We start from the raw sequence: 136,301 nt of genomic DNA, 5'->3' as shown, positions 1-136,301 counted from the left end.
AAAAAGTATTAAAAAACGACATTAATTATTACTAGACCTAATATTATAGATTAAGATGCCCTGAGCTGTCTGACAGCAAGCAATCAATTTATGCATCCCTTTCAGGTTTGGGGAAATGCCTTGCAGCCACCCCAGATGATTCAGCCCTTGCTGACATGCTGGAATTGGCTTCCGACAAAACACCATGAATGCTAAAAGGGAGGAAATGGGAGAAAGTGGGGAGAGACTTCAGATGATAGTGCAGATCTGATATCGGTGGAGAGGAGTAAAGGAAGAAGGATTTAACAGGAAGAGCGTTAGTTAGACTGTAGTGACATCCTAAGGTTTAAGCCAGGCTGAAGGGGAGACCTGGAGCTAAAGACTCTGGTTAGAGAAGTCTCACACCTTACAGAAATGCAAGTACATTAGCACCAGTTATTGGCAGGGTCAGTTCATGGGATGCATTGCTTCAGTATGAATGTGGGGGTAAATTCAGAGGGACAGCAGCTGGGACCATCGGTCAACTATGTTCACCACTAATTAGATCTGAATGATGCATTTTCATGATAGTTATATTACTTAATAACTTTTTAATAACTAAGGTAAAATTCCTGATATTTGGCTGTTTTACCAATTCTGGTTCCTTTAGTTTTTTTTTAATTTATATTAATCAATCATGCATTATTTCTAGCTTATAAAAGTATTTTATACCGTGTATTTATGTATGAATTTACATTTGAATTTCACCAATTCCTACAAAAAATCATTTCACCACAGATATGAGATGCAAATTAAAAGTGTAATACAAAATGCAATATCAGAACTTTCAACAAGTTGAGTTGTAAAATATATATGACTACAAATGTATTCTATAATATTCAAGGGTGAAATAGTTGTAAAAGTTATCACCTTTGGTCATATTTTCAAATGCCTTTGAAGTCAATGTGTTAGTGGATCAAGAAGCTGCTGTTAGGGACTGAGAGGGTTTTCCTTTTTCCAGAGCATTGGAGAATGTTTTGATAAGGATGGCATATTAATCTTTGAATATTCCAAAGTAGCTGACACATTTAGGTCACAGATGAGATGGGAGATAATGCCATTGACATGATCACCCTTATTTCAATGGGGATGATGGGATACAGAATTTATATCAACTCAAAATATTTTCCCATGCCACTTTGTAGTCACAACATTTATACAATCCCAGCCCCTGGCAACCACTGATCAGTTTGCTATTCCTGTAGGTTATCTTTACCAAAATGTCTTTTTAAAAAAATATATTTTTATTGATTTCAGAGAAGAGAGGAAGGGAGAGGGAGATAGAAACATCAATGATGAGAATCATTGATTGGCTGCTTTTTGCACACCCCACACTGGAGATCGAGCCCACAACCCAGGCATGTGCCCTGATTAGGAATCAAACCATGACCTCCTTGCTTATAGGTTGACATTCAACTGCTGATCCATACTGGCTGAGCAGTAGAATGTCTTATAAATGAAATCATATTTTCTTTGTTTTAAATATGTCACCCTGGGTAGAATGGACTACATTTTCAAAGATTCACTTACCTGTATGTCTGTTTTTAGAGTGAGTCACAAGAAAGATTATGATGAGAGATTCTGAGAGTGGAAGTAAAGACATTGCCTCTTTGTAGTGCTCAGACATTGTTTATTGGCTGGTTCACCTTAACAGTGTGAGACATTGGCCAAATGTCTGAAAGTTAAGACATTTATATATATATATAAATGCAAAAGCTACTTGTTTTATATAAAACTGTTATATAAAAACTTCTCCAAATTTCCCCTGAATACTCTTTGCTTTTCTGATTCATTTATCTAAGCATGTGTATTTAGATATATGATAAAGGGCTTCAGATTCTGCATGACACCCATGCCATTAACTATGGCAAGCAGAACAAACTCAGTCTGCCATCAAGGCCTCCAGCTTGTGCTTATGTATTATGGTTTGTATCTCTTCTTCCCCATTTTAAATCTAGCTTCTCTTTCTGGCTGTCTGAACTTTTTTTTTTCTTTTCTTTTTTTCTTTTTTTTTCTTCAGAAGACAAAGTTACTTACTCAACTCCCACAGTTGTGTGAAGTAAAAAACCTGCAATAATGACCTGATTGTGAAAAGTATCAGCCCTGAAGAGACACAGAGTACTTTCTCCAAGTTACCACCCATGTCTTCTCCAGGAGCAGCTATAAATGGTACAGGTGTTCTTCATGAGTCTAAGATTAATAGTTTGGTGTTAAAAGGTAATTATTGTTATATCCAGGGCTAAGACTCAGTTGAGAGGATCAGGGGAGTAAAGAATAAGAACTCATAATTTGTTTTTAAAAAAACTCTGTAAATACATCTTAAATAAGTTAATATGTATACAAGCAAATTTTACTCTAAAAAGATGTTCTACTATTCTTACCACTATAAGTATTTATTCACCTTTTTTATTTCTCAGTACCCAGAATATCTTTTTCTCTTAGTATAAATTTAACTGCCTTTGTGTTTTGAACACATGTATAGTAATATTCTGAATTCCATTGACCCTTTCCCATTGTTGACATTTAGATTTACATGAGATTTCCCCAATACACAATGTGCCACAGTGCTCATTCTGGGGGATATGTCACAGGACTTTTAAAGGTGCATTTTTGTCACATAGATTAGGAAATGGCACTGTGCTGTCAGAGTATCTCCCCTTTAGTATTAATAGATGTTGTTTGTCTTCACACACTCCAGATTCCTTTAGGACAACCACTAGGACTAGATCAGAGCCACATAAGTTTTTGCTCTTCCCAAGGTGAGATTGTGGAATACAGGACAAGAAAGCAGAAGTTGGGTGGCTTTGGAATAAAAATCAGGACTCCTGGCACTGATGATTTCCCAATTCCCTTTCTTCACCTCACTTCTTATAGGTTTGATCAAGGTCCCAGGAAGAGGCCTTTATTAAGTTATTTATGGCTCTGAAAACAAAAACTTCAAAAGGAGCCACTGGATTTATCATCCTAATCCTTTTTACTCTGGCTTGTGACTGAGATGAGAGGTATAGCATGTTCAGGAAGCTAAAGCTGACCTTGTACAGGGCTGACACTACTACCCAATAATTATAAACATATGTTAATGGGCAAAAAAGTATAAATATGTATTTTGTAATAATTACTACATGAGAGACTTTGCTAGGGCTGATGGGCACATGATGCAATATGCAGATGCTGTTTTATTGAGTTGTACACTTGAAACCTGTATGATTTTGTAAACCAATGTCACCCCAATAAATTCAATAAAAAAACATAAAGGGGAAGGAATGGAACTGTATAGAAGGAAAACTTATATAAACTATCAAAACTAAGTTGGGCCGAAACCGGTTTGGCTCAGTGGATAGAGGGTCCCGGGTTCGATTCCAGTCAAGGGCATGTACCTTGGTTGTGGGCACAACCCCAATGGGGGGTGTGCAAGAGGCAGCTGATAGATGTTTCTCTCTCATCAATGTTTCTAACTATCCCTCTCTCTTCTTCTCTAAAAATTCAATAAAATATATTTTAAAAATAAACAAGTGTTGGTGAGGATGTGGAGAAAATGCAACATTAGTAGACTACTAGTGGGAATGCAGACTGGTACAGCCACTGTGGAAAACTATATGGAGCTTCCTCAAAAATTAAAAATTGATCTGCCATTTGACCCAGTGATCCCATTTCTGGAAATATATCATAAGAATCTCAAGACACTAATAATAAAGAATATATGCACCACTATATTCATAGCAGCATTATTTACAATAGCTAAGATCTGGAAACAGCCTGGGTGCCCATCAGTAGAGGAGTGGATAAAAAGCTGCTGTACATTTACACTATGGAACACCATGCAGCTGTAAAAAAAGAAGGATCTCTTACTCTGTGAGACAGCATGGATGGACCTAGAGACTATTATGCTAAGCAAAATAAGCCAGTTAGAAAAAGAGAAATATCACATCATCTCATTTATAAGTGGAATATAAAGAACAAAGTAAACTGACGAACAAAATAGGTCTAGAGGTATAGATGCATGGAACAGAATAATAGACCTTATTGGCAGCACTTAGAGGGGAGGGAACAGGAAGAGATTAAATCAAGAAGATATAGGCATATATGCACAACCCATGGACACAAGCAATATTATTGGCAAGGCCTGGGGTGGGGCAATGTTTGGGTGGAGGGGGGAAAAAGGGAGAAAATTGGAGACATCTGTAATACTGTCAACAATAAAATATTTTTTAAATGTCAGGAACAAGACAGGGATGTCTGCTTTCACCACTCTTATTCAAAATAATACTAGAAGTTTTAGCCACAGCAAACAGACAAGAAGAAGAAATAAAAGGCATCTAAATTGTAAAGGAAGAAGTAAAACTGTCATTATTTGCATGTGCTATCATACTGTATTAGGTAACCCTAAAGATTCCACTAAAAACTTCTAGAACTGATAAATGAATTTAGTAAAGTAGAAAAACATGAAATAATTATCCAAAAATCAGTTGCATTTTTATACACTGATAATGAAATATCAGAAAGGGAAACTAAGAAAGCAATTCCATTCACAACTGCTTAAAAATATCTTGGAATAAATTAAACCAAGGATATAAAAGAAATCTACTTAGAAAATTATAAGACAATGAAGAAAGAAATTGAAGAAGATACAAATAAGTGGAAGCATATACCATGTTCATGGATAAGAAAAATTAACATCGTCTAACTGGTGGTTAAGAATGGATCTATGAACCAGGAGGTTACAGTTCAATTCCAGGTCAGGGCACATGCCCAGTTGTAAGCTCAATCCCCAGTAGGGGGCATTCTGGAAGCAGCTGACCAATGATTCTCTTACATCATTAGTATCATTAGTGTTTCTATCTCACTCCCTCTCCCTTCCTCTCTGAAATTAATAAAAATATATTTAAAAAAAGAGCCAAAACCGGTTTGGCTCAGCAGTAGAGCGTTGGTCTGCGGACTGAAGGGTCTCAGGTTCAATTCTGGTCAAGGGCATGTGCGTTGGTTGCAGGTACATCCCCAGTGGGGGGTGTGCAAAAGGCAGCTGGTCGATGTTTCTCTTATCGATGTTTCTAGCACTCTATCTCTCTCCCTTCATCTCTGTAAGAAAATCAATAAAATATATTAAAATATATATATATATATATATATTAAAAAAGAATTAACATAATTAAAATGTCCTAAGCAATCTATATATTCAACACAATTCTTATCAAGATACCAATGGCATGTTTCACAGAACTAGAATAAATATTCCAAAAATTTATATGGAATCACGAAAGACCTTTAAGATCCGCAGCAATTCTGAGAAAGAACAAATTGGGAGGAATCATGCTACCTGATATCAAACTATACTACAAGGCCATAGTAATCAAAACATGATGATACTGGCATAAATACAGACATATAGATCAATGGAACAGAATATAGAGCCCAGAAATGAACCTATGCCTTTATAGTCAATTCATATTTGACAAAAGAGGTAAAACACACAATGGAGTAAAGATAGTCTATTCAATAAAAGGTGCTGGGAAAATTAGTCAGGTATGCACAAAAATGTGAAACTAGACCACTAATTTACACCATATACAAAAATAAACTCAAGATGGATTAAAGTCTTACATGATAGACTCAAAACCATAGAAATCCTAGAAGAAAATACAAGCAGTAAAATCTTGGACATTTCTCTTAGCAATATATTTTTTTCCTGATATATCTTCTTGGGTAAGGGAAACAAAAGAAATAAACAATCAGGGCTACATCAAATGAAAAACTTTTTGAACAGCAAAAGAAACCACCAACAAAATGAAAAGAAAACCCATTGAATGGGAAAACATATTCCCTGATACATGTGATATGGAGTTAATATCAAAATTTTATAAAGAAATTATAAAACTCAACCCCCCCCCCAAACAATCCAATTAAAAGTAGGCAAAGGATCTGAATAGATACTTTTCCAAAGAGGACATTCAGATGGCCAATAGATATATGAAAAAATCCTCAATGTCATTAATCATCAGAGAAATGCAAATTAAAACCACAAGGAGATACTATCCCAGACCTACCAAAATGGCTATCATCAATAAATCAACAAACAATAGTGTGAGGATATGGAGAAAGGGAACCCTTGTGCACTGTTGGTGGGAATGCAGATGGTTCAGCCACTGTGTAAAGTCATACGACATTACCTCAAAAAAAAAAAAAATGGGTCTTGACTGATGTGGCTCACTTGGTTGAGCATTGTACTGTGGACTAAGGGGTTGCCAGTTCTATTCCAGGTTAGGCACATGCCCGGGTTGTAGGCTATGTGGGAGGCAGCCAATAGATGTTTCACTCTCACATTGATGTTTCTCTCTCTCTCTCTCTAAAAAAAAAAAAAAAAAAAAAAAAAAAAAAAAAAAAAAAAAAAAAAATCAGTAAACTATTTTTAAAAATTAAAAACGGAAGTACCTAATGACTCTGTGATTCCACTTCTGGGAATTTATCCAAAGAAACCTGAAACATTAATTCAAAAGAATATATGCACCCTTTTAGCAGCATTATTTACAATAGCAAAGAGCCCAAGTGTCCATTAGTATATGAGTGGCTAAAAAAGTGTGGTACATCTATATAATGGAATACTACTCAGCCATAAAAAAGAAGTCTTACCTACCCTTTGCCATAGCATGGATTGAACTGGAGAATATTGTGCTAAGTGAAATAAGCCAGTCAGATGAAGACAATTATCATATGATTTCATCACATGTAGAATCTAATGAACAAAATGAAGTAACAAGCAAAATAGAACCAAACTCATAGATAGAAAGCTGGCTGTTAGGTGGGAGAGTGGGGAGGGCTGGATTGGGGGTGGATGGAAGGACTGAGCAAGAAAGAAAAAAAAAGAGAGAAAACTCATGGACATGGGCAACAGTGTGGTGGCTGCCAGGATAGGGGAAGTGGAGGAAGGTATAGGGGGAGATAAATGATGATGAAAGAAGACTTGACTTTAGGTTTTGAACATATAATACTGTGTACAGATGATGTGTTGTGCAATTGTACCTGAATTTTTTAAACCAGTGTTACCCCAATAAATTTAATAAAAAGGAAAAAAAATTAAATAGACAATTTTCTCCAGCTGGAGAAGTTAAAGAAATTCTAAGTGTTAGAGATATTTGAAATAAGGGCTGTTCACTCTTGCTGGGATTGAAGGGGCCACATGTAGTTGCTAAGAGCAGTCCCTGGCTGAGAGCTACTAAGAAAACTTGAATCTTGGTCATATATCCCCACATAATTGAATTCTGCCAATAATGAAAATATGCTTAGAAGCAATTCCCTGGGTTTACCACCAGATGAGGACACAAAAAGCCAAGTCCTTGATTTTCTGAGCAGATAACCCAGTCATTCTGTTCCTGATTTATGTTCTATAGAAACTGAGATAATAATTTTTTTTGTATATGCCTCTAAGTTTGTGGTAATTTGTTACATAGCAATAGAAAACAAATACAAATTTTATTTATTTACTGACATGAATATATGCTCAAATATATTGTTAGGTTAAAAAAAAGAAAGCAAATCTCAGAAAAGTATATTCAGGGGTGGGCAAAACTAAGTTTACAGTTTTTTGTATGGAAAATAATGCAATAACTAAAAATAATAATACAAGAATAAACTTTGTGTTTTGTATATCCAAAACTGTAAACCTACTTTTGCTGTCCTTTATATGGTTCAATTAAAATACATGCATATGTAAAGTATGTGTTATTTTTAGTAACATATTTTTATAGAGCAAACAGTTTTTGTAATATGTTTAAGATTTAGGAAAGACAGTAGAATCATCTATTTCTACTATAAAAGAAAGGTTTATCTTAAACCATGTTAATAATATTATCAAAAAACCTGAGTTTTAGTAGCATTTGAACACAGAGTTTTCTGTAATAAAATCTTACTAAACTTAACAAAGGGTTGTTTTACATTTGCTGATAGAATTTTTAAAACAATAATTTTCCCACTAATCTTTCTGTATGACCCATGTTATATTACAATGTTTCTAATGTTTTAAAACATTTTAAATAAAATGACAATCTTTTATTTTAAAGCGTTTGAAATAAAAAAGGACAAATAATCTTTTATGACCATGAAATTGTTACAAGTTTTAGCATTAGAAAATAAGTGTAAAAGAAAAGCTTAGTTGAGCCCTAGCCAGTTTGGAGCATTGACTCTCCCTCTCCCTTCCTCTCTGTAAAAAATCAACAAAATATATTTTTAAAAAAAACTTAGTTGAGTAGCAAACAATAGTTTCTTTTGCAGAGAAATAGAAAAACTGTAGTGAGTTTAAAACGTTATTTTCTTCAAACTTTCACCTTGCTCTGAAGCATAATTTTGTACTATCCTCAAAGAAGACATTCACATTTATTATGTAATTCTCCCCTGATTTAATAAAAATTTCCTTTACATATGTATATACATAGAAAATAAATTCCAGTAATGTACACCAAACTGGATGGATTGTTTTATTTTATTTTTTTTGAAAGACAATTCAATCATTAATGTAAAAGGTATAAAAAGAACAGAGACTGAAATAAAAACAGAAGAAATCAAAATTACATATCAATGATGGGTGTGTGTGTGTGTTAACAATTTTCAGGGTTTAGGAAAATAGGTTGTTTGCTTGTACAGAAAACTTAAGGAAATGTATTCAGTTTGAAAATTTTCCCTTAAATTTAAAATTTTGTTCTTAAACAAAATTTAAGAACTCTGTTTAGAAGCTATGTAACATTATAAGTATTAAAGAACAATTTTAAGTATTATTTCATCCTTAAGAACCAATCATTAAGGACAATAAAGAAGTTTAAAAATAAGAGTCTGAACTACACTAAGAATTAAAGAAAATAAATGATCAAATTAATAAGATGATTTTTTAAACCCATCAAAATGTTTCCCAAACGTGCCTGATCTTATAACTTACTTGCGGTAGTACTTCTTAAATACAAATTCTCATGTGTCATCCTAGATATACTATTAAAACCCCCTTAGAATGAACTTGCATATCCAGGTGTTATTTATATATCTAGATGTCACTCAAGAATGGGCAGATTTGGGAAATCGGCAGATTAGGTTTATAAAAACAAAATAAACAAAACAAAACAAAACAAAAAATCATCAACAAAAAAAACCTAAAACTTAAAAACAAAACAAATTTTATTATTCAAGTGTGGAAAGTGCAAAGAAGCCAAATGTGGACAAAATTGGGCCATGGGTGCACAATGCAGTGTGCAGATGATGTCTTGTAGAGTTGTATACTTGAAACCTGTATGGTTTTGTTAACCAATGTTACCCTAGTAAACTCAATAAAAAAGACCAAATACTCAAAAAACTTCACAGTTTAAAAATAAAGTAGAATTTATTTTTTTTAAGTAGAATTCATTTTTTAAAGGTTTTATATAAAATTAATTAAATTAAATATTTTTAAATGGCCAGTTAGTATTCAACTGAGGACATGTGAAGTACTTTGTGTTATTTCCAGAATCATTCTGTAACTTTAAAATGATTTCATAATTATGTTTTTTGTAAAAAGACCATTTACATAACAATGGGAGATTTTCTTTGTTTTGTTTTTGAGGTTTCTTGTTTGTTTGTTTTTGCTTGGGACATAAATTTCCAGCCCTATCCAATATTAAGAATTAATATCCAATATTAAGAATTGTATTAGGTGAAAGATTTATAGGATCTGAAAAGGAACCCTCATTCACTGCTGCAGGAATGTAAACTGGTACAGCCACTATGGAAAGTAGTATAGAGGCTCCTCCAAAAATTAAAAATTAAAGTTACTGTATGACCCAGCAACTTCTCTTCTGAGTATCTACCTGAAAAATTTGAAAACATTTGTTCACAAAGATATATGCACTCCATATTTCATTCCTTGCAACATAATTCACAGTGGCCAAAACACGGAAACAATCTAAGTATCCTTAGCTAAATGACTAAATAAAGAAGATGTGGTACATATATACAATGGAATACTACTCAGCCATAAGAAAAGATGAAATAACTGCCATTTGCTACAACACAGATGGAGCTCGAGAGTATCATGCTAAGTAAAATAAGTCAGACAGAAAAAGTAAAGAACCATATGATCTCACCCATATGTGGTATATAAAACTGAAAGCAACAAATGAACAAGCCTGAAAAACAAACAAATCTCATAGACACAGAAAACAGTATGGTGGTTATCAGAGGGAAAGGGATGTGGAATAATAAAGGGTAATGGGGGCCAAATATATGGTGATGAAAGATTTGACTTTGGGTGGTGGGCACACAATGCAATATATAGGTGATATATCATAGAAGTGTACACTTGAAACTATATAATTTTATTAACCAATGTAATCCCAATAAATTTATTTTTTTAATAATAAGTGCATAAGGAACTTAAATGCAGATTCTCAGCTATGACTCAAATTTACTGAACTGGAATCTTCAGAGTCTGGAAATATTAATGTTAAGTGTTCGTTATGATTTGGCAGGTTTAGAAAATATTGCCTGATAACCTTGACAACAAATTTTTAGAAATAAATGAAATAAGACAAAAAGAAACAAAAATGAAATAAAAACCACAATAAACAAAGTAATAGTGTTCGTGGACACATGAAAAAACAGAAATGTTCATTCATTATAGAACCAAATTGGAACAATATTTTTCAAGGCCAATTTCTATGACAATTAAAAGCATCCTATGGACACAACCAACAGTGTGGTAATGGCCAGAGGGAGGGGGGTAGGGGCTGGGTGGAGATGGGTAAATGGGGTGGGGTGGGGGATATCTGTAATAGTATCAACAATAAGAAAATAAAAACATCCATAGTAATATACAGCAATGACAGTTCTAAAAATTTTCTACTTTCATATTATTATTTAAAAAACTATGGACAAAGAGTTTCAGTCAACATTGTCTCTCATAGATAAAACTACAAACATACCAAAGTTCATAAATATGGGAATGGATGTGTGTGTGTGTGTGTGTGTGTGTGTTGTCTTTATTTGTAAGGAAAATATTTGGACTGATTTACAGTAAAATCTGAATAGTATATTTCTTGAGACAAGGATAAAAGCAAACATTTTCCTTCTACCTTTTCTGTATATTCTAATTTTACTGAGGGAGTTTTCTGGCACCTTGGGAGTTTGCTCAATTTAGCAAAGGACAACTCAGAGGTGCCAGAGATTTTAGCATTCATTAGTAACATGCACTAATAAAGACCTGCATCTGTGGATAAACATTCCAGATTTGCAACACTGATTGGGATAGTTCTGAGGAGCATTCTACATGGTTCCTTAGACTTAAGCAAAATTGAGCCAGTTGTGTTTTGGCCATGTCTGTCTCTGGTGTTATATTTCTAACAACTTTTTCATCCTAATATTATATGCAAAATTATTTTTCCTATATATTATTTTCAATGGTTTTATGTCTTTTTATCTAAACATTTAGTGTCTGTATGTAAGTGTATAACAAGAATATGGCGCTTCATTGTGGAAACCAGTTTGGCTCAGTGGATAGAGCGTCAGCCTGCGAACTGAAAGGTCTTGGGTTCGAATCCGGTCACGGGCATGTACCTTGGTTGCAGGCACATCCTCAGTAGGGGGTGTGCAAGAGGCAGCTGATCGGTGAGATGATTCTCTCTCATCGATGTTTCTAACTCTCTATCCTTCTCTCTTCCTCTCTGTAAAAAAAATCAATGAAATATATTAAAAAAAAGAATATGGCGCTTCATTATTCTTTCCAAATAGATAACCAATTATCCCATCACCATTTCTTCAACAATACAGTATAACCTCTCCCCACTGACTCAAAATATTTCAATCAGATTACTAATATTTCTCTTTATTTGAGTTGGACAATTGGCTTTCTTTTCTGTTTCATTTTTTCCTATATTTAGTCTGGCATATATTTTTAATATTGCAGCTTCACAATACTTTTTAACTGTCAATATAACTTTCCCAAATAATTGTTTGAAAGACCTCACTCAGTGTTGCTCTAATTTTGAGGCCATGTTAGAGGCTTGTTGTAAAGTTGTACTAATATAATTTAGAGGAGACCATAAATTTACCATAGGCTCTCAAGATCTGATAATCCACCAGCAAGAATCTATTAGAAAAAAAAAAAGACTCTATTACTCACTTGCCTCATCTCATAGAAAGACCACACAGAGATCCTTCATAAGAGGAACCACTAATTTAGCTTTATATTTCAAAGTTCTTAAAAGGGGAGGGGGTGCTATCTGAAGGGTCTATATTTATAGAATGTTTCAGCAGCAGATACAGGTTGCCAAGATTTTACAACTTGAATCCTATTTTTCAACTGAAAATAATAGTATTGTCTAATTATAACAACTAAAAGATTAGTGCATACCAATGGACAATAAAAACAACCCCCCTCCCCTTTAAAACACCAACAGAAAGGGAAACAATTAAGGTGAAAAAAAAATGTTAATGCTACTTCCTACCTGTTTTCCAGGTTTCCTAGCCTCACCCCCCCCCCCCCTCCCTGCTCTGGTTTCAGTTTGGGACAAAACTAGCAAGACCTGGTGAGTGGAGGGAAGAGAAGTTGGCTTTTAATGATACAGAAGAGAAAGAAGCAATTCTTTAAAAGCTCCAGCAGAAATCAGGAAAAGGGGCAAAATACAAAGTACAAAATATTATGACCCGCTTGGTCTCAAAGATTGCTAAATAGAGGGGAAAAAAGGCACGGGCAGTAGCCTGCGGTAAGGATAGGGAGATGGTGAAAAGGAGAGAGGTGGCCCCGCCATTCCCCTGCCCCCCACCCTCCTGCCTACTGCAGGTAAGATCCATAATTCCGGATCTGAGCTCACAGTGACGTGATTCTTAGGAGACGTAATGCTGACGCGAGGGTTAGTTTCTCCTCCTACTTGCGGTGCGAGTCCTTTGTATCTGTGTGCCTGCTCGCTATTGCCTTCAGAGCGAGCCGGAGCCCACGGGAGGAGGGAGCCATAGAAGCTGACCTCGATCCACTCCAGGTTGGTGGGCGCGGACTGGGGGAGGGGTGGCAGAGGGCAAAAACCAGTTTGGGTCCAGGACTAGATTCCCTTTCCCCCTCTCCCAACGCCCACCCATTCGGTGCAAGAAATGGATGCTGTAGGGAGGGGCAAAGAGTTGACATTGTGTACCAGTTCGAAGCTTCCACGAGATGGGTGATTGGGCGACATCTGGGAGGGAAGAATCAGAGAAGGGGTTATCGAGGAATGGGCCGGGCAACGGGAGGGGGGCATAACCATGAAATCGGGTTGGGGATGACGGGCTCCCCACCCGGTTTAGGCCTCCGTTACCGTTACAGGCATCTCTTCACCCTTCGTCCATTTTTGGTGTCTGAAATGGTGGGCTGCGGGAACGGCGCGGGATGGCGGTTACTGCAGAGAATATGGGGAAGGGGATTCGACCTGGGAAACAGGTCCCTTCTGCAGAGGAGGCGGCCGGGTGGGCGGGTTTTTAACGGAGGGATCTAGGCAGAGAGCGAGAAACTGCTTCAGGTCTTTGCGGGTCGGTGTAATGGTGGTCGCTGCGTGCGCACCCCAGGGTAGGCATGACAAAGCGCTGAGACTGAAGCGGGTCCAGGTTTGCGCGCCCTCGCTATTCTGCTCCCTTCGTCCATCTTGGCACATAAAATGACGGGCAATGAAAGGCCACTGGGTCTCAGAAGGTCCTGGCTGATACCCAGGTTGAAATTCTTTATGAATAAACCACGTTGCGGTGCAGAAAGCTCTTCTGATTTCCCGCCCGGAAAGCTGTCCATTTGCGTTCAAGAAATGGTAAATAGATAATGGGAGGGGCAAGACAGTGGGGTAAGGGACCTAAAGAATATGTAAAACTGGTTTGGAAATAATCATTGTTTACAACACCTATTTCTGGAAGGCGTGTTAGGGCATCGCAGGAAAGGAAAAGAAGCCGTGAGACCGAATGAAGGAGAAAAAGATGGTGGCAATACTTGACTAGCAGAGTCCCAAATAAGCAATGAAGCTGTCCTTTAATCAAGCGATCAATCCTGGCCATTGTCATATTTCTGTCTGCAGGTCTTCAGGTCCTTTGGTGCAGCAGATATCAAAGCTAAGAGAGGAAACCTGCTTCTGATCCCTGAAGGTAGGGGAATGCCTGCGATCCTAAAATGTAGGGGTATCAGGGAGTAGAACAGAAACTAGGGAACTCAGCCTTCTGTGCCCGAATTAAGAGCAGGAGAAACTTGTGTAAGTTTTTAGAAACTGGGTCTGTGGCTGGCGAGGAAAGAAGGTGGAGGGGCAAACTCCGGCGCCCCTGGAAGGCTTATCAGGATTCCTGCTCTCTCAAACCACTGTCCCACCCACCACTTGTCCTGCGTTTTTGCGTGAGGATTGGCCTAGGAAAGGATTTTCAGGGAAGGCGGTGGGCTTTGTGGGGCTGGGCTGGGGCTGGGGCTACCCCTAGAGGGCGCGCGAAGTCTCTCAGATGGGGAAACCTTTGCCTACAGGGTTCTGAACCAGGTTGTTACAATGCATTGAATCCTTGCTTTTTAATCTCCTAGAAAGAAGCAGAAAAAAACTCAACATGGAAAGTGTCCCCAAGGAATGCAAAGAAGGTGAGCAAGCTCCAGTGCAGAATGAAGAAGAAGCCCGCCCCTTGGCAGGTGGTGAAGTCCAGGAGCCTGAAGGAAACATTAGAGAGGGTGGGGCTCCACCTGCCCAGGATGTTAGAGAGGATGTGCCCAACGGGCTTGCCAATAACATTGATATGGTAGATGGAGATGCAGATGATATGGAACGGTTCATGGAGGAGATGAGAGAGCTAAGGAGGAAAATTAGAGAGCTTCAGTTGAGGTACAGTCTGCGCATTCTCATAGGCGATCCCCCTCACCATGACCATCATGATGAGTTTTGCCTTATGCCCTGAATGCTGAGGTTAAGAATAATAAACCCCCTGCTCCTGACACTTGTACTTTTTGATGTACCCATTATAGTGAATCTTTGGTGTCCTTTTATTTTTCTGATTGGGCATTTCATTTTGACTTAGTCTGTAACTTTTTCTGTCAGCAGGGGAGTTTCATTAACTTGCATGGAAAAATACTTAATAAATATCACAAAGTTAATAAAGCAGTTTAAAAAGCAGTTTATAGATATACTGTCTCATTTAAAAGCATGCATATTTTATATATGTCAGTCAGAGTGTGTTTTTTATTTTTTTGCTTTTCTCATTTATTTTTCAAAATGAATACACATGTATTATATGTATCAGAAAACAAGAAGCAAAGAACTTGTCAATGATCTTATGAAGGGAATGCAGACAATTAAATACTTGAGACACAACTTAAAGACATTCATTTTATATTACCTCTGTATCTCTTAGGATGTCTGGTCTAATTATCATTTAAAAATATATATATTTTATTGATTTTTCACAGACAGGAAGGGAGAGGGATAGAGAGTTAGAAACATCGATGAGAGAGAATCATCGATCAACTGCCTCCTGCACCCCCCCCCCCCCCGCACTGGGGGTGTGCCCGAAACCAAGGTACATGCCCTTGACTGGAATCGAACCTGAGACCCCTCAGTCCGCAGGCCAACGCTCTATCTACTGAGCCAAACCGGTTATGGATTTAATTAGCATATTATGCTTTTATTATTATAGATACATTTCTTTAAAGTCAGCCTATTTATGATGAAGATGCAGCAATACATGTCTTACAGGGCTATTGTGGGAATCAATAAGGTAATAACTGAACTCTGGCGAGCTCTATCCACACATGCAAGGCCCCAACCCTCTAGGTGCCATTCATATTTAGGGAAGGGCCCAAGGAGTATGCGTACCAGCAAATACAGTTGACTGCCAAGTGGGTAACAGCTTTGTATACTTAATGCCGCTGGAATATGCCATGACTGATTGGCACCCCTTCCCTGTAAAATGCCATGACTGCTACGTTCTCCTTCCCCTTCTGCTCAGTTTTGTTTTCCTGAACTTGTCCCAACCACTGCTGATGTGCTGGAGTGCTAAAGGTGAAAAAGACCCAATAATTTCTCTGGAACCTTCAGTGGTCTGACCCCCTTTTTGCCTTTCAGAATCGTGGAATATGCCCTCTTCCTGCTTTAAAATAATAATCAGTTGCATACCCTTTATGGTTTTTCTCAGACTTTTTTTCACCCCTGTTCCTTAGATAAGTGAGTGACACTAATGATAGTGTGCTCAGAATTGGACTATCCCTTTTAGCTTTGGATGAATATAGCCCAATTTTCTTGACTCGCCATTTCCTATGCATACACTGCTATAGGTTTCACTCTGAGAGCATACAGGTGTTTTGAGGGAGGCTTTATGTCCCCAAGACTTCTGATCCACACCACTCTCATGCACCCCAGGAATTCACAGTAATCTCTAATTACACTAGCCTACATGGACCCAGAGTAGTTTTCTTCCTTTGATTTTGCTGTGCCAAATAAACCTGTAATCACAAATCATTGGGAAACTGGCTGGGATTGGGGACCTGGTAGATGGACCATTGTTTTAGAACATATTCCACCACCCAGTCATCACAGCTCCCAAATAGATTGTGCCCTTCTATCAATAACTATATTGTCTCATTTGTTCTCATACTCTCAGTACCTAGCACATAGTCTGATAAGTTGTAGGGCACAATAGTTAATTATAGCTGAGTCAAGGGTCCTGCAATCTGAGTCTTTGATTATTTATGGGCAAGTGACATCTTTTTCCTATAGACTAATTTGTAATTGAAAAAAGTAGCACATCAGAGAAAGCATAGTACACCAATGTTAACACATGGACTTACTATAATGTTACATACATACCAATATTTATCAACAAGTGCTATGCAGACCACCTACACAGAATCCCCTGAGAAATTGGCTAAATATTCAGGAAACTAGGTTTTAATCCACACCCACTGCATCTTACAAGTTCATCTTTGGACTTAGATAAATTAAAATGGAGACCCCAGTTTTAATTCAAGTGTGTGTGTGTGTGTGTGTGTGTGTGTGTGTGTGTGTATAATTTTAAGTGCCAAAATTAACCTAAATATATCAGGCTTTATGTTCCCACTAGACTACCATGTTTAGAGACAACTGTCTTGTTTTATACCGTCATGTTTAGTGCATAGGTTCTCAACCTTGGCTACAAGTTTCATTTATTTGAGATTTTAAAGTGTAGCTCTGAACCTACTCCCAACCAATTGAATCAGACTCATGAGAAGTGAGACCTAGGCATTATCACATTGTAAAAGCTCTCCCATTGATTCTGACGTAAATGTAGAGTTGAAAACAATTGGGTATAATTTGTGACTAAAATATCTTTGGTACATTTTATCGGCACTACCCTTGGTTGACTGTGTGAACCTAATCAAGTCATGTCATTTGTGTAGAATATATATCTTGTTACAGAATAAAAAAAAAGGAGGAATTACACCCCAAAACCAACACATCAGACCTTTTTAAGATGGTATATGTCAGGATACCTCCAGGTTTGATAGCCTATCAAATACTTCAGAATCACATGTGGAGCTTGATTAAAATACAGAATCCCAAGAACCACTCTTTAGTAATTGTGCCCAGGTAACTGTATTGGTAACAACCTCCCAGGTGATTCTAATGCACACTAGAGTTTGAGAATTACCAGTGCATATGTTTTTATCTCAAGTATATTAAGGACAAACCAATTAAATAACTAGATGAAAATATAGATCAAATGTTCATCTGAATTCAAGGAAAAGAACCTAGGAAGGACTATTTGAGCATTCAAAAATAAGAAAAGGTGAAATCATAAAGGGGAAGATTTATATTTACTATATAAAATTATTAAATATTATCTAAAGTAAAGCAAGACTAAATAAAAGTTCAAGGGGAAAGATTATATGTCTTAATAAATGTACTTTTCCAACTAAAGATCATGTAATGCCTTTCTCTTTTTCATTCCAATGTGGGTAATAGATAAACAGTAACATGAATAGATCTTACATTTATCTTGCCCATTTAAAACCTTGATTGGGAGAATCTGTTTTAGCCATTTTTAACTTGTAGAATAACTAGGGAGTGTTTATCTGCTTGTCTCAGGAAAGGTGAAAATAGTGATAAATACTCATTTGCAATAGATCGTGCCACTCACTATTAATATTGGTGTCCTGTGGCTCCTTTAAAAAAATCACCACAACAGAAATTTATATTCTCACAGTTCTGACGTCAGAAATCAACATGTGGACTGGGCCATGCACCTCCTAGAAGCTCTACGAGAGACTGTTCATTGCAATGCAACCCCTATCGAAACTATTCTCAACAAATCAACAAACAGCAAGTAGTGAGGATGTGGAGAAAAGGAAACCCTTATGTACTGTTGGCGTGAATATAGATTGGTGCAGCCACTGTGAAAAGCAGTATGGAGATACTTCAAAAAATTAAAAATGGAACTGCCTTATGACCCAGAGATTCCACTTCTGGGAATTACCCAAAGAAACCAAAACACTAAATCGAAAGAATATATGTATCCCTATGTTACTTACAGCATTATTTACAATAGCCAAGATTTTAGAAGCAGTTCAAGTGTCCATCAGTAGATGAATGAATTAAACAGCTATGGTACATTTACACAATAGAATAGTATGGTACTTGGCCATAAAAAAGGAGGAAATTTTACCCTTTGCAACAGCATGGATAGGCCTGGACACCATTATTCTAAGTGAAATAAGCCAGTCAGAGAAAGACACGTACCATATGATTTCACTCATGTGGAATCTAATGAACAAAATAAACTAATAAGCAAAGTAGAGACAGATTCATAGATAAAGAGCAGACTGACAACTCAGTGTGTGTGTGTGTGTGTGTGTGTGTGTGTGTGTGTGTGTGTGTGGATTCTGGAGGGTGGAAAGATGAAGAAAAAAAGAAAAAATTGGGAAAGGACCCATGGACAAGGATAACAGGGTTGGGGGTGGGCGGGTAGAGGTGGAGGAGAGGGGTAGGGTAGGGGGGATAAATGAGGATGGGAAAATATAATAAAGAAAAAAATGCCATATGAAGATATAATGAGAAGACAGCTGTATTTGAGACAAGAGGAGAGGCCTCAGGAGAAACCAAACGTGCTGATTACTTGATTTTGGGATTTCAATTTTCAGAACTGTGAGAAATTTCTGTTGTTTAAGTCTCTCAGCCTGTGTTATTTTGTTATGGCAGTCCTAGAAGACCAATACAGGATATAACAGATTGGTGGTTGCCAGGGACTATGGGAGAATCTAAAGAAGGGAAACTGCTTAGTGAGTAAGGTGTTTTACTTTGAGGTAATGGAAGTGTTTTGAAACTAGATAGAGGTAGTGGTTGCACAATATTGTGAATGTACTAAATACCACTGAATTGTTCACTTTGAAATGGTCCTTTCTTGGACTTTTTATTTTGTAAAAATATACATAACACAAAACATACATTTACATATATATATATATATATATATATATATATATATATATACACACACACACACACATTTATAAGTACAATCCAGTGGCATTAAGCACATTCACATTGTTGTGGAATCATCACCACTACCCATCTCCAGAAAATTTTCATCATTCCAAATTAAAACTCTCTAGCCATTAAATAATAACTTCTAGTTTCCCCCCCTCTCAACAGCCCCTGGTAACCACTATGCTACTTTCTGTCTATAGAACTTGATTATTCTAGGTACCTTATCTAAGTGAAATGAGACGATATTTGTCTTTTTGTGTCTGGCTTATTTAGCTTAGCTTAATGTTTCCAAGGTTCACCGATATTATAGTGTATAGTAGAATTTTATTCTTTTTAAAGTCTGAATCATATTCTATGGACTGCATATACCACATTTTATTTACCCATTCATCTCTTACTAGACACTTGGGTTGCTTCTCCCTATTGTGAATAATGCTATTGTGAACATGGGAGTACAAATATCTGTTTAAGCCTCTGTTCTCAGTTCTTTTGGACATATACACAGAAGTGAAATTGCTGGAACACATGGTAATTATACAGATCTTGTTTTGAGGAAACACTACACTGGTTTCCACAGCAGCTGTATCATTTCACATTCCCACCAGCAGTGTACAACTGTCTTCATTTTCCCACATTATTTCCTGAGTGTTTTTTAAAATAATAACTTCCCTAATGGGTGTGAAGTCACATCTCACAGTGGTTTTGTTGAGCATTTCCCTAATGTTTAGTGATGTTGAGCATCATTTTATATGATTTATATATCTTATTTGATTAAATGTCTATTCAAGTTATTTGTCCATTTTTTTATTTGGGTTCTTTTGGTTGTTTTTCATTGAGTTGTAGGAGTCCTCCATATAGTCTCAATATCAACCCTTTATCAGATACACAACTTGCAAATAATTTTTCTAGTTCTGTAAGTTGACTTTTCATTTTCTTGATAGTGTTCCTTGATGCACAAAAATATTTCATTTTGATAAATTCCAATTGCTTTAGTAAGTTCTGACTACTATTTTTAAAAATCATAAACTGGGTGAATTAAACAACAAACATTTTTTCCCCCCTCACAGTTCTGGAGGCTGGAATGTCCAAGATCAAGGTTCTGATAGAATTAGTGTCTGGTGAGAACCCTATTTCTGGTTTGCAGATGGCCACCTTCTTTCTGTGTCCTTACATGGTGGAGAGAGGGAGCGAGCTCTGGTCTTCTCTTCTTATAAGGACAGTGATTCCATCATAGGGGTTCTGCCATCATAATGGCATCTAAATGTAATTACCTCCCAAAGGTCCCATCTCCAAATATAATCACATTGGTGATTAGGGTTTCAACCTATTAAATTTGGGAAGACACAAATATTCAGTTCTTATCTTTCTCACATACAAATTGCATTCATTCCATCCAAACAGCCCTAAAAGTTTTAATTCATTTTCCAGCATAAATTCAAAATTCAAAAGTAAAAAATCTCATCTAAATATTATATAAATGAGATCTGAGTGATATTTTAGGTTTGATTCATCCTTAGAGGCAAAATTACTCTCCAGATGTGAACCTATGAAATCAAATAAGTTATGTGTTTCCAAAATACAATGGTGGGACAGCCATAGCATTGATATTCCTATTCCAAAGGGATATAGGATAGAAGGAGTGATGGGTCCCAAGAAAGTTCAAAATCTAGAAAGGCAAATCCTATTAGATCACAAGGCATGAGAATAATCCTCTTTGGCTTGATGATCTGCCATTTAGACCTTCTGGCGTGGGAAAAATCACTCCCTCAGTCCTTAATGGTGCTGACCCTGTCACAGTTCTGTGGTAGTCTTTCCCACCAGCAGGTTTATGTAGGGTCCCCATTCACACATGAGCTCTGCGAGGTGGAAGTCATGTCCCCAGGGTGAAAATTGTGTGCTCTGATTGTGGACAGCCCCACCATCCTGGCTTTGGTTAGAGGCCATCTGGTCTGTTGAAATTGAGATAGGGGCCCTGGTCATTTCTGAATCACTTTCATGGCCATTCTTCTCTTTTCTTGAACAATCAAGTTCATAGTTGAATAACTTTAACATCCTGTATTGTAGGATCTAATATGATTAAAAGTTTCTATATTTTATCTCATCTCTGTTCTCTTTAATTCAAACTGGCAGTATTCCTGCTGGGATGGCTGATTAGGTCTGTGGTTCACATCCATTCTAATCGTATAAAATGGTTATTTGGTCACACTTTTGGAACTTTCTCCTCTATTTTATCTATCTATCTATCTATCTATTTATTTATTTATTTATTTATTTATTTTTGCAATATAGAAAGGCTGAGAATTTTCAAAATCTGTAAGTCTGGTTCCTTTTAGTTTAACAATTCCTTTTTCAGTCATTTCTTTCTTTCTTTCTTTCTTTCTTTCTTTCTTTCTTTCTTTCTTTCTTTCTTTCTTTCTTTCTTTCTTCTTCTTCTTCTTCTTCTTCTTCTTCTTCTTCTTCTTCTTCTTCTTCTTCTTCTTCTTCTTCTTCTTCTTCTTCTTCTTCTTCTTTTTTGTAAAAATATGTAATAACTCCTAGGACTGAAGCTTTTGTTTCTGATTCTACTTTTTTTGCATCCTCTCTCTGTTTCTTGATGAGTTTGGTTAAAGATTCATAAATCTTGTTTATCTTTTAAAAGAACCAGTTCTTTTTTTCCCTCATTGATAATTTGTATTGTTTTTTAGACTCTATGTCATTTATTTCCACTTTATTGTTTTCTTCCTTTGACTTACTCTGGGCTTTTCTTGTTATTCCCTTTCGAATTCTTTGAGTCATAGGATTAGATAGTTTATTGGAAAATTTTCTTGTTCCTTGAGATGGGCCTGTAGAGCTATGAACTTCCCTCTCATGATTGCTATCATTGTGTCCCATAGGTCTGGGGTTGTATGTTCATTTTCATTTGTTTCCAGGAAGTTTTTAATTTCTTGCTTGATCTTATTGGTAACACATCTATTACTTAACATGTGATTGAGCTTGCATGTGTTTGAATGTTTTTGAGTGTTTTTATTGTAGTTGATTTCTAGTTTTGTGCCATTGTGTTCTGAGAAGATACTTGATATTATTTCAATCTTATTGAGTTTGCAGAGACTTAGTTCGTGTCCTAACATGAGGTGTATCTTTGAGAATGTCCCATGTGCACTTGAGAAGAATGTATATTCTGCAGCTTTGGGATGAAATGTTCTGTTAATGTCAATTAAATCCACTTGATGCAGCGTGTCATTTAGGGTCACTGTTTCCTTGTTGATTTTTTTGCCTAGAAGATTTATCCAGTGAAGTTAATGGGGTGTTAAAGTACTCTACAATCAATACATTGCTGTAAATCTATCCCTTAAAATCCTCCAGAAGTTTTCATATATGTTTGGGTGCTCCTATAATGGGTGTATACATGTTTACCAGGGTTATATCCTCCTGTTGTTTGATCCCTTTAGTATTATGAAGTGGTATTCATTCTGTCTTGTTATGGCCTTTATTAAAGTCTATTTTGTCAGATATGTGTATTGCTACTCCAGCTTTTTTTTTTTTTTTTTTTTTTTCATTTTCAGTTGCATGGAATTTTTTTTCTTCCATTCACTTTCATCCTGTGTGAATCTTTTGTTCTGAGTTGGGTTCTTGTAGACAGCATTTATATGGTTCATGTTTTCTTATCCATTCAGCTACTCTATACTTTTTTATTGGAGCATTTACATTTAAGGTTATTACTGATAGGTACTTACTTATTGCCATTTTTATTATTTATGCCTGTAATCCCCCACCCTCAAATATATATGTATTTCTTCTTACAACAGTCCCTTTAGCATTTCTTGCAGTACTCGTTTGGTGGTAATAGTTGTGTTTTTAATTTGGATATTATTGCTAGGATTTAGTTTGAGTGAATTCATTTGTTTAAACTTTGTCTTTGCTTTAGATGTTGTTTTTGTTTATTTTTTAAAATGGGTGGCTTGGTCTCATTCCCATCAGAGAGTCCATTAGGTTGCATTTTAGCTGACTGGTATGTGCAAGCTTTCATGTTGTTACACCATAAAAATTCTACTCAGAAATATCTAAATTGACGGTTCAAAGCGTGGGGAAAGGTCTCACTCTCTCCCAGATAGTAAAAGAATATGTGAGGAAATAAGTTTTTTAAACACTCTAAGTCCTCCCCCTGGAGGCCCAACTGCTGTGGTTCTCAGAACAATGGAGAAAATAATATCACACCAAAACCTTGTGCAGACTTTAGGAGCAGCAGGGGCCACTGCCCCACCTTAATATAAAGGAAAGAGTGGTACTTTTCCACTAAAGCTGCTGGAGGCCTGGGAGTTGCTGCAGTCCTGGGAACAAGCCACTGGGCCTGATATCTTTCCTCCTCCCACCCCCTTGCCTTTTCTCCAGCCTTCTAAGAGTTGTCAAGGTTATGTTATCTCTGTTATGCCTCTTAAGGATGTAAGTATATTTTCCAAGGGAATAAAGCCTGTTTCTGAAATTTATGAAATGTATTCATACATTTGCCAATCTAAAAAATGCTAATTGCTTGCTTTTAGTTGTCACCAAAAATTAAGTTTTCTAAGAACTGAGAATTCTCATCAAGTCAAAAGGAAACTATATAGTTTTAGTAATATAGAATTGAAAGTAAGTTGTTCAAAGGCTGGTTAGTTCATAATTTGTTAAAAAGAAATAAACTGAAAGGGACTAGAAAAATCACAGAGGGCCTGTGTAAATTGCAGACGTTTTGAGTAAGTTGCAGAGAGTCTGTGAAAATTAAAGAATTGTATAGAGGCAAGAAATAAAAAGAGAAAGGATTAAGGCAGTAAAAAAGGGGAGGAAGGATAAAAGAAAGGATGATACATATTATAGGAAGAAAGGATATTATAAAATAAATATTCAAAAAGAAAATGGAAATGTCAAAAAAGAAATAAGAAAGAAAAAAAAGGCACATAGACAATAAATTGAAGTGGTGACTTTAATGACAAATGAAAAGATCAGGAAGTTCCCTTTGATTTTTCAAAACCAATTGTAATTTCCCCATAGGAACCCTACGTACAATTGACAGTGGGAAACAAGTTAATTGATTTCTTAGTCTGATATATTTTTATTAGTAATTCTGAGTGTTATCTTAAAATGTTGTTATAAAATAAGTAAATTCCTTTCTCAATTGTATTATAATCAGATCTATAACTATATCATTATGAGTATTTTTTTTATCATTTAGAGAGTCATTGTTTTACTCTGGATGCATTTGAAAAAAAAATGTTGCATCTTCTGACTTCTAAAATATGAATTTTTGAGAATAAATTTTCAGAACATATCTTTGAATTGGATAAAAATTTATAGAACTTCAAGGAATAACTGGATTCATAGAAATACTGGCAAATAATAAGAATAAATAAGAATTAGTTACAGATTGAATAAACTAAAGATAATTATTATGATGATTTTGTTCAAGATATGGCTGATTTTGAAAAATGTGTTTGTTTTCTTAGAGAAATTTGGTAAATTGTACTTTGCTAAACAATATAAAGCACTTATATTTCCTCTTTACTTGATCCCTCTAGAATTTAAGCACTCTTAATGAGTATTATTATTTTATGTCACTGTGTTTGTTTGCATAAATCCAATAGGAATCTGATTTCTTCATAATAGGACACATAAAGCCAGTTTCCAATTGTTGCTTTATTAAGCAAGATGGATTGAAATGTCATATTTGAGAAAGACATGCCTAGACTCTGGATGTCAGCAAAGAAGCTTTAAGGAATGAAGATTGACTCTGAAGCCTAAGAAAATAAAGATTGACTCTGAATCCTATAGAAGCCTGTTGGAAAATGACCTGATACCTTGCCTATTCTTATACTTCATAGCAATCTTTCCAGGTAAGGACTGAAGGTTGTTTTCCTGGGAGATGGCAAGGAAAGAGTCTCAAGACATTTTGGTGATCTCAAGAACTTGAGGAATTTACCCAAACCTATAGGTATTGCAGGCAAAGCCTGATGGCAACTGTGTAGCTTAAGTTCTTTTCTCTGAGAGGAAACTTTCTTGAAAGATTTCAGCAAAGCAGATTTTAAAAGCCTATATGATCAATTGCTATTCCTGTTGTGTTTATGCAAATAATCAGGCCAAATTGAAACTTGGACTTAATACAGTAAATGGATTAGTCTTGAGTTGGCTCTGATAAAAATTTAGTTGATTTTAGGAGAAAAAATGTGTTTCCTTAGAATCTATAATATATAGTTATGAATATTAGATTCTATTTCAGTTAATTGTCTATAAATTTTTACTTTTCACTTATGAACTAGACTATACCCTGAATTTTTCTGAAATATCTTGGCTACAACCCCCTAACTTCAATGGAAATGGAAGAAAATTTGACATTGGGGAATTGTAACAGTGGGAATTGTAACCAATCCCACCATTCTTTGGCATTATTTCCGTAAATGCTAACTCTGACTGTTTGTAGCTTGTAGATAAACAGCATGTTTGTATATGAATCCTAAGAATTAACTTCAGAAGATGCAGGCTCCAACCTTCAATCATCCCAATTCCATGAAATTTGTTGCCTTCTACCATTGAACCAGGTTGACGTAGAACCAAAATGACAAAGACCAGGATGATGAACACTATCCTTGGTTTCTATGTTCTGCTTTACCTCTCTATCCTAATAAAAACCTCTGCCTGCACTGAAATGTTGAGATGGCTTTGGACAAGAGTCCTCCATCTTTTCATGTGACCAGTACTTGAATAAAACTCTTTCCTTTTCACCAGCATGTTTGGTTTTCATAGTGGCAGGCAGTTAAACTTTGGTTCTGGTTACAGTTTCTTGATAAGCATTGCATTGAACCTGTAGATTACTTTGGGTAGTATGGACATTTTAATGATGTTAATTCTGCCTATCCATGAACACAGTATATGCTTCCACATATTTGTATCTTCTTTTATTTCTTCAGTGTCTTATAATTTTCTGAGTACAGGTCTTTTGCATCTTTGGTTAAATTTATACCTAGGTATTTATTTTTAAAACAATTGTGAATGGGATTGTTTTTTAATTTACCTTTCTGATAGTTCATTATTGTTGTATAAAAATGCAACTGCTTTCTGGACATTTATTTTGTATTCTGCTACCTTAATTAATTCATTTATCAGTTCTAGTAGTTTTTACTGAAATATTTAGTTTTCTAAACACATATCATGTCATCTGCAAATAATGACAGTTTTACTTCTTCCTTTTAAATTGGGACGCCTTTTATTTTTTCTTGTTGTTTGATTGCAGTGACCAGGAGTTCCAGTACTATGTTGAATAAGAGTGGTAAAAGCAGACATCCCTGTCTTTTTCTGATCTTAAGGGAAACTCTTGTGGTTTTTGCCAGAGTATAATGTTGGCTGTGGGTTTGTCATATATGAGCTTTATTATGTTGATATATGTTTCCTTTATTCCCACTTTGTTGAGAATTTTCATCATAAATGGGTGTTGGATTTTATCAAATGCCTTTTCTACATCTATTGATATGAGCGTGTGGTTTTTATCATTAATGTTTATCTGGTGTATCACGTTCATTGTTTTGTGAATATTTTACCAAACTTAAATCCCTGGAATCAATCCTACTTGATCATGGTGTATGATCTTTGTAATGTATTGCTGGATATAGTTTGCTAATATTTTGTTGAGGTTTTTAGCATTCATGTTCATGGGGATATTGGTGTATAATTTTATTTCTTTGTAGTTTCTTTATCTGGTTTGGAATTAAGATAATGCTGGCCTACTAAAGTGAACTTTGGAGTGTTCCCATCTCTTGAAATTTTTGGCAAAGTTTGAGAATAGGTGTTAGTTCTTCTTTGAATGTTCGGTAAAATTCACCTGTGGAAACATTCAGTTCAGGACTTTTATTTATTGGGAAATTTTTTATTACTGCTTACATTTCACTGATTGTAATTTGTCTTTTCAGATTCTGTGAATATTCTTGATTCTGTTTTGAAAGACTTCATATTCCTAAGAATGTATCCATTTATACAGATTGTCCAATTTGTTGGCATATAATTGTTCATAATATATTTTTTTACCATCTCATATTTCTGTAGAGTCAGTTGTTAGTAATTATCCTCTTTCATTTCTTTCTTTTTCTTTTTAAAAATAAATCTTTATTGTTCATATTATTATAATTGTTCCTCTTTTTCCCCCCCATAGCTTTCCTCCACCCGGTTCCCACCACACCCTCTGCCCTAACCCCCCATTGTCCTCATCCATAGGTGTACCATTTTTATCCAGTCTCTTCCCCAAACCCCACACCCCGTTCCCCCTGAGAATTATCAATCCACTCCCTTTCTATGCCCCTGATTCTATTATATTCACCAGTTTATTCTGTTCATCAGATTTTGTATTCACTTGATTTTTAAATTCACTTGTTGATAGATATGGATTTGTTATTCATAATTTTTATCATTACCTGTTTCTTCTTCCTCTTAAAGAATACCTTTTAGCATTTCATATAATTCTGGTTTGGCAGTGATGAACTCCTTTAGCTTTTTCTTATATGTGAAGGTCTTTATCCGCCCTTCAATTCTGAATGATAACTTTGCTGGGTGGAGCAATCTTGGTTGTAGGTTCTTGCTATTCATCATTTTGAATATTTCTTGCCACCCCCCTCTGGCCTGCATAGTTTCTGTTGAGAAATCAGCTGACAGTCGTATGGGTGCTCCCTTGTAGGTAACTGTTTTTCTCTTGCTGCTTTTAATATTCTCTCTTTGTCTTTTGCTCTTATAATTTTAATTATGATGTGTCTTGGTGTGATCCTCTTTGGATTCCTTTTGTTTGGGGTTCTGTGTGCTTCCTGGACTTGTAAGTCTATTTCTTTCACCAGGTGGGGGAAGTTTTCAGTCATTATTTCTTCAAATAACTTTTCAGTATCTTGCTCTCTCTCTTCTTTTGGCACCCTTCATAATTTGGATGTTGGTATGCTTGAGATTGTCCCAGAGGCTCCTTACACTATCTTCATATTCTTTTTTTCTTTTCCGGTTGGGTGTTTTTTGCTTCTTTGTATTTCAAATCTTTGACTTGATTCTTGTGATCCTCTAGTCTGCTGTTGGATCTCTGTATATTTTTTTATTTCAGCCAGTGTATGCTTCATTTATAGGTGGTCCTTTTTCATATCCTTGAGGGTCTCACTAAATTTATCAGCCTTTTCTAGAAAATTCTTGAAAAACCTTATAACCATGGTCTCAAACTCTATATCCAGTAGTTTGCTTTCCTCCATTTCTTTCATTTGTGACCTGTTTCTCTGTCTCCGCATTTTGGCTGCTTCCCTGTGTTGATAGAGTGGCTTTGTGTGGTAGGTGTCCTATATGGCCCAGTGGCTTAGCCTCCCCATTTACCTGAGGTGGACACTCTTGGTGCACCCCTTTGTGTGCTATGTGCACAGTCTTGTTGTAGGTAAGCCTTGATTATTGTTGGTATCACTGGGAGGAATTGACCTCCAGGACAATTGACTGTGAGGATCAGCTGTGTCTATGATGAGAGAACTTCTGTGCTCGAGACACTCTTATGAGGCAAGACTTACTTCAGTGGGGCGTTGGTGCTCACTGAGTCTGCCCCTGACTGTGTTCCTTATGGATCTGATGAGTTATAATATGGATGGTCCTACTCTGACACCTGGGTACACTGGCTCTTGGATTTCCAAGGAGGGGCTAATTTAGCCTCTTCCTGAGGCCACCCAGCAGGAGCTATGGAGATATCTGCAGATTCCTCTTCTTTGTTTGGGTTTTGGAGGTGCCAAGATGAGGCACAGCTGTGAAGAAGTGCAGGCTGCTGTGGGGCCTTATGCCTTCTTTTGGATGTTCTGGGTCTCACTGACTCAGCTGCAGTTTGTTAGATAAGTTTAGATTTCAAAGGACCAGGTCATTCATATGCAAAAGCCTCTGCACATAGCTTGCATGGGGCAGTGCCTCAGGGCGGAGCAAACAGCAATGGCTTTCCATCAGCCCTGCCCTAAGAGGCCCCTGGGTCTCAGTGTCCCTTGGTAATTGCTGCAAGCACTTCTGAGAGAAAGCCGCCCTCTAGTTTCACCCACTGCTAGACAGTCCAGTTTCTTCCCGTATGAGTCTGGGTCCCCAGGGTCTGGCCTAGAACTGGGGTTCAGAGCAGTCGGAACTAGGGCCCAGTACAGTCAAAGCTTTTATCTCCTTCCCGCTAGGGAACGCCAGCCAGGCACTCAGCTGCCTCTCCTCTCCGGCTCCGTCCTCTCAGCGCACACAACCTGTCTCCGTACCTTAGGCTTTTACAGCTCCTCCGCTCTTCCTTCTGGTTTTCTCCTTGCTTCTCGTTGTAGAATTTCCAGTCAGCAGACTTTCCTGTAGTTCTGGGTAATGTCCATTTTATATTTTAGTTGTATTTTATTGAAATTGTTGTGAGCGGCTGCGGCTAGGTGTTTACCTGTGCAGCCATCTTGGATTCTCCTCAAGGTAACTTTTGATTTCTTTCTTGATCTCACTGTTAATTGATTTATTGTTTAACAACATATAATTTATCCTCCATGTCTGTGTATTTTTCAGTTTTTTTTTTCCTGTGATTGATTTCTAGTTTCACACCATTTTGGCCAGAGAATTTGCTTGATATTATTCAAATCTTAAATTTATTGAGACTTGTTTTGTGTACTAGCATGTGATTTAGCCTAGGAAATATTCCATTTGCACTTGAAAAGAAGGTATATTCTGCTACTTTGGGATGAAATGCTTTGGAAATATCAATAAATCCATCTGATCTAGTGTGGTATTTAAGGCCACCGTTTTCTTGTTGATTTTCTGTCTGGAAGATCTACCCATTGATGTCAATGAGATGTTAAAATCCCCTATTATGACTGTATTACTGTCAGTCTTTCCATTATAAGTCCATCAATATTTTCTTTACATGTTTAGGTGCTCCTATTTTGGATGCATAAATATTTACAACACTAATGTCCTCTTGTTGGGAGAATCATGTTACATGATATCAAACTATACTACATGGCCACAGTAATCAAAACAACATGGTACTAGCATAAAAGCAGACACTTAGATCAATAGAACATAATAGAGATCCAGGAATAAATCCACACCTTCAAAGTCAATTAATATATGACAAAGGATGCAAAAGCATACAATGGTGTAAAGATAGCCTATGTAATAAATTGTGTTGGGGAAATTGGACAGATACATGCAAAAAATGAAACTAGATCACTTTCTTACTTTAAACCATACACAAGTATAAACTCAAAATGGATTGAGGACTTAAATGTAAGTTGTGAAACCATAAAAATACTAGAAGCAAACATAGGCCATACAATTTTGGACATTTTTCAGATCAATGTTTCTTTTCTGATATATTGTCTCAGGCAAGAGGAATAAAATAAAAAAATAAAAAATGGGATTAAAATAAAAAAGTTTTTTCACAGAAAAGTAAATTATCAACAAAATGATAAGATAATTCACTGGATGAAAGAACATATTTGCCAAGTATACATCTGAGAAGGGGTTAATATCCAAAAGTTTTAAGGAACTTATAAAATTCAACACCAAAAACCAAAGAAGTCAATAAAGAAATGGGCAATGGACCAGGACAGATACTTCTCCAAAGAGGATATACAGATTGGCATTAGACATATGAAAAGATACTTAACATCACTAATCATCAGAGAAATGCAAATTAAAAGCACAATGATATATCACTTCAGACTTATCAGAATAGCTATCATCAATAAATCAAAAACAATTATTGGTGAGGATCTGGAGAAAAGGTAACTCTTGTACAGTATTAATAGGAATGCAGATTGGTACAGCCACTCTGTAAAGTAGTATGGCATTGCCTCAAAAATTTAAAAATGAAACTGCCTTATGACCCCTAGTGATCCACTTCTGGAAATATACCCAAATACACCCAATGTACTCATTTGAGATAATATATACAATACATCCTTATGTTCATTGTAGCATTATTTACAATAACGAAGGGTTAGAAGCAACCCAAGTGCCCATCAGTACATGAGTGAATAAACAAGATGTGATTATATTTACAATATGGAATACTACTCGGCCATAAAAAGAATAAAACCTTATCCTTTGTGACAGCATGGATGGACCTGGAGAGTATTATGCTAAGTGAAATAAGTCAGTCAGAGAAAGATAAATGCTATATGATCTCACTTATATCTGGAATCTAATGAACAATATAAAGAAAAACTGACGCATAGATATAGAGAACAGACTGACAATTGTCAGAGGGGAAGGGGTGTGGGGACTAGGAGAAAAAACTGAAGGAATTAAGAAGAAAAAAAACAACCCTCATAGACAGCCATATGGTGATTATCAGTGGGACAAAGCTGTTGGGGGAGGTAGGAGAGGGTAAAGGGGTGATAATGTGATGAAAAGAGACATGATTTGGGGTGGTGCACACACAATAAACAGAAAATATATTATAGAATTATACCTTTGAAATCTGTATAATTTTATTAACCAGTGTAACCCTAATAAATTCAATAAAAAAGACACTACTTTTTAAAATGTACAAAAAGTGAGGGAAAACTTTAATTACAAAAAGAAAGTCAAATTTATCTAATGAGAACCTAGAATTAATAAAAATTAGCTAATATGCATAAAATATACAGAGTAGCACTATAAAGTATATTGACTAAACAAAGCAAAAGTGAGCAACATCAGAGAAATGGCAGCATGAGAGATCCCTTGATCTCTTCCCTTAAAGTTTTAATAATTTGAACAGCTATAATTCAACAAAGGATTCCCTGTTTAATGTACAAACAGATCTGTTCATTAAAACAACTGAAGTTGGGCAAGTGGGAGCAAACCTAGGAGGTGGGAAGGGAATTTAGATGGTGTCAAGGATGCACCCTAAGGCTTGCAGGCTGGAACTCATATCTTGAAACTCATATCTTGGGTCTCAGTCCAGATAGGAAAGAAATCAGGTTGCCACTGGTACTCCCTTCTGTCCGGAGGTGCAGAGATATAGTGAGCAACCTTGTAGCTCAGTATGCAATGTAGCTGAACACAGTGACCTTGGCAGAGACAAAGCTCTGAGTTATCTGGATATTGCCATTCCAGACAGAAAAAACAAAGTTACAGAGCCTGGCTCCTTCCTGCCTCCTCCCCAGAGCTCTTCTCCCCTCACCTTCCCAGAGCTAACAGCAGGCCCTAGGAGAAACTATAGCAGTGAGTATTGTGTTATACAGAAAATGTATTACAGAACTATACCTCTGAAATCTGTATAATTTTATTAACCAGTGTAACCCCAATAAATTGGGGTTTGGGTGGGTGTGTAGATTGTGCAAGTTGGAGTCTCAGGGCTTCACTAGGCTAACGGTGATGGTTGCCAGTCAGCCTTTTCTGCATTTCCGCATTTCCAAGTCCCCGTGTCCCACATCCCTGTGCAGTATACAATGATTGCTGGGTGCACCTCTACACGAAAGTCATGCTCACTTTCTGACCTGATGGCCGACAGTCCATCTTCTCCCCATAGGAGTTTGGATCTCCAGTGTCTCCCCAGAAACTGAATTTCAGAGTAATCGGGAGCTTGTCTCCCTTCAGGTTAAAAAAAACCCCCAGCACATCTAATTGCCCGCCACCAGCTCGGTTCGTGGGCCTCCATACCTCAGCTTTTCAGCACTTGTGCACGTCTCAATACTCTTTTCTCTTTCCTTCTAGTTGTAGGACTTCCACTCGTCCAGCTTTCCTGTGGTTATGGGTGATCAAAGTTTTTTTTTTTTTTAGTTGTAGTTTTGAAATTGTTGTTCAAGGCAGCAGTTTAGGTGTTTACCTATGCCACCATCTTGGTTTCTCTCTGTCATTATTTCTTTAAATAGGTTTACAATATATTGCTCTCTCTCTTTTTCTGGCACCCCCATAATTCAGATGTTGGTACTCTTGAAGTTGTCCCAGAGGCTCCTTACTCTATCTTCATATTTTTGGATTATTTTTTTTTTCTGTTTGCTCTTCTGGTTGGGTGTTTTTTACTTCCTCATATTTCAAATCTTTGACTTGATTCTTGGGATCCTCTAGTCTCCTGTTGGATTTCTGTATATTAATCTTTATTTTAGTCAGTGTATGCTTAATTTCTGACTGGTCTTTTTCCATCCATTTTTTTTTTTTTTTTTTTTTTTTTGGCATTCTCAGTATGATCCTTGAAGGTCTAACTAAATTCTTTGGAGGTTTCTAGAAGATTCTTGAGTAACCTTATAACTATGGTTTTGAACTCTATATCCAGTAGTTTGCTTTCATCCATTTCTTTAATTTGTGACATGTTTCTTTGTCTGCACATTTTGGCTGCTTCCCTGTGTTGATAGAGAGACCTTGTGTGCTAGGTGTCCTATAAGGCCCAGTGACTCAGCCAACCCAATTACCTGAGGTGGACACTCTTGGTGTACCCCTTTGTGGGCTGAGTTCACAGTCTTGTTGTAGTTAAGCCTTGATTGCTGTTGGTATCACTGGGAGGAATTGACCTCTAGGACAGTTGGCTCTGAGGACCAGCTGTGTATACAATGGAAGAACTGCTGTGCTGGAGACACCTTTATGGGGCTTGACTTGCTTCAGTGGGGCTTTGGTGCTCACTGATTCTGCCCATTGAGTGTGTTGCATATGGATGTGAAGAGTTGTAATCTGGTATGGTCTCACACTGACCACTGTGTACACTGGCTCTTGGATCTCCAAGAGGTGCAAAGTCAGCCACTGCCTAAGGCCACCCATCAGGAACTACAGTGAGATCTGCAGATTTATCCTCTTTGGTGTTTGGAAGTGCCCAGATGAGGCCCAGCTATGAAGCAAGGCAGGCTACTGCCACCAAGAGCCATGGACCTTCTTTTGGAAGATTTTGAGCTATCTGACACAGTTGTAGTTTGTTAGGTTAGTCTGTGAAAGGACAGTCCATTCATATGCAAAAGCCGCTGTGCACAGCTTGGGTGGGGTTGTAAATTGGTTGGGATGGGATCTCAGGGAATCACCAGGATGGAGCAAACAGCAATGGCTGCCAGTCAGCTGTCTCCGTGTCTCCGTGTCTTTATGTCCCAGGCCCCATGCAGGAACAATGATTGCTGCAACACCTCTGAGAGAAAGGCCCCCTCACATTCAGGCCCAGTGCTAGACAGTCCAGTTTCTCCCAGTATGAGTCTGGGTCCCAGAGTCTCACCCGGAACTGGAGTTCAGAGAAATCAGGAGCTTTTATCTCCCTCTTGATTGAAAAAAAACAACAGCATGTTCCCCCCCCCCCCCCAGTTGCATTTCATGCGTGCCTCAGTACCTCTTCAACTCCACACTTCCTACCAGTCTCAATGTGCTTTTTTCTTTCCTCCTAGTTGTAGAACTTCTACTCAACCAGTTTTCCTGTGGTTCTGAATGATAGCTGTTTTGTCTTTTAGTTGTAGTTTTGATGTGGCTGTGAGAGGCAGCAAGTGCAGGTGTTTACCTATGCTGCCATCTTGGTTCTCTTCTCCCTAACACCATTTTTTTTTTCAATAGACTGTATTTATTGTATGTTTTTGCCTTCTTTGTAAAATATTAATTGACTAAATATGTGTATTTTATACTATTTCAAACTATGTTAATAACATACTTGGAGTATTAACATATCCCTCAGATAAAGTCACAAATTAATTCTGTTGTCTAAATCAAGTGAATGTGAACTGCATCTGGACATTATTCATGGTAGGGATGGGAAAAAACTCATATTCTAGATTGGTGGCCACATACCATGTTCTTGAAGCCATGCTAATCTCTTCTAGTAAGGATATCATATTCAATGCAGCAGCTGCAATTTGGGCTAATACTTGTTTGAGTTTGTGGTAGTTTATTCTCCTTCATAATCCCTCTGGATTTATTTAGGCAAAATGATGGCCATAATTATCCCTGCATCAGTTAAGTCTTTTAAAGGTAGCACAAATTTTCCCCACAGGATTCTGTATGTTTTTTTAATTTACTGTCTTGCTGCATTGGTAGCAGCTTCAGAAGCCTCCACCTGGATTTCCCCAGAATGATAGATTTTTCCTCACAGGCTAAGGAACTAAAGTGGAAGTTCTTACACCTGCCATATATATGTATTCTAATTATACAGTGAGTGGCTAGATTATTATGATCTCTGAACACATAAAATCTGGCCACTCTGTGTGTGTGTGTGTGTGTGTGTGTGTGTGTGTGTGTGTGATATATATATAGTAGAGGCCTGGTGCATGAATTTGTGCATGAGTGGGTTCCAGCCAGCCTGGCCAGGAGGAGACATGGGCGGTTGGCTGGCCTGCCTGCTGGTCAAACTTCTGGTCAAGAGGACAATTTACACATTAGCATTTTATTATATAGGCTATATACTGAGTGGTCAGATTATTATGCGTTTAGAGATCATAATAATTTGGCCACTCAATGTATATTTGTGGGTCAGGGAGATGACAAGCAGATTATTTCCTGGACTTGTTAGAACAGTGATCCATGTCTGGACAGACAGACCCAGTAAACCATAGTGAGTCTATCTGGGCTAATTCATGTTTCCTCTCCAAGAGAGGGCCATGAATATGCCTCAGGTCTTCGGGCATCAGTGTCAACAATAAACCCATGTCAAAAAGCCTAAAAATATCTGGTTAATTTTTATGAGTGTACAATTCGCTAAGTAAATGACCATAGGTGCCTTTGAGGAAGGATTATGAAAATCATTACTATGTAAACTTGCTATAGACTTGCAACTTCCCTCCTTCTCCAGACCTGTTATCTGTCCTGTCTTTGGAGGCCAACAAGACAAATTCTCAGAGGATTTGGTTTGTTGGATTGGATACTAAAGTGAGAGTCAGCACGTATGTGTCCTAGAGTGAGACTTTGTAACACTTGAAATAGGTCACATCCTCTATCATTATATTCAGCACCCAATAAATAACAACTTATTATTATAGTGAAGTAAATGTCCTGTGGTACTTTTGAGTAGCTTTGCAATACTTAGTCCTGTAAAAATATTCAGACCCTCACACAAACACTTCTTGAATGGAATGGTTTTATTTTGTTTTTATATTTGGAATTCTTCATTTCATTAAGGTTTTCACAAAATACGAAGCTCAAAGATAATTGTCTAAGTCCACCAAAAAAATAGAACCAAATAACTCATTAATACACAAGCATAATGAACTTTTTCATTTTAAAAAATATAAATAACAACAATGTTCAAGGTTTTATAATTTTCTTCCGTCTGTGAGTTTCTCTTTAGGGATTTTATGTCATAGACCCTTAATTAATGAGTACTTGTACCTGTCATCAGGATACACTGCCCACAAGTAAGGAAAACCACTGTGGATACATTCCTGAGGGTAACACACTCTGATCTCTGTCACCTCAGCCTATTGGAAATTAAACAATCAGACACCCTCAAATCAATTCTCACCGTTTCATTAATTTTCATTCTATTAGAAAGTAATAATAGAAACAAGTAAGTTCTGAGCAGCATTTAAGCTCTCATAAGGTCAATCATAAGGATGAGATGGGGAAAAAAAACGGGCTTTTTTCCTAGATACAATATTTTTCTTTTATGCAGAACCCCCACCCTAACAATATAATTTAAACAGTGTTTTTTACTGATACATTTTTTAGATTAAATAATGTTGAAAGAAAGGGTGATATTTTGGTTTGGCATTTTAGAAGAGGGCAATGTGAAGAGGTTAATGTTGAGAAAATACCAATGAAAGTACAGGAGTCATTACCCTGGTGAAATTTGGAAGAAGAGCCAGGGCCCCTGCCTTGGGAATGAAATCTGAGGGAAGACTCTTCATCAGACAGTCCACTTATCTGTCTCACCAGGACCTTCTTGTTCTTGTTGAGAGGGCTCCTTTCTTCATTACTGGCATCTTCACCAACGCAAATAAGGAGGTTCTGCATGTGGGCTAGGTGCCTCCACCAGGAGAGCAGCAGATTCACCACCTTGTCCAACTCCCCAATGAATATCTTGTACTTGTCAAACTCACTGGGCTTGCAGAGCTCACTGATCAAAGTCTCTACCTCTTCTCCCAAGGCATTGAGCTTGATGGCCATTCGCAGATTCTCCTTCTCTTTCTGGAGTGTCTCAAGGTTGTGGGTAAGGCTTCCCATCAGCGTGGCCTTCTTTCTGTTGACATCTCCCTGCTCCTCTTCTTTATTCAATTATTTCTGGTATATCTTTAACTATGTTTAGAAGTTCCACTTTGGGAACAGATACACAGTAGAAGTCAGGACAGTTGACCGATAAGTCCATTGCTTTCTTGTTTTCACCCCCTCTTGCTTTCATATCCTGGACAGTTGCCAGTTCTCTGTACCACCTTCCTATTTATTCTGTTTTCCTGCAGCAAGTTAAGCATTTTGAGGAAACAAATATCCCATCAGACCCATGGTTGTCTTCATTCTGGAGTCTGCCAGAGACTTTATTCTGATGTCTTCTGAGGACCAGAACTGACACAAGAGAACTATTTTATTATTTATTTTTTAAAAACATATATTTTTATTGATTTCAGAGAGCTAGAAACATCAATGTTGAGAGATAATCATCAATCAGCTTCTTCCTGCACAACCCTTACTGAGGATCAAGCCCACACCTGGGCATGTGTCCTGACTGGAATCAGACCATGACCTCTTGGTTTATAGGCTGATGCTCAGCCACTGAGCCACACTGGCTGGACAGAAGAGGGCTATTTTAAAAGAAAAATTTTCATAAAGTAAAAACTTGTGGTTCTGTTGAAGCGGAGTTCAAATAACCGGATCTGAGCTATTCATCATATATGTGCGCGCGCACACACACACACACACACACACACACACACACACTACCATCGAGCTAATAGACCCTTCTTTTTATTTTTTAAAATATATCTTTATTGATTTTAGAGAGGAAAGGAGAAGGAGAGAGAGATAGAAACAATGATGAAAGAGAATCATTGATTGGCTACCTCCTGCATGTCACATACGGGGGATCAAGCCCACAACCTGGGCGTGTGCCCTTGACCAGAATCGAACCTGGGACCCTTCAATCCACAGGTTGATGCTCTATCCAGTGAGCCAAACTAGCTAAGGCAATAGTCCATTCTTATAGCATAAAATCTTAAATTCTATAATAGTGATAACTATTTTAAAAATACCCATGTGAAATACACCCTTTAGCAATAACCAAAAATGTGGCTATCGTGATATTTATTCTGACATTATTTTCATCCAGAAAATAATTATTGTTTGGCAGGTAAGATTAGTTCTACATTTAAAAAATATTCTACTGCACATTATTTGCACAATTACTTTTAGTTAACTTCATTATCACTTAAATACAGCAAACAGTTTCTAGCTGAAAGAACAACCCTAGATAGGACTAAGATAACACCTGATGTCTCTTAATGTAAGAGCTGCATGCTGATGTGAAGAGGATGAATAATATAAAAATGAAAAATTAGAGATCAGGGGTATAGGACTCTCTTTCACGGCCCGCGTAGAAAGAGTTCCAATTCAGGGTTCAGGTTCTGGAGAAGGGCCGCACACAAATGAAAAGAGACTTGAAGAAATTCAATTTGGTTATATGGGGGGCCAGGCGGTAGTCCAACTCTAGTGGGAGAAATACTCCCTGCTCTGGCCCTGCCATCCCTTTTATTGAGGCTTTGGGGAAAACATCTTAGGCAACATAAACAAAAATTTACATGTAGCCATTAGGCAGGAAATAACAGAAACTTTCACGGACAAGGTAGATTCTGCTTCAGCTAACAATGTCTCAACTAAAGGTTAGAGCAATTAAGGTTGTTGACCAGCCTTCCTGGCTTCCTGTCAACATTTCTTTTTTAGTGAAACTGATTTGTTTTCCAGCACAGGGGTGCACATGAAATAAGAGGAAATGGAATGCTGAAATTATTTCTTAACTCCAAACTCCAACTGATGATTAAGGGACGAATACTTAAACATGTTCCTGCCTTAACCAATCATAGAAGATAATCTCAGGTTATTGAGAACTATTTTCTATAGTTCTCAAACAATGAGAACTTTCTAAATGTTTATAAAATATGTGACACATTTAGAATAATTCTGGCAGAGATGTTCAATCACTTGGTAGGATGTTCCAAAGCCTTTCTATGACAGTGTGATGGGGTGGGGAGCAGAAAAGAATGAGAACATATGAAAGTGTATACTTTGACACAAATACATTAGGCATACACAGATACTTTTCTGTAAAAGTTCTGTACAACTTCCTTTTCATAGAAAATATATATGTAAATATGAAAGCTTTTCATGCCAATAAAATACATTTTAACAACATAAATAACAACAATTTTCAAGGTTTTATAATTCCCACACTCCCCAGAGATCCTGATTGAATATTATTTTACAAGTGGTTTGGGATTCACATTTGGAGAAACAATGCTTTTGAGGAATTTCTCTCCCTCCCCATATTGGAAGGAATGAAATTATACTCTATTTTTATGCTTACCTTGACCTACTGGCTATTTTAGTGGAATATTTCTTGTGCATGACCTATCCACTAATTTTTTTTGATGAGTAAGTGTTGCACTAATTAAAGGACATGATAGAATATTAGAGAAACCACCCAATTACTCAGATAACACTGTGTAAATTAGAATCCCAAAACATTATGTTCTTAAGAGCCCAGCACTCCAACTCTCAGAATTTGCTATTCAGCTTCAGTACACAGCTACTACTGCCAATCATCAAATGTGTTTAAAAGACTTTCTTTTTATGCATGAATGCCCCTTTCAAATATTGACAAGAAAGTAAGTAAACAATTATGCAGTTAAACAAAACATATCTGTGGGCCAGATCTAGGGACTTAGGGACCTAGGCCTAAGGTCCACTGGTTTGAGAACTTTGTCTTAGGAATTAACTGTTCTGAAGCATGGGGTGTCAAAAATAAAACAAACTGTATTTTGTGATATATTATCTGAGTTTCAAGGTGGGATAGGGCTCGATAGGTAGGTGCCTAATATGAGGAAATGAGCCTTTCAGGAAGCAAGATAAACAAATACAATTACATTGCATCATGAAAAAAATCATAGTCTTCACGAGGACTTAATATTGCTGAATCATAAAGTACGAGTGTTGAGGTGGGAGCAGAAAGAGGATAAGATTAGGGAGGTAATAGTGGGAAGCCATGACCTTTGAGTATCCAGCAAGCAATGGAGAGCTAGTGATAAATGACAGCAATACGGAAATAGATTGGAGGGAATGAGATCAGAGGAAAGGTGATCAGTGGCACAGATACCATAGTTCTGAAAAGAGATGATGAGGACTTGAAATAAGGCAATGAAAGTGAGTCTGGAGAAATTTCTAAGATGATTGCCAACAGGCCGGCAGGCTACAAGATAGTGAGTGGGAGAACAAAAGGAGAATGTGTGGATGTGTGAGGAGTGGATGTATCTGGGAGTGAGGAATAGCTATATTTCAAGGAATTGTTAGGGACTGTGGGACCGGGGTCCCCTGGCCAGGCAGCCTATACTGATGCTGAAATCTATCCCAGAGCAGCCTGCTCTGCATAGAGAGTGCGCAATCTTGATGGGGAGAGTGGCGGTGATCTGAAGCCCATCCTTAACTTCAACTGGGAAGACCCTCAGCTACCTCCCGGGACCCTACAACCACAATCCCCAGGGATCAGCTACCCCAACTGTGAACCCAGGAGCACCAAGACTCCAGCCTCTCCAACCGCAGGCACCTAGAAAGTATGTCCCGGAGGAGACATTCAGCGTGGGTATGTAGATGACCCCTGTGCCTTCTCACAGAGCAGGGAAAAGGAATAGCCGAGTCGATTAATATCCACCCAGAATTGGCAAATAAAACACAGCCGGTGAGAAATCCGGGGACGATGAGGAAATCCGTGGGCAGAAAGGTCAGCTATTAACTAGGGAGAGGTGAGATCTGGGGTCCAGGCCGAAGGGTCAAAGGTGTGTGAAATGTGTGCAGCGTGAACTAGAGTCTCAAAGGAAGACTGCACCCCACAAAATATGCCTGTTGGGGTAAGTGTAGCCCTCGAATGTGGAAGGGGGTCCACAGGGCTGCAGCAGAAGGAGACTATAGAAATTAATCCATGGCAGGGCTGGGCCCAGGAGGGCAGTCTGGAGTTCTGCCAGTGTGCCGGCTGAGGAGTGCCAGGGGAAGACGCGAGTCTGCATGCATCCTGTGGCTTTTTTTTTTTCTTATTATTTTCTTTTTCTTTTTCTTTTTAAATTCTTCTGATTACTAAGCCCACTGCATAGGATCTTCCAATTAAAAGACACTGGCCGAGACTGCAGGGGAAAGCTGTTTTTGTGGAACCTGGAGAATAGATTGTGGAGAAACAAGCAGAAAGCCAGTTTAGGGCAGTCCATCCCTCTAACCCAGCATTAAGTCCAACAGTGAAGCCAACTAAATGCTGGGTAGGGGAGGAGCCTTTTAGCCCAGGATATCAATACAGAAACACTGCCACCCAGGGGTTATATCAGAAATTGTCTCTTGTGTGAATGCAACTAAAGGCAGGTAAGAAACAAAGAGCTCCCAGCTGTTTGAAAAAAGGATTGTGGCTTATGATGCAAATGAGCTGTGGAGTGCAGGGAACTCCAATACTGGGCTGGAAACAGACCTGCCAAACAGAACAGTAGAGGAAGTGAACGACCTTCACTACTTCACTACTTTATTTTTTCTTTTACTTGAGAAACTAATACAATTTAACAAAAGGAAGATATCAAAAAATGGGCAATGGACCTAAATAGATGATACTTTTCAAAAGAGAGCATAAGGAAGGCCAAGAGACATATGAAAACATGCTCACAATCACTAATCATCCGAGAAATGCAAATCAAAATGACAGTGCAGTACCATCTCGCTTCTGTCAGAATGGCTATCATCAACAAATCAACAAAAAGTGCTGGCAAGGATTCAGAGAAAAAGGTACGCTCGAGCACTGTTGGTGGAAATGCAGACTGGTGGGAGTGCAGCCACTGAGGAGAACAGAATGGAGTTTCCTCAAAAAACTAAAAATGCAACTCCCATTTGACCCAGTGATCCCACTTCTAAGACTGTATCCCAAGAAAACAGAAACACTAATCAGAAAGGATTATGCACCCATATGTTCATAGCAGCACAATTTACAATAGCTAAGATTTGGGAACAGCTTAAGTGCCATCAGCAGATGAGTGGATTAGAAAACTGTGGTACATCTACACAATGGAATACTATGCTGCTATTAAAAAGAATGAACTTTTACCATTTGCAACAGCGTAGATGGAACTGGAGAGCATTATGCTAAGTGCAATAAGCCAGTCGGAGAAATATCAATATCACACGATCTCACTCATATGTGGGATATAATGATCAACCTAGTTTGATGAAGAAGAATAGAAAGATCTAGAGACAAATGGTAGGGGAGGGGAGTTAGAGAGCAACCATAGGACTTATATGCATGCATATTAACATAACCAATGGACACATACACTGGGGCGGTGGGAGCTTGCCCGAGTGGGAAGGGATGTGCGAGGGGGTCAATTGGGGGGAAAGGAGACATATCCGAAACTTTTGACAAAAAAAAAAAGTGAGGGCATATCTAAAAGAAACTTTGCACAGATGCACCAGGACACATTCACATCAACAGAAATGGATGGGATATTGTACAGCACTGATAACTGACAATGAATAAACTACAGTTACATGGCTAATCTCAGGAACAAAATGTTTAGTAAAAGAAACAAGTCCCTAAATGCTACATAGAAAAAGATACACATTTTCATGAAATTTGAAAACAATAAAAACTAAACCATTCTGTTTAGGCATATATCCATGTGGTAAGAATATATGTAAAGAATATAGATATAATTGATATAAATCAATATATTTGTTTCTCTGGGAGGAAAGTTTTGGAAAAGATGGTGACAATATTTAAATTATCAGCAATATTCCAGTTCTTTGGTTGGGTACTGGATTCACAGGTTTTTAATTTAGATGAGTCATTTGATAGACACGCAGTTGTTCTTGGGGACATAATGAAAATATGTCATGACCAAGAATGCTGCTTATTTCTGTACTCTGTATTGATGTTTTCCACTGGACCCCTGCCTTGTCTGCCCGTGTTAAGCCAACTCCTGTCACAGACAGCTATAAGAAAGACAGGAGATGTATTTTAGAGATATTTGGGGTGGAATCAATCGGTTTTCCCAGACATTATTTTCCCCCTTGAATTGATTTTAGATGACTATAAGGCCCAGGTACTTTCATATCCCTTGCTTTTTGCCCTTTACCATTGGTCATCTTCGCTTCTCCACAGAAGGGAGAAGTGTGAAGCCAATGAGTGGAGAGAGGGAGGAGGCGGCCCGCGGGAATAAAGGGTTTTTATTGGCAGAGAGGAGCTAGGACTAAGCAGAAGCTGAAGAGATAGAAAGAGGGGCGAAGGGGGCGGGGTTAAGAGGGAGGCGGGGCTAAGGGATTTAAAGGGAGCGAGGCGCCAGTGCAATTGTCAAGGCTTCGCTGCAATGGAGGAGCCCAGCACAGTCATATCTTTGGTGGCAGAGTCTTCCCCTGAGGTAGCTACTTTTTCTGCAGCCTCCTCCTGCTCCTCCTTCTCCTGTCCCTCCTCCTCCTCCTGCTCCTCCTCCTGCCCCTCCTCCTCCTGCCCATGCTCCTCCTGCCCCTCCTCCAGCTCCTCCTCCCGCCCCCGCTCCTCCTACACCGCCTGCTTTTCCTCCTACACCGCCTTCGCGGCTGCTGCGGGGGCAGCAGTGATTGAGTCTGCCTCCTCCGCCACCTCCACCCCTGCCAGCTCTCCTGCAGGTGGCTGTGGCGACAGCGGCAGCGGAGGCTTTGGCGGCTCCACTATGGCGGCGGCGGGGAGGGGGGCAGTAGTTTTAAAGTAGACACCCGCCCTTGCCTCAGAGAAGGTGAGTTCCTGTCCCGGGATGTGGGGGCGGCCCCATCTCCTTCGCTGCCTCTCTTCAGCCTGCCCAAGATCTGAAGGGGTGCTGTTCGCCACCCCCCCAACCCCCCACCTGCTGTGGCGCAGTAAAAGGCCAAGCTCATCCCGCCCCACCTCGCCAAAGTAACCCCCAGTGTGCAAGATGGACCGAAGCAGAGAGTGACTTCTCTAATTCCCCCCCCCCAAAAAAAAGAGATGGGGCTCCCAGGAAAAGGAACCTCAGGTATTCACAAGGCAGGAGTTTGAAGGGGGGAAAAGCCCCTAATTTCTCTCCCAGTCGGGCCCCCTCAGTATGCTCTAGCAAGCTGAGGTGTGATTTGGTAAAAGATAGGATCAGGGAAGGGGGAGAGACTGATGGATGAGAAAGGGGGCAGAGATCCGAAGAGTAAAGGTGAAAGAAATCAGAGAGAACAAACCCCCCTTTGGTTAGGAATTTGGGGGTGTTAGAGTGTATACTTTAGCTTTCAAGTAGGATCTGTTTGATTTTAGAATCCTAGGGTCTGGTGGAGGAGGGAGTTTTACTGAGGAAAGGAGAGGAAGACAGTGTGGCAGAAGCACCGACTTCAAGAATCACTTCAGAGAGTTTTCTTTGGCTATTTGAGAATGAAACCTTGTACAGCAAGGTTTATGGACTCATCTTTAAGGTGGTTTTGGTTTTAATAAGTGCTGTTGTACCTTCAACACATATTCCTAACAGAAAAAAATGTATTTCTTGATTATTTCACTATATGGTAATTAGTTGACACAAAGTACTATATACTTGTAAGCAGCCTGCTAGTAGCAAACTGTAAATTTGCCATTGTTTTGAAGCATCTTTTGGAAATGTTTCTTAGGTGGTTGAAAAAGATTCCAACTGGAGACCTCTAAAGCATTTTGCCGACATAAACTTGGTATTAATTTTTTCATTATTCGTTGTTACCTTATGTTGCTAACTTGCCTGCAAAGTGAAAAGTCATGGACTCCAAAATAGAGTAGAACAATGTAAGTTCCTTTTTCTTAGGAGCACACCTCATTAAAATTTCCCCATAAAAGGATTTTTCTTTTCACATTCTTAAATGACACATCCCGGTGTGCTATTCCATATCTGTTCGCACCTTTCACTTTGGAGGAAAAGCAAAGCAGTAAAAAAATACCTTACAGTATTTCTCATAGGCTGATTACATACATGCCACTTACTAAATATAGACATTTGAAACACTGTTATGTGATGTTTTATTAACTCACTCACTGAAGGCAACCTTTGAAATCCTCTGTTTAATGTCTTCAGCCAGCCTGGAATTGTACAGTTGTTCTGGGATGAAAATATGAAATCTCCTGGATTTTTGTTTTTATACCAAACTTTCCGTCTATAACCAGCAAGGAGGAGAGAACAGTGTTATAGGTGGCCATGACCACAATTCAGTTTGGCTCCCATGGCCTTTGCATAATAAGGTTTAAATTAGTATTTCATTGAGAAAATGGCTTTTTTGCCTGGCTTGGTTGAAATGTCTTTTAATATATGCAGGTTTTAACAGCTTTAAGAGATAAAATTCATAAAGTAGCTGCAATACCATATCTATAGTATTGCTAGCTGGTAAAATGAGGAGAGCCCTAGTGTATGAGTCTAGGTTCTGTTGTTAATCTACTAAAATTTGTTGCCCTGAACAGATCCCAAGCTTCCTGGATTGGAGTTTTGACATTTTTGAAGTACAGGTTTTGGACTATCCAGCTTCTGAGGTTGTTTTCAGATCTGAACATATGAACCATGATTTTGCAGCTCTGTATTAATATTCTTTCAATGGCATTTCCATGGCTGTGCACTAGAAGCCATTAGAAACCTTGCCCAAATAGTATCACCTGATATTTAGTGAGTAATAAAATCTGTGTTGTTAGTGTTGAGACAATTTACTAGGATATGAAAAACCAAATATAATTGCTACCAAAAAACTTTCATTTTATTTTAGGTAAATATCCTTCATTAACTTCAGTCCAAATAAAACTCTCTTACCTTTTCATATAGTACACTGTCTAAAACACTATTAGGTCTCAAAATATTTTTGTTTAGATCTTTATAAAGGCCATAAATGATTGTAATTTATGATAGTGGATAAAGGAGAAGAGAGAAAAATGTTGTTTGGTAGTGTGCCAATATCTTGTGTGTTTTTTAAGCTCTCGTTAGGAGATTCTCTTAAAGGTGGCAAAGAATTGTCAAGATTTTAATTATTGCACGTCTGCTCCAAATAGGACCATTGAAAGTGTCTTTCTATAAACTATTTGCGGATCCATTTTCAATGATAGCTAACCTTCCTGAGGATCTCATCTGTCTTGAGTTGGTAATGGCAGTGGAGATTAGAAATTGCAAAGCAGGGAAGACTAGAAACTTTCAAGGTTCCAAAGGGGAAGGCAATCAGCCTAAAAATAAAAACAGTGAGCAAAAGTGTCCAGTGAACACACATGAACAACACCCAGAATCCATGGGAAAGGGAATAATGAGATTTTGTAGGGCACTTCATCTTTCAGTCACTGAAGTTTTTAAAAATAAACATGTTCAATGGCTCAAAAATGAATTTTCATCCAGTATTGATATCCCTGATGTAATCATAGTAAAAAAGAAAGAAAGAAAGAAAGAAAATTAAACAAAAACCCTCTTTAAGAAAAATAAATTATTTAATGGATTCTGTTTTAGACTGGAGGGCATTCTGGATTTGTATTTAGTTACTAATTAATTTGCATAGCAATCACCTAACAAGACTTCCCTTCTCTATATTATTCAGTAAAGTTTCAGGTTCACCATAAGAAACCTAGTTAATAGCCTTTCCTTTATTCATTCAGGAATCATTTATTTAACACCTGTGTGTGTGTGTGTGTGTGTGTGTGTGTGTGTGTGTGTAAGTGTGTGCACACCACACACTGCTGAGTGCTGAGGATATACAAATGAATTAGACACAGTCATATTAAAGAACTTGATAGTAAAATATAAAATGAATAAGATCATTGGGGGAAATGCAGTTTTAAATATAACTAGTTGGACTCCTGAACTATAGAACTTTTTCATTTTTTTAATTATAAATCTGTACTCTTCCCATGGTGGCTTATCTATATATATAAAAAGGCTAGGGAGTTTGACCTGGAGACTTGTTTGATCACTTGCTATGACATGCGCTGACCACCAGGGGGCAGTGCGGAATGAAGGAAGGTCCCTGCTGGCAGCTGGAAGGCCCTGATTGGCCCTGATCACTGGCCAGGCCTAGGGACTCTACTTGTGCACAAATTTCATGCACCAAGCTTCTATAAACACAATGAAACACATGATATTGTTAATCTAATGTTGGTATCTAGGAAGAATAATTAGAAAATTGTTAGAATTAATTTTTAATCCTCTGCATTTGACATGGTAGGGATGTCTGGAGAAAGGTTAATGGCCATTTGTTAGTTTCTGACCCTCTATCTTGATTAGGTGTTAATTTGTGAAGACATTGACTAAGTATGTCTCCTACTGTATTCATCACCTATCTGTTAGGATTATTTTCTACCTGAAACCAGTCTTGCAGATCCATCCACATTTACTAACCTGTTGGAATGAATGGCATGGTGGCTTTCTCATGCAAAGTACAATAGCTATCATGGGATCAAGTATATTAATGGATTTAAATAGGATTTAAACTCAGTTTTTCACAATCATATCTTCTGAACTAGTTAGCCACAGAGTGCTTATGATTATAAAGTTCAAGATTTAGCCGAAACCAGGTTGGCTCAGTGGATAGAGCGTCAGCCGTGGACTGAAAGGTCCCGGGTTTGATTCTGGTCAAGGACATGTGCCCGGTAGGAGGTGTGCAAGAGGCAGCTGATCGATGATTCTCTCTCATTGATGTTTCTAACTCTCTGTACCTCTGTAAAAAAATCAATAGAATATATTTTTTAAAAAGTCTTAGTAAACATTAAACATATAACTAGTATTTCCAATTAATTTTGTTAATTTCATTGTATTTTGTAATTGTTAATATTACATGGGAAAACCTTTACCAAAACTTGCCAAACTCACATGTCATATTTATCTTCTAGCCTGAGCCTGAGAAAATAAGGATACTAGATAGCGTTACAGTTAAGAGTGTTCAACAGGTCTTTATTTCTGGCAAAGTTAATATCTCTGAAAACTCCTGAAATGGACTTTAGGGGGAAAAGAGAGTTAAAACATCTTGGCAAGGATAGCATAGGCACTTCCCTGGTCTCCTATAATTTAGTGTTGAGTTCTTCTCATTCTTTCTTAAAATTATGGTGGTATTAAAATATTGCAAATGTCGTCAGTTATTTTTAAAAATCATTTTAAAAAAATAAAAAATGTTTGAGGAAGGCTATCTCTAAAAGTGTAATCAAAGAGTCTATATAGCACATATACTCTTTGCAGAATTAATATAATTATTTCTCAGATTTATTAATGCCTGGCTTTAACCCTGTGACTAAGAATGAGATTTGTGTATAGTATTACAGTCAACCCTTCTGAAGTTTGCTCAATTCTTGTCACTATATTAAAATAGGATATGCAGAGTTCTTTACAATTTTCTATATATATCTATCTATATCTATATTATTTATATGTATATTATTTATGTTTATGTTTAGCTTCAAGATCAGTTGGAATGTAAAATTTCCACTTCAGCAAAGCATTAAAACAATTAATAGCTGCCCTGGCCAGGTGACTCAATTAGTTGGAGTATCGTCCCCTGCACCAGAAGGTTGTGTGAGTTTGATTCCTGGTTAGGATACATACCTAGGTTTTGATTTTGCTCCCTGATTGGGGCATGTCCAGGAGGCAACTGATTGATATTTCTCTCACATTGATGTTTATCTGTCTCTCCCAGCCTCTCTCTCTAAAGATCAACAAAAATATATCGTGGGTGAGGATTAAAAATTAAAGAAACAACAATAGTTAATAGCTATTATTGCCATAAACAACTGATGGGTTATGTTATGTTAAGGAAGAGGTTTAGGGTTTTGTACAACTAAATCTGTCATATAACAAATGCAAGTAATATTCAATTTATTAAATATAGCCAATTTTTATATAAAGTAGAGTCATCTAATTTGAATAATCTCAATTTCTTTGCAAGGTAACTGACGAACATTTAATTGGGGTGAAGAGAGAAAATTCTCTTACCTAGAATTGATGAGATGTGATAATCTTCTGATTCCTTCCTCTGAGATCTTACAAGGTTTTAAATTATATTAGTGAAAATAAACCAAATTGTAGGCATAGATTCATTATTCTGTTCTGACTCAAGCCATAAATGTTATTCTTTTGTCACAAAAATCTATTTCATCTTAAATTGTCTGGTGTTACATAGCAGTATTAATTAGAAGAAAGTTTCAATCATGATAATTTAGTTGCCACACTCAATTGCATTTTTGGATAAAGAAGTTAAATCTGTTTTACTCTAGTATAATACAGTAATACAACTACTTGGAGTAGGCACATTCCAACAAGGTCCCTAAAAAGTGAGTTTCTGGCAAGTAAATCAATCCCCAATCCCCTTTGCTTTTTATGTCATCAAAGGCAAATATTCTGGTACAAGCTGAATTGCATATTTTTATATCAACATATGGGATTTTATTAATGCTCAAGTCCATAGAATGTGAAGTATTAGTATTCACATTTGTATTTAACTGACTTAAGAACCTTCCCCTGCTATTACTAATGTCTTCCCCAGATTACAGAAATTATTTTCATAGTTCAAGTCCACCTGAGTACAGAATCATATCTTTTAAAGTTTAGCTTACCATGTAAACATTCCTTGTAGGAAGAAACTAAATTAAATAAAGTTAATTTCATTAATAAAAAGTTGGTTGATTCATTCTCTTACCAAAGGTTAAAGACACACGTAAATATAATCAAATTGTAGGAGCATTGAATACATGAATTTCTTATCAGATCCAATTTATAAATTGTCACCTATTTCATTTGCAGTAATCCTCAAAAATGTTATTCAGGAGAGGATGGCTATGTCTTGGTAGCAAAACACAGATTTATTACTTGTTCATGCAGTTTCCTCTGCGTGATGTATTGATGTGGGGCAATTGTCCTTCATGCTGTGGTCCAGGGAGAAGAAGGTGTTTTCATGCTCCCCCCCACATATATATGTATATTTAATATGTTTTTATTTCTTTCAGAGAGAGGAAGGGAGAGGGGGAGAAAGATAGAAACATCAATGATAACAGAAAATCATTGATCAGCTCCTTCCTGCATGCTCTCTACTGGAGATCCAGCCTACAACCTGGGCATGTGCCCCAATTGAGACTCGGACTGTGACCTTCTGGTTCATAGGTCAATGCTCAACCACACCGGCCTGGTATTCCCAATATGTATTTAACTATGATAGAATATACATAACAAAAATTGCCATTTTAAACATTTTTAAGTATGCAATTCAGTAATTAAATTCAGCATTAAGTACATTCACGTTATGCAACAACCATTACCACTATGCATCTCCAGAAATTTTTTATCATCCAAAACTGCAACTCTGTACCTGTAGGTCATAGTTTTGTTATATGACCATATTCCTCCACTCTCATGAACTTTACTGATGTGTCTAATTTCTGGAAAACAACAGATATTTAAAAGTTATATGTAAGCCCTGGCTGGTGTGGCTCATTTGATTGCACTGCATCGTGTACTGAAATGTTGCTGGTTCAATTCCAGGTCAGGGCACAGGCCTGGCTTGTTACTTGATACCTGGAAGGGGGCATGCAGGAGGCAACTGATCAATGTTTCACTCTCATATCAACGTTTCTCTCTCTCCCTTCTTCTCTCTCTAAAAATAAATTAAAAAAAAACTTTTAAAATTGCTGAAATCGGTTTGGCTCAGTGGTACAGTGTCGGTCTGCGGACTGAAAGGTCCCAGGTTCGATTCCGGTCAAGGGCATGTACGTTGGTTGCGGGCACATCCCCTGTAGGAGGTGTGCAAGAGGCAGCTGGTCAATGTTTCTCTCTCATCGATGTTTCTAGCTCTCTATCTCTCTCCCTTCCTCTCTGTAAAAATCAATAAAATATATATTTTTAAAAACCTTTAAAAATAAAAAAGACATAGCCAAAACCGGTTTGGCTGAGTGGATAGAGCGTCAGCCTGCAGACTGAAGGGTCCCGGGTTTGATTCCGGTCAAGGGCATGCACCTTGGTTGCGGGCACATCCCCGATAGGGGGTATGCAGGAGGCAGCTGATCAATGATTCTCTCTCATCGATGTTGCTAACCCTCTATCCCTCTCCCTTTCTCTCTGTAGAAAATTAATAAAATATATTAAAAAAATAAAAAATAAAAATAAAAAACATATATGTTATATTTAATTTGTTAACATTTGACAACCTTAGAAAGTACAATTTATTGTGGCTACAGATCATAGGACAATGCATTAAACATTGGTTTTATTTTACCTTTCCCAAATCCTATTAGTTTAAGCCCTTATTCCATTATCAAACTTAGGTTCTCTTCCCATTTTGAACCTAGTTTTTGACAGTACTTTTTTATTTCCCACTGTTTTTATTTTATTCTAAAACACAAATTAATTGTATCAGCATCAGAAACACTTGTATGTTTCAAAGGCATTTTGTCCAATCCATATTTGAGAGGTCACAGTTGTATCATTAAGATCTCACTACCAAGTTGCACTAAAATGGGCTTTGATTCAGAGTACAAAATCTTGATTCCCATCCATACCTTTTTTCCAAATTCATGATAGCATACAAAATTCAAATATGTCAGGGAATGAAGAACACTTGAGAAGTGCTATGCTAGGAATAGTAAAACAACATTCCTGAGAATACCCAGCAGTTAATTACCTTCCCATGTTCAAAGAAGTCCATTTACTGCAGATGAGAGATGAGGTCATACTTCACAGCATTCAGTAATTTGTCATTGGATATTCTTTTCTGTATCTCTAAAATTTAATTTACTTTTGATTACAGTTGATATTCAATATTATTTTAAACTAGAGGCCTGGTGCACAAAATTTGTGCACTGGCGGGGGGGGGGGGGTGTTCCTCAGTCCAGCCTGCACCCTCTCTAATCTGGGACCCCTTGGGGGATGTCCAACTGCCAGTTAAGGCCTGATCCCAGGGATTGGGCTTAAACCAGCAGTCAGATATCCCTCTCAACCCACAACTGTTGGCTCCCAACCACTTGCCTGCCTGCCTGCCTTATTGCTCCTAACGTTTTCTGCCTGCCAGCCTGATCACCCCCTAACCACTACCCTGCCAGCCTGATCAGGTCTAACTGCTCCCCTGCTGACCAGATCTCCCCCAACTTTCCTCCCCAGCTGGCCTGATTGCCAACTGCCCTACCCTGAAGGCCCAGTCACCCCCAACAGCACTCCCCTGCAGGCCCAGTTGCCCCCAACTGTACTCCCCTGCAGGCCAAGTTGCCCCCAACTATCCTCCCCTGCTGGCCTGGTCCCCCCAAATGTCCTCCCTTTCAGGCCTGGTCACCCCCAACAACCCTCCCTTGCAGGCCTGGTCACCCCAACTGCCCTCCTCTGCAGGCCCCGTTACCCCCAAATGCTCTCCCTCCCCTACAGGGTTGGTCACTCCCAACTGCCCTCCCTTATAGGCCTGGTCACCCCCAACTACCCTCTCCTGCAGGCCTGGTCACTTCTAACTGCCCTCCCCTGCAGGCCCGGTCACCCCCAACTGCCCTTCCTGCTAGCCCAGTCACTCTCAACTTCCCTCCCCTGCTAGCCTGGTTCCCCAAACTGCCCTCCCTTGCAGGTCTGGTACTCACAACTGCCCACCCCTGCCAGCCTGGTCATCCCCAACTGCCCTCCCCTGTAGGTCTGGTCCCCTCAACTTCCCTCCTCTGTAGGCCCAGTTATCCCCAACTGCCCTCCCCTGCAGGCCTGGTCACCCCAACTGCCCTTTTTTCAGGCTGGTCCCCACAGATTCCCTCCCCTGCAGGCCTGGTCCCCCCAAAATGCACTCCCCTTCAGGCCTAGTTGCCCCCAACTGCCCTCCTCTGCAGGCCTGGTCCCCCAAACTGCCCTCCCCTGCAGGCCTGGTCACCCCTAACTGCCCTCCTCTGAAGGCTCATTCCCTCCCAAATGCTCTCCCTCCCCTACAGGCCCAGTCACTCCCAACTGCCCTTCCCTTCTGGCCTGATCACCCACAACTGCCTTCCCCTGCTAGTCATCTTGTGGTGGCCATTTTGTGACCACATGGGGGTGGCCATCTTTGTGCGATGGTGTGATGGTCAATTTGCATATCACATCTTTATTATGTAGGATTAATTTCAGGTTTACAGCATAGTGATTAAACAGTTATATAATTGCGAAGTGATCCCCCAATAAGTTTAGTACCCACTTGGCACCATAGACAGTTATTACAGTATTATTGACTATAATTACTTTGTTGTACTTTTTTGTTGTTAATCCTCATGCAATGATATTTTTCCATTGTTTTTTTTTAAAAGAGAGTAGAAGGGTGCTGGCTTCAGCAGCACATATACTAAAATGAAAGTAGAAGGAAGGAAAGGAGGGCAAGGAAGGGAGGGAGGGAGAGAGAGAAACATTGATGTGAGGGAGACATGTCAATTGGTTAGCCTCCCACATGCAGGGACCTGTGGTTCAAACCTGCAATCCAGGCATGTGCTCTTGACTGAGACTTAAACCCTGACCCTTCAGTGAGAGGGGTGATGCTCTAACCCCTTAGCTACGCTGACCAGGGCCGTATGCTGTACTTTACATCCCCATGACTATTCTAATGTGTGATCTACATATTTAGATATTTTAACTCTAGCTCTCTTAATTTCTAATTGAAGTAGATTGAAAGATGCACAGTCATCTGCCTGAATCTAGTATTCATTGTCAAGAAAGAAAAGTAAAGCTCTTATACCTAAATTATAACCAAAATAATATATATATTTTTTCCTTTTTGACACTATGATGACTAAAACATTGTACTTTGTAATAGAAATGGTGCGTCTGTTTTTGCAAAGAAGTATTTTGGAGAGAACCATCTTTAGGGTAAGGACATAGACAATGAAATGCAGATAATGGAGAAATAGGGGGAAATATTGGGATCTTTCTAATATTAGGACCTTAAAGTTTGTATGAACTATATAGCTGCTTAAAACTTCAAATAATCTCTTGTGTTTCCTAATAGACTTATTATTTGGAAGCAGTTAAGATATTTGCATCCTTCTGTAAGGACCCCACCAAAATTTTGCTTCTGTATATGTATTCCTATCTAAAATACATTATTCCATCGATGTCAATGAACTTATAGTCAAATACAAAAAAAAAGCTTAAATGGAAATCTGAAAGGTTGTTACATGTTCTTAGTCATTCAGCTAGTTAATAGTAGCACAAAGACTATAATGTAATTTCAGTGTAGTGCTTTTTACAACTCTTAAGAACCAATATTAGCTTATATTTAGCAATCAAACTATAAAAATACACGTTTCATATTCTAATCAGTTAAGGGAGAGAAAAACATGAAGAGAGTAAAGAGAAAAGAAAGAAAGGAACAAAGATACAAATCCCCAATTTTCTTAAGCTATTCTTAAGCTGGTCCCTGTGCCTACCAGAATGAACTTCTAAGTCTCAGTTCTATGTGAGAACACTTACTTTAATTCCTGGCATGTAGTGAATGCTCAGTAAACATTCGTTACTGTCCCAGCCATTTTCCTAACAGCCAATGTCATTTGCTCACCTGACCCCTTATTTAACATCTCCCTGAGATTGTCCTGCCTTCTAGCTCTTCTTCTTGAGACAGGATGAAAAACATCTGTACTATCAACAGTTTCCTGTCTCACTTTCACAATTGGTGATAGGCTCTTTATTTCTGGGAGTCCAAACATAATATCTCAAATATTGGTGATGGGGATAGAGTGGGGTCTTATTTAGCATCTCTTATGAAGCAGACATATGTTTCTTACATGTGCCAAACCTGGAGAGGAAGTTGTTCATACAAGACTTTTGCCTTTTTAACAACCAGTTCTCAGGGATATTTTGGGCAGACAGATTTGACCCGGACATGTACTAGCAGTGTGACTTTGGGAAAATTGCTTAACCTATTCAAGCCTTAGATATCACCATTAGAAAGTATAAATCATTACAATCATGTTAAACTTAGGGTAAATGCCTTTTGAGAAGTTGACAGTGTGAAGTGGCCTCTGACAATACCCCATCATATATAATTGTTCTTAGTAAAAAGACACCCTCCACAAACCTCCTGTTGACAGATTTAGGATTTAAAAGATTTTGAGAGGCTGGAATAACTGGTAGAATTCAACAAGATAAATGTTTAATGAGACAAATATAAGTTTATATTGGGTCTGAAAATTTTTTAACTATATAACTAAGTTCTAGATAGAGAGACAAAGTTTAACTAGCTTAAGTGAAAAAGAAGCTTATATTTTAGTCAAAAGTTAGCATAGCATGAGACAACAGTATGATGTGACCACCAAAAAATGGTGAAACTATCTTAGGCTATATTGCCTTAAAGGTTTTTTTTTTAAAATTTTAATTTAATTTTCATTTTTATTTTATTATTTTAATATATTTTTATTGATTTTTTTACAGAGAGGAGGAGAGAGGGATAGAGAGCTAGAAATGTCGATGAGAGAGAAACATCGACCAGCTGCCCCTTGCACCTCCCCCACTAGAGATGTGCCCGCAACCAATGTACATGCCCTTGACCAGAATTGAACCTGGGACCTTTCAGTCTGCAGACCGATGCTCTACCACTGAGCCAAACCAGTTTCAGCTAATTTTCATTTTTAAATGGCAGTTCACTTTCAACATTTTATTGGCTTCAGCTGTACATCATAGTGGCCAATCATACACTTTACAAAATGTTTCCCCTGATATTTTTAGCACCCACTTGGCAACCATAAGTCATTTCAACATTATTGTCTATTGGTGTATTCCTTATGCTGTACTTTACATCCCTGTAACTATTATGAAACTACTAATTTATACTTAATACCTTCACCTCTTTCACCTAGTCCACCAAAACCCCTCCTCTCTGGCAACCATCAGTCTGCTCTCTGTATCTATGAGTGTGTTTCAACTTTATTTTGTCCTTTAGATTCCACATATAAGTGAAATAATGATATTTGTCTTTCATGGAAATGACTTATTTCACTTAGCATAATACCCTCTAGGTCCATCCATACTGTCTCAAATGGTAAGATTTGACTTTTTTATGGTCGAGTAATATTCCATTGTATGTATGTACCACTTCTTTATGCACTTGTCTATTGATAGGCACTTGGGTGGTTTCCATATATTGGCTATTGTAAATAATGCTGCAATGAACATAGGGGTGCATATATTCTTTCAAATTAGTGTTTTGGGTTTCTTCAGGTAAATCTCCAGAAGTGGAATCGCTTGGTTACAAGGCAGTTCCATTTTTAATTCTGGAAGGGAACTCCATACTGTTTTCCATAGTGGTCGCACCAATCTTCATTCCCATCAACTGTGCATGAGGTTGAGTGTTTCATTTCTCCACATCCTAGCCAGCACTTATTGTGTGTGGATGTATTGATAATAACCATTTTGGCAGGTGTGAGGTGGTATAGCCTTGCGGTTTTAATTTGATGTTGAACATCTTTTCATATGTCTCTGTGTGATCTGTATGTCCTCTCTTTTAAAAAATATTTTTTATTGATTTCATAGAGGAAGGAAGAGGGAGAGAGAGAGATAGAAACATAAAAGATGAGAGAATCATTGATCAGCTACCTCCCACATGCCCCACACTGACGATCGAGCCCTCAACCCGGGGCATGTGCCCTGATTGGGAATCAAACCTCTACCTCCTGGTTCATAGGTTGATGCTCAAGCACCAGGCTTAACCACCGAGCCATGCCAGCAAGGCTGTATGTCCTCTTTAGAGAAGTCCTCTGCCCATTCTTTTTAATCCTCAGCTGAGGATATGTTTTTATTGATTTGAGAGAGAGAAAGAGAGAGAGCGTATCAATGCATCAATGTGAGAGAGAAACATTGATCAGCTGCCTTCCTCATGAACCCTGACCAGGTAAGAACCCAAAATCTAGATATGTGCCTTGCCCTGGAATTGAATCCATGGCCTTTTGGTGTACAGGACAATGCTCTAACCCAGTGGTTGGCAAACTCTTTAGTCAACAGAGCCAAATATCAACAGTACAACGATTGAAATTTCTTTTGAGAGCCAAATTTTTTAAACTTAAACTTCTTCTAACACCACTTCTTCAAAATAGAGTCGCCAGGCCGTGGTATTTTGTGAAAGAGCCACACTCAAGGGGCCAAAGAACCGCATGTGGCTCTCGAGCCGCAGTTTGCTAACCAAGGCTCTAACTAACCGAGCCACATTGCCACAGCCCTCTGCCATTTTTTAATTGGATTGTTTGGTTGTTTTTTCATATTGAGTAGTATGAATTCTTTATAAATTTTGGATATTAAACCCTTATAAGATGTATCATTGGTGAATAGCTTCCCCTTTTAGTAGGTTGTATTTTTATTTTGTTTATGGTTTCCTTTGCTATGCAAAACCTTTTAAGTTTGATGTTGTCCCATCCTATCTAATAAAAGAGTAATATGCAAATTGACCATTTACCCACAAGCCATGCCCACCAGCCAATCATGAGTGAGTATGCACATTAACCTAACCAAGATGGCTGCAGCCATTGAGAGAGCAGGAGGCTTGAGTTTCCCTGGCAATGGAGGAAGCCAAGCTTTCCGCCTGCCCTGGCCTGCCTTGGCCTCCGCTTAAGGCTACAAAGTTTCAATTATAGAAGATAAACAAATTCCAACAAAAATGGCTGCAGCCGTAGAGCGAGCAGGAGGTTTAGCTCTGCTCAAGGCTACAAAGTTTCAACTATAGAAGATAAATAAATCCCAGATACCAGGGCCTCCGCTTGGGTCACCAGGGGGGCGTGGCCTACCTGCAAACCACCACAGGCCCCTCACCCAGGGTGCCCCACGCCCCAAGGGAACCCCCACCCTGATCTGGGACACCCTTCAGGGTAAACCAGCCAGCCCCCACCTGTGCACCAGGCCTCTATCCTACCTAATCCTATGTAATAAAAGAATAATATGCAAATCAACCATCACTCCAACACACAAGATGGCTGCCCTCATGTGGTCAAAGATGACTGACACTATATGGACACAATATGACTGCCATAAGATGGCCAACAGGGAAGGGAAATTGGGAGGGACCAGATCTGCAAGGGAAGGCAGTTGTGGGCATTAGGCCAGCAGAGTAGGGCAGATGGGAGGAACCAGGCCTGCAAGGGAGGGCAGTTGGGGTGATCAAGCCTGCAGGGGAGGGCAGTTAGGGGTGATCAGGTTGGCAGAGGAAGGCAATTAGGGGCAAAACAGGCTGGAAGGGGAGCAGTTAGGTATCAGTCAGGCTGGCAGGGGAGTGGGGGTGATCAGGCTGGCAGGCAGAAGCGGTTAGGGGCAATCAGGAAGGCAGGCAGGTGAGCAGTTGGGAGCCAGTAGTCCTGGATTGGAGAGGGTGAAGGCTGGGCTGAGGCACACCCCTGTGCACGAATTTTGTGCACCAGGCCTCTAGTTTGTATATATTTTCTTTTGTTTTCCTTGCCCAAGGAAATATATCAGAAAAAAAAATATATATTGGTAAAGAAAAATGTTAGAGATTTTACTGTCAGTATTTTCTTCTGGAATTTTTATGGTTTCAAGTCATATATTTAAGCCTAATCCTTTTTTTAAAAAAACCTCAATCTTTTTCAATAGTTTATTGATTTTTAGAGAGAAGAAGGTAGAGAGAGAGGAACATTAATGGAAGAGAGAAACGTCAATGGGAGAGCACAATATGTATTGGCTTTTTCCTGCACGTCCCCTACCAGGGATGCAGGTCAAGGCCCAGGCATGTGCCCTGACCGGGAATCAAATCAGCAGCCCTTTACTTCATGGGACAACATACAACTAATTCAACCACACCATTCAGGGCTGTCTTTCAGCCATTTTGAATATATCGTGTAAGAAGGTGAACTAGTTGCATTTTCTTAGGCTATATTAATAGAAATGTTCAAAATAAGTAGGTGAATACACTTAACACTATACAACTATATAATTAAAAATGGTTAAGATGGTAAATTTTGTGTTTGTTTTTTTTACAACAATTTAAAAAAAATGAGGTGATGATCTCATTTACTTTTTTTGTTTGTTTTTGTTCTAGTGACCCCATTAGGGTGATTGTGTTTATGTTGCACTTTATGAATGGCAGGGATTTCAGAAAACTAGTAAGAGGACTCAAAATCATGCTACATGATGGAATTGGGATCAACTCACAAAAAGGCTAAAGATGGAGGGAAGAAATAAAACTGTAATAGTTCTCTTAAAATATTTCAGGATTTCCATATTAGAAGAGGAATTATACTTATCACTATTCAAGGAATAGAACCAGGATCAATGGAAGCTTTAAGGCAGTGATTCTCAATGTGTGGCTCCCTGGATCAGCAGCATCAATCTCATCAAGAACTTAAAAAAAAAAAAAATACTGAATGCCCTAGCACAGTGGTCGGCAAACTCATTAGTCAACAGAGCCAAATACCAAGAGTACAATGATTGAAATTTCTTTTGAGAACCAAAAACAGACTTCTGCACATGGGGGCCACGAAGTTTTTATCGCACTGTATGTTCATGCCCACACATGGTATTTTGTGGAAGAGCCACACTCAAGAGGCCAAAGAGCTGCATGTGGCTCGTGAGCCGCAGTTTGCCAACCACTGCCCTAACCTGTTTGACTCAGTGAATATAGCATCGGCCTGTGGACCGAAAGGTTCTGGGTTTGATTCCAGTCATGAGCATGTACCTTGATTGCAGGCTCCTCCCCAGCCTGGGCCCTGGTCAGGGCGCGTGCAGGAGGCAGCCATTCAATGTGTTTCTCTTACATTGATATATTCTCTCTGTCTTTCCCTTTCTCTTCCACTCTCTCTAAAAAAATCAATGGAAAAATATCCTTGGGTGAGGATTTTTTTTTTAAAAAGTACCTCCTTGGCCCCCATCTCAGAACTACTGAATTAGAAATTCTGAGGGTGGACCCAGCAATCTCTTTTAACATGCTCTATGGTGATTCTGATGTACATTAAGGCTCCAGACCCTCTACTCTAGGAAATCAGATTATCTATGTATATAAAACCCTAATATGCAAATAGACCAAATGGCAGAATAACCGAACAAACATTCACTATGAGGTGTGCTGTCCACCAAGGGGCATGTGTGGAACATGGCAGGCATCAGCAGCAGATGGCAGAGCGAAGAATATGGCAGGCTGCAGTGAGATGGTGGAGCAGGTGAGCTAGGGTGCCAGACCAAGGCAGGGCTCGAGTCACTGTTATCAGGGCAAGCCTCTGGTGTTTAACACGTTAAGCGCTCAGCCTGTTTTGTCTTCCGGTGTTAGTCACCAGTGACTGACTGGGCACTTGATGTGTTAATGAAAATTCTTTGCTCCTGTGCTCTGCCATCCTGATGGGCACTCGCACCAACTGCCAGTGATGGCCCTGCTTGCACCCGCAGCTGGCACTGGAGCTGCCACTCATACCCACTGCCAGTGTCTGGTGACAGTCCTGATCACTTGGCACTGTCAGCCGGTGCGAGTGATAGGTGCTTGCTCTGATCACCCCTGAGGGCTTCTCCACCTCCCCCTGCTCCTGAGGGGTGATCAGGACTGGCATTTGCAGCTTGCACCTGTTGACAGTGCCAGCCCTGCTTGCACCCACTGCTGGTGCTAGCTCCAATCTCTCTGTGCTGTCAGTGGGTAGAAGTAGCAGTGGTGGGAGCAGGGCTGCTGGCAGACAGGAGACCAGGGGCACGGTGGGAGAGGCCAGGTAGGGGCGCAGAGGATGGACTAAGACCCGACCCTGTGCCCACTGCAGCCTTGTGGCCCACAATTCCTTTTAAGGAGTACAAATTCATGCACTGGGCCCCTAGTAGTTTAATAAAAACACATGAAAATTTGATTGCTAAAAAGATACCAGTGCTTCTCATTCTTCACTGTGCAACATAATCACCTGGAAAGCTTTAAAAAACAAATACAAGTCAACACCAGGAAGACAAACATTCAATTAAAAAGAGCAAAGGACCTTAATAGACACTTCTCCAAAGAGCACAAACAGATGTCCAAGAGACATATGAAAAAATGCTCCTCATCAATAATCATCAGAGATGCAAATTAAAACCACAACGAGGTATCACTTCACACCTGTAAGAAAGGCTCCCATCAATAAATAAAAAACAAGTACTGGTGAGGATGTGGAGAAAAGGGAACAGTTTATAGGAATGTAGACTGATGCAACCACTGTAGAAAACAGTATGGAGTTTCCTTAAAAAAATTCTAGGAATATCCTATCAATTCTGAAACATCAATCAGAAAGAATACACGCACCCCTATGTTCATAGTAGAATTTACAATAGCCAAGATCTGGAAACAGCCCAAGTGCCCATCAGTAGATGAATAGATAAAAATGCCGAGGTAGGTACATTTTCACAATGGAAAGCTATGTGGTTGTACAAAAAAGGAACTCAACTTTGTGACAGCAAGGATGGACCTGGAGTTTATTATGCTAAGTGAAATAAGTCAGACAGAGAAAGACAAATACCATATGAACTCACTTTTATGTGGCATCTAATAAACAAAATAACCTGACAAAATAGGACTAGAGGCATAGATACATGGAACAGACTGACAGAGGTCAGAGGAGAGGGGGACTGAATGAAAGGTGAAGCCATTAACCAGATAACATATATGCATAGCCTGTGGACATACACAACAGTGTGGTGATGGCCAGAGGTGGGGTGGGGGTTAGGCTGAGGCTGGGTGGAGGTGCGTAAAGGGAGGGAAATAGGGAACATCTCTAATAATGTCAACAATAAAAACAAATAAAACTATGACTGGGAACCACTCCAGAGATTCTGGCTAATTAGTCTTGGATGGAGCCTGGATATTGGTGTTTTAAAAACAACTCAGGTGATTTTAATATACAGTCAGAGTTGAAAACTTCCTTGGTGGAAGGTTTAACTAGGATCACTTAGTTGGTAGTTTTAAAAAAAATATATATATTTTATTGATTTTTTGCAGAGAGGAAGAGAGAGGGATAAAAGCTAGAAACATCGATGAGAGAGAATCATCGATTAGCTGCCTCTTGCACAACCCCTACTGGGGATGTACCCGCAACCAAGGTACATGCCCTTGACCGGAATCAAACCTGGGACCTTTCAGTCCACAGACCAATGCTCTATCTGAGTCTATCCACTGAGCCAAACCGGTTTTGGCTAGTTGGCAGTTTTTAAGAGATAACTTGGGGACCCTGTTTAAAAACACATGTTCTTGGGCCATAACCCTGGAGATTTAAATAGATTGGAGGTAGTGGCAAAGATTATTTTCTTCCTTTAAAAAAATTTTTATTCTGGTTACACTAAAATACATTTAGCTTGATACGTATCATTCTAGGTCACAAGACCTTTATATCAACTAGCTGAGTCACCAAATAGCTATTGGATAGCCATTATATGTCAGGATCTGAGCCTATCCTGTAGGGCAGTGATTCCCAATGTGGTTGATCATCAGAATTACTTCTGGATATATTAAGTTACCTGCAGAGATTTGTTTTTAGATTTTTAATTTATTTTTAAGAACATACATAGCTGGGAATCATTTTATTTCTACTGTGGTAGATATAACATATCTGTGAAAATCTAAATAAACGTACTGACTACTGAATCTTTCTCATTAACTGTGTTTAATTGTCACATTTTTATTGTAATTCAGCATATATGATTTTGAAAATCTGTGCATGTGAATTTGATGTAAAACTCTGCGTACGAATGACATTTACATGGAGATTTGTTCCTGAAATTTTGAATGTGAATGTAATCATATTTGAATTGATTAGGTAAGTATGTTCGTTAAAGAAAATTAGGATAAATCCTTTTAAAGTAAATTTTAATACGCATCATCACTCTATCTTCTTTCTTAATTTCAGGTTTTTGTGTATTACTTTTTGATATACTGAAGTTAAACATCAACACATTCATTATAGTACACCCACAAAGAATTTGCCATTGACAAGTAATTGTAGGTGAATTTATTGCACCTAAGGTCAAAGTTCCACTTCTTGCATCAAGAAAACATTGCTTAATGTTAAATGTTATAGATCAAAAGACTTATTGCATTAATAGCAAGTTCTAAGCTCAGGCTTTAATACCCTCTAATTTTGATAGATGTGCCTCCTATATTCACTCGTGTGTGTGTGTGTGTGTGTGTGTGTGTGTGTGTGTAGGCATCTTCTGTCCAATCTGGTTCAAATCTGATGACCACTTGCCTGAAATTGTGCCCCGACCCCCTGGGCACAGCAACGTGGGGAGAGGGAGGACCTGTGGAGGATGAAAAGAAGGGACAGGGGCACGGAGAAATGGAGGCAAGACAAAGTTCTGATCAAGCCTCAAACTTTATTTTTGGAATGGCAGTATATATACAGCAGGAACAAAGGGGGGCAGGGTTGCCTATGCAGCGGGGTCTTTGACAGTGTATAATTGGTTTAGGCACTGAATGACAAGGTGGTAAGGTACCTGGCAACACAGGATTGGCTAACTGCCAGGGCGGTGTAACATTCCAAGGTGTAACATTCCAAGGCCAGGCTAGCTATGGGGGAGGATCAGGAAGGGGACGTTGCAGAGATCCTCCAGAGCAAGATGTGCTAAGCCTCAGGTTAATCTTTAGCTTCTGGCCAAACCCGCAGGGCACCGCATAACTTCTGCTAGAAGGAACTTAATTCTAAGATGGAGCTGTATTTTCTTAAGACGGAGCTGCTTGTCTCAACTCTGATGGCTCCCAACAAAATTGGTTCCTAATTCATATCTCCATTTTAAGTCTCTTCTTTTTCTTTGTTGAATGCAGAATTAAATTCAGGTGCCCTCATGAAGCTGATTATGGTTTGGTCACATTCAAAGCTTTTAGTTATTCTCCTTCATACTCTTGTTTCCCCCGTCAAAAAACTGAGCATTTATTGAAGTCCTTCTATATGCCAAGCAAGGTAACTGTTATATCTTTAGCCCTTTAAACCAATCTGCAAAGTAGATTCCATTCTTTTTTATCTGAATTTTGCACATCTTTTAAAACTTAATTCAAAACATGTTCTCTTCTAGAAAGCTTTTCTCAAACTCCTCAGCAGGAACATACTGTACTTTATATTTTATAGCACTTATGACACTTGGATCTTGGGATCATAGTTATTTCTATACACATATTATCTTCCTTACTAATTTTTAAATTCCTTGAAATTAGGAATTATGCACTTGCATTATCATTTCCACCATATGGAACTATTATGTGTGTATAATGGAAAAGTCAAGATAAAACAAAGTTTTAGGTGCCAGCACCACCAAATAATACATGTGACAAATTATTTTGATTTCCCTGAATTCCAATTTCCTTACTTTCACAATGTGGGAAATGCTTTACCTTGCAGATTTGTTTTAAAGATATAACAGTTACCTTGTTTGGCATATTAAAGGCCTTCAATAAGTGCTCACTCCCCCCCCCCCCCTTTTCTAAAATGTCTACCACAGTACTTCTAAACTTTCCTCAATAAAAGTCAATAAAGCTAAATGGTGCTCAAAGGCATGTAGGGCCTGAACTAAGGTAGTGTTATGGAAAATGAAAAGGTTGAAATGAATATGAAATGACATTATACGTAAGAATTGACATGAAACTGATTTGCTGGGTAGAAGAATGTCTGTGATTTTGAGCCTGGAATATTACGCCATTTAATAAAGAAAAAGAGATCAAGAACTTGTTTGAAAAAACTAGTCAAAGGCAATAAGTCTAGGCCATCCTATTTCAAAGGAAAAATTAAAAGGCCACCAGTAACTTCATGGGCTTCATGGAAATGACCTGGAGCACCAATAATGAAAGGCTGGATTAAAATACTCAGGCTTGGTATTTCGCAAATGGAGTATCAGTTTCAAATTTTTTTATTGTTATTATTGTCTAAAGTTTTACACATGTCTCCTTTTTCCCCAATTGACCCCCCCTCCAAGCCATTCCCACCTTGAGCAAGCCCCCCCTGATCCAGTGTGTGTGTCCATTGCTTATGCTAATATGCATGCATACGAATCCTTTGGTTGCTCTCTAACTCCACCTTCCCCTACCGTTTGTCTCTAGATCTATCTATTCTTTTTCATCAAACTATGTTGATCATTATATCCCACATATGAGTGAGATCATGTGATATTTATCTTTCTCCGACTGGCTTATTTTGCTTAGCATAATGCTCTCCAGTTCCACCTATATTGTGGAAATGGTAAAAGCTGATTTTTTATAGTGGCATCGTATTCTATTGTATAGATGTAGATGGCTTTTTTAAAATTAATTTTTAAAATTGATTAAGGTATTACAATGTGTCCTTATCTCCCCATTGCCTACCAACTCCCCCCACTCATGCCCTCACCCCCCTATTGTCTGAGTCCATTAGTTAGGCTCATATGCTTGCATACATAAATCCTTTGGTTGATCTCTCCCCTTAACCCCACCCTCCCATACCTTCCCTCTGAGGTTTGATGGTTTGAAAGATGCTTCTTTGTCTCTGAATCTGTTTTTGTTAATCAGTTTATGTTGTTCATTATTTTTCATAAATGAGCAACATCATGAGATGTTTATCTTTATCTGACTGGATTATTTGGTTTAGCATAATGCTCTCCAATTACACCCACACTATTGCAAATGGTAAAAGTTCATTCTTTTTAATAGCAGCATAGTATTCCATTGTGTAGATGTACCACAGTTTTCTAATCCACTCATCTGCTGATGGCACTTAAGCTGTTCCCAAATCTTAGCTATTGTAAATTATGCTGCTATAAACATAGGGGTGCATATATCCTTTCTGATTAGTGTTTCTTGGGATATAGTCCTAGAAGTGGGAACACTGGGTCAAATGGGAGTTGCATTTTTAGTTTTTTGAGGAAACTCCATACTGTTCTCCTCAGTGGCTGCACTCCCACCAGTCTGCATTCCCACCAACAGTGCTCGAGGGTACCTTTTTCTCTGAATCCTTGCCAGCACTTGTTTGTTGATTTGTTGATGATAGCCATTCTGACAGATCCGAGATGGTACTGCATTGTCATTTTGATTTGCATTTCTCGGATGATTAGTGATTGTGAGCATGTTTTCATGTCTCTTGGCCTTCCTTATGTCTTCTTTTGAAAAGTATCTATTTAGGTCCATTGCCCATTTTTTGATTGGGTTGTTTATCTTCCTTTTGTTAAATTGTATTAGTTTTCCATAAGTTTTGGAGATTAAACCATTACTGGAAATATCATTGGAAAATATGTTCTCCCATGTAGTGGGCTTTCTTGTTGCTTTGTGGATGGTTTCTTTAGCTGTGCAGAAGCTTTTTATTTTTATGTAGTCCCATTTGTTTATTTTCTCGTTAGTTTCCATTGTCCTAGGAGCTGTTTATGTAAAGATATTGCTACTACATATGTCTGCTATTTTGCTGCTTATGGAGTCTTGTAGGATTTTTATAGTTTCCTGTCTTACATTTAAGTCCTTTAGCTATTTTGAGTTGTTTTGTGTATGGTGTAATTTGGTGATGTAGTTTCATTTTTTTCATGTATCTGTCCAAATTTCCCAGCACCATTTATTAAAGGGACTGTTTTGGCTCCATGGTATGCTTTTGTCTCCTTTGTCAAATATTAATTGAGCATAATGTCTTGGGTCGATTTCTGGGTTCTTTGTTCTGTTCCATCGGTCAATGTGCCTGTTCTTGTGCCAGTACCAGGCAGTATTGAGAACCATGGCTTGGTAATATACCTTGATATCTGGTAATGTGATCCCTCCAACTTAGTTCTTCTATTCAGGGTCTTTTATTTTATTTTACCCCAGATGAATATTTGGAGAGTTTGTTCTAGATCTTTGAAATATGCCATTGGTATTTTAATGAGAATTGCATTGAATCTGTAGATTTCTTTGGATAGTATGGACATTTTAATTATGTCAATTCTACCAATCCATGAACATGGTATATTCTTCCATTTGTTTATGTATTCCTCTACTCTTTTTACAATGTACTGACGTTTTCTGAGTACAAGCCTTTTAAGTTCTTAGTTAAGTTTATTGCTAGATATCTTAATTTTCTGGTGCAATGGTAAATGGATTTTTCTTTCTTTCTGTGAGTTCATTATTGGTGAATAGAAAGGCCATAGATTTCCGGGTGTTAATTTTGTTTCCTGCTACAATGCTAAATTCATTTATTAGGTCTAGTAGTTTTTTAATGGAGTCTTTGGAGTTTTCTATGTATAGTATCATGTCATCTGTGAATAAGGACAGTTTTACTTCTTCCTTTCCAATTTGGATGCCTTTTAATTCTTCTTCTTGTCTGATCACTATGATTAGCACTTCTAGTACTATATCGAATAGCAGTGGTGAAAGTGGGCATCCCTGTCTTGTTCCTGTTCGTAGGGGAAATGAATTTAATTTTTGCCCATTGAGTATGATGTTGACTGTAGGTTTATCATATAAGGCTTTTATTATGTTGAGGTATGATCCCTCTATCCCCATGTTGCTGAGAGATTTTATCAAGAAAGGGTGTTGGATTTTGTAAAATGCTTTTTCAGCATTGATTGATATGATTATGTGATTTTTGTCTCTCAGTTTGTTTATGTGGTGTATCACCTTTATTTTTTATTTTTTATTTTTTAGTATCACCTTTATTGATTTGTGGCTATTGTACCATCCTTGAATACCCAGAATACACTTGGTAATGTGTATGATCTTTCTAATGTACTTGTGAATCCAATTTGCTAGAATTTTGTTGAGGATTTTAGCATCTATGTTCATCAAGGATATTGGCCTGTAGTTCTTTTTTTATGGTGCCTTTGTCTGGCTTTGGAATTAAGATAATGCTGGCTTCATAGAAAGAGCTTGGAAGTGTGCCTACCTCCTGCATTTTTTTTTTTTTTTTGAAATAGCTGAGGAGAATGGGTTTTAGTTCTTCTGTGAATGTTTGTTAGAACTCCCCCTGTAAAGCTTTCCAGACCAGTGCTTTTGTTTGCTGGAAGATTTTTTTTATCACTGCTTCAATTTACTCAGTAGTTATTCAGGATTTTTATTCTTCTTGACTGAGTTTTGGGAGCTTGTATTTTTCTAAGAATATGTCCATTTTATCTAGGTTGTCCATTTTATTGGAATAAAGTTGTTCATAATATTTTTTCATAATCATTTGTATTTCTGTGGGATCAGTTGTTACTTCACCACTTTCATTTCAAATGTTGTTTATATGGGTTCTCTCTCTTTGCTTCATGGCGAGCTTGGCTAGAGGTTCATCAATCTTGTTTATCCTTTCAAAGAAGCATATCTTGGTTCTGTTGATTTTGTGTGTGTGTGTGTCTATGTTGTTTTTCTCCACTCTGATCTTTATTATTTCCTTCCTACTGCTTACACTGGCCTTTTCTTGTTGCTCTCTTTCTTACTCTTTGAGTTGTATGCTGAGATAACTTATTACCAATGTTTCTTGTTTTTTGAGATAGACCTGTAGAGCTATGAACTTCCCTCTCAAGACTACTTTCACCGTGTCCTATAGATTTTGGATTGTTGTGTTTTTATTAGTTGCCATGATGATTTTTATTTCTTCTTTGATCTCTTTGGTAACCCAATCATTGTTTAATATCACGTGATTTAGCCTCCAGGCGTTTGATTTTTTTGTTTTTTGTTTTTTGTTTTTGTAGTAGTTGATTTCTAGTTTTATGCCATTGGGATCTGAGAAGATGCTTGATATGATTTCTGTCTTCTTGAATTTGAAGAGGCGTTGCCTGTGTCCTAATATGTGGTCTATCTTTGAAAAGAACCCATGCACACTTGAGAAGAATATATATATTCTGTGGTTTTGGGGTGAAATGTTCTGAAGATGTCAATTAAGTTAATCTGATCTAGTGAGTCATTTAGGATTGATGTTTCTTTGCTGATTTTTTGTTTAGAAATTTGTTCATTGGTGCTCGTGGGATATTAATGTCCCTTACTATGACTGTATTGTTGCCAATTTCTCCCTTGATATCCTCCACAAGTTTATTACATATTTGGGTGCTTCTGTATTGGGTGCATATATGTTTACCATAGTTATATCTTCTTGTTGAATACTCCCTTGAGTATTATGAAGTGGCCTTCCTTATCTCTTGTATGGCCTTCACTTTGAGGTCTAATTTGTCAGATATAAGTATTGCTACCCCAGCCTTTTTTTCCATTCACCAGAAAAACCTTTTCCCATCCCTTCACCATCAGTCTGTGTGAGTCCATTGTTCTGAGGTGATTTTCCCTTCAACAGCAGATGTTTCCTTATCCACTCAACTACCCTATTTCTTTTGATTGGGGCATTTAATCCATTTATATTTACAGTTATTATTGATATGTACTTGTTTGTCACCATTTTTATTCTTTACCCTTGTGTTCCTTCTTCCCTTCATATTCTTCTTTTTACAGCAAACCCTTTAGCACAGGGGTCCTCAAACTTTTTAAAGTGGGGGCCAGATCGCGGTCCCTCAGAGAGCTAGAGGGCCAGACTATATGAACTACTAATTCCTACTGTAACACCTCGGCTGCGCTCACTGCCCAAAAAACCTGGCAGGCAGGATCAGACTCCTCTGCGGGCCGCATGTGGCCCGCGGGCCGTAGTTTGAAGACCCCTGCTTTAGCATTTCTTGCATTGCTGGTTTGGTGGAGATAAATTCCCTTAGTCCTTTTTTTCCTGTGAAGCTCCTGATTTCCCCCTCAATTTTGATTGATAGCCTTTCTGGGTATTCTTGGATTTAGCCCCTTCCTTTGCATCACCTTGTATATTTCATTCCATTCCTTTCTGGCCTGATGTGTTTCTGTTGAGAAACCAGTCACTACTCTGATGGGGGAATCCTATGTAGGCAACTTTCTGTCTCTCTCTGGCAGCCTTTAAGATTCTTATTTTGTAGTTGGTGTTGCCAGTTTAATTATATTGTGTCTTGATGTCAGTCTTTTAGGGTTCATTTTGTTTGGGACTCTGTGAGCTTCTTGGACTAGTGTGAATTTTGTCTTCCCTACATGAGGGAAGTTTTCTGTCATTATTTCTTCAAACAGGTTTTCTATTCCTTATCAGTTTCCTCTTCTTCTGGTACCCCCATTATGCTGATGTTTCATTTCGTATCGTCCCAAAGTTCCCTTAGATTCTCCTCCTGTTTTTTAATTATTATTTTTATTTTATTTTATTTTATTTTTTTAAAATATATTTTATTGATTTTATACAGAGAGGAAGGGAGAGAGATAGTTAGAAACATCGATGAGAGAGAGTCATTGATCAGCTGCCTCTTGCACACCCCCCATTGGGGACATGCCCGCAACCAAGGTACATGCCCTTGACCGGAATCGAACCCGGGACCCTTCAGTCCCCAAGCCGACGCTCTATCCATTGAGCCAAACCGGTCCCGGCTAATTATTATTATTTTTTTTTAGATGCTGCTCTGCTTGGGTATTTTTTTTACCTTGTCTTCTAGATCACTGATATGATCCTCTGCTTCTTCTAGTCTACTCTTGATGCTTTCTATTGTGTTATTTTTTGCAGTGATGTAATTTTTAATTTCTTCTTTGTTTTTTATTTCCTCTTAGTTCTTACACACATTGTTGAATTTGTCTTGCACCCTTTTCAGTGACCTTATGATCATTGCTCTGAATTATTTCTCTGACATATTGCTTGCCTCTATTTCCTTTACTTTCTTTTCTGGCGATTCCTCCTTTTCTTTCATATGTGGGCTGTTCCCTTGTCTCCCCATGATCTCTCCTCTATGGATGTCTGGTTATGTAGCTCTCTCTGTCATTTCTTTAGACAATATCTGACCTTTCTGTTCATGTATTGACTTACCAATTGTGTTTAATTTGCCATTTCCAGTGGATGTAATTGATTCAGTTGTTCTTTCTATCTGCTCTGTGAGAAGGCGCAGGGCTCACCTGCATATTCACGTCGCTTTGGCTTTGTCTCCTCCTGGACTGACTTTCTAGGTGACTGCGGTCAGAGAGGCTGGAGTCTTAGTATTCCTGGGTTCGCAGCTGAGGCAGCTTGTCCCTGGGGTTTGTTGTTGTAGGGTCCCAGAAGGTATACAAGATCTCACAAGTGGAAGGTAATGTTGGGCTTCAGTTCAACGCCACTCTCCTCTTCAAGATGGCACAGTCTCTGTGGCAGCGATGGCCACTCCAGGAGAGATTTAAGCAGCAGTAGAGGCTGACTGGCCAGGGGAGCCCCGTCCAGCAGTCCCTGGGAAATATCTGTCCCTCACTTATAAGTTTAGACACTTCCTGCACATCCACACACACTCTTCTTTCATTCCCTTACTCATAGACTATCTTGCAGCCTGCTCTCCCATCAGCAGCCATCTTGGATCTTGCAGTTTCGAACTTTGATTATCAGAAGTGGGGAAATCTTGAATTAAAGGTTAATATACGAAAGAAATGAGTGTTAAATTTTATGAATTTTTAAACATCTGTTGTCTTAAAGGAAACTTTGCCTCTATAGTAAGTTATATTGCCACCAAGTGATAATATTTACTTATTAAATATTTTAATGGTAAGTTCAAGATCTTACCACTATACTCAGATTGCATATAATACTTAAATCTAAAATGAAGTCCTGATATACATTTTAAACACTCTGCCTTACTTATTTTAGAGTCAAAGTTAGATAAATCATATATTTCAAAACAATTTAAAATATAATGCATAAGTGATAATATATATTATATAGATGCATTTGAAACTGTCCATCAAGTCATTTCTTTTTTTGCTATTGATTTCAGAGAGAAAGGGAGATGGAGAAAGAGCAACATCAATGATGAGAGAGAACCATTTATCAGCTGCCTCCTGCATGCCCCCTAATGGGGATTGAGCCCAAAAGTTGGGCATGTGCCCTGATCCAAAATAAAATCAGAACCTCCTGGGTCATAGGTTGATGCTTAACCACTGAGCCACACTGGCTCTACTCTGGTATAAACTTTTCAATTAAAATAGACAAATAGCAAGCAAAGTTTGATGTTTTGTGATTTATACCCTATAAGATCTATATTAATAAAAGCATAATATGCAAATTGACTGAATTGCCAAACAGCAGAATGACCAATTCAGATGACCTTCTGGGTGAAGCTTGGGTGTGAGGCCCTACACTTGCACAGATTGGGCCTCTAGTAAACTAGTAAGCTTTGACAGAATACATTGCAGCTGTTCAGAACTTTAGATAGAAGTATGGACTTCAAATGTAAATGCAGAAAATTTTGGTATACAATGAGAAACACTATAGCATAATTTCTAGATGTTATTATATCAACACTAGAGGCCTGGTACACAGATTCGCACACCAGTGGGGTCCCTTGGCCTGGTCTTCAGGGATCAGACAAAAACTGGCTCTCTGACATTCTCTGAGGGGCCCCGGATTGTGAGAGGACAATTATTGGATGATGACACATCCCAGAATCAGGCTCACTCCTCTCTGGTTCCCAGTGCATCTCCTAAGAACTGCAGCTGCCAAGTCACTGCAGCTCGGCAGCTCCTGCATTGAGCATCTTCCCCATGGTTGTCAGTGCAAGTCATAGCTATCAGTTGGAGCACCTGCCCCTGGTGGTCATTGAATGTCATAGCTGCTGGTCAAATAGTTGGATGGTTTCTTAGGCTTTTATATATATATATAGATTATTTTATATCTTTGGGGCTGTGTGAGAGTTGTTTGGCCAAATGAATGTGCTAGTGTTTGTACAACAATGGAGGATTTTTGACTACCATGTGCAAAGTTTATTGGTGGTTCCATGTGATTTTTATTTATTTTGTTTTTAATACTCATCTGAGGATATGTTTTTATTGATTTTAGAGAATGGGAGGGGGGAATGGGGAGCTGGAGGGATGGAGAGAGATAGAGATAGAGAGAGAGATAGAGAGAGAGAGAGAGAGAGAGAGAGAGAGAGAGAGAGGGAGAGGGAGAGAGAGAGAGAGAAACATCGATTAGTTGCCTCCCATAACCACCCTGACTGGGAATTGAAACCGTAACCTAGGTATGTGCCCTGACTGGGAATCAAACCTGAGACCTTTTGGTGTATGGGAGGATGCTCCTATCAATCGAACCACCTGGCCAGGCCTCCACGTGATTTTTACATAGTACTGGGGCAATTGGCCCAGATAAATGACAGTCTTAAAATAATCCCTTTCTTTGGATTGTCGCTGTAGAACACACAATTCCAGGGATGGGTGTTTTAATCCTGCCTGTCATTATTGGTGTCCCAAATCATTCCATGAAGCTCATGAAGTCACTCATACTCCTATAACTTTTCCTTTGGAATGGTAGTGCCTAGATTTACCATTTACACTAATAAAAGAGAAACATGCAAATTGACCATACTGCCGCTATGCCAATCAGCCATGCCCACCAGCCAATCAGGAGCGAGTATGCAAATTAACCCAACAAAGATGGCTGCAGCCAGGGAGAGAGCAGGAGGCTTGGGTTTCCCCAGCAATGGAGGAAGCCAAACTTCCCACCTGCTCTGGCCTGCCCTGGCCTCTGCTTAAGGTTACAAAGTTTAAATTATAGAAAATAAAAAATCCCAACAAAAATGGCTGCATCCACAGAGCTGGAGAGAGCAGGAGGCTTGGGTTGCCCATGGTGATGGAGGAAGCCAATCTTATGGGCAGGCCCTGGTCTCTGCTCAACACTACAAAGTTTCAATTATAGAAGATAAATAAATCCCAGATACCAGGGGCTACACTTGAGGCCCTGGGAGGCATGGCCGGCCTGAAAACCACCACAGGCCCCTTGTCCAGGCTGTTCCATGCCCCAAGGGAACCTCCACCCTTCAGGGCAAACCAGCCAGCCCCCACCCATGCACCAGGCCTCTATCCTATCTAATAAGAGTAATATGCAGATTGACCATCACTCCAACACATAAGATGGCTGTTCCCATGTGAACAAAGATCCTGCCCCCATGTGGATACAAGATGGCCACCACAAGATGGCCAGCAGGGGATGGCAGTTGGGAGGGACCAGGCTTGCAAGGGAGGGCAGTTGTAGGTGATCAGGCCAGCAGGGGAGGGCTGCTAGGAGGGACCAGGCCTGCAAGGGAGAGCAGTTGGGGATGATCAATCCTGCAGGGGAGGCCAATTAGGGGTGACCCATCAGGCAGAGGAGGAAAGTTGGGGGCGACAAGACCTGCAGGGAAGGGCAGTTGTGAGGGGACCCAGACCTGAAAGGGAGGGCAGTTAAGGGTGACCAGGCCTGTAGGGGAGGGTCATTAGGGGCAATCAGGCTGGCAGGGGAGCAGTTAGGCATCAGTCAGGCTGGCAGGGGAGTGGTTAGGGATGATCAGGCTGGCAGGCAGAAGCAGTTAGGGGCAATCAAGAAGGCAGGCAGGCAAACAGTTGAGAGCCAGTAGTCCTGGATTGTGATAGGGATATCCAACTGCCCGTTTAGGCCTGATTCTACCATAATTGGGCCTAAATGGGCAGTTGAATATCCCTCGAGGGGTTTCAAATTGGATAGGGTGCAGGCTGGGCTGAGGGACACTCTTCCTCCCCCCCCCCCGCCCCCATGCACAAATTTTGTGCACCGGGCCTCTAGTACTAAATAAATAATTCTTGCCACATCAGACATTAAAGGCAGACTTAATATGCCCATATTAAATTGCATACTCAGTAAGCAAAAAGCTATTACTGTAGTCCACAAACATACGATTTGAGGTGGTATATGAAATAATATATGGTTGAAGAATGAAAATGATACTTATGAATATTCATTAATGGGATATATATAGTCTCACCTCCCTTTGTTTTGTTCATAGATACAACTTTGAATGTACAGGAAATGGCTGCACTTTTTACAGATAACTTTTGTAATGTATGCAGAATGGTGCTACCATTTGAATCACAAAGGATTTCACATTATGAGGTAGGTTAAAAATAAGGCCTGGGAATAGGACTGGAATGGGGAAAAGGAGGGACATCCGTAATACTTTAGACGAAGGAACCGCTGAGCTAGAGCCAGCCCAGACATCCGTAATACTTTAAACCACATGTGTCAAACACAAGGTCCTCGGGCCAAATCCAGCCCGCCAGGCCTTGCAATGTGGCCCGCACCGCCCTGTCATCACTGCACTCCGCTGTCAGTTTATGACATTGTCAGTTTATGACTGTTCAGTAAACCATTCGGCCCCCGATTTAGGCTGGATTTTAGATTTTGGCCCCTTCTCTGATTGAGTTCGACACCCCTACTTTAAACAATAAGGATAAATTGAAAAAAGAGAATTGGAATAGAGTCTAAAATGGGTTCTAAAATGTAGAGGATAGCCAAAACTGGTTTGGCTCAGTGGATAGAGTGTTGGTCTGTGGACCAAAAGGTCCCAGGTTCGATTCTGGTCAGGGGCATGTACATTGGTTGCGGGCATATCCCCGGTAGGGGGTGTGCAGGAGGCAGCTGGTCTATGTTTCTCTCTCATCGACGTTTCTAGCTCTCTATCCTTCTTCCTTCCTCTCTGTGGGAAATCAATAAAATATATTTTTTAAAAATGTAGCAGATAAACTTACTATGTTATATTTTTTTATTATGTAGAGCAGATGGTATTATTTCCCTTTGATGAATAAGGAGATTAGCTCAGAGAGGGACAGTCATTTATTAGCTTAACTTTGGGGAATTAGAGCTTAAACTTGGTCTCTCTCTCTCTCTCTCTCTCTGTCTCTCTTTTTTTTTTTTACTACAAAAATTGCTTTATTTTCTTCACACCATTCTGTATCTCTTTATATTTATCAAGCCACTACTATATCCTTTATGTCTTTGTAATAAATGTAAGGAAAACTGTTCATGTAAATCAAGGAGTATTATAGAACTCTAGTGTTCCTTTATAGTAAACTAGAGGCCCAGTGTACGAATTCGTGTATCAGTGGGGTCCCTTGGCCTGGCCTGAGGGATCTGGATGAAATTGGCTCTCCAATATCCTCTGAGGGGTTCTGGGTTGCGAGAAGGTGCGGGCCATGCTGAGGGATCAGGGCTGAGGAGGAACACAGGAGGTTGGCCAGCTGCCCCCAAGGCTGGGTCTTCTCCCTGTCCAGTCAACCTCTCCAAGGCGAGTCTGGCCCATCTCGTTTAGTCCTGATAATCCAGACCCCCCGCAGCAAGCTAACCTACCAGTTGGAAAGTCTGACCCCTGGAGGTCAGTGCACATCATAGCGAGTGGTTGAGGAGCCTTAGAATATAATTAGCATACTATTACTGTTTGGTTGGTTGAATGGATGACCAGACACTTAGCAATATTAGGCTTTTATTATATAGGATGAAGGCTATAAAAACCAAATGAACCAGTCTTGCACTTGATTTAACCATATGCTTTTAGAAACAGAACCATAGAATTCTAGAGGTAGAACATGGAGAATTTAATGTTCTTACTCTTTTGGTTTACTGATCAGAAAATTGACACCCAGAAGGATAGTGATTCTCCATAGCTAGTATTGGTATGGCTAAGCTTAAAAATGATTTCTTGTGATTTCATATCCAGTGTTCTTTCATCTGCTATTGCTTTTCATTTCTGCATCATATAATGAGCTATTGGATTTTTTTTTTCCATATCTGGTTTCTGGGTTACTAAAAGTACTAGAAACATTTACTTAAAATAAATAGAATACCAGCTATACTTTTAAAAACACCTTATCTCATTTTTCCCATTGCAAATCTTATTGACAACTATATTTAAGCCCTTATCTTCATTGGGATTCAATTAATATAGTTACAGATACGGAAACTATGTTGGCTGTTGTTGTGTAACCCTGAGGAAGTCACTTTACCTTCTTGAACCTGTAAGATGGGGCTGGTAAAATCCCTCTTACTATACTTGTGAGAATTAAATGAACTCAAATATGTGAGTGTGCCTAGCTCATTCTCAGACTCCATAGCTCAAAGATTTAGTTAGTAAAGAGAAACATACAATCCAGGGCTCAGTGTTAATTGTGGTAGGAACCATTTGAATTTAAATTTGAAAAGTAGCTTTTTATGGGCTTATGGAGTGCTATTCAGTGGGGAAAATATCTATATCTATATATCTATATCTATATCTATATCTATATCATCTATATATATAAAGAGGTAATATGCTAATTGTCCTTTACGTTGTCCCAGTAACAACCAACTTGCATATTGATGTGTATGCAACGGGGTGGGCGGCTGGAGCCAAGTTCCCTGAAGTCTGAGGAGAGTGCCTGACAGGAGCCCAGACTGCAAAGAAAGAAGAGAAAGCAGCCATTGGGTGCTCTTCCAATCCCCTTGCACGGCCACCCTACCCCTGCCCCGGCACTCCCCTGGGGGATGGAGAGGCTGACTGGACAGGGAGAAGACCCAGCCTGGGGGGCAGCTGCAGCCTGCATCTCTGACTCCCCATCTCTTCCCCTGCCACCCCTGCCAGGGGGCCCCACAACAATAGCAAGCCAGTGACCACCCATCAGTGCCCCTGAGGCACCTGGGGCCTGCAGCTTGCCACTGCTGGGCCCCCTCTGCCTCTCCTTCCTACAACTCCAGACCCACGTGGAGGCAGAACTGAGAGGTCCTCCAGGTTCAGATCCTTCCCCCGACAGCAGCAGAAGGGTGGTGAACCTCTGTGGGAGCACAGCTAAACCTGCCCTCCTAGCCTGCCTGGCTCCACCCTGGCCTGGCCCCCTTCCCATTAGAGGAGATTGGAGCCCCACCCTGAGCAGGTACAGCTGTGCAACAGCCACATACATTTTAAAGAATGGCGCCAGGCGGGAAGGTTTGACAGTTACTCTCCTTTGGCCTCGTCACCCCCCTAGCATCCTCTAACTACTTTGTCCCCTTCTAGCATCTCCAAGGATGACCACTGCTACAGGGCTGCTGGCCAGAGCCCACCCCTCCAAGGCCTGCACAGCTTCTATAGCCACTCTCCCAGGACACAATCATGCCACCCTCCCCTATTCAGCACCTGCCACCTGCAAGGGCACCGTGGGCTTAAAAATAACAATCCCTTCCAGTTTAGACATCACTTACTTGATGAAACATTCCTAGGTTTATTAGTTCAGAACCCCCTCATGACAACCCAGTGAGGCAGGTGGAGAAGAGATTACAGTTCCCTTGGTATATGTGTGTGTATTCAGAAATGAAGCTCAGAGAGGAAAAGTATCAAGCCCAGTGGCTCCCAAGGTGCAGCACACACCCCACAGTGGGGGAGGGACAATTTGATTTTAAGTGGGGGCAATTAGAGAATGAGTTAACAGTGAAATTTTTGCATTTCTTATAGTTCTAGGGGCCTCATCTATAGCGTATCCTACATAATAAAAGGCTAATATGCAAATGATGTAATGGTGGAATGACCGGTCACTATGATGCGTGCTGACCACCAGGGGGCAGACACTCAATGCAAGAGCTTCCCCCTGGTGGTCAGTGTGCTCCCACAGCAGGAGTGCCACTAAGCCAGAAGCTGGGCTCACGGCTGGGAAGCACAGCAGCAGTGGTGGGGGCGTCTCCCAACTCCGTGGCAATAATAAGGATGTCCAACTGACAGCTTAGGCCCACTAAGCCATCAGCCGGACATCCCTCCCGGGCTCCCAAACTGCGAGAGGGCACAGGCCAGGCTGTGGGACCCCCAAGTGCACAAATTTTGTGCACTGGGCCTCTAGTACTAAATATCCTAGCTAATAAAGAGGAATATGCTAATTGACCCTCACACTGTCACAAAGATGATGGTGCCCACAGCCAATAAGGAAGGAATATGCTAATTGACTGCCACACCCTCAAAGATGGTGACACCCACAGCCACAAGATGATGGTGCCCAGTCTCCTCATCCCTGCCAGGGTGGCAGGCACACAGCAAGGCAAAGCCCTCCCCAAGGTGGGCCCAGCTGCTCCACGTGCCTGCCTCCGGAATCCCCCAGTCCCCTCATCCCCCCAGCTGCCCAGGGCTTGCCTGAGGTGCAGGGGGGGGGGGTGGGCCCAGCTTTGCCGTGAGCCTACCCCCAGAGTGCCCCATCCCCTCTGCCCCCAGCCACCCAGGGCTGGCCTGAGGCACAGACAGGCCTTGGATGGCAGCTGCCCAGATGCCCAGGGCCACCTAAGGCTTAGGTAACCAGGGCCAGCCAAGGCTTGCGCTGCTGGCAGTGGCAGCAGCAGAGGTGTGATGGGCATCGCCTTTCCCTGATCGCCTGGCCACTTCCCACCCCTGAGGGCTCCTGGACTGTGTAAAGGGGCAGGCTGGGCTAAGGGACCCCTCTTGAGTGCATGAATTTTCATGCACGGTGCCTGTTAGTGAGAGAATAAAAATCAATCATAATTATGTTGACCGATGTCACCCCAATAAAATTTAATAAAAACAAACAAACAAATAAAGTCATAATTATATCACTCGTATCACTTAACTTCTCTTTTGCTTATATGATTTCAGTATGCTTTTTGAACACACATGCACACATTTTTATAAAAGAAGATTGTGTATGTTATGTTGTACTTGTTTTTTTCATATGAGAGCATATTCTGGACACTTTGTCTTATTATTACACATTTTTCTTCTTTTATAATATTGTAATGACTATAAAGCACATAATAATGTAATGTAACATATTTTAAAATTTAAATTTCAGTACCATCTATAAGTTTGGTGTTTAAGCTTATTGAATCGTCAAATCAAAATTATGCATGACTTGCATATAAGTACAACCAATGGACACAAAACTCTGGGGAGGGAGGGGATTTGTGGGAGGGAGGGAGGGGGGCAAAAAAAATCAATAAAATATATTTAAAAAATTATGCATGACTTTCCATGTATTCTGAAAAGGTGATTTCCCCTCCCCCCCTCTTTAGTATATAGCTTGGTTATTACTTTTAGACTATCTCAGTATAGTATTTATTGTAAAATAGAATTGTTCTGCAAGAATTTTGAATTTTGATGAGGTTGTACTTATACATGTTTAAGAAACCATCCTCTGCACTTTTGTCATATAGATTTCCCCTATATTTTATGGTTCTGTACCAAAATGTTATTGGCTTCTTGAGTTGTAGCATAATTTTGTTTCACTGAGATTTAGAGATTTGAAAGCATGTGAATATCTTTTATAAACTTGGTACACACCAAATAAATTACAGCTCACAAATTCAACAAGGTCTAACTTTGAAGTGTCTCTGTTATTGAATAAACAAAGTCATATTACATCTTTTTACAGAGTGAAAAACATGCTCAAAATGTTAGGTTCTATTTTCATATGCATGGAAAACAAAATGAAGTGCCTAGTAAAAAAATGAAGATGGATGTTAGAAATTTTCAGGTGAGTGGTCTATGTTGATATAATTCTAAATTTTGAGTTATTGAATCTTTTTAATAAGATTGTGCTTATTTCAGGTGCATAAGACTGAAGTAGTGGACAGAAACAAATTTTGTGATATCTGCAACATGATTTTTAGCTCTCCAGTTGTTGCTCAGTCACACTATGTGGGAAAAGTCCATACTAAAAAATTGAAGCAATTGATGGAGGAGCATGATCAGGTATCTAGATCAGGATTTCAGCCAAAGATGGGTAAGATTACATTTACTTCTTTAGCTTCAATACAGGATCTCTCTATCATTTCCCCCCAACTCTGTCATCCATTTTCTTTTACAGAGAAACTTTCACCCCAGGACAATATATTGATGATTCCCCTTCTTCTTCCTCTCTCCCTCCCTTCCTCCTTCTCCTCCTCCTCCTCTTCTTCCTCCTCCCCTTCTCCTCCCCCTCTCCTCCCTCCTCCCCCTTCTCTTTCCTCTTCCCCTTCCCCTCTCCTCCTTCTCCTTCCCAGTTAATCACTTTGTGTTTTTATAATTTACTATAGAGATTATAATTGTTAGTTGAATTTTAGGAAATATTATGACCTCTTCTTTTCAGTTTATTGAATTCAAAAGCAGGTGATTTGCTATGCCTGCCATAAAGAAACAATAACCAGCATGAATTCTTCACTTTCTAATAAAATCATAAAATCTTAACTTCTTACTTCTTCCCTTTGGCATCTATCTCATTCTTTAAAAAAAAAAAAAAATTGGTACTTTCCAGAACATCATCTCATGTGTGGGTTCAGACCCCATAATATAGCTATGATGCAGCATGTCCTGACTACAACTGTAGGTAAAAAAATAAGTAAGTTATAGAATCTCCTTTTACCCTGAGAGCTCATTTCTTCCTTCCTAAGAATATAAAGAAAAAAAATCATCAATCAATAGTTATTAAGTACCTATTTTTATGCTAGATCCTAAAGATACAGTCAACTATAAAACATTGCCTCTTTCTTCCTTCCAGTGATGTTGGGTCACAAGAATATGAGAGATACCACCAAAACTTCTCATTTCTGGCCTGAGGTGGCAAAGTACACCCTGGAAAACCTAACTAGTACTTTGAAAAATTTGTGTGCTAGAACAAAAAATGAGACGATTAATCCTCTGAATAAATAATTTACCATATTTTCACTAGCTTCAACATTTTAAGGATATGGCATGCCTGGCATGGAAAATTTACCAACATTAATTTCCAATTGATAGTGTAGGCCTCATACAGCATTAAAACATATTCTCTTAACTCAGAATTATTTTAAAATTTATTCTAGTATCTCTAATTTTTGTTTTTCTGTCTGTCAGCCTAAAAAGGGCCAGAACCAGTGTGACCTACAAAAGAAAGCATCTTCTAAAGCTTTATCATCAGTTTCCCAAACACATCAATTTGGTCTCAGAGAGGAGACCAAATGAAAGAGCTCTGAAATTACTATAATTGTGAAAGTATATAATTTTATAGCCTTAAACACCTGCATACATTTTATTTTGATACAGACATAGCAAATCTGGACTGAGTAGACAACTTACTCTGCTACTCAGGGACCCCAACTTAGTATTTATACCATCTGTTTTTCCCTCACTAATTTCAAGAACCATCCTAAGACAGCTCTCATGGTTTCATTGATTTCCCCCCCCTAATTAATATAATTAGTCAATGCCTTTCCTGTATCTTTATTGGAGAAACTTGGTGACTGATTTGTATTCAACTTTTCTTTCTCACAGAAGGCAATTATTTTTAACCTGAATGTGAAAAAAAAGTGGGTTTTAAAAGCATTCTAAATTTCCATAATACTTTATAATCAATGTAGCTCTGGTAGCTAAACACATGTTGATCCCTTCTCATTATGACTATTTCAGCAGGTGTGCCTATTACTACTTCTGCCGAATCAACTTTTCTGAAGCCCCTTGCAGTCAAGCCTCCTTCAGGTGGGATTAAAGATAAGACTATGGCCTTACTCTGCCAGCACTGATTTGGATTTGAATAATCCAAACAAGTATTGCAAACTCTGCTCTGCTTCTTTTGATAGCCTATTAATGGCCCAACATTATATTGGGACAAAACACAAAAGAAATGAAGCTAGAAAGAAGAATGTAGAAAATATAAAAGAGAAACCTTTTCTGTCAAAATCAGATGCAAATGGTAAACAGTAAAAATATCACAAAAATGTCATAGAAAGTTTGTATTTTTAAACACAAACTACTGGCTTATGTAGATACAATTTTACTCTTATTGAGTAGGAGGTTGATAGTACTAATGGGATCGTATATTTTTAGGTAAGTAAGGACTTAGAGTCTATCTGTTTCTGTTTGTTGGTTTTCCAGAAAAATGAGACCCAGAAAGTTTTAAATGACCCTTATTAATTACAGAATCAAATATAGGTATTTTCATGGCCCCTTGTTATATCATAAGTACATAAGGAAGTATTTTAAATTAGTATTGTGTGGTTTTAACATTTATTCATGTTTTAAGTGTCTCTTGGAAATACAAATGAGGATGAATATACTATTTTCCCAGAGTGAGTGTATAAACTAGTTAGGTTAGTAATATTTAGTTGCAAGTGGCCACAGACATGGATTTATGCACATATTTATGGAGGAGTGAAACATCATGGTTGAAAAATCTTCTTAGAGGAAATACATGATTTAGATTGGTAGGAGTGGGAAGGAGAAAGGATGAACAAATGTGCTAAGAGTGTTAAGAATTCAGGCCACATATGTAATAACTTAATCAATAAAGAAATCATTAAAAAAGAATCCAGGCACAAATAAAAATTCTGATCCTGACTGGAGTGATCTACTTGCTCTTCTAACCTTGCTTTTTTCCCCTTTCATTTTACCCCCATAGGCACCTTATAACTATTTGTATATTTTATTCCCTTTTCATATTTTTTCTTCCACCTATGTCTTTCCCTCCACTCACTGTTATTTTTAAGTCTTTCCTTACTAGAACTTTCCTGCTTCATGTGAAAATGTCCATTACTTTCTTCTTAAAGCTCTATTCTTTTGTCATATATTACTCCTATGCTCTGGTTCTTCTCCTGTGATTCTACTTCTTTTCTGTAGATATTTCCATCGTTCCATTCTTGACCTTACTCTACAAACATGACCTAATCTACTCTCTGATTTCGTCTCTCATCTGTATGCTTATGACTTTTCTGTCAAGCTTTAGACTCATAGATCCAAATGGCAGCTGTCACTTCCCCTGGATACCTTATAGCTATTTCAAATCCACCGAGTCATTCAAACTAGAAACCTGTAATTAACTAAGAATCCCCCACACCACCATAATCACTTTCTATATCGAATGAAGCACCAAATCATGACTGTTTTACCTCCAAAATATTATGTTTTCCTTATCTTCAGCCTGTTCTTCCCATACTAGTTCAGACCCTCAACATCTTTCCTACATCTTTGCTACTCAAATTATGGTTTGTGGACAGCATCATTGGCATCACTTGAGAGCTTGGTAGAAAAAAAAAATTTCAGTTCTCACTTCAGACCTACTGAATCAAAATATGCATTTTAACAAGATCCCCAGGTGATTTGTATACACAATAAATTTTGAGAAGCATTGTTCTAGACTAGGGGTGTCGAACTCAATCAGAGAAGGGGCCAAAATCTAAAATGCAGCCTAAATCGCGGGCCGAATGGTTTACTGAACAGTCATAAACTGACAATGTCATAAACTGACAGCGGAGTGCAGTGATGACAGGGCGGTGCGGGCCACATTGCAAGGCCTGGCGGGCTGGATTTGGCCTGCGGGCCTTGTGTTTGACACATGTGTTCTAGACCAATGTTTCCCAAAGTGTGGTATGCGTACCCCCAGGGGCACGGGAAGAGTTTGGTGGGGGTACACGTTGCACCGGAGTTTGGTGGGGATATGCACTGCACAGTGCTTAGCTGCACCTAATTCTGTGTTCTCATGAGTACGAGGGGTACTCAGCATTACGAAAATTATAGAAGGGGTACACATATGTCAAAAGTTTGGGAAACACTGTTCTAGACTATGCTATAACTTCTCAACTACTCTCCCTGCTATCTGTTTTGTCTGTCCAAATCTGTCCTCAATTTAACTACTAGAATCTTATATAATAAAGATATAATATGCAAATTGACCATCACTTCAACACACAAGATGGCCACCCCATGTAGTCAAAGATGGCCACTCCTATGTGGACACAAGATGGCTGCCACAAGATGGCCTGCAGAGGAGGACCGAGCCTGCAAAGGGGAATGAGCCTGCAAGGAAGGGTAGTTGGGGGGACCATGCCTGCAGGGGAGGGCAAATGGGGACAGCCAAGTCGGCAGGGGAGAGCAGTTGAAGGGGCAACTAGGCCAGCAGGTTAAGGCAGTTAGGGGTGATTGGGCCAGAAGGGGAGGACAGTTGGGGGTGACCAGGCCTTCAGGGGAGGGCAGTAGGAAGGGACAAGGCCTGCAGGGGAGGGAAGTTGGGGGTACCAGGCCTGTGGGGGAGTATACTAAGGGGGCACCAGGCCTGCAGAGGAAGGCAGTTAGGGGTGACTAGGATATCAGGGGATGACAGTTGGGGGTGACCAGGCCAGCAAGGGAGGGCAGTTAGGGGCAATCAGGCTGGCAGGGGAGTAGTTAGGGGGTGATCAGGCTGGCAGGCAGAACCAATTAGGGCAATCAGGAAGGCAGGCAGGCAAGCAGTTGGGAGCCAGCAGTCCTGAATTGTGAGAGGGATATCCGACTGCCTATTTAGGCCTGATGCCAGGGTATTCGGCCTAAATGGGCAGTCGGACATCCCTTGAGGGATCCCAGATTGGACAGGGTGCAGGATGGGCTGAGGGACACACACCCCATGCACGAATTTTGTGCACTGGGCCTCTAGTATTTCACATAAAGTGTACATAATTCCATGTCATTCCTTGCTTAAAATTTCTTAATTGTTTTTTATTATTTTTATTTTCTAAGGATAAAATCTAAGCTTCATAGCTCTTTACCATATTGTCCCTGCCTACCTTTTCAAGGCTTATCCTCTGCTACTTCCTGCCATGTTCTGCATGGGTCAGAACCTTCAAACTCTTTAAGGTTTCCAGAAATCATTACCCTATTTCTTATCTCTATGGCCTTGTTCATGTTGCCTTTGCCTGGAACATCTCCATGTCCTTCTTGTCTTGGCTAACTTCCACCCATTCTTGCATATCTAGTTATCTCTCCACGTATCTTTAGTTCCCATTAGAATGTAAGGTATTTGAGGGAAGGGACATCATTTAACTAATTTCTATTTCCAGTGGCAGAGTATGTCTACCTAAATAAAGATTAGTCTAATATATGAACCAATGAGCTATCTATTTTTATATATTGAGTGCTAACCCTGTGTTTATACTACTTGTTTCTTTTAAAAAAAAAATATTTTATTGATTTTTTTACAGAGAGGAAGGGAGAAAGATAGAGAGCTAGAAACGTTCATGAGAGAGAAACATCGACCAGCTGCCTCTTGCACACCCCCCTCCGGGGATGTGCCCGTAACCAATGTACATGTCCTTGACCGGAATCGAACCCGGGACCTTTCAGTCTGCAGACCGACGCTCTACCGCTGAGCCAAACCGGTTTCGGCTACTTAAGTTTCTTAATGTGATTCAAATTATCTCCCAAAGTTACACAGAGATCTGTGTTTTTATGTAGGATTTTAAAGAATGTTTATTTAGGCAAGTGTAGAAATAGAAGTCATAGGGCTTCTGAAAGTAGATGATGTTTGGAGAAATCACAAACTTCCACTTGATAGAGGTTTTTTATTTTTTATTTTTTGGTATTGTTGAGCTGAGGGTATCTTAAATAACTGGCTTTTAGTTTAGTGGCATTAGGTAAAGTTGGAACTGAGTCAGCTATGAGAAGTGGGTGTACTCTGAAGGGAGAGTCATTTTAGTACTCTGAGGTCTCAGGATTATTAGAATAAGAGAAAAAAGTTTTGGATAATATTTTCATCTGTCTGAGGAAGGGTTGCTGATCATCAGCAGAATTTAGTCCAATCATTGAAGTCATTTTACACAAGCTTCTAAAGTTAGTGCTCAAAAAAGAGATTATCAACCTTGCCTTGACTATTCTAATTTTTAGAACAGTAACCATTTGCAGCTTAAAAAGTAGCTGGAGAATTTAATTTAGCAAATGAGAATTTCAAAGAACAGTAACAGCAGAAGCCTACATTATATATGAGCAAGTGGTAAGACAAAGTGTTTAAAATATGTCGCTCTCCAACCATTTTCTCTATTCTTACTCTCCCTGCCTTCTTTTCCATCTGCTATTGTTTATATGTTTTTACTATATCTAATCTCCCTCTTTCTTCATCATTTTCACTGTTTCTTTATGTTCTTTACCAGCTCGGATCTTATTAGCACAGGAATGGCTACCATAATAATATGGAACTAAAGTATGTGTGTATTATTCATTTATTTATTTGTTTTGCATATCTTACTAATTTCTAGCCCCATTATTGCACATAGTTGTCTCATTTTCACCTGTAACTCAACATATCTTACATTGAAATAATAATCTCCTCTAAAACCAACTTGAATTTACCAAGTTGTCTCTCTTTGTCAGCAGCACCACTACTTGTCACCTACACTTGAATCTTTGAGGGCTTTGAATACTTAATTCTCTCTATCCTGTCCACCAGTCAGTCTTACTAAGTCTTCTTAGCACTATTTCTCTTTCCTGTACCCTTCCTTTACATTCCCACTACCATCACCTCACACTTTAATGCTGCAACAACCTTCTGAAAGGCTTTACTTATATCTCATTGTTATTCTCTTATTACCTTGTAGCAGCAGGGCCGGGATGAGTGGGATCAGCATGTGGAGTTGGACTGCGTGTTTCAACCCAATCTCTGTAGGCCACACCGCAGGACCCCACCAGTGTGGAAATCTGCGCACCAGGCCTCTAGTATTTACATAACTGTGGTCTCCTTACTTCCAGGCTTGCTCCTCTCAAATTCATTCTTCCCATTGTAGCTAGAGGAGAGATTTCTGCTTAAACCGCTTCAAGGTTCCCAATGCACAAAATAAAAAGTCTAGGCTCTTTAGCATAGCATTTAAGTCTCTCTTTGATAGCCTTTTGCCTCTCCCATCTCATATCCTTATGTTTATTTCTACAACAATTCAAAAATTTTAAAACAATTTGAAATTTTAAGAAGTTCCTGCAGACATTTCAGTGCTTTCCTCTCTCTCTTTTTTTAAATATATTTTTTATTGATTTTTTTATAGAGAAGAAGGGAGAGGGAGAGAGAATTAGAAATATTGATGAGAGAGAAACATCGATCAGCTGCCTCCTTCACACGCCCTACTGGGGATGTGCCCGCAACCAGGGTACATGCCTTTGACCGGAATTGAACCTAGGACCCTTCAGTCCTCAGTGCTCTATCCATTAAGCAAAACCGGTTTTGGCTCCCCCCTCTTTTTAAAAAGGAATTTATTGGGATGACATTGATTTCAAATGTACAATTCTATGCTATATCATTTGTATATTGCATTGTGTGTCCACCACCCAAATTCAAATCTCCTTCTCTCGACATATATTTGATATCCTTTACCCTTTACCACTCCCAACCCCTTCCCTCGGGTAAACGCCATACTGTTGTCTGTGTCTATGAGTTTTTGTTTTTCTTGTTTGTTCATTAATTGCTTCCAGTTTTATATACCACATATGGGTGAAATCATATGATTCTTGACTTTTATTGCCTGACTTATTTTGCTTAGCGTGATATTCTCAAGATCTATCCATGTTGTTGCAATGGCAGTATTTCATCTTATGGTTGAGTAGTATTCCATTGTGTGTGTGTGTGTGTGTGTGTGTGTGTGTGTGTGTGTGTATCTCACATCTTTTTAAATGCTATTTCCTCTGCCTGTGGTACTCAACTCTTTTCATAATGTTAACTATTTTTCATCCTTCCAATTTTAAGGCATCATTTCTTCCAGGAGCCTTCTTCAGACCCCCATATTGTTCTCATTGCCTCTGCTTCTTTGAGCTCCTGTACACATTAAGCATACGTCACTTACCTTTTACCAAATGAAGTTGAACTTCTCTGTTCATGCATCTGTTTCTCACTTGGATTTGTGAACAACCTGCCCATTTTATTCATCTTGTACCCTTAGCATCTAGCATGATCTTTGTTCCCACATTGGTGCTTGTTGAACAGATTATTTGAATTAAACACATCATGCTAATTTCTGTTTCTGCCATACCTTATATTGTTTTTATCCCCTAGAATGCCCTTATTTGTTTTCTTTTACATTTCAAATCCTTCTTCTCCTTCAAGATCCATCACGTCTTTCCTCACTGCTCTAGCTCTTAGTATTATCCTCTTCCTCTGATTTCTCATAGGCTTTACTGTTCATTGACAATTGCATTAACTATAGCCCCTTAACTGAATTAGCCTCCTTGAGACAAAGGATTATATTTTATTCTTTAATATCCTTCTCAGTGCTTTATATGGTAATGACTATATAATTTTTTTTAAAGATATTTTATTGATTTTTCACAGAGAGGAAGAGAGAGATAGAGAGTTAGAAACATAAATGAGAGAGAATCATCGATCAACTGCCTCTTGCACACCCCCTACTGGGGATGTGCCCGCAACCAAGGTACATGCCCTTGCCCGGAATCGAACCCGGGACCTTTCAGTGCGCAGGCCAACGCTCTATCCACTGAGCCAAACCGGTCCTGGCTGACTATATAATTTTTTCTCAATTAATATTTGCTAATAGTTTATGGAGAGGAAGTGTTTTGTAGAGGGATAAATATAGATTCAGAGACATGTTTAAAGTACTTGCCCAGTTGCAATTCAGATTCTTCAAGTATAAAATGAAAATAAGGCTACTAAACAGGATTGAAAAAGGATGAAATAAAGCAGTATATACAGTATCCACAGAATGGGTCCTCAACAGATGTTAGTTTTTAAAAAATCTTTTGTTCTCCAGTCATAATTTTTTTTTAAAGTTGGTAAACTGGATATTTTTTTTCTTCATAAGTTAAATCCCATATTAAGTTGCATTTTTGCTTACACATAGCTATCAATTGCTTTATCCCCATTTAAGATATTAGACCTATGTTTCTCATCCTTGACTACATATTAGAATAACTCAGGGAGCTGTTAGAAATTCCAGTGCTCAGGCCTTCCCTCAAATCAGTTATATAAGAATCCCTAGGACCTATATTAATATTTTGTTTTATTTTTCAACTCCCCAATTGATTATAATATAAAGCCAAGATTAAGGACCACAATTTTAGACTATGAAGACATGCACTTCCCTAATCTATGCTTTGAAAACAAAGATCTTAATCAAGGAATTTATGAGATTGGACTATGATTAGGAGAAATGTGGGCCCCACAAGTGGTTATGGAAGATTCTGAAAGGTACAAGATTCAAAGAAGCTTGAGTTTATGGGTGAAGTCAGAAACAAGGAATCCTAGTAGAGCTAAAGGCAGCAAAGCTGGACAGGACCAAGGAGCAGATTCAGATAGGGGATTAGAGAGCATAAGAAATATATTGAGGCAGATTCCAGGAGTATTAGAACAGGAATTTTTATCTCAGGACCAATAAAATATATTTTATATCTTCACAGAAAGGGTTTACACTGCACTTATATATTATTTTCTGAAATGTGGATATCTTACAAAAAGACAAGAATTATCAGTGTGTGAAGAAGACAATGGCTGAGTTAATAGTAATGAGACCATAGTTTCAGAACTGACTTTAGACCTTTCATGTATGACCTGCAGTTCCTCTAAACTCCTATATTATCCTATATAAAACCTTATATTATCCTATATAGTAAAAGCCTAATATGCTGAGTGTCTGGTTGTATAGTTGGCCATTCAACCAATCAAAGTGTAATATGCTAATGATATGCCAAGGCTGCTCAGTGGTTCACTATGATATGCACTGACCACCAGGGGGCAGTTGACTGGTAGACCGGTCACTATGTTGTGCACTGACCACCAGGGGGCAGATGCTCCGAATGGTAGGTTAGCTTGCTGCTGGGGTCTGGCTGATTGGGACTGAGTGCGATGGGCTGGACATGCCTGGGGGCCCTCCTGAGATCCCTTCCTATCTGGCCAACCTCCCGCATCCCTCCCTGACCCCAATCATGCACTGGTGGGGTCCCTCAGCCTGGCCTGTGCCCTCTTGCAATCCGGGACCCCTTGGGGGATGTTGTAGAGCCAGTTTCAGCCAGATGGTGGAATGACCAGTAGCTATCATGTGCACTGATCACCAGGAGGCAGACACTAAATGTAGGAGATGCCCCCTGGTGGTCAGCGTGCTCCCCCCAGGAGGAGCACCGCTAAGCCAGAAGCCAGGCTCAGTGGCAGTGCTAATGATGTCCGGGGTGAGCAGGTCTAAGCAGTCAGTCAGACATCCCCCAAGGGCTCCTCCACTGTGAGAGGGCACAGGCTGGGTTGAGGGACCCCCCTGAGTGCAATAATTTTGTGCACCGGGCCTCTAGTCCTATATAAAACCCTAATATGCAAATAGACCAAACAGCGAATGACCGGTTGCTATGATGTGTACTGACCACCAGGGGGCAGCTCTTGTGTTGAGCGCCTGCCCCTCAAGAGGGAGGTAACCAGTGGGCAGGTGCCAGCAGGGGCCCCCCCCGATTGCCCCGCCCACTGATCACCCCACAGATTGGCCCTGATTGCTGGCCAGGCCTCTGGACCCTACCCTATATATTGGGAACAGTCTCTTATATTTAAAAATTAAAATTGGCAAGGCTACTCTAACATATCGGGTCTAGTAATAATTAATGTCGTTTTTAAACATTCGTTTGTTTAAAATCTTGCTTGGCATTGACTTGTATTAACATAACCTTCAAACACATGGTATCTACAGAACGTGTGAAGTGCAATTAACAAGTTTTGCTTGAAAAAGTTTGTGTTTGGTTTGGTTTTTGTTGCAAAACTAGGGCTAAGAAGATGGCAGATGAAGAGCTTATTCGGCACTGCATGCTTTAGGAGTTCCAATTAGGAAGAAAAGCAAGTGAGGCTGCAAAAAACATCTGTAGTGCTCTTGGTCAAGATGCAGTTAGCGCCAGAAAATGCCAGCGTTGGTTTGAGAAATTTCGCGAGGGAAATTTTTCGTTAGATGACAAGAGTGGTCAAGGCCGTGTGTCCAATTTTGATCGAGAAGCTCTTCAAGCTCTTTTGGTGCAAAATCCTCAAATTACCCAACAAGAGCTTGCGACAACTTTAAATTGTTCACAAAAAAACAATTTCCAATCGATTGCGTGCACTTGGCAAAGTCCAAAAGTTTGGAAAATGGTTTCCTCATGAGTTGACCGACAACAACCGTAATCAAAGAGTCACAATTTGCAGTTTGCTCCTTTCTCGTCAAAACCGTTTGCCATTTTTAGAGCAAATTGTTACCGGAGATGAAGAATGGCTGCTGTATGTTAATTTGAAAAGGCGGCCTCAATGGTTGGACAAAAATGAGGCTCCGCAGCCCACTCCAAAACCTGACTTGCATGCGAAAAAAGTGATGTTGTGTGTTTGGTGGAATTTTAAAGGAATTCTTCATTATGAACTTTTACCATCTACCCAAACCATGACAAGTGCAGTGTATAGTGCCCAATTGGAAAGGTTACCCCAAGCTTTAAGAGAAAAAGAACCCGCGCTGATTAATCGGAAGGGCGTAATTCTTCACCTCGATAACGCACGACCGCATACTGCAAGAATCACTGCTGAAAAACTGCGCCAGTTGGAATGGGAAGTTCTCCCTCAACCTGCATATTCTCCTGATATTGCCCCTTCCGATTACCATTTGTTTCGTTCTTTGCAAAACTTTCTTCTTGGAAAAAAATTTAATAATGAAGAATGCCTCAAAAATGCATTGACCGAATTTTTTGCATCAAAATCACAAGAATTTTACAACAGAGGGATTAAAATGCTTCCTGAGCGTTGGGCACAAGTAGTAGAAAACAACGGCAACTATATTGTTGATTAAATTTTGTTGTATTGTTTAAATAAATTCGATTTTAAAAGTATTAGAAAACGACATTAATTATTACTAGACCTAATAGAAGAAAACAAGATGATGCAGTGATGACATGCATAGACTCTGGCTTGCACATTTTGTGGTCAGCCCTGATTCTGACACTTATAACTGTGTGACAAAGCCAATTACTTAACTTCTCTCTGCTTTAGTTTTTCCACCCATAAGATGGGGGAAATGGTACTACTTCCTTAGAAGGATCATGTTATGTACTACATTTTATAATTAGGGCAAAAAAATGTAGCTGCCCATACAACAGCAAGATGCCTTTCACCTATATGAAAAGTATGGTCACTGGCCAAAACCGGTTTGGCTCAGTGGATAGAGCATCGGCCTGTGGACTGAAAGGTTCCAGGTTCGATTCTCGTCAAGGAAATGTACCTTGGTTGCGGGCACATCCCAGGTGGGGGGTGTGCAGGAGGAAGCTGATTGATGTTTCTCTCTCATCGATGTTTCTAACTATCCCTCTCTTTTCCTCTCTGTAAAAAATCAATAAAATATACTTATATATATAAAAAAAAAGTATGGTCACTGGTGCATGCAGCATCCCAGATTGTGAGAGGGGTGTCCCACTGCCAGGGATGGGGCCTAAACCAGCAGTTGAACATCCCCTGAGGGCACAGGCTGGATTGAGGAACCCCACCTCCTCATGCACGAATTTCATGCATCGGGCCTCTAGTCTATATTATAATCTTATGTGATTTTTGAAGAAACAAAGGAGGAACTGATAAAGACATTATATACCATTTATTTTATAAGCACTAAAGAAATATGTAAAACCTCTGAAATACAATCTGAGTTTATAATCAATGAAAATAATTGACTTGATAATCTAGAGAAGTGGTGCTCAACCGTGGCTGCACAGAAAAATCATCTAGAGCACTTTTAAAAAGTCAGAAAGCCTGGTTCCACTCTCAGAGATTCTGATTTAATGAGTCTGATGTGAGCTGTAACATGAAAAGTTTTAAAGTTCTCCATGTGGTTCTAATGTGTAACTAACATTGAGAAACACTAATTTAGAGGAAACCAGGACTCCTGCTTATCTTGCATAACTTGAATGCCCTCAAAATGTATGGTGTTGGCTAAGAGAATCTGAGCTGTAATTTCCATATCTGTTAAATAAAGATAGTAATAATTTACTAAAAAGCATTGTTGTGAGCATGAAGAGTCCTCAATTTAGTCCTTTGCTTTTAAAGATGTCCAGAATCTTCTGAGTTCATCTGTCTCAAATCAGGTACTCACCAAATCACAGACAGACTTGGAAGATGCTGACAAATAAGGAACTGGAAAGTATTCCCTTAGTGCATTTCTCACAAATTCTCTGATAACCACATCAGCCTGTGGACTGAAAGGTTCACAACCTTGGGTATTATTAAAATACAAATGCCCTGCCCCAGACACAGAAAAACATGTTCTCCAAAGGAAGAGCCTGAAGATCTGTATTTTTCATTAACTTCCCAGTTTTTCCTATGGAAAATAATATAATAATCAATAAATAATAATATAAGAATAAACAGTGTCTTGCATACTCATAACTGTAAACCCACCTTTGCCCCACCCTGTATATATTTCAATTCCCAGGGTTTTAAAAAATAATCATCCAGGGTATCCTTTTTTTGTATTTAATAATATGGGAAGCCAAATTATAATCAGAACGTAACTTTGTAAGTACAAAATCAGAGCACAGCGAGAGAGGATAGTTTTGAGGAATCACTCATTCAAACTTTGTCATAATCTGCTAAATTCTCCTGGTCCCAAATAGAGTGTGTGTCAAGAGCGTGCAGAGTTCTCATGTTCTTCAAAGGCAGCATCTTCCTTTCCCTTTGGCAGTAGTTTCCTGTTTCTATGAATAATCTTTGCTTTGGAAAGGTCAATATACTTGGTAATTATTATTTTAGCATAATTTATTTATTATTTTTCTTTTATTTATTTTTATTAAATTATTATCTGTGTACATATATTACCATTGCCCCCCCTCCCATACATACCCTCCCTCCCCAGAGTTTTGTGTCCATTGGTTGTACTTATGTGCATGTATTTTAGCATAATTTAAATGATTAAGTTGTTACTTGATTTTGAAGATGACCTTTCTTGACCCTAAAATCTCAGCAGCCACCAATTTATTGCCTTTAAGGGTGGGATTGTTTTTTATTTTTGGCTTATGAAATTTATTAATTTGTTTCTTCTGACCAAAGAGATAATGGAAGGATGATGAGATTAAGAAAATAAAAATTAATTTATCCCCTATTTACAATTCTACCTAAATAGCAGAATAGAGATGTAGCTGGTGTACCTATTCCGTAGCTGTTAACTCTTTTGAAGTGGTAACTCAGTTTTGCTTTAGAATTTTGCTTTCAGCTTTTGTCCTGAGAGTGGGTCTCACTAAACCTCTCTCCTTTCTAAAATCTGTCTATGGAAAGGACTTTTGATAAACTAATGTACTATAGTAATTTCAGGTAAGAGTAAAAATTTGATTTTGTTTGCTTTTAATCTTTTGGGATGTTTTAGGTTTTGGTTGGGTGTAAAGAATAAGGGGCAAACAAAAAGAGGTTGGTTGAGGGTTAAGAGGCAAAGGTTCATTGGGCCTACAGCACTCACATAGAAACAATAAGCAGGCAGATAGCAGATTTTTTAGGAAGGAGGCCAAGGCTAGAGAGGCAGTGTGATGTTGTATAAAGAATTCTGGGCTTTAAATTAAGAGACATGAGCTCTGAGAGGCTATATTACTAACTGGTTTTGTGACTTTGACTAAGTCACTTGACCTCTCTAGGCCTTATCTTTAAACTAGAGGCCTGGTGCATGAAATTTGTGTATGGAGGGGTTCCCTCAGCCCGGCCTGCACCCTCTTACAGTCTGGGACTCCTTGGGGGATTTCCATCTACTGGCTTAGGCCCAATCCTCAGGGACATCCCTCTCGCAGTCCGGGACCCCTTGCTCCTTACTGATTAACTGCTCACTGCTCCTTACCACTTGGCTAGCTGTTCCTTAGCACAGCTGCTGCAAGCCTGGCCTCTGTGGGAGAGCACTGACCACCAGGAGGCAGCTCCTGCATTGAGCGTCTGCCCCCTGGTGGTCAGTGCATGTCATAGTTACCGGCTGTTCTGCCGGTCATTCCATAGTTCAGTTGATTTGCATATTAGGTTTTTATTGTATAGGATTGGGTAAGTTCAAGTAGCCAGTGTCTAGTAAATTCCTGTCCAGCTATGTGATTCTAAGTATATCCATATTGACCTTCTTAATTTGAACTGTTTTTTTCAGCATTTAGTATGAGAACCTACGTTTGTCATATTTGTAATATCACCTTTACATCATTAGAAATGTTCCAGTTCCATGTGCAAGGAAATGAACATCAAATTAAGTAAGTAATTTTTGCCAAAATGCTCCTGTGACACCAAAGACCAGGCCTTCTATTAAGTATGCTTGCATGTATTTTACAAATTTTCTAAGCATTTATTTCCTTATGAGTTAATCCTGCATGTGATTTGTGGTATTTGTAACATATTTCATGCTTGTAACATCTCCCAGGTAATTCTCTAACAGTATTATTTTTCTTTGGAGAGATGTTAAAGGATCATTCTCTGGGTAACCATACAAATTCAAACAATACCTGGTAGGTTGGCTTAGTTTCAGATTCAGTAATTCTTCCAGTGAAGTATAGTGATTAATAACAAAAGTCTTGCAGGTTTAGAGACCTGGATTGGAATACCAGATCTATCTTTCTATCAATTATGTAACTTTGGACAGTTCTGATATAAAGTGCTTATAATGAAATATAAAAATATGGGTAAGGTGCCTGGCCTGGAACAAAGTAGGAGCTCAATAAATGTTTATTCCATTCTATTATATTATTTTAATGAGGAGAAGATTGAGTGGACATTTAGGGGCTAGATAAGTCAGGTAGTAGGACAGACGGGTATTTTCTGGTAGCTATTGTATATTGGCTTGTTGCTTTTAAAATAAAAGCATTACATTACATTATTTTATTCTAGTAGAAAAGATTTATACTATTAAGTCTGAATATGTGGGAGCTAAATTGTCTGACTCACCAAATTAACCTTCATTTAGAATTCTAAAAAAAAAAATCTCAGGGCTCCAGAATAAATAGCCATCACATTTAAAATATTTATACAAGGAACTAACTAACCAAAACTTTTAAAACAATGTGATATTCAGATGAGATCATCTTCTGATGGTCTTTAAATATTATTGGTCATTTCCCACACATCCAAGCATGTCTTGCATTGTAAGTACTATAATAGTATCAGATATATGTGCTTCTTTGTATCCATCTTCTCAGGCCTGACAATGTTTTTATATGTAAAATATTGAGAAGTACCTGGGACATATCTGACCATTCTTGGCATAAAAGGCCAAGATTTATAGCTTTTATTTTAGGTAGATTTTAAAAATTTGTTTAGAATTTTGTGGGTTTTTTTTTTTTAGGCTAATCTTTTCGAAGGTAAGAAAAATATTCAGAATAAAATAATCTAATAACAAGAACTTTCTACTGTTTTGTTGCAGTGAATCCATTATTATTAATCTAGTGAATAATTCAAAGACACAAGACTCTTACCAAGTTGAAACTGCAGATTACATCAAAGCGCAGAAAGTTAGAGAACCAGAGCCCAAGATTTGTTTCAGAAAGATGGAAGATAATTATTTGGAAACCCATGGATACAGAAAAGTGGTTGATTCCCAGTCAAGACATAGAGTATATGAACAAAGACACCCATGTGAGACTTTCCAGACATACCCAGAATCATACAAAATTTCGCAAACAGTGGAAAACCACTTACCTCATTACTTACCAGCTTATTCAAAGAAGACATATGACTCTTTCCAAGATGAACTGGAATATTACATCAAAGTGCAAAAAGCCAGAGGATTACACCCAAAGACTTGTTTCAGAAAGATAAGAGGGAATTCTATGGAAACCCATGGGTACAGAGAAGTTGATTCGGGATCCAGACAAAGAATCAACGAGCAAAGATTTTCAGTTCAGACTTCCCATACCTTCCAACAACCATACAATATTTCACCAGTGGAAAGCCAGTTACATCATTGGTTACCACCAGCTTATTTAAAGAGGACATACGATTCTTTCCAAAATGAACTTGAAGATTACATGGAAGTACAGAAAGCCAGAGGACTACATCCGAAGACTTGTTTCAGAAAGATAAGCGATAGCTCTACAGAAACCAATGAGTACAGAGAAATGTTTGATTCCAGATCCAGACATAGAATGTCTGAGCCAAGACTCCCATTTGAGTCTTTCCAGACCTACCCAGAATCATACAATATTTCACAAGTAGTGAAAAATCTCTTACCTCATTGCTTACCAGCTCATGACAGCAAACAGAAACTAGACTCTATGACCTATTGTCAGCCCACCAGAGACTATTTCCCAGAAAAAACAGTACCCCTAAGCCTTAGTCAGCAAGAAAATAACTCTGGCTTGTACAGTGTAGAATCTGAATTTTACAAGCACCTCTCCTTAGAAAACAGCACCAGTCACCCTCAAGCAGGTCATAAACGAAGACATCAGAAGAGAAGACATTTGGACGAAGGTGAAGAAAAGCCAGACAAAGAGCACTCCAAGTATAAAAAGAAAAAGAGTGATGGGGATATGGGTCTAAATATGGACAAGAGCATCCGACAAAAGAAAAGAGAGGGAGATAAAGTTGGTGTCAGTTCAGGCAAGCTTAAACACCGAAAAAAGAAGAGAAGTAATGGCACACGCTCTATAAAAGAAGGACGTAAGCACAGGAAAGAGAAAAAGAAATCTGTTGAAGAAAAGACAGAAGAGGAAATGCTTTGGGATGAGTCTATTCTTGGATTTTGAACTTTTAGGTTAATTTACCCAAAGTTACATTGAAGAAATCTTCTAAGAATATGGATTTAGGCAAAGAAACATTCAGTGAATAAAAAGAGAGGTGGATACCATCAGTGTAGTTCAGTAAAGCTTTTTGTGTGTGTAAAAATCGAAATTGAATTAAAAGAAGAAACAAACAACCCTAAACAAAGCCTTTGAGAAAAAACATAAGAACAAAACAAGAGCATAAGACAAAAGTATACCTGTTGAAGAAAAGACAGAAGACATTCTTTGGGATGAGTCTTGGATTTTGAATGTTTTAATTTTAAGTTTGAATTGAAGAAATAAGTTGAATTTCATTTTATGAGATACATGTTATTTGAATTTTCCTAAGTGGACAGTGATTTTAAACTCTTAAAAAAAACCAAGTGAAGTAAAAATATTTAATATGCCTTTTGTCAAGTTATTTTTCCTTATTTTCTTTTAAGAGAGAGAGATTATATATTTCTTACGTATAATATAATTTCCCTTAATGAGGTTGTCTCTCTTTCTGCTCATCAAATCGCTGTGATAATTAATTGTTTACCCATGGGAGATAATTTATTTTAATTATTATTTATTTAGAATTATTATACTAGGCATTACGAAATCCATTCTTTGTTTGGGTTTGTGTTAGTGTTGATGGTATTTTATTGTTGTGTGATTGTTTACGTTTCTTGATTTTCTCTAAGAAAAATGTATGAAGAGATTTAAACTACTTTTTGTTCAATTTAATTTGCAGTGTATTTTTGTATTTTATAGTTCTGAAAGTGGAAAATGAAACAGTCTATAATAATCTTAGATGATATATAGTTTTAAAAGTACCGATACAAAGTCAGTCTATATTCTGGAAACGTTTATATTATATTAAAGTGTTTTAATTTCTACATATTGTTTTATGTAAATGGTCATTTCCTAGCCAAAGATAATTTTATTTTGGGAATGAGAGAGGAAATAATTAAACAAGACTGTACCTCTGGGGAGATCACATTATAAAGTGGTAATAATTTTATTTCTTCTACAGCTTGCTTAAAAGTTGATGTTCATATGAGCTCAGTTTTAAGTTAGAGAAATATGACTAACTATATACTTGAAAATGAAGAAGGGATAATTTATATGTGGAAGAAGGCTATGAGGGTACATTATCTTTAAAGGGCTTCATCTTGATTATTTTTTTTACTCCTTTTATATAGTAAGCACCTTCTAATAAGCATTTGAGCATCATCATAGTAGTATAGAGGGAGTAATAGGGAATCTAAATCTCAGGATTCTGGTTTAAGTTGTAACATCAAGTTTCTGTGTGATCTTGTGAGAATATCATCAGAATTCATTCAACATGGCCCTAGCTGGTTTGGCTAAGTGGATAGAGCATCAGCCTATGGAATGAAAGGTCCCAGGTTTGATTCCTATTAAAAGCACATGTCCAGGTTGTGGACTCGATCCCTAGTGGGAGGAGTGCAGGAGGCAGCCAATCAAAATTCTTTCTCATCATTGATGTTTCTATCTCTCTCTCCCTTGCCCTTCCTCACTGAAATCCAAAAATAAAAATAAAAAATAAAACAAAAAGAATTCAACATGGAGTCATCAGGAACAGGAAAAAAAAATATGCTACAATATTTCCTCGATGTGTTAATCCTATCAAAAAGCACATAAATTTAAATGTTTATGTATTTGCACTTAAGAAAGGCATTTAATACTTGGGTTCTCTTGAGATTTGAATAAAATGGTAAATATGAGCAGAAGCATATGATTGAATAGTCCAAAAGGGATTTAAATGGTCCACAAATTAACGTGTATTCCACAAGACTGTTGGTATAAGATTATTTGGTGATATAATATCACTTTCCCTATTTAAACACATCTGGTGTACTGGAAATGGGGGGAAAGAAGAATCACGGTCAAGCAAAGAGGGTGTCAATTAGCCACACACACAAAAAGGCAAGTACTTTTTTCTGAACATGCCAAAAAGACAACTTTTCCCCCCATAAAAATTGTGAGACAAGATAAATTGAATTGTAAGCATTTCTAGAACTGACAAATTATTTTAAATGATTTTACTTTTATTAATCCTTTATTGTTTAAAGTATCATATATGTCTCTTTCATTGACCTTTCCCTGGTCATTCCCACCTCCCCAGCACCTGCCCTCACCCTCCTTCTGTCTGTATCCATGGGTTATGCTTATGTGCATGCATACATGTTTAATGTACAACATAAATTGATGAACTAAAATAAAATAGATCCATAGAAGCATCGAACAGACCATCCAACCTCAGAGGGAAGGCAGGGGTGGGGAGTGAGAAATCAACCAAAGAACTGAAAAATTCTTTTGCATAAAGTCCATTTTGTGTTTAAAGCTGGGGGATGGGAATTAAAAATTTATAAGACTATTCACTAAGATAACAAATTACTATGATCTTTTCAAAATAAATATATTGATGATTCATTAAAATTAGCCACACATTTTTAATTAATAGTGGGTAAATCATACAAATTTTAAACATTAAAACCATTTTAATTTGGTGGTGGTGGTGGCAACTTGGGGAGGGATAAGGGTGTGGTGTTGACTACATTATTGAGGAAGTCACCACTGACTTGCTGTAGAAAGTGGTTTTTAAAAGTTACCCAAAATAAATTTTATGTTAAGCCACCATAAAATAAAATTTCTGTTAACCAGAAAGTGTTGTTTTCTGGTTGAAGCTGGGGAGAAGGAACTGACACCCGACTTTGACATCTGAACACTTAGAGGTAAAAGTGTAAGTCAAGATATTTAAATATATATATGTATGATCCAAAATGATCTCCACTTCTGAATTAAGTGCTGAATCTCTAGTAAAAATGAAATTGAATAGTGTGTATTTAATCCTGCATTTGGCTATAGAAGACAATACATAACATACTTGAGGAGACATACTTTAAGATATTACATATATAAACAGTGTTAGGATTTTTATTGCATGCTTAGTTTGAAAGAGTAGTATACTCATCCAGATATATGATCTAAGGTAAATTATTGAAATCAGTATTCAGACAAGTAAATTAATAGCATGTAGCTTCATAGGAATAGAAGATAGATGAAGGCAAATTTTAGCTGAATTTGGAAATTGAGTTTCAATAATTGAAGCTATAGAAAAAATTGAGTTGACTACCTTGTTATATGCATACATTGAACAAATAAGAAGAGATGACTGTCAGCATTGAGCCAGGAAAGAACCTGAGAAAAACATGAGAATATAGGTTCTGTTCCCCAAACAACTCACAGTTATTAGTAAAAAGCAAGCAAAAACAACAACAACAACAAAACAGAACTTTTTTTTACTAATAGAGAAAATGGACCAATAAAAAGGAAATTGCAATGTGAATTTGATAAAATCTACACTAGAAGTGATGATGGATGGTATGGGTAGCAAGGTAACAAGCTTAAAGGGATGGAAAGTGGGCGTTCAGGAAAGGCTTCCCAAAGTGACTTCTAAACAGACCTTTTCCTTTCAGTTCAAAGACTTTCTTTAATATATACACATGTTATCTTTTATGTCCTTCAAACTTAATATAGCCAAATAGAGTGCCTGCTTCTGTCATTGTCAATCATTCTTCTCCCACTTTCCCCCATTTCTGTAAAATGTTCATCCATTTGCTCAAGCCAAACACCATTTTGAGAACCTCTTCACTCCTATATTAGACCATAAGCAATTCCCCTTGATCATCTCACCAAACTATTTCTCTTAATGTTCAATTATTTTTGTCACTGCCACCACCCTAATCTGAAATATATTTTTTAATCAAACTGGTAAAATAGATTTGAAAGTAACTGAAAATTTTGGCAAAATCATCACAGGTTCTGAATTACAGGTCAGTAGAAAAATGCACAAAATTAGCAACAGATCAGAATGCTGTGTGAACTAAGCCCTTCAGAATTTCAGAACTATCAAGCATATAGTTTCTTTCAGAATAACAAATAGAATGTTAGTTTCAGAAATCAAATTGGACAGACTCGTTGTGGGTAAGGAGAAGGGGAATGAATCCAGAGATAGATAGTGAATGGAGGAAGAATCCAGTGAAAGTTGATCTTAGGCAGTATTATGACAGCAAAATAAACTTCTAAAGGAAAGAGTAATACATTGGAAGGCAAGACCTATAGGATGGGAACACACCAGAAAAACACAGGCACAAAGTAAATGAAAACTCTATTATGTGGATGGTATGAACATGTATGCTCCTATGGTCACACGACAGGCTCAGCCATCTCCATCGTGTGAAGATTGTGGGCTACGGAACTCGAAAGATTTTAACCCGGCAGTTACGTGGCTTCTGCCATCACGGCACAGGCACAGCCGGGCACTCGCGTGAACGCTGCCGCTAGCCAATCACTGTGGGGCATGCATAGCCTAGGGTCACGCTAGGAGCACGCACCACGCACCACGCACCACGCTATGATCACGCACCACGCTATGATCACGCACCACGCTATGATCACGTATCATGCTGTCATAACATATGATCACGCGAGAGTCCGTTCTCAAGTGAGGATCGAGGGTTCTAGAACCCTGAGTCTCTCTCTCCGTCTTGTGACTCCTGTCAGGAGGTCTTGGAAGTCAGGTAAGGCCCCGCGCTGCCGGAACATGGGTCCCGCAGTTTTGTGACCCCCACTATGGTCATGTTCACCATTTAAGTGTGTGGTAACTCCTCAACTGTAGCTCTGCTTACATTTCTGAGGAGTCAGACCTGCCGGTCGGTTTAGAAAACCGTTAAAACGGTGGTCCGCGCGCTGGCTGAGGGGCATTTTGATGAGCCAGGCCCACACCCGATCTTTCCCCTCATCCCTAGCCTGCCTCCCAGAGCGGTGGGCCTTACTCGGTAGAGGGGCGCCACCGGGTAGGAGGGTCCCGAGTCTGTACTAGATTTTTTTTTCTTTCAGAGAATTGGCGGAGGGAGAGGGCGCGGCGGCGGTTGTTTATGGACTTCTCTCAATGCCTAGACTCAGGAACTAAGGTAAGACCCTCTTCCCATTTCCCTTCCTGCTGCCACACCAAAGCCCTGCTCTTTGGGCAGACGGTTCTGGTGTGTGTGTGTGGGGATGGTGAGAGGTGGGGGTGGTGGGGGTGGTGGTGGTAGAAGAGGTGTTGGGGTGAGGATGGCGGACATGGACAGCAGTGTGCTGGTTGTCGGGGGGGGGGGGGTTATAGGTGGAGGTGGAAGAAGTCATAGAGCGGGTAAATGGAAAATATTAAATTTAAAAAACAAAATAAAATAAAATAGGCAGGATGTTCTAGCTGCGTCATGGGTTATCATTAACTACTGCCATGGCCTATGTATCAATTTGCCAAATTTCTTGGGGGGAGGGCAGTAAACCAGCCTGTTGCTTCTTTCCCATTTTTTCTCAGTGGTTGTCCAACACCCCTTCCCTCTTCTCCCCAGACTGAAGGGAAGCATTTGGGTAACAGAAAGTAGCTCCCCAAGCCTGGCCAGTGGTATAGTGTTGACCTGTGAACCAGAAGTCAGAATTCCCAGTCGGGCACATGTTGCCGGCTAGATCCCCAGTGTGGGTCCTGCAGGAAGCAGCTGATCAGTGATTCTATCTCATCATTGATGTTTATATCTCTCTCTCCCTCTCCTTTCCTTTCTGAAATTAATAAAAAATATATATATATTTAAAAAGTAGCTCCCTTATGCTGAAGGTCTGGAGCAGGGCAGAAACCTGGTGGAGGGGGGTTGTAGGGGAAAAGGGGGACCTCTGTAATACTCTCACAATAAAGTTTTTTTTAAAAATAAAAGAAAAAAAAAACAGCTGAGGAATACTCTGCTTGGGAGTGCATATAAAACCTAGAAATTATGGTTTTTAGAAGTCGAAGGTGGCCATTTGCTCCACTCTCAATATTTATACAGCAGAAACATATTCTTGGTGATTAAGTGTTAACCAGACTTGAGTTTCAGTCTTCTTGAATCTGCCACTTACCAGATGTGCAACTTCAGGTAAATAATTTACCTCTTTGTATTCATTTTCTCATCTTCAAAATGGGAATAATAATGGTACCTGCCTTATAAAGTTCATGTGAAGATGAAATGAGGTGATCTCTGGTTCAAAGAGAACTTCTGATAAACACACACACACACACACACACACACACACACACACACCCCAAAACAAAAAAAGCTAACTCTGATCTAGCCACCCTCCCATATTCACTGTCTGTACAGTGTGATGGCTTACTCTGGTTATTAAGGACACCAAAGACCTCTCAGGTGTCAATTTGTATAACCGATTCCAAACCTGATTTTAATTTCTGTTCCGTATTGCCTTCTAGAGAGAGAGAGAGAAGGAAATAATTTTTTAAAGGAATTTGATTTTCCCCCCCAATAAAAGTGTGAAAGTACCAACATGTGAAGAATCAGAATTTATTTCTTATATTTACTTTGCTGCTCAATAGTTTCTTTAAAATTCATATGAGCCCTGGCCAGGTGGCTCAGTTAGTTGGAGCATTGTCCCATACATTATAAGGTTCCTGGTTCAATTCCCAGTCAGGGCACATATCTAAGCTGCAGGTTTGATCCCCAGTCAGGGCGCATATCCTCGGATGAGGATAGATAGATAGTTAGATAAATAAATAAATAAAGGCATATGGGGTGGGTTGCCATAATCTTTTTGTGCTTGGGTTCCTTAAATGGTTTAAACTAGTTTAACCAAACACTATTAGCTTTTGATTTTCTAACCATTGCTTCTTAGACTCCTTTAAAACTTGATGTTTTTCTTCAAGTGGAAAATAATAACTTTTTAAGGAAAAACATATTCAGAAACTATATGTGATACTTGCATTTAATAAACAGGTAGATAATATTGAATAAGTAAAATTCAGCAAATAAGGTATGTTTACATTTATGGGTATTTAAATATTCTATGAAGGATGGTTAAGGAATATTATCACTTATGCTATAATTTTATTATATTCACTTTATTTTTCTCTCATTTCAGCACTTCCAGGTTTGTTAAAAGAGACACTATGTCTGAGAGACAGCAACAACAAAAATGTGGTCCTCCATTAAAGGACTATGAGACATACATGAATGAAGGTAAAGGGGTTTCCATATAATATTTTTAAGATATGCTAATATCTCAAGGAGAGAGTAGTATCTTAGTTGGCTCATGCTGCTAAAACAGGACATCAGGGATTGGGTAGTTTATAAACAGAAGATATTTATTTTTCACAGATCTAGAGGCTGAGGAGTCCAAAATCAGGGCACTGGCAGGGTCAGTGTCTCATGAGGGTCCACTCCTGGTTCAAAAAATGGCTGTCTTATTCCTGTGTCCTCACATGGCAGAAAGGGCAAGAGAGCTCTCTGGGTCTCTTATAATGACACTAATTCCATTCATGAGCACACCTCCACTGTGACCTAATAACCTTCCAAAATAACTTCTTCAGATCAAATTAGAAATTAGGTTGAAATGTAAACATTCAATCTAAAGTAGGTAGTTTCCTTTACTTATATGGGAATGGAACACTTTTCCACAGACCATTTGAGGTACTAGTGTGCTGTAGAAAACATTCGGAGACACTGTTCAAACTAATTCTCTTGTACAACACTAATACTGTGTACCTATGTATACCTACAATGTAATGTACATTCACTAATATGTATAACTTATGCTGATCATTAAGAAACTACTTATTTATCCTTACCTCATTTTATCTTATTTCTCTCTCATGCTTAATCTTTCCACTTGTTCATTATTTTACATAACTCCAATTTATAATTATGTTTCTAGTATCATGATGGCAAGAAATAAGTGTATAAGTGCAAGTCATTAGGAAGTCATTCTATAAAAGCCCAGCAACCAAACAGAAGAACAACCAGAACCACTGCATCCCCTTGCCCCTGAATGCCCCGTGCCCCAGCAGGCCTCCCAACTCCAATCAGAGGTTGGACTGGCTGGCAAACCGCCCTCAGCCCCTTGCCCCAGTGGGGAGGTGGCTAGACCTCACCAGTGTATGAATTTGTGCACTGGGCTTCTAGTATATAATACAAGTAGTGTCCCACTTATAGAGCAGATTACAACTTATCTGTAAAGATGAGAAGATGCAAAATCTCTCATTTTATACCAATTTCCCACACTTTTTAAAAGCCAGCTATTATTACTTAACTAGAGGTCTGATGCACGAAATTCATGCATGAGTAGGGTCCTAAGGCCTGGCTAGCGATCAGGGCCAATCTGTGGGGCAACTGGTGGGGTAATGGGTGGATCTCCTGCTGGCACCTGCCTTGGCAGCCTAGCGCCATCTGCTCACCTGCCTCACCCTCCACCGCCACTGGTTGCCTCCCTCTGTGGGGCAACCAGTAGGGCAATCAGGGGCCCTGCTGACACCCGCCTTTGCTGGCCTGGGGCCTGCGGGCTGGGAGCAGCTCCTGCATTGAGCTATGTTCAGTGCATGTTATAGCGACCAGTCATTCCACTGGTCATTCCATAGTTCGGTCTATTTGCATATTAGGCTTTTATTATATAGGACTAGAGGCCTGATACACAATAATTCGTGCACTCGGGGGTTTCTCAGCTCGACCTGCACCCTCTCGCAGTCCAGGACCCCTTGGTGGATGTCTGACTGATGGCTTAAGCCCACTTCCTAGGGGATATAGCCTAAGCTGGCCATTGGACATCCCTCCTGCCGTCCGGGCTCTCACAGTCCGGCACCCCTTACTCTTTACTGCCTGCCTGCAGTGGAGGTGGAAGAGGCTCCTACCACCGCCACTGCAGTTGCTAGCCATGAGCCCACCTTGTGGCTTTAAGCAGCACTTCCCCTGTGGGAACGCACTGACCACCAGGGGCAGCTCCTGCATTGAGCATCTGCTCCCTGGTGGTCAGTGTGCATCATAGTCACTGGCCCTTCCACCATTCAGTTGATTTGCATATTATGCTTTTATTATATAGGATAGGATTATAGCTGCCATTTAAAAAATTTCTATTTTATGTAAAGCACTGTGATAATCTCATCATATAAATTATGTAGGTTTTCAGAAAAATCCTGAGAGGGTGTTACTTTAATTTAAAGATGAAGTATATGGGACAGAAAAAGCTGGGTTATGCCATGGTTTTAGAAAATCCCCAAATGTCAGTGGCTTATTCTTCACTTGTACTATATATCCATGGCAGGCGTACGTCCATCACAGGATGGTGAATGGTGGGGGTCTGAGCATTTCTTATTAGAATGACTTGGAGACCCAAATAGATGAGGAGCCACCATCTAAAAAATTGCCTCTCACTGTGCCTAAGGGGAAGAGTGCCCTGAAGTGATTTAAACCAACAACTATATGTTCTCATATGGAAATAACACATTACTCACAAACCATTATCCTTAACTAGTCACATACACCACCACACTCATAAAAAGGGTGTCAAGAAGTGCAGTTCTACCAGGTGCCTGGAACGGGAGAAATTGAAACACTTGGCAAACAGCACCATTGACAACCATATCATTGAATTGAATCTCTGATACATTGGGTATTGCCTAAAATCACATTGGTAGTATGTGACGGACCATATTCCAGATAATCATATATATTTCAAATCCACACTCTTTCTACATCAGAATTTCACATAATTTTCTTGGGAAATATTATTTTGATTTTGCAAACATTCAAATATGTAAAAATCATTCTTATCTTAAGGGCTCCACAAAATGTTTCCACAAGCCAGGTTTGGCCCATGGGCTATAGTTTGCCAGCCCCTAACCTAAGCATATGGAATCACTAGCACCCTAAAACAACATTGAATAAGAAAATTAGTAAAATAATATGGAAGCCATTCCTAGGAATTTATAAAAGCTTATATTTTAGCACAGTGGTTTTCAACTTTAGTGGCACACTGCAGTCACATGGAGAGTTTAAAAATATATTTGCCTCGGTTTCACCCCAATCTTGCTTTAAGTGTTGTGGGTGTGGAGTGGTGCTAGCGATTATTTCAATCTCCTCTTGTGCCTGAATTGTTGAAACAAAGTTGAGAACCACCTTAAAAATTTCAATGTTGAAGTTGACCTCAAGGGAAGGGAAGTAAAGGCCAAAACAAGAGAATGGGACTATATCAAACTAAAAAGCATCTGCACAGCAAAAGAAATCAACAACAAAACAAAAAGGCAACCAAAAGAACAGTTGATGATATTTGCAAATAACTCTGACAAGGAGTTGATATATAAAATATATGAAGAAATACAACTCAACACTAAACAAACAAATGATCCTATTACAAAATGGGCAGAGAAGCTGAACAGACACCTCTCTCCAGAACACATACAAATGGCCAACAGATACATTAAAAAATATTCAACCACACTATTAGGGAAATGCAAATCAAAACTGCAATGAGATTCCACCTCATACCTGTTAGAAACAGTTCCCATGGAGTGTGGGAAAAAGACGTAAGTACAGGGGAACTGTGTGCAATGTTGGGTCTCTTTAACAGACAGCTGGAGGCTGGAGTTCTAGGCATCTTAGTTTGGGACACTGTACCCATCACTGCCTAACAGCCTTGGAGTGAGTCCCATCCAGGGCTCACTTCAGCCCTAACACAGAGTCACACATTATTGGTTCTGCGCATAGGATTTGACATGACTTGGTCAGGATTTGAATGCTAATAATAAATTATATTATCTGGGTCAAGTATTTTTGACCTCATGGTGACTCACCTAAATTCTTATCCTTAAACTGAGGATAGTAACAGTTTCTATGTCATGAGATAATTGCAGGCATTGAGTTTTAATATATGGAACTACATTGAAAGTACCTGAAGAAAGCCTGTGACTTATAAGTGCCTCAGCTTTACTAGATCAGGAACTTAGCACAATGTCTGGTGTTTCGCAAGGGAAGAATATGTGTTATTTATATACATTGTTACAAATCCCCTAAAAAATGAGAAAGAATAGATGGGTATATGGAAGAAGATTCTGGTGTCAGCTGTTAACATTTCACACGAGCCAATACCCTTTCATAAGTTAAAACACACACCCCACAAATAAGTAATAGAAGAAAACATCTCCAACAGGGAAATGCAAATAAAAATCACAATGTGTCAATTAAAAAAGTCACAGTGTGTGTCCTAGTCAGGTGGCTCACTGGTTGCAGTGTCATACCATACACCAAAAGTTTGTACGTTCGATTCCCAGTCATACCTTGGTTGCAGGTTTGATCTCCAGTTGCGGTATGTGCGGAAGCAACCAATCAATGATTCTCTTTCACATCCATGTTTCTCTTTTTCTCCATTCCCCCTCTTTAAAAAAATCAATTAAAAATATTTTTTAAATCAGCAAGAATATAAGAGATCAGAATGTCATAATTTCACTATCACTGCCACATATGGAAGGTCTAAAAAGCTGTGAATTACAGGATTGTCCTGACAGTGGGCCACAGAGTGACAACAGTGATTTCCCAGACGAGTTCATTTGAGGCCTGATTGTCATCAGTATACCATGATCAGCAGTGAACAGATTTTTACTCATAAGTCGCCCTGAGGCAATATGGAGTAATGGATGTACAACACACAAACCTAGAGAACATTAAATATGAGACCCAAAGAAAGCTGGTTTCTAACAGTCTAATTCTCATAATCTTCCAGTACCACCAAACCACCAGTGTTGTCTGCTGGTACAGTTTCAGTTGAATGTGGTAAAAATAAAATATCATTAGTGAATCCACATATGAGAGAGACAATTGAGAGTACCTTATTTCTACAGATGCCAAAAAAATACTTCCATATCCTTTCACATCTCAAATTACATATGTTAGTGGGAGTGTTTGTGTGGGGAAGAATGGATAGCAACACAACTCCTAGAAGTGAATACAGAGTGCAATATAAAACAACACACATTATGAGCATACCTGTGGCTACATTCTCCAATAAAGTAGAAAATTTACAAAAGACTTAATGGATTTTTTCTTTTATTATTGTGTAATGCTTTCAATAACCCCTCTCAGCAAGTGACAGAATTACTAGAGGGAAAATCAGTATATAAGAGATCTGAATAACACAATAAACTAGCAGGATTTACCTGACAAATAGAATACTCCGTCTAAAAGGAACAGAGTACAGTACTTTTGAAGTGTCTATGTAACATTCTCCAAGATAGGCCATCTTCTGTGCCATCAAAAAACAAACAAACAAACAAACAAAAAACCAACCCAAAAAACAAACAAAAACCCCCCACAAGTTTAAAAAGAATTAAAATGACACAGAGCATGTTCTGATGATAGCAAAAAGAGAAAAGAGGAATCCCTGGAGATTTGGAAATGGTAGTTGAAACATCATTCCAGTTTGTCATTCAGACCCTTGTTACAGAAAAGCTGAGATTGGAAGAGCTGTCTCCTGAACTCAAAAGCATTTCAACTGGACAAATCGAAAGCTCACTCTGGACATTTCAAGTAGAGTTTTGTTGAGGGCAAGCTGAGAGAGAGGAGGACAGTTTAGGAGGCTGGCACCTCTGCTCCATCTGACATTAAAGCTTGTACTACAATGGCAAAGGAAGACAGCTTTCTGAGTGTTAGTAGAATCAGTGTGGTGGCTGACTGGGTTTGGGAAGCATGAGAGAAGGTGCTCCCTATGTATTGGAAGGGTTGTCAGAGAACTCTGAGAAAGGCAAGATTCTTATGCCTTCCTAATGTATGGCTGGCATCTAGTCTAACATATAGATGCATTCACCTCTGTCCTTTATAAATCCTGCACCATTTTAAAAAGCTTCACACAGTTACCTCTTTCTCCTCCCCTTGCCCATATCTCCTCCTCCTCCTGCTATTGCTCCTCCTTCATCACCCTGCACCATTTCTCCCCTAATAGCACCATCTGTCAGTTATCTGGACAGGCGTCTCCAAACTTGTATTTTTGTTCCTTGTTTCAGAAGACAATTATGGTTATAGCTCACTTCAAGGAAGAGAGAGAGATTGGAATTCTTCGAGACGACGTAATTTTGGCAACAGGACCCGTCGTTATCAACATGGTGGATATGAGCTTCAGTCTCCACACTTCCTGAAGGATGATGGAAACATGGAGATGAGGGGAGGCCAGTGGTACCCAGTCAGACAGTAAGTGACTGGGCAGCCTGGTTTGCATGTAACAGTCCATGGGGCTGTGCAACTCTCATTGCTGGCAATTTTGTTTTTCTTCTCTCACTGGAAAACTGAAGAATGTTAGAAGTGAAATAATGGTTGAGCAATCCTAATTGTATTCCTGGTATCAGGGATGAAGGATGTATAGAAGACATTAGCATGCATGGGCACTCTTTTTCTCTCCACCCTCCCCCCCTCCTGCAGCACTCCGTACACCATGAGACCTGAGAAGAGGAGAGTACAATGGCATTATGAAGGCTATCTCCATGTTACTCTATGGCATGAGAGAAAATATTATTTCAGGAGAGAAATGGAGAATACACAAGATCAAACCATGACAAGTTGGTTTAAGGTCACAGTGAGTGTCTTGAAAAAAAAAATCTGTGGAACATGAAGGAGAGAAAGGTCAGGTGGACTATGGTGGGCTCATGTAGAGATGCTCAGTACTTTGCTGGGGATAGTTTAAAAATTGTCCTTTTTATTACTCCATCTAAGGGGAAATTCAGAGAAGCAACATAAGGAAACAGGCTGACTATATGATAAACAAAGGGGGCTGTGGAAAGGTGGAACTACTGTCAAGGAAATGGAGCAAGTCCACACTAGACGTCTCGGTTTGGCTCAAGCTGGATGTGGGAAATGGGGGCTTGAGTCTGTGAAAAACTTCTCAGAGGGGCAAGCAGTGTCCTAGACAAGATCTCCTGGAACTTTATTAAAGGAAGAAAATGTCTAACGTCTTAAGTTTATTATGGGAGGAGAGTTTCAAATGGAGAGATAATGGATTTAAGAGTTCCATATTTGTCACAAACAAATAATGTATGTGGTCTTTACTTTAGATGTCCTTTAAAGCTCAATAGGAGGTAGCAAAAGAACATTGTGTTGGGTTGTTCTCCAGCCTTCTTTCATGTTGTCCTTCCTGTTTCCATGCCCTTTCGCCCTTAGATTCCCTATGGAAGAAAGTATGACAGGACATGGCTAATGGATTCTATCCAGAGCCATTGCAGTGTCCCCTTCACTCCAGTGGACGTAAGAGAAGATGGCGAAGCCAGATGAGGGGGCACAGGGAAGCGGGAGAGACCTGACTCAGCTTGGGCTCGTGGCCTCTGACATTATTGCTGTTATCTTCACTCCATGTAGTTTCACTACGTGAAAAACAGGGCCCAGTTCTTTGTCCAGGATGCTCGCGCTGCCTATGCATTGAAGGATGTCAGCTACCAGATTTGTGATGAGGACAACTGGAAGGTGTGTGTCGAGGTCATTATCTGTACTTAGTCTTGGGCAAGAGGACATGCAGAGCTGGTCACCTTCTGTAGGGCTAGAGTTCCTAGTGCTAAACTCCGCCTCTTCTTCCTGCAGATAGTTATCTTTGTCAATACTTCTGATGTACCCTACTCTGTGCGGGATAAGTTGGAGCCAGAAATAATGGAACAGCTAGAGGTAATGAGACTCAAGGGTACATGTTTTCCCTCAGATCCCCCCTTTTCCTCCTCCACCCTGATTTCCCTGTCACAACCACAGTCTCAAACCTCTCTTCCCATCTCACTCTGCAGCTGGCCATGTACAAACGATATGATGTCTCTCAGAAAGTTCTTGATCTCCAGTTGCTCCGCTATGACTCAGGTATGTCTGACAGCAGTAATTCTAGGGCACTTGAGGGCAGAGGGTTCTGCCTGGGAGGGAGACTTAGGGATGGAAACAAGGGAGGTTTTGGTGCTGGTCGTGGACCTCTCTCAGCCTTCTTATTTCCTATTCTTGGCTTCCTGAAGACTTGGTGGACCATGGTGTTGATATAATCCTGAACAGAAGAAACTGCATGGCTGCCACCCTGCAGATCATTGAAAAGGATTTCCCTGAGGTGAGGCCTTAGACTCAGTGCTGGTGTTACAGTAGGGGGTGGGACAGATGTGACAGTGGGCAGATTTGTCCTTCTAGTCCTAGATGGTATCACTCTTGACTCTTCTTCCCCAAAGCTCTTGTCCCTGAACTTGCACAATAATAGACTATACCAGCTGGATGGCCTGTCTGATATGGCACAAATGGCACCCACAGTCAAGATTCTGAACCTTTCCAAAAATGAGGTGAGAAGAGGGACTGATCAAAGTTGGGTTGAGAGTGGGTGGTAGTGTTCATCAGGGTGATGACAGGAGGTAAGCGAAGGTACCTGTGGGGAAGGGAGTGGGCTGTGGGTTCAGAGGCTGGTATGTCCCTTTTTCCTTGGACTATTTTTAGTTTCTCCCCATATTTCTCAGCTTAACTCTACCTGGGAATTGTGCAAAATCAAAGACCTGAAACTGGAAGAGCTGTGGCTGGAAGATAACCCTCTGTGCCACAACTTCTCAGAGAAATCTACTTACATAAGGTCAGTGTGAGCCCCTTGTACCATTCCTAGGGTCCTTTGATTTCTGGAACCCTGAACTACCCCTGACAGTGCCATATCGCAGATGGTGGCAGCCCTAGTCCTCTTGGAGGACTAGAGGCCCCACAGTCTCTTCTCTATGTTCCTCTTCTGTGCTTAGAGGTCTCCTGTCCTTCCTCTGACCTACTTACCTGTCCTCATGGTCTCCAGTGTGATTCCTTACTCTGCATATAGTTTTCTCTGGCATTCCCACCAAAAACATGCTCCAGGATGCAGGGGTCCCTTCCTCTTGCCACCAGGACTAGGAGTATTGAGCCTTGAGGCAGATACTGTTGATCTAGACTGAGAAACTCCCTTCACCCCAGACACATGCTGAGATAGTCCTTCCTGCTTCTGAAAGGATAGAGTATCCCCAATCTATTCTGGGAGGAACCCCTTTTCCCCTTGCTTGTAAAGGGTCTCCCACAATTCCCAGTTCAATGTGGGATTTTCCCACCCCATGCCAAGGACCCAGGCCCAATTTGTTTCTTTAGTGCAATACCAGGAATGAGCTATCCTTAGTAGAATCCAGGGTTCCCTAGTCAAGAAGCTAGAAGTGAGTTACCAATATCCTGGTGGGTTTGACTCAGTGGTTGAAGTGTCGCCCCGCAGACCTAAGGGTTTCAATTTTTAGCATGTACCTTGGATTCAAGTTAGATTCTTTACCTCTATTGGGGTACATGGTTGGAAGCAACCAGTTGATGTGAGAGATATTTTTCTCTTCCCAACCCCACCCCTGTTCCCTCCCTTCCACTGTCTTTCTAATGATCAACTACATTACATTGACAACCTCCACACATGCCCTCAAAAAATATCCTTGGGTGAGGATTGAAAAAAAGAAAAGAAAAAAAAGAAATGAGCCACCAGCAATGAGTGGGGGGCCTCTGCGGCAGCAGTGGCAGGCAGATGTCAGAGGGGTTTGAAGAGACAGGAGGACAGTCCTCTCAGGACCACCGACCATTCCTTCACAGAACACGTCAACTGCTTGGTCCTTCGGAGGAGCCCTGGGTAGCATTACATGGGTAGGATTCCTCAGAAAGAAAGAAACTAAGACAGACAAAGATGTACAGGGGCCATGAAGAGAGAAGGTGGTTTTTATATGAGTGGGCCACAGATCCCCAATGTTAAGCTGAGCTGCGGCCTGGACCTTTACTCCTTCTGGGAAGGTCTCCTGATCCTGTGGGTGGTGTGTTTCCCATGCCCAGTTTACATTGAGCTCCCACAGGTGACAAAGGGTCAACAAACACCCTAACAGGCTAACAGACTCATGCTTTCCATTCCTGCTTGGAGACCTAGGGCCAGCCAGGGGCAGACGAAGGAAAGGGCTGCTGCAGGGGAGCCATGTCCCTTTTCTCTTTTCTTCTTCTCTGACCCAACCCCCTTTGCCAGGGCAGATGTTCTTTTCCCTCCTTTTACTTTTCTTTTTCTTTTTTCTTTTCCTTTGACTCTACATTTTGATGTCTTCCCAATCTCTGCTACTGTTTTCATTCTCTTTCTGCCTTCATCCTTCTCCCTTTCACTCCCTGTCTCCTAATCTCTCCTTCACTACCTCCCTGCCCCAGCATACTGGGCCATCCCTGAGGCATATCTTGTTCATGGCAGGATGCTGGATCCTCACTGAGGTGGCAGAGCCCTGGGCCCCCACCCCATTCCCTCTTCTCTCTGGAGCCATCAGTGGTGGCCTGGAAGAAGGAAAGGGAGGCAGGGAGGAAGAAGGAGCTCTGGAGTTTGGGATCAAAATGCTGTGGTCTGTGGCACTGAGGGAGGAGGCAGGGCCCTCTAGGCAGGAGTTAACCAGGAGGATAGAGAAGGAGAGGGAGGAAAAGGTGAGGGATTCAGGAAGGAAGGGAGGTAATATAAATGTGTAGGTGTGGAGAGAGGTGAGGAGACTGTATTTCAGAGATTCCATATGGCAGATGGTCAATGCTTAGCAGGGAAGTAGACACAGAAGCCTTGAAATGTGAGGCTGAGGAGGGCAAAGGGAATTCTGGGTGGACAAAATACCTGTCTCTGTTAATGCCATCAGTGTTTTAAGTAAATGGAAGCATGCAACCCAAACTATCAACCACTTCTTTCTTTTTGCATTTGGACAGTGTCATCAGAAAGTATTTCCCCGAGTTGTTACGCTTGGTAAGTGTCTACATTCATCATCTCTTATTTACATTGACAACCTCCACACCTGCCCTCAAGCAGGTGTGTCTTGCTTAGATTACATATTTGCATCAGAGCCTTATCCATTTTGGGGGACGTGGATCTCTAAAAAAAAGACATGAAGATGATCTTTACAAAAATGTACCCCCCCATACACACACACAGAGACAGAAAGACAGGAAGAGAAGGTGGGAGGGAGGGCAGGAGAGAGAGAAACAGACACACACACAAAAGTTGCATAAAGTAGTATGCATAATCCATGGACACAGACATTTATGTGGCGAAGGCTTGGGCAGGGGGGTTCGGGTGGTGGAGAGTACTGTTGAAGAGTGGGGGGAGACAAAGGCGGGGGATGGGGGAATACCTGTAAATGAATCAACCATAAAAATAAACAGTAGAGACTTCTAGGACCTCATAATGCAGACGCCCACTGGAATCTTACCCATGGAATTTCCTGGGGCCTTTCACTTTTGACCTCCCACCTTCACCATCTTCTGGGCACATCCTTCCCATAGTCATCCAGGACCCCCTAGTAACGTACCCTTCCCCTCTCCAGGATGGCCAGGATTTACCCCCACCGATTGCTGTTGACATTGACAGACACTACTTAATGAAGCCCTTAATAAAGGTGAGGAAGAAACATCAACATTTAGGCTGTTGTAAGGGAGGTTTTATCAGCCAAATGGTCTCAAATGTCTTTGATTCCAGGAAAACAGTAAAGGATCTGATGTTATGAAGACTCAAATCATGCAATTCCTGCAGCAGTAAGTACCCCTGAAAGTTTTAAAGTCCCTTTTGAGATCCAGTCCATAGAGGTACACTGACTTCATTGTCCCCTCACAGATATTACTTGATCTATGACTCTGGAGACAGACAGAGTCTCCTCGGTGCTTATCACGATGAGGCCTGCTTCTCTTTGACCATCCCCTTCATCCAAGACAACCCAGCCACGTGAGTATCACAGCTCAGACTCTCATTTGGGGCGTGTGTCCCCCTAGCAGAAATCTGCCAGGTCATGGAAACTCCCCCACTGTCTGTACCTCCACATCCTGTTTTGTTTTTTCTCCTAGAAGCAGCTTGTTTGAGTACTTCAAGGTTAACAGGAATATGAAGAACCTACAGGACCCCAGTGCGTGTGGGATGCGGAAGATTGGGCAGGGAAAGGTGGTATGAGGGTCAGTCATAGGCCCCAGGGAGTGGCAACCCTGACTTCTGCTGTCCTTCCCCCATAGACCAGCGTTTTCAGCTGCTGAAACATACCAAACGTGACATTGTGAGCTCTCTCTGTGTGTTTCCCAAAACTCAGCATGACCTCAACTCCTTCCTGGTGGACGTGTGGTTGCAGTCGGTGAGCACCCTCTTCCTCCCTGGGGCAGGCCCAGAAAGATGCAGCTGGGAGTTAAGTGTATGTGGAGACTGAGCACATTTGTTCTTTTTGTTGTTGTTGTTCAGGAAAACCTGCTTTGCTTCTGTGTCAATGGGGTGTTCAAGGAAGGTGAGTGTATGTAGAGACCCCTCCCCAGGTCCCTCACTGCTCCCCGATCCAGGCTGGACTACCTCTCAGAACTCTCACAGCTTCCTTGATTCCTTCACTATTCCCTCCATGTTCTCCTGCCTCCAGACTTCCCCCAAACCAGCCTGGTCTGACCTGCATCCATGCCTATCAACCCTGCACAACTGGGGTGATGAGTACACAAATGTGGGGTTTGACTGTGCAAAATAGGTCCATTACCTAACCTCTCATTTTCCTCATTTGCAAAACGGGGATAACAAAATACACCTCTTGGGTGGCTTCCAAAATTGAATCAAATGAACTAGTGAAGTGGTTGTCCCAGGGCCCAGCACATCGGAGGTTCCCTCTCAGTAGAATCAGGTTTCTCCTAATGTTGCCCTCCCAATTCCCCGCACAGTGACTCCCAGAGAATAGTTGTCTCCTTGGGCATGAGTATGCAGTCCCACCCTGACTTGGGAAAGCTGAGTGAGTGTGTGAAGCCTGTGTGACTCCAAGGGGGCATTGTTGTTTGTTGTTGTTGAAGTGGAAGGAAGGTCTCAGGGCTCTGTGCGTGCCTTCACCCGGACTTTCATCACTACCCCTGCCAGCGATTCCAGGTGAGTGTTATGCTCTGGGGGGACATACAGCCCAACCTGGGCTCATGGCTGTGGCAATGTGACGGTGCATATTCTCAGGGTTTTCTCAGTGTTGTGGGAAGCCAGCAGGTTGATATAAGGGATAGTCCTTCAGAGGGGTTAAGAGTGTGGGCTCTGGAGTTAGAACACTGAAAGTGTTTCAGGTTTCTTTCAGGTTCTCTTCATGGCACCAACACTCACTCGATTTGTACCTGAGTGAAATCCCGTGACCCTCTCTGTGACCTATGTCTTCCTCTGAAAATGGGATTAAACTGTCCTCTCCCTTGGGCTGTTTCACTGAGTAAATGCAATGGGGCTAGGGGTACAAACCTAGTGAAGCTGGTAGGCAATCTCTCCAAGCGGTGGGAGGTGGGAAGGGAAGAGGAATCTGGGGAGCAGATACAGGTGGGTACGGGAGCAATCTGGTCGCTGAGGGGCAGTGGAAGCAGGATAATTGTTGAGAGTGTGGGATTGTCCATCCATCAGTTGTCTGAGGTATCATTTTTCTCCAGCGTGTTCATCATGAATGATGAGCTGTTTGTGAGGGATGCCACCCCAATTGAGACTCAAAGTGTGATTTCTACCCAAGTGCCCACACCTTCCTGTAGCACTGGGCCCACCCTCTCTCAGGAACAGCCGGAAATTGTGCAGATTTCCTTCAGCCTCTCTCAGATGAGCCTCTAGTGGTCTCAGAAGTAAGTGATGGGTATGCATGGGATAGGAGGGAGCTGGGAGGATTGAATAGTGGGAACTTGCAGGTAATTATATTAGGTCTTTTTTTTTTTTTTTTTTTTTTTTTTTTTTTTTTTTTTTACAAAAATTGACTTGAAAAATACCTTAATTTTATGCTAATACATTGAAATATAACATTTAGTTTTCCTACTAGACATACTGTTTTAAAACTTGTTTATTAATTATTAGCACCATCATAGTTTGCTATAAGTATATCTTAGGCTACCTTATTTCTGCTAAGAATTGTACATTAAGCAATTGAATTCCAGTAGGTCTGTGGTCGGCACACTGCAGCTCGCGAGCCATATGAGGCTCTTTGGCCCCTGGAGTGTGGCTCTTCCACAAAATATCACGGCTTGTCGAGTCTATTTTGAAGAAGTGGCGTTAGAAGAAGTTTAAGTTTAAAAAATTTGGCTCTCAAAAGAAATTTTAATGGTTATACTGTTGATATTTGGTTCTGTTAACTAATGAGTTTGCCGACCACTGCAGTAGGCCATAAGCTATTATTGATAGATATTTATCTTTCCACTGCTTTTTTAACATTACGTGGAGTGCCACTTGGTCATTCTGGTGCATACATCTTGGTAAATTTGGAGGCTTCTTTCTGTGGCAAGATTTGGCCTTGACATTGTGTGGTCAAAGTGTCTTCACTTTGGTCCCAAAAGAGCTCATTTGTCCTCCCCCACCACATGTGCTTTTAGTACAATGAATACATGATAGTAGCTCATTAAAAAGTGAAGTCTGAGAATTCAGAGATAAAAGGAAATGGGTCCCAAGCTTTTAGCAAGGCCAAGTGGACAGAAGTCAGGTGGCCTGGGGATGAATCTCAGTGCGCCTTGCTCTGCTGTCTTCACAATTCTCTCTTTTGACTTTTTCTAGATGAAGGGCAAGATCTCAGAGGAGGGCTTCATGCAGAAACCTAGGATCCTGTAAACAAAGCCTGGGAAATGACCCCTTAGCTGCTCTCATTTTCATCCTCATCATATTTGTTATAACTCTCTTGCAACCTGAGGCCGCATCCATGACTAAGGTTGAAGCCGGATTGACCATGAATCCAAACTTTACCTTGAAGCCGGCCAATTGTTCTGTACTTTTCCCACTCAAGATCCCTGTTTATTTTCATATTAAAGAGTTACATTGCACTTTGTATGTGTTGTGTCTTGGATTGCTCTTCCCTTGTCCCAACATGAGCCACCAGGGCCAAGACCAGAAGGTCTAGTCTTCCCCTTCATCCATGGCAGTGTCTAACATTTATTTATTTTTTATTTATATTAATTTAATTTATTGGGGTGACATTGGTTAACAAAATGATATAGATTTCAAGTGTACAGCTCAACAAAGCACACTGCATCATATGCCCAAAGTAAAGGGATTTTCTGTCTCCATTTATTCCCCCTTTGCCCTCTTCCACCTCTCCCCGCCCCCCAATTTTCCCTCTGGCTATCAGCATACTGTTGTCTGTGTGATCTATCTTATCTATCTATCTATCTATCTATCTATCTATCTATCTATCTATACATACACACACACACACACACACACACACACACACACACACACACACTCTAGAGGCCCAGTGCATGAAATTGATGCATAGGGGATGGGGTTCCCTCAGCCCATCCTGTACCCTCTCCAATCTAGAACCCCTCAGGGGATGTCCGACTGCCTCTCACAATCTGGGACCACTGACCCCTAACCTCTCTGCCTGCCTGATCGCCCCTAACTGTTCCTCTACTGGCCTGATCGCCCCTAACTGCTCTCCTGCTGGCCTGATCACCCCTAACTGCCTTTGCCTCACCCCACACACAGGACCCAAGATCCTCTCCTCCGGTCGGTCACAGGTACCCAGGACCCAGACTGGCTTTGCCTGGGCTGGCACAGCCGCAGGGGACCATGGACAGGTGGCTTTGCCTCGGCCGCAGCTGCAGGCACTGGTGCCTGGGACCTCGCCTGGCTTGCCCCTCTCCTGGGCTGCAGCCCCAGTTGCTGGTGCCCAGGACTACAGGGCAGGTAGTTTGTCTCTTTCCCAAGCAACAACCCCAGCCTCTGGCACAGGACTGCAGAGTGGGCGGCTTGTCCCTTTCCTGGGCCTCAAGTGTAGCCACTGGCCCCTGGGACAGCAGGGTGGGCTGCTTATCTCTCTCCTGGACAGCAGTCCCAGGTGCTGGCACCCAGGACTGTGGGGTGGGAGGCTTGTCCCCCTCCCAGGCCATAGGCTGGCTGGTCCCCATTCCTCTTTAGGGAGCTCATTTGTGCCTGACTGGTCTCCATTCCTCTCTCGTAAGCTTATTTGTGCCTGACTGGTCCCATTCTTCTCTCCCTGGTGTTGAGTGTCTGAGCCTTTATTTACATTGTGACAGCATGAGGGGATTATGACCATTTGCATATTAGCTCTTTATTATGTAGGATATATATATATATATATATAATATGTAGGATATATATATTATATATATACCCTACATAATATGTGTGTATGTGTATATATAGTGTATATATATATGTGTGTGTATAGTGTGTATATATATACACATACACATGTGTATGTATAGACGTATATATAGATATAAAAATATATACAGTTCCAAAAATGTATATACACTTTTAATAGCTGATAGCTACAACTTTGGAAATGAAGTGTATTTTATTTTTTAATGTATGCTTATTATTGAAAATATTACAGATATATCCTTCCCCCCCCCCATTCACACCTAGCCCACACTCCCCCACTTCCCCAGGCCTTTACCACACCATTGTATGCATCCATGGGTTATGCATGTAAGTTATTTGGTTAATCTCTTCCCACACACCTACACACCCCTGCCTTCCCTCTGAGATTCAACAATCTGTTCCATGTTTCTATGCCCCTGGATCTATTTTGTTCTTTAGATTGCACATATGAGTGAGATTATATGATACTTGTCTTTCTCTGGCTCATTTTGTTTAGTACAATATCCTCCAGTCCCCCCAGGCTGACTCAAAGAGTAAGAGATCCTTCTTCTGTATTGCTGAATAGTATTCAATGGTGTAAATGTATCATAGTTTTGTTTTTTCTTCCTGAGGTGTAGAAGTGTTTTATTGGAGAGGATTTTTATTATTGTTTAAAGTATTACATATGTCTCCTTTTTCTCCAATTGATCCCCCAGGCACTCCCACTCCCCAGGATAAGGCCCCACAGCCCCAGTGTCTGCATGCATTGGTTATACTAATATGCATGCATACAAGTCCTTTGGTTTATTTCTAAACCCCTCCCCTGCCTTATCTTTGAATTTGGATGGTCTGTCAGTGTTACCTTATCTCTGAATCAATTTTTGTTCATCAGTTTATGTTGTTCATTATAACCCACATATGAATGAGATCATATGATATTTATCTTTCTCCGACTGGCTTATTTCACTTAGCATAATGCTGTCCAGTTCCATCCATGCTTTTGCAAATGGTAAAAGTTCCTTCTTTTTAATAGCAGCATAGTATTCCATTGTGTAGATGTACCACAGTTTTCTAATCCACTCATCTGCTGATGGGCACTTAGGATGTTCCCAAATCTTAGCTATTGTAAATTATACTGCTATGAACATAGGGGTGCATATTCCCTTTCTGATTGGTGTTTATGCTTTCTTGGGATATAGTCCTAGAAGTGGGATTACTGGGTCAAATTTTTAACTTTTTGAGGAAGCTCCTTACTGTTTTCCACAGTGGCTACCCCAGTTGGCATTCCCACCAGCAGTGCACGAGGGTTCCTTTTTCTCCATATCCTCACCAGCACTTGTCGTTTGTTGATTTGTTGATAGCCATTCTGACAGGTGTGATGGGTACCTCATTGTTTTGATTTGCATCTCTTGGATGGTTAGTGACTTTGAACATGTTTTCATATGTCTTTTGGCCTTCTGTATGTCCACTTCGAAAAGTGTCTATTTAGGTCCTTTGCCCATTTTTTTAAATTGAATTGTTTATATTACTTTTGTTAAGTTATATGAGTTCCCTGTAAGTTTTGGAGATTAAACTCTTATCTGAGATAGCATTGGCAAATATGTTCTCCCATGCAGTAGGATTTTTTGTTGTTTTGTTGATGGTTTCTTTTGCTGTGCAGAAGCTTTTTATTTTGATGTAGTCCATTTGTTTATTTTCTCTTTATTTTTCATTGCCCAAGGCGCTGTATTGGTAAAGATATTGCTAAAACATATGTCCGATATTTTGCTGCCTATGGAGTCTTCTAAGATTTTTATGGTTTCCTGTCTTACATTTAAGTCCTTTAATCATTTTGAGTTTATTTTTGCGTATGGTGTAAGTTGGTGATCTAGTTTCATCTTTTTGCATATATCTGACCAATTTTCCCCAGCAACATTTATTAAAGAGACTGTCTTGACTCCATTGTATGCTCTTGCCTCCTTTGTCAAATATTTATTGAGCATAGTGGTTTGGCTTGGTTTCTGGGTTCTCTATCGTATTCCATTGGTCTGCATGTCTGTTCTTGTGGCAGTACAGGCAGTTTTGAGAACTGTGGTTTTGTAATATAGCTTGATAACTGGTATTGTGATCCCTCCAACTTTGTTCTTATTTCTAAGAATTGCTGTGGCTATTCAGGGTCTTTTTTTATTCCAGATGAATTTTTGGAGATTTGTTCTAGGTCTGTGAAATATGCCATTTCTATTTTAATGAGGATTGCATTGAATCTGTAGATTGCTCTGGGTAGTATGAACATTTTAATGATTGTGATTCTTCCTATCCATGAACATAGTATGTTCTTCCATTTGTTTATGTATTTGATTTCTTATACTTGTCTGGCTTTCCTTGCAATTTCATAATTTGAGAAGCACCAGCGTTTCTTTGTCTCTGGTATAGAAGGATACAAGTTATTAGCTACATGCCATTCCACAGCCTTGAGGGGATCTTTGGAAAGCTGGAGCTGGAATTCTTTTAAGAGGTGATGCTATATCACTAGACAAGTTTCCACTTCCAGTTCTTTACCTGAATAGTGGAAATGACCAACCAAGTTAACCTCGTGATGACCCACATCCTCAGGGCTTCCCTTATTGACTGTTTCTCCCAATTGAAGCTAGACCACCTCCAGAAGCTTCACTTGGCCTTCAGCCATCCCTCAGGCCAATGACATATGATGCTCAGGGAGTGTGTAAAGTTCTTTTGAAGACTAAAGGGCTAAAATCTCCAAAATGCCCCTCTGAAAGCTCATCAAGTTAGAGATAAGCCTAGGCTTCCCTTCCATAAATTTCCATTGAATCCCTATGAACACCAGCTGCAAGGCTAGGGTCTTGGTATGCCACAGGTTACTAATTTTCAGAGAGAATAAAGAATGGTATATGTCTGGAATATATTATTTATTAATTCACTCATTCATTCATTCATTCATTCATTCAAACACCAGTATATATCAAGCATAATGCTAAGAAGGGAAGAGAGGACCATGCAAAAATCCAGTTGATATCTCTTTCTTGCTGAAACTTAGAGAACTGCAAGCGTCATGAGTGCTAAAGAGTAAGGGGGTATTTGGTGAGAATTTGACTCCCAGTGGTTCTACACCCAGTTTACAGTCCCATCTCTCCCCCTTCTGCATGTCTTATATATAATACTTGAGGTGGCATGGCCTAAATAGAAAACTGCTCACCAAGAGTCTGCCAATTGTGTAAATTGAAGGCTGGACAACCAATTTTCCAAACCTTACACCTAGCAAACACTTAGCTCATAATATGTGCAAAGAGTGTCTAAATTTCATTAAATTCTCACAACAATTAGAGGAACATGAGTAGTTATTTTTGTCTCTACTTCTAATTAGAAAACTGAGGTTAAGAAAGAAAGGTTTTGTCTCTTGAAAGAAAATAGAAGTACTTTTGATAATACATAAGTGTTATATCTTAAACTATGAGTTATTAACTATTATGGTATACTGATTCCCAACCAGTATCAAGGCTGAGTAATAGCAGTGCAAAAATTTAAGTCCAATGCCTGGGACTAATTTTCCCTCAGAGAATCTTATGAAATGGAGAAGCTGTAGGCTAACAGAAGCCTAACAAGCCATCATTTTTCCTGCTGTGTCCTGCTCTGCTCTCTAGTCTTTTATGATAATGTTCCCTACACTCTAGTCTCTTATGATAATGTCACTGTAACATCAGGCATTTCTATTGACTGAATTGTGTTCCTCAAACTTCATATGTTGAAGTCCTAAATCCTAGTACTTCAGAACATGTCTGTATTTGGTGATAGGGCCTTTAAAGAGGCGATGAAGTTAGAGGATTAATTATGGTGTACCTTAACCCAATCCAAATATTGTCCTTATAAGAAGAGTTTAGGGACACACAGAGAGGCACTAGGGTATGCATACACAGAGGGATGACCATATAAAGAAGCAATAAGAAGGTGGTTATCTTCAAGTCAAGGAGAGAGGCCTCAGAAAAATCCAAACCTGCCAAAACCTTGATGTTGGACTTACAACTTCCAGAACTGTGTGGAATAAAATCCTATTAATAATTCACATAGTCTATGGTATCATTGATTGTTATGGTAGCCCATACAATCTAATTCAGGCATTAGAAACATGCTTCAGCACTTTGCAGGTCATAAAGCAGGTACAGTAGCATGCCACAGAATGGATGAAAGTTAAGTAATGGTAAAAAAAAAAAAATACCAATGACCAGTAAAACTAAAAGAAAGATGGTTTATTTGTAAGATTATCAGGCAAAATAGACATCAAGTAATAGTTCAAATAAAGAAGGCCACTTCTGAATCAGAAAAGAAAATTTGAGAGAAACCAAGATGGTGGCATAGGTAAACACCTAAACTGATGCCTCACAACAATTTCAAAACTACAGCTAACAGACAGAAGGGACATCATTCGGAACCACAGGAAAGCTGGCTGAGTGGAAATTCTACAACTAGAAGGAAAGAGAAAAGCTCACGGAGAATCAGAGGAGCTGCAAAAGGCTGAGGTATGGAGATACGTGTGTAGAGAGGAAGGGTGGCTGAGTGCTTGGCTGTCTTTATCTGGCAGAAGGGAGAAGGAAGCTCCCGACTGCACTGAACCTCAGTTCCGACTGCACTGAACCCCAGTTCCTGGCAAGATACTAGGGACCCAGACTCATATGGGGGGGAATATGGACTGTTAGGAAAAGAGAGAGCACATGGAAACTCAGGAGCCGTGAAAGGCAGAGGTCTAGAAGCTCACACATGAAAGTACATAGAAAGGACTGACTGCTGAGTGCACTGATGGCTTTCTCTAGTGGAAGACAGACGGAAGCTCCTGACTGCACTGAACCCCAGTTCCGAATGAGAATCTGGGAATCCAGATTCATTGGGGGAGAAACTGGACTGTCTGGCAGTGGGTGAAGCTTGAGGGCAGCTTTCTCTCAGAGGTGCTTACAGCAATTACCGAGGGACACTGAGACCCAGGGGCCTCATAGGGCAGGGCTGACAGGAAGCCAAGACTGTCTGCTCAGCCCTGAGAGTCCACTCCATTCAACCTGAGCACAGAGGCTTTTGCAATTTTGCAAGTCTTGTCTCGTAAGGTTCTCCCAGCGTAGACACAGCTGATCCTCACTGCCAATTGGCCTAGAGGTCAATTCCTCCCAGTGATACCAATAACAATCAAGATTTAACTACAACAAAGCTGTACATACAGTCCACAAAGGGGTGCACCAAGAGTGTCCACCTTAGGTAATTAGGGAGGCTGAGCCACTGGGCCATATAGGACACCTAGCATACAAAGCTACTCTACAAAGTTAGGGAAGCAGTGAAAATGCAGAGACAAAGAAACAGATCACAAACAAAAGAGATGGGGGAAAGCAAATGACTGGATATGGAGTTCAAAACAATGGTTTTAAGGTTTTCCAAGAATTTCCTAGAAATTTTGTTTGTGATCTGTTACAAAGAAACAGATCACAAACAAAAGAGATGGGGGAAAGCAAATGACTGGATATGGAGTTCAAAACAATGGTTTTAAGGTTTTCCAAGAATTTCCTAGAAAAGGCTGACAAATTTAGTGAGACCCTTGAGAATATGAAAAAGGAACAACTAGAAATTAAACATACACTGACTGAAATAAAAAACACTATACAGAGACATAACAGCAGACTAGACAAACACAAGAATCAAGTCAAAGATTTGAAATACAAAGAAGCAAAAAACACCCAACCAGAAAAATAAAAAGAAAAGAGAATCCAAAAATTTGAAGATAATGTAAGGAGCCTCTGGGACAACCTCAAGCATATCAATATCCTAATTATGGGATGCCAGGAGAAGAGAGAGAGCAAGATACTGAAAACCTATTTGAAGAAATAATGACAGGAAACTTTCCCTACCTGGTGAAGGAAATAGACTTACAAGTCCAGGAAGTTCACAGAACCCCAAATAAAAGGAATCCAAAGAGGACCACACCAAGACACATCATAATTAAAATGTCAAGAGCAAAAGACAAAGAGAAAATATTAAAAGCGGCAAGTGAAAACCAGTTAATCACCTACAAGGGAGTACCCATACGATTGTCAGATGATTTCTTAACAGAAACTATGCAGGCCAAAAAAGAGTAGCAAGAAATATTCAAAGTGATGAATAGCAAGAACCTACAACCAAGATTATTCTACCCAGCAAAGTTATCATTCAGAATTGAAGGTCAGATAAAAAGCTTCACAGATAAGAAAAAACTAAAGGAGTTCATCACTCCCAAACCAGCATTATATGAAATGCTGAAGGGTATTCTTTAAGAAGAGGAAGAAGAAGAAAGTAAAGATAAAAATTAGGAACAACAAATACATATCTATCAACAAGTGAACCTAAAAATGAAGTGAATTAAAAATCTGAGGAACAGAATAAACTGGTGAATATGATAGAATCAGGGGCATAGAAAGGGAGTAGACTGACAATTCTCAGGGGGAAAGGGGAATAGGGGGTGTGGGAAGAGACTGGACAAAAATCGTACACCTATGGATGAGGACAGTCGGGAGGGGGGGGGGAAGGAGAAACAACTGTAATAATCTGAACAATAAAGATTTTTTAATTAAAAAAAGAAAAGAAAATTTATTAAAAAGAAAATCTCTGAACTTACATTCACCTGGTGAGAGCTTCAAAAACGTATAAAGCAACAAGTAACAAGCTTACAAGCAACAGAAAATAAATGTCACTTTTTTTTTTTCAAAATGAGACATACAGAAAGCCAAGAGACATGAAAATAGGCTCAAAGTCATGAATCATCCAAGAGATGAAAGTCAAAACAACAATGAGGTACCTGCAAGAATGGCTATCATCAACAAATCAACAAATGATAAGTTCTGGAGAGGATGCGGAGAAAAAGGACTGGTGCAGCCACTGTGGAAAACAGAACAGCAATTTCTCAAAAAATTAAAAGTGTAACTCCCATTTGACACTGTGACCTCACTTCTAGGAATATATCCCAAAAAAACAGAAACACCAATCAGAAAGGATATATGCACCCCTATGTTCATAGCACAATTTACAATAGCTAAGATTTGAAAACAGTCTAAATGCTCATCAGCAGATGAGTGGATTAGAAAACTGTGGTGCATCTACACAGTGGAATATTAGACTGCTGTAAAAAGAAGGAATTTTTTCCATTTGCACCAGCATGGAAGGAATTGGAGAGCATTATGCTAAGTGAAACAAGCCAGACAGTGAAAGATAAATACCACATGATGTCATTCATTTGTGGAATATAAAGAACATTATAAATTGATGAAAAAAATAGATACAGAGGAAAACTACAACGGGAAGACTGGGGAGGGTTGGGGGTGGGGGAAGAGAGCAACTGAAGGACTTGGATGCATGCATATAAGCATAGCCAATGGATGCAAGACACTGGAGGGGGGCAGTGAAGGCATGTGCCGGGGGCGGGTAGGGGAGGCCAGGGGGTAGATCAATGGAGGGAAAAAAGAAGACATATGTACTACTATTTGTAATACTTTATTTTTTATTTATTTTTTTCTCTCTACATATCACCCTGTTTTACTAGTTAAAATAAAATTTAAACATCAATAATAGGGCTCTAAAATTAAAAACAATTGCAAACAATTCCAATGCAAAAACTAAACCACATACATGTTATTTTCAAAACTTGAATGTCAAGAGCAAAACTCTGGCTATTAAATAATAACAACAATGCCAATGCAAAACAAAATGAGAAATCAGAATTATGGACATATTATTTTTAGCTACTAAATGAGTTTCTTTTGTTGCTGGTGTAGATTTACTCAGAGTCCCTGGATTTGCTGCACAAGACCTTGCAGAAGACTGAAAGCTAACAGATGCTAATGTGAGCAGGAACATGATTAAAAAGGTAGCTTCCACTTCAGTCTTTAATTTCTTCAGATGACTCCATGTTGGCACCTCAGTCCCTTGCGTGGCCTTCAGTTTTCTTCTCCCACTTTGCTGTCCTCTGGGCAACTCTCTGTCCTTTTGGGTGAAGGGACACAGGAGCTTCTCTGAGTCCATTGTGATGACGGACCTAACACTCTGGTACCCGAATTGGCTGCATTGCTCCTTTTTTCCTTTCATTTTGAACCCAGGGTTCGACCCCACAACACTCCGGGCCTGGCTGCGACGGGCCTGGCTGCGACGAGCCTGGCTGCTGCTTATTTGTAATACTTTAAACAATAAAAAGAGAAAAATGTATTTGCTTATATAAATGTCAAGATAAAAAAACATTCAAACCTGTAAAGAATTTTTGTGAGTTTATTTGAGACAAACTGTCGACAATTGTCAGGAAGCAAAATTTTAATGGATTGAGATAATGCTCTGGAGAATGGCAGTTTTGTGTCTTATTTTATACATTACAATCAAAAGAGGAGGCATATGTGGGGCACAGGAAATCCATTAGTGACATTTTAGGGAGGCAGGAGAAAACAAAGTGGGAGAAACCTCTGAGATTGGATATAAAGTAAATTATAAACACTTTTTTACATAGGTGGATATAGGATAATTAGCAGTCAACAATTAGCTCAATAATTAGAAGGAGATTTGTGGTCTATACAGAATGGTGCCTATGCTTTGAGGGGTCCAGAAAGAGGAAAATTACTTGGACATTCCAAAAATAGGTTACCGGTACCTTAGATGCAAAAAAGCCAATAGACAGGCTCAGCTAGGGTAAAGATTGACCTTTGTCAGCGAAGCTGTGGGACCAGGACATGATTAACCACCATAAACTGCTTTTAATTAAAAAGTTTTAATTTCAGCCCAATCCGGTTTTGCTCAGTGGATAGAGTGTCGGCCTGTGGACTAGAGTCCCGGGTTTGATTCTGGTCAAGGATATGTACCTTGGTTGCAGGCTCTTCCCTGGCCCAGGACCTGGTCTGAGCTCGTGCAGGAGGCAACCAATGATGTGTTTCTCTAAAATTGATGTTTCTCTCTGTATTTCCTTCTCTCTTCCACTCGTCCGAAAAATCAATGGGAAAATATCCTTGGGTGAGGATTAACAAAAAAAAAAAGTTCTAATTTCAGACCAATTTTTTTTGTAGTTACTTTAGATCTCTGAGTTTGCAAGGCCATCATGCAGGCCTTCCCTGAGGTAGTCAGGTTAGTATGTGGCACCTTTTCCTCCACATATCCCCTTTTGGTCATAAACCAATCCAAAGGCTGCATTAATGACCAAACTTTTGATTGGATAACAGGGTCCCGTTATGCTAGGAAGCTTATTCCAGGAGGTTTCAGCATTAGTGTTTGTCTTGCTGAATAATGGACCATTGAGGATGGGGAAAGGCCATAACCTTATATGCATTTAAGGTCAAATTATTATTATATATACTAATAAAAAGGTAATATTCTAGTTAGAGCAGACATCTTCCAGAGGACCTTCCAGACATCCTTCCATACAAAGCTGCAGTGGCTGTGAGGGCTGGGGCATGGCTATGAAGAGCCCAGGCTCAGGCTGGAACTGGCAGCAGCAGCAGGATAATGGGGGCAGAGCCTTCCCCTGATCCACCAGGTTGTCTCCCACAAAGGGACGCCAGACTGCAGCTTAGGCCTGGGGCTGAAGCAGACAGTTAGGAAAGATCAGGCTAGCAGGGGAGCAAGTTAGGGGTGATCAGGCTGGCAGGGGGAAAAGGCAGGGGCAATCAGGCTGGCAGGGGGGCAAGGTAGGGGTGATCAGGCCAGCAGGGGGCAAGTTAGAGGTGACCAGGCTGGCAGACAGAGGCAGTTAGGGGCGATCAGGCAAGCAGGCAGGTGAGCAGTTAGGAGCCAATAATCCCGAATTGTGAGAAGGATGTCCGACTGCCAGTTTAGGCCTGATCCCTCGAGGGGTCCCAGATTGGAAAGGGTGTAGGCTGGGCTGAAGGACACCCCCCTACATGCACAAATTTCGTGCACCAGACCTCTAGTCCTGTATAATAATAGGCTAATATGCAAATTGACTGGTCACTATGATGTGCACTGACCACCAGGGGGCAGATACTCAATGCAGGAGCTACCCCTGGTGGTCAGTGTGCTCCCACAGTGGGAGTGCCTCTCAGCCAGAAGCCAGGCTCACAGCTGGTGAGTGCAGTGGTGGTGGTGGGAGCCTCTCCCGCCTCCATGATAGCACTAAGGATGTCTGACTGTGAGGGCTCCCAGACTACAACAGAGTGCAGGCCGGGCTCCGGGACCCTCTGCCCTGACCCCCCCTCCCCCCAACTGAGTGCATCAATTTCATGCACCTGGCCTCTAGTTATATATATAGCATCTGTGTAGCTATCTGAGTATTTTTAAACCTATTTATACAGTCAGCAAACCTTTTGTGAATGATAAATCATCATGTGCACCTCTAGTTTAAAATAAAAAGGCATGTGAATAGGAGGCAGTCAGATCTTGTATGCCCTTGTTAAAAAGTATTCTGGATAATTTCTAATTTTTGAGTTACCATGATCTAAGTCTTTTTGCTGCTTGTCTTAAGTTTGGTTTTTTTTTTTTTTTTTTTTTGCATCTACTATAACATTTATATACCAGAAATAAAAGCAATAGTATTAAACCAGTAACCAATTAGGAACAGAATATATCTAATATTATTAGCTAAGGAAGGGTCTGAGGGGAATAAGCATCCCGGCCAAACAAAAAAACATGTTATGTATTATTATAATTTTTATTAAACTAACTGCATATTCTTTAATTCAGTGACATTTGTATTTTATGTTTGGCCAGATGAATTAAGACTTTTTATTATTTTACTAGTGGCTTGGTGCATGAAATTCGTGCATGAATAATCAAACTTAAAAACAGTTTTATTTTGTCCAGACTACAGAATTCTGATATATATATATATATATATATATATATATATATATATATATATATATATAATCTTTTTTGCCAATTAAAGATTAAAATTCACCACACACAATACACAGAAAAAAATGCATATTATATAAATACCATACACATAAAGACCATGTTTATAATTTGAATTATTAATTTTTGCAAAGAGAACACAAGAATTCTGTTTTGCCCTCGTTAATTCTTATGAAGACTGGAAAAGGGGGTGGGTCCTAATTACCAAGCAGGAAGACCTGCTGAGACTTTCAAAAGCCTCAAGGGCCATGAGTGAGCAGTGGAAATAAACAGTCTTGGCTCTAGTCTAAGGGATAAAGTTAACAGTTGAGACCTGGGTTGGATTTTTTTTTAATAAACTTAAAACTTTTACAAACTTTTATAGCCTTCACAACCTTTTATCAATCTTTTTACAGCTTTCATAAACTTTCTTATCCATTCAGAAATAACTATCCTTAGAATAACTTTTCTTTTCCCTCAAAAATGAATTTTCATACCTCATGCCTTTTATTATCATAACCATATAATTTCTTCCAACTGAACTTGAATTTTTAATTCTTAGAAACCTCAATTTCCAATGATAAACAAAAAGTAAACAACCAACATTCCTTAGATTGATATTTATAAACACATTTTAAACACACTCCCATCTTCAAGAAACACACCTTCAACAAAGCACAAGGCTAATATTATATCAACAGCTCCAAATCTGCTTTACTTACACAGACAAACTTAAGACTTGTCTAGCAATTGAAGTATCAGTATTTCATGTTATTTAAAAATGTCTAGATATTCAATAATATTAATTAAAATTCACTAATTTAGAAGAAATAGTTGAAATAAGTTAATTTGCTTAGTTGGCTAAGATTTTCTTCTCTTTTTTAAAATAAGATTTACCTTCCAGAGATTTAAATTTTTTTAAATTTTATTTGTATTTTTTATTTATTTCATAGAGTAAGGGAGAGGAAGAGAGAGATAGAAACATCAGTGATGAGAAAGAATCATTGACCGGCTGACTCCTGCATGCCTCACACTGGAGATGGAGCCCACAACCCAGGCATATGCCCTGACTGGGAATGGAACTGTGACTTTCTAGTTCATAGGTCAACACTCAACCACTGAGCCACACCGGCGACCTCCAGAGATTTTTAATTGCTGCTTTATATAAAACTATCCCATATTAGTCAGTTTTCAAATTTCTTTAATTGTCTCCAGTTTCTTTGTTTCCCGAGTTTACATTTCATTTGATTCAATATCTTCATGAAATTTATAATTTTCAACTGCAAAAATATCCCATATTTTAAAAAAGGCCCTCTAGACTAAATTCACATTTCAGGATCTAGTTCTCATCAACTATTGCAAATAGTTGTCAGTTTTTAGATAGCATAGGACATGCCATATTTTTCTAAATTTTATGAAAAAATGGCAGAGCATCTTGTACAATTTAGATTAAAATTAGGCCCATATCTATATGAAGTAGTTAACTAAGAAATCATCTCGGGGCGGGAGAGGAACACCTGTAATAATCTTAACAATAAAGATTTGTTATTAATACTATGCTGCTGTAAAAAAGAAAGAACTATTATCATTTGCAACAGCATAGATGGGCCTGGAGAGCATTGTGCTAAGCAAAATAAGCCAGTTGGAGAAAAATAAATATCACATGCTCTCACTCATTTGTGTGATATAATGAACAACATAAAATGATGAACAAAAATAGAACCAGAGTCATAGAAGCATTGAACAGACTGTCAAACATCAGAGGAAAGGTAGGGGAGGGTGGGGTTAAGGAGGAAAGATCAACCAAAGGACTTGTATGCATGCATATAAGCATAACCAATGGATATAGACACAAGGGGGATGAGGGCATTTGATGGGGGTGCGAGTGGCCAGGGAAAGGTCAATGGGGGGTTGGGAAGGAGACATATGTAATACTTTAAACAATAAAGATTAAAAAAAAAAAAAAAAAAAGAAATCTGCCCTAACCAATTTGGCTCAGTGGATAGAGTGTCAGCCTGCGGATTGAAAAGTCCCAGGTTTGATTCCAGTTAAGGGCTTTACCTTGATTGCGGGCACATCCCTAGTAGGATGTGTGCAGGAGGCAGCTGATCAATATTTCTCTCAAATTGATATTTCTAACTCTCTATCCCTCTCCCTTTCTCTCTGTAAAAAATCAAAAAATTATATTTTAAAAAAGAAAGAAAGAATTTGGCCGATATTATGGAAATACAAAGTCCATTGATATCATTTAGTCCTGAAAGCCTTCTATTTTTCTAAAGGAAATTGACTAAGCTCACTCATTTATGTCATATGCAAAATTTTCCAACATCTGTAGGTTAAATCGTGATATTGCAACAAGACTGCTTATCTAAAAATTATCTCACAATATTTTTAAAGAAAGTAAGTAAAATTATTTTTGGAGTTGTAAATATATTTATATTGGGTGAAAAACAAGAGCCAAGTTGGGGACTTTTAAAATCTCCCCTGCAAATAATTTTAAAGTCTTGAACAACACATATTTATTTATTTTATTTTATTATTATTATTTTTTTATTCTCACCCGAGGATATTTTTTCCATTGATTTTTAGAGAGAGAGAGTGATAGAGAGAGAGAAACACAATGATTGGTTGCCTCCTGCATGAGCACTGACCAGGGCCAGTGCCCGGGAGGAGCCTGCAACCTAGATACCTGCCCTTAGCCAGAATTGAACCCAGGACCCTTTGGTCTGCAGGCCGAAGCTCTGTCCACTGAGCCAAATTGTCTAGACTAGGGGTGTCGAACTCAATCAGAGAAGGGGCCAAAATCTAAAATCCAGCCTAAATCGCGGGCCGAATGGTTTACTGAACAGTCATAAACTGACAATGTCATAAACTGACAGCGGAGTGCAGTGATGACAGCGCGGTGTGGGCCACATTGCAAGGCCTGGCGGGCTGGATTTGGCCCGCGGGCCTTGTGTTTGACACATGTGGTCTAGGGCAACATATTTATTTTGTAATGATCTTCATATGGATAGGTTTTTCTTTTTTTCTTTTTTTAAAAATATATTTTATTGATTTTTTAGAGGAGAGGAAGGGAGAAAGATAGAGAGCTAGAAACATCGATGAGAGAGAGACATCGGCCAGCTGCCTCCTGCACACCCCCTACTGGGGATGTGCCCGCAACCAACGTACATGCCCTTGACCAGAATCGAACCTGGGACCTTTCAGTCCACAGGCCGATGCTCTATCCACTGAGCAAAACCGGTTTCGGCTGGATAGGTTTTTCAAACAGTATCAATGAATCATACCATCAAAAATGGCACAGCTCATGGTCAAAAACCCTGTAAGGAATCTCTAGCTTCTAGCTTCTATCTGTCCTTTGGCTTCTCAGAAGTTTTCATTGTGAATGTAATTTTATATTTTTACTAGAGGCCCGGTGCATGAAATTCGTGTATGGGGGGGGTGTCCATCAGCCTGACCTGCACCCTCTCCTATCTGGGACCCCTCAAGGGATGTCCAACTGTTGATTAAGGCCCTCTCGTAATCCAGGACCACTGGCTCCTAACCACTTATCTGCTTGCTGGCCTGGTCACCCCCAACAACCCTCCCTTGCAGGCCTGGTCACCCCGAACAGCTCTCCCCTGCAGGCCTGGTTGCCCCCATTTGCCCTCCCCTGCCAGCCTGGTCACTCCCAACTGCTCTTTCCTGGCAGCCTGATTGTGCTCCTAACTGCCTCTGCCTCGGCCCTCACCACCATGGCTTTGTCTGGAAGGAAGTCGGACATCCAGAAGATGGCCGGTTGACCTAGTCTAATTATCATATTACCCTTTTATTGGTATAAATGCTGTGGCAATCCTCAAGAATGAGCTCATTAGCTAGAGCTGATGAAGTTTACATTGTGTTGGGGTAGGGGAGCTTATTGAGTAGTTTATCAGGGAGCAATCTCTGCAACTGGTTCTCTTCTTTCTTGTTACTTGATTATTTCTAGTTAATAAATGATTTATTAAAGGAACAAAGAAAAACATATTTTGATTGTAACTTCTATGAATATATAGCCCCATCTGATGAATTCTGTGTATAATATTGCCAGGTAAATCAATTCTGCTTTCTGAAA

At 39.6% G+C, this 136,301-nt stretch overlaps 3 protein-coding genes across 3 annotated transcripts; all 3 read left to right on the top strand.

The window, feature by feature from the left end:
- Window positions 1-12,862: 12,862 nt before the first annotated feature.
- BEX5 (brain expressed X-linked 5) lies at window positions 12,863-15,116 on the top strand. Its single transcript, XM_084869790.1, has 3 exons — window positions 12,863-13,001; window positions 14,052-14,118; window positions 14,537-15,116. The coding sequence occupies exon 3, from the start codon at window positions 14,560-14,562 to the stop codon at window positions 14,899-14,901; it is 342 nt and encodes a 113-aa protein (XP_084725916.1). The 5' UTR covers window positions 12,863-13,001; window positions 14,052-14,118; window positions 14,537-14,559; the 3' UTR covers window positions 14,902-15,116.
- Window positions 15,117-44,221: 29,105 nt separating this feature from the next.
- Window positions 44,222-99,349, top strand: ZMAT1 (zinc finger matrin-type 1; the record flags this gene model as incomplete). Its single annotated transcript, XM_084870003.1, is given in 8 exon segments — window positions 44,222-44,240; window positions 44,243-44,284; window positions 75,113-75,219; window positions 80,481-80,582; window positions 80,657-80,831; window positions 82,472-82,540; window positions 95,881-95,980; window positions 97,144-99,349. Coding segments are annotated over 8 exon segments (1,935 nt in total). The 3' UTR covers window positions 98,465-99,349.
- Window positions 99,350-102,902: 3,553 nt separating this feature from the next.
- LOC311614831 (nuclear RNA export factor 2-like) lies at window positions 102,903-120,092 on the top strand (the record flags this gene model as incomplete). Its single annotated transcript, XM_084869956.1, has 22 exons — window positions 102,903-103,068; window positions 104,391-104,442; window positions 105,440-105,537; window positions 111,342-111,525; window positions 111,754-111,907; window positions 112,489-112,572; window positions 112,684-112,788; window positions 112,903-112,983; window positions 113,097-113,166; window positions 113,313-113,401; window positions 113,517-113,624; window positions 113,796-113,905; window positions 116,035-116,071; window positions 116,649-116,720; window positions 116,801-116,856; window positions 116,936-117,043; window positions 117,163-117,221; window positions 117,325-117,440; window positions 117,545-117,587; window positions 118,129-118,201; window positions 118,732-118,914; window positions 119,831-120,092. 21 exons carry the CDS (start codon window positions 102,903-102,905, stop codon window positions 118,901-118,903), a joined length of 2,037 nt encoding a protein of 678 aa, XP_084726082.1. The 3' UTR covers window positions 118,904-118,914; window positions 119,831-120,092.
- Window positions 120,093-136,301: the final 16,209 nt, after the last annotated feature.

The sequence above is a fragment of the Pipistrellus hanaki genome (genome assembly GCF_964339955.1).
Source record: "Pipistrellus hanaki genome assembly, chromosome: X".
Classification (NCBI taxonomy): Eukaryota; Metazoa; Chordata; class Mammalia; order Chiroptera; family Vespertilionidae; genus Pipistrellus; species Pipistrellus hanaki.
Note: the sequence above shows the minus strand (reverse complement) of the source record. Positions and strands in the feature narration are given on the sequence as shown.

Bases quoted from the DNA above. Each gene is read 5' to 3' on its own strand.
- BEX5 (XM_084869790.1), top strand. From the start codon at position 14,560: ATGGAAAGTGTCCCCAAGGAATGCAAAGAAGGTGAGCAAGCTCCAGTG.